This window comes from Sciurus carolinensis, unplaced genomic scaffold (assembly GCF_902686445.1).
Source record: "Sciurus carolinensis unplaced genomic scaffold, mSciCar1.2, whole genome shotgun sequence".
Classification (NCBI taxonomy): domain Eukaryota; kingdom Metazoa; phylum Chordata; class Mammalia; order Rodentia; family Sciuridae; genus Sciurus; species Sciurus carolinensis.
The window spans coordinates 145,800-289,978 of NW_025920238.1; the positions used below are offsets into that span (position 1 = coordinate 145,800).

The 144,179-nt window shown below is 44.0% G+C and overlaps 1 pseudogene; it reads right to left on the reverse strand.

Annotated features, from left to right (window-relative positions):
• Nucleotides 1–8,990: 8,990 nt before the first annotated feature.
• LOC124975280 (coiled-coil domain-containing protein 138-like) lies at nucleotides 8,991–114,191 on the reverse strand (annotated as a pseudogene).
• Nucleotides 114,192–144,179: the final 29,988 nt, after the last annotated feature.

Consider the following 144,179-nt stretch of genomic DNA (forward strand, 5'->3'; position numbering starts at 1 on the left):
TGACTGGGTTTTGTCTGGCTCTGCAGACACTTTGGAGAGGTTTAAAGCCACACCCCAAGAGCTAGTAGCACATCCCCAGTGATGGTAACTCCTTTGATGGATACTGCCTGGTCTCTTATGTCAGTCAGAGACCTGGGTCAATGCAGAGAACCTAGTCTGGAAGAAGTGAATATGTTGAAGTACACTGGGGCACAAGCTCCCTGACTCAGCTGATGGACAAAGCAGTTAAGACTGGGTGGTGTTTTTTCCTACAGCAGGCTCATACACAGAGTCTCAACTAGAAGAATAGTGAAGCAGGGGATGAATATTGTAGGAGAGGATGGGAACTCAAATGCAAATGTCCAGGTCTGTGTGGAAGGCTCTGATGGCTACCAAGGTATCAGCAATAAGACTGGTGGATTGAGAACTGTGAAATACACCTGAGAAATATCTCAGATGTGTGTCTGGCTATGGGCCCAGTGCTGAGAAGAGAGCTGAGTTGTTCACTTCCACTGCACATTGTAACCTGCACTGAAATCATCAGTGCATGCACCATGACCTTAGGTGCAATATCCCAGTCCAGGACTGCCCAAACAATATTTCCCTTAATGATCTCTGAGAGGCTGACCTGGCATGGTGATGTTGGAGGCACATCCAGTCCATGCAGTCTGCAGTCAAGGCTATCCCTGCCCATTAGACTGCTTGGGTGTCTGGACCAAATCACCAGGAGAATTTTATACCAGACTTGCCCCATATGATATTCAATCCCAAGAAATCTGGATAAGGCCATCCTACTGCCTCTCTTCCCATTCCTGCTTTGCCTTCTTGTCTGGTCTCTCCAGACTCCATAGTCAAAGTGTGACCAACAATTTTTTCTAACATGAGTTGAATACATGTTTTCATCCCTTATCTTGTTTCTTGTGGTCAGTGATGGTTGTTTCCTTCATTGTCCTCTATTTAGACAGCAGAAAGTGATGTGAGCCATCTGGATGAAGCTAGTTCTGAAGATGAGTACATGCCGATGAATACACTTCCCTCCATCCTGCTTGCTGTGGAGAGAGCAGGTGGAAATGCATAGATTATACATAACCCCAGGAGCCCAGGGAGTCCTCACTTTGTCCCGCCTAGCTGCTCACCTGCAGCTCTTCTTTTCCACAAAGACCTTATCAGAGGAAGCAAGATCCAGCCACACACTGTTGACCATAGCCTGAAGCCAGGTCAGAAAGTTAGTGCACTCTTTCCCTGTTCCATCTCTTGACAGTATCCAGGCTGTGTTTGCTTTATCAATTATCAGATGGATCCTGGTCTTGGGGTTAAGTCATTGGGTAAATCATTGAAGCTCAGTCTTGTTTCTTATCTGCAAAATAAGGAAAGTGTCTGCCCCTAGGTTTGTGGAAGGAGAGCCCCCAGGGCTAGAACTGGGACACTGCAGGTGTTCACTGCAGTCAGATCTGGCCCTTATTCAGGCCTGTAGGAAGGGCTCTCAGACCCACGTTTGCACTTCCCAGCATTGTAGGCCAAGGCCCAGTGACAGGGCTACAGTGAAGGAACAAAAGGAGCAGCACCAGCAGAAAGAGCCTTGAGTCTGGCTAACAGGGACTCAGTCCCTGCATTTGGAACTCATGATGCAGGACCTGTGGAACCATGTACCTCCAGAATGGACTACCCAGCCTACACAGGATCACTGGGGAGAGGTACCAGTGACCACTTCAGGTGAAACCTCTTAATGTATATTATAAAATCATAAACCTGGGTAAAATAACCTGGGTTAGACCGTGTCTCTCATTTTGGATCCTAGATATGTGGTCACCATAGATAAATTAGGAATATCATATGTTTGGGAACATGAATAAAATTTGAGACTGTGCCTGTTTTCCCCTCTGAAGCAAGATTCACCAGGAAGACCTCCATGAACATGCTGTGTGTGTGTGCTTAAGTGCTGTTTCTATGTCAGGCTACTGAGTTTCTGCTCTTATTCCAACAAAGCCAGCAGCCCTCAATTTGTATGGCAGCATCCTTAGCAAGCCTTCCTCACAGTCACCTAGGCCCATGTGAGCATCCGTGTTTGGAGTGTTGGAGGGAGAGAATGACTGGGGTGTTTCTGATCTGAGGGTCAAGAAGGTTACACATGAATGACTGCTGCTGCTGCTGTCTCATAGGCCTCCTGAGGTTGGGTACACTGGTGTGTGAAGGGGACAGTTGCATCCTAGATCATATCTTTCTCTGGGCATGTATTGAAGCTCAGGCCAGCTGGGGGTTAGAGCATGCTGCTAAAATGACTCCATCATTATTCCACAGAAGCTGCACTGAGGTCTCCAGCTCCTCTCAGGATCTGTGCTTCACCCCAACACAGAGCATCACAAGCCTGTACCTGGGACACAGCAAGGGAATGCTTGTCCTTGCTCTTAGCTCCCTTGGGCCCACTCCTAGATCCCTGTGACTCTGCTTCCTTGCCTTTGCCCAGGCTTCCCACCTCCCTTGGGGTAGAGTCTGGTTGCAAGTCCTTCCTGAGCCCAGAACATCCTCATTCTCTGTGGGGAAGGCATGCTTCCCAGGGAAGTCTCAAAGACTCCTGAATGGGGTGCATGTTGCAAGATTGCTGCATTCACAGGGTGATGCTGGAAGCAGGGAGGCAGAGGGAGCAGTCCACAGTCCACAATGGGAATGGGTAGAGCATGGGTGCTCCCTGAAATACTGGCTTCCAAGGCACAACTGCCCCATACCAGGTCACAGAATAAAGACTCCACCTGTGTCATTTCATGGGACTCCAGGAGAATCCTACATACAGTGAAGAGGGTTCTGGGAGGCATCAAGGCTGCTGCAATTTGAACACCCACTCCAGACCACTGGTGGGAGTGTTCAGGGACCAAATTAGTGCAGCCACATAAACCCTACAAACCACGCCAAGAAACAGCATGCTGCTTTCCTGCCTTTAAGACAGCAGGTGAGAAGTAGGGCTGGGGCAATAGCTGCACAGCTTTGCTATCATGGGCAAGTCATGGCAGCTCTCTGAAGTAGACACTCCATGTTCTGACCAATACTAGAAGCAGCATGGTCTGCTACACAGGCACACTGAAGGACTGGTGGATGGACAATGTTGTACCACTGTGTTCATGGACTGCTTTTCCTCCTTGTGATAGCACAGCCTGGAGAAATCAGCTCCTGATCACTGTGGCACCAGCAACCCAGCCACTGAGAAGAATCCTGACAATGTGGAGTACATGGCTCTTGACTTCCAGCAGAGCAACCCCGGTGCCCACCATAAGGTGCCAGGGGATCAGGGTTTCAGGGAATTCAGCCTTCAGCTTCTCTCTCTGCATCAAATCCCTGGAAACTTTATTCTGCTTTAGATTGGGTCCCCTTGAGGACAAAGTGTCCCTCCCTCCACACAGTCTCACACATGAATGCTGAAGCCCAGGTAGTTCAGGGTTATGTAGCCAGTGACAGTTGGTTCTGAAGGTTTCTGCTTTCTTGTTGGAGTTCTTGTCTGAAGAGCACTCACTGTTGGGCAGATTTTTTGAGCACAACACCTAGAGAAGATACCAGGCAGTGAGTACAGGAGGATGGAGCTCTCTCTTTCAAAGTTGAGGGCTCTCCATGGAGCACACAAAAGGCCCACACCTCATGTGTTCTCTCTGAGGATGAGTTTTGGAGGCATGGGCTTGGGCTCATTTCCACAGCCAGAGAGTGCCGACAGAAACTACACCCTGAGCCTCATCCAGAGCTTGTGGGTAGAGGTGGCATGAGATCTTCCAAACAGTCATGGAAGGGCCTGGGTTGCTTCAGGGAACTCACAGGATCTGTCACCTCAAAGGTAGGGACTCTCCTTGGAGTCAGATTGAAGCCCATGCTGAGATGAAGAGGAATCCTGAGGCTAGGACCACCCTGCTCATCCCCTCCCTAACTGTGTAGTGACTCAGCCATTCTCTCCTCAGACATTCAGGTCATCTGTTTCCTCTGAACAGGACAACTACATTGTGGTGGACTGAGAAGACTCAGGCCCTAAAATGCACCATGTGGGCAACTATGCGATACTACCCAGCCTCTGCCAAGGGCAGCAAACCATGACACAGTCCCAGCGCCACTCCTCCCACCTGCGACTTTACCCTCCACCCATCTCCTGACCACTTAGCTTCAATTTCAGGAACTAGTAAACTTGCTGGGTTGTGAGGGCTGACCCAGATATTTCCTTGATCCCCGAGGACCCCTGATACTCAGTTCTTCCTTTGCCACTCAAGATGCATGTGATTTCTATCAGCAAATCAACACCTCTACCACCCTAGTGAGATATGTTTGTCAAAGAATACCCCCCAGTTCCCAAAACTCCAGACTTGAATATTGAGAAAGGACAAGTCTCTCAGTCTTTTCTTTCATACCAGAGAATCTCTATATAAACCCCTCCCTTCCTGACTGCCGTTTTTCTACAATGGCTGTCTTTCTACATCTGCACTTCCTCAGCCTTCCCTTCCTCAGTATCTCTTCATACCAAAGATTGTGCTGTCAACATGAGCAGTGGGCTGCAACCAAGCTCCACTTATGTCAGGAATAAATACACCAGCAGACAGCCTTCTTGGTGTGCTTGCTTTATTTTTTGATTTCTGTGTGCCCTTCTGCATGCACAATAAATTTCTTCTCTTCTGACAGACCTGATATGTCTTTGAGTAATTTTTTTTTTTCTTTTTTCACCTCCTCTGGTGCCCAGGTTCCTGGAAACATCCAACTTGGTTCTGGACTCTGGTCCAGGATTCACACCCAAGGCTTACATATGCAGCCAGAGGTGTGTCTGACATAGGGAATTTAGGTTCTCTTTGACACTGGGGAGTTCTGGCGTGACCTTCCAGGAAGGCTTGACACACTTAAGAAGGGATATTTGGCAGTACCTCCTGTATTTGGCAAACCAGTTTTATACCTGCTCAGTGGTCAAGTTCATCTCTGAAGTAAAACCCACCTGCCCCACAACTGAATACTAGCACTGGGTTACAGGTGTGTAAAGAGCTGGCTGGGTCAGCTTGTGTCCATCAAGAAAGGGGTATAAACCCTGCTAAGTTCTTCAAGGATAGCATAGCATACAATATACTGTGGTGTACTGGAGAGAGTACTGTGTGGGGAGCATGTGCTGGGGAGGCAGAGCAGGGTCCCTGTAGACAGGACACATGGGCCTTATCTCCTGAGCTCACCCTATCTCCAACCATATATGGGCCCGTCCCCTGAGTTGACACTGCACCTAGTCAGCTAAGTTCCAGAGTACCAAGACCTGGCCAGGAACACCCTGAGATCCTGGAAGAGCAGTCTCTATAGATAGTCCTGACCAGGGCCATTACCTTTCTTGGAAAGACCCTTCTCTTCAGTTTCAAAGGCCCCCATCACAACTCTGGGATCCTCTGAAGATTAGGCAAGTGATAAATGAACACATCCCATGTAAGAAAACTGAACACGTGGAGGGAAGAGTTCAAGATGTGACACCAGTTGCCGAGGAACAGACCATTGGAGGGTTCTGGGGGTCATCTGATGGTAGCATAAGACATCCAGGAGAGGAAAGGTGGGTATGCCATCTGGTGGAGTGTGATTACCTGGAGAGGGGAAGCCACCTTGCAGGAAAAGAGGTACAGGAATGAGTGTGGGGGTAGCCCTCAGGATGCTGTTGTCCAATATAGAAGGAGCAAACTAGATTGCCGCTTGCCACCGCTTGCCGATTGCCGCCGACCAGCAGGACAAAGGACACATACTCTTCAGAAGTTCATGAAGCAGCTTCCGCTTTATTAGGATAACACCCTCAATTTAAAAGCAGTCTTATGCATATGCAATTGTAACCAGATATGTCCATCCAATATTAAATGTAAAGCGATCATGAGCTCAAGCATGCATGTAAGATATATCTGTCCATGTGCTAAGCAGCTGAACTAATTATCATACAGCCATTGGTAAATGTTTCCTGTTTTCCTCAAGGCGCATTCAACATGCCCTTTGATCTCTGCCAGTTGCCATCTTTGGATGCATGTGGTGTAACCCTGGGCCCCGGGTCTTGCCTACCACACTAGGTGGAGGTGGGGAGAGATGATAGGTAGGGACAGCTGCTTGGTGGAGCAGTCTGTTTATTAGAGGACCTGTCTTGGCTTTGGAGATAGCTTCCTACACTGCTTAGGTAATTTCTGTGGTGATTTAGGAACTTTCAAGAATTCTTGGTATGTCACCTATTGTGAATTGTTGTCCTTACCTGATAGGAATTGCTGGTTTGGGTGTTCATACCTGAGGCAAATTCCTGTACTCCTTGACACAAATCTCTGGGGAAAGTCTGCTTCTGGGGTCTTTCAGGGCAGAGAGAGAAGTGTGGTAGGTTGCTGGATGAGGATAGTGAGGAGGGAGGTTACAGAACAAGACCCTCCACATGCTCCATGCTCAGGACCTGGCTCTCTGAGGAACATGACACTCATCTCCCCAAAACCCCATCTATCGTCCTCTTTCTAGGGGACACCTAGTCTGTGTATAGCCTCTCCCAAAAGAATGGACACACAAAATTACAATGAGTCTGACTGAGGAGGTCCCATGGGCTATGCTCTGTGTTGGATCTCCACCTACCTACCTCCTCTGAGGGCACCACTCCTGAACTGCTCAGCTCAGGCCTCTTCATGGACTAACCCCCACCCCACATGCATTTCCTATGCAATATTCTGTCTACCCTTGTCCTGGTTTTGGCCTCTGAAGCAGAAGTCCTCTATATCCAATGCTTCCCCTTGCTGACAGGCATGGCACCTGGGCCCTTGCCTCTCCTCTCACCTCCAGTACCTCCCACCAGAGCTCCTCACCTCTGGTGACCAGGTCCTCATTTCCTTGTAGAGGCACATGCTGTCCCACCATACTTCCCAAAATTGTGATTCCCCTCAAGTCAAGGCCTGTGGAACACAGTGTTCACCACCACCATGCCTTCCTGAGACATATTTCCTGCTCACTACTGTATCCACAGGGTCAGGCCTGTGAACTGCTGTACAGTGCAAACTGTCTCACCTTACTTTCCCATCCCACTGCTGCCCTGGGTGACTTGCTGCTGTTGAAGCAGGATCACTCTCTGCTAGTGACAGTTCACCCATATTGTCTTCTCATCAATTCCAAAGTCAACTCTCAGCCTACTGCTTCTCTGCCTTGTGCATTCCTGAACACTTCTCACACCTCCTTGCTGCTCTAACTGCTCTGGGCTTCAAAGACACAGAGTTTCTTCCTCTGATGCAGGAGCAGCCCAGGTGTTAGCTCAGCTGTTCTTCCTTGCACTCTGAGATTTTTCAGTAACACTCACTAGATGACCAAGGGGGAAAAAGCTGGAACGGCTAACACTGCACAAGGGGTGTTGAGACTAGTGCCTGTAATTCTGCTGTGATTGATGCTTCAAGTAGGTGAAATGTGGCATGCATAAGAGCTAACTGACTGTGGTAGATGCAACATCCAGAAGCTGCTCACTGCTCACACACCCCAATAACCCACCCACAGTTCTGACTGCCCTGCAGCCCTGTGCACCCTGGAGAAGAAAGCAGCATGCTGCTGGGTGTTCACTCTCAGCATGGTAACCTGGCATCTCACATCAACCATTCTGAAAAACTTCCATGTCTTCCCATGACTTTCCTTCTCTACTTCCAACTAGAGTCCTGGGACATATCTTGATGCCATCACCCCCTCCAAACCTTCACTCAGGAACAGCAGCGCAGTGAGAACAGAGCCTAGATTCTCCAGCCCTCTGCCCACATTCTCCCACTCTCAATCACAGGTCCTGGGGGACCCTGATGGAGGGTGAGCCAATGCAACCACTGCCTGTTTCTACACTTTTATGGGATTGAAACACTCTACTCCTCCATATGGTTTCCATGTGTTCCAGAGCACCAAATACCCATCAACTCCTGGCCTGTGTCCTTACCCTTCTGTCTGGGCACCTGCTCATGTGGTCAGCTGCCCTGTCTGGTTCAGGACTCTTCTAAGGCTTGGATAGAACTGCATTACCCACCCTTCTAAACAGCTCCTTGTCCCACAACAAAGACCTGTCCTGTCCCAGTCCTTTCTTGAAGGTGTTCTTGCACAGCTTCTCTATCACCCACTATCCACCCGGGAAGAAGAGCTGTCCACAACCAGCACCTTCCAGCACCACAGGCAAAAGACAAAACACCCCTCACAAACATGCTGAGAAGGCCACTTGTGCTGGTGCCTCGGTCACTGACTGCTGAGTCATGCCCTGGCAGCCAGTGAGCATCTAGAGGACCTACTGGTATGTCAGACCTGAGCCCATGAACTGCTCAACTCCTGAGGACCTGTCACCTGCTTTCACTAGTTGGTGGGTGGCACACAAGTATACCTCTCTGGTCCCAATTGGCATCCATGTCTTCTTCCTGCAGTCTCAGGATGAAGTCCTGAGACTCAGCAATCTTATACTGAGTCATGCAGTGCACCCCCCAGCAATGGTGACCCTGGGGTGAAAAACAGTCTTTGATCTCTGTGGTTGGCTAGAACCTTGTGCACTTCTCTCATATGGACCCTCAGTAGCTGATTACAATTTTCTGTGCCTCATGCATGTATGGTGATGAAGGTAGTGAACACTCATTAGAGTTAACTTTTGGCTGATCACATTGACAAATTATTTGGCACCTACCCTGTGCAAGATGCCCTTCTGATGACATCACACACTACTTATTCTAGCCCTTGCCTCATTTTCATCTTATGGCTCTGAGAGGCCCCTGGTTTTTATATGGGTGAGACCGGCCCAGTAGCCACCACTTGCCCCACATGTCCACTATCCCTGTTCACATTGTGTATCATCCTACCAAGCTCAGGAATCAGATGAGAGGAGATGGTCATGGTGCACACAGCTGGCATGGACTCAGTCACCCAGCACTGAAGAGACAGAAGGAGTGCAGTTTGGAGCCTGTCTCACAGTCAGCAAGAAATTCTGATGCCCTACTGCTGGTGGTGTTGTGACTGTGGCCTCCTGCACCAAATAACAGCCCCTCTGGGGCCTTGGTGGTACATTCAATACTTCAACACCCTGGAGGAACTGGCACAGCCACATGCCAGCAGTATTGCTTCTTCCAGTGGAAGCTCTGCAGGGTGATCAGCACTGTCAACCCCAGCCCCGACACAGCCATGAGGTAGTGGATGTCATTCTGAACCGTGCCATATTCTTGCTTCTTCCTGGTACCTGACACCTCTGGAAGAAGAATATGCTGATAACTGGTTTTCCCAATGAACTCTGACTGCCACCCTGGCAAACCAACCTTGGGTAAGGCAATGATGACTGTGGTGAGGCAAGAGGTCTGGTTTTGAACTGAATGATCAGTAAATCCACAGTGTTTTGAATCAGGGCAAGGGATAAAATGCCCACCAGTCTCCCAGGAATGTTCCTTGATTTCTCAATCATTCAATTGCAAGTCATTGCACTCTGAAAATTACCTCACTTGGTTTCCAGTGCTCCTGTGACAGGAGAGCAAAGGACGGGAGAGCGACTCTATTGAAAGTGGAAGTGGCAGACTTTGGGCATGGCAGGTGTGAAGGGCGCAGAGGTTCCATTAAGAGAATGCACTTTCTCTCTCCCCAGAGATTTCTCTGGGTCTTGGGCCACCTGGAAGTTGAGGAGTAACTTCTTTGACCTCATGCCTGCACCACAGACTGCGCTTGAGATCACAGAGAGGCGGCATGACAGCATGGTTTTGTCACTGTTCCCAAGGCAACCAGAGACACTTCTGGTCCTGAGCACTTCAGACCAAGATTCAAAACAAGCTCCTGCTCCACAGGGATGGTAAGAGAAAAGATGAAGGGAGCAAGGGCCAGGGGCCTGATGTTTCAGTAAATGGGATCCTAAGGAGATATGGGGTGTGCAGGGCACAGCCGAGCGGGTCATGGATCTCTCTGGGTCCCAGCATAACAAGGGACCCTGCTGAAGCCTGACAGCTCGCAATATCCTCCAGGCCTGCTAGGTGGCACTGTGCTCGTCTGGCGACACCTGGCATCATGACAGCCGGTCACCTAGCTCCTGCTGCAGGCAGTGAACACCCATGATGTCTAGGGGACCAGGCAGGAATGGTGGGCTGCATGAGGTCATGTGGGTCAGCAAGTTTATCGCCAGCCCCAGCTGACATTGCCCTCTGAAACTGCTCCTCCAAGTCTGGGCACACCAACAATTAGGCCAAGTCAGGGAACTGGCCTAGGACCCTAGCAGCCACACGGCATGATGGCTGCTGACAGCTCAGGGCAGGGGAGTATGCAGCACAGCCCACTGACTCAAGTGCTCCTTGAATTGGGAAACATCATACCCAGTCTGGTCGGTTGCCACTCCTTTCCCAGAAAGTCATAGCACAAGACAGCTGGAACCTGGGAAGTTGGACTTCTAAGTGGAGGTGTGTGGCTGCTGGGATGGCTCATGAGGAGAGTCATGAGGGAGTCATTCACTCAGCATGTTGGATGGAGGACTGGAAGGAGCTGTCAGGCAAGGAGAGTTGTTCTGTGCTCACTCCACCTGTCACTGCCAACCACCTTGGCTGCTGCCTTACAAATGGCTGCACTCAGAAATTTTCCTGCTGTAATTTTTCCAGAGGCCCTTCGACTCACCTTCAGATGCAGAAATATCTGGCCAATCTGTGTTCACCCGGAGTAGTGCCTCAGTGGCACAAGGCCCTCTTGGAAATTGCCAAGAGTCCTAATACCGGCCCCTGAAAGTTGCAGACCACAAGCCAGTGGATGAAACAAGAGCCTGCTGTTGGCATGATGAACACATTTTCACTTGGCATAATACCAAATTTGAACATGCAGGGTGCTGAAAGAGGAATGATTAGGAAGCTTCAAAGGTGAATACACAAAAAGGAAGTGTGAGGACATTTGGGCAGACATTAAAAGCAGAAGGGTGTGTGTGCTGAAAACGAACTACAGTGAAGGAACACTAACAAAATCATCACTGTTTAAGGTCTACACCCAAATTCTAGATTTCTTCAGCTTCAACAAACTCTATCACTACAAGAAGTAGTGCCAGATCATTCTGTAAGCAACCATTCCTGGCTCTCTCCTGTAGCTTTCAAGGAAGAGCTGGTGATACATATGCTGAGTTTTATTTTTTGGGGCACAAGACCTATGAGGAAAAGCTTTCTTTACACCACACCACCTACTCCCATGACTTTAAGTGTAAACAACATCACATTGGGATATGTAGCACTGAATCATGGCCCTTGCAATACAGAATGCACCTCAATATCAGAAATTTGATTAAAACCATCTCTGCTCAAATGTAAAAACAAAGACCCAACATGGGTAAAATCCTGAATATCAAAACAGAACAGGTGAAAGCACATCCAAATATGTGACAGTAGTTACTGAGAAAGAAGAGACAGAGCTCAGAGCACAAAGAACAGACACAGAGCCCAGAGCACAGAGTGCAGAGCACAAAGCCCAGATAGTGGAGAACAGAACCAGAGCCCAGAGTGCAGAGCCAGACAAAGAATACAGAGACAGAGCACAGAGCACAGAGCACAGTGCCCAGAGCCCAGAGCATACAGCACAGAACAGAGAACACAGAGCACAGGACACAGAGTGCAAAGCACAGAGCCAAGAGCACACAGCCCAGAGCACATATCAACCTGCACAGAACCAAGAGCACAGAGTCCAGAGCACAGAAAGCAGAGCAGAGAGTACAGACCCAGAGACCAGAGCATAGAGCCAGAGCACAGAGAACAGATACCAGAGCACAGTGCCCAGAGCCCAGAGCACAGAGTCCAGAGCACAGAGAGCAGAGCAGAGAGTACAGACCCAGAGACCAGAGCATAGAGCCAGAGCACAGAGAACAGATACCAGAGCACAGTGCCCAGAGCCCAGAGCACAGAACAGAGTGTACAGAGCACAGAGAATAGAGCCCAGAGCCCAGAGCCAAGGATAAAGAGCAGAGAACACAGAGCACAGAGCTGAGCTCGGAGCACAGAGTGTGGAGCCCAGAGCCCAGAGCAGAGAGTCCAGTGCACAGAGTGCAGAGCACAGAGCCAGAGGACAGAGCACAGAGCCAAAAACTCAGACCCAGAATACAAAGCCATAGTACAGGGACAGAGCACACAGCACACAGCACCTTGACCAGAGACTGGATCACAAAGCATAGATCCCAGAGTGCAGAGCACAGAGCACAAAGACAAGAGCCCAGAACACATAGCCAAGAAGTAAGAGCCCAGAACAGAGCCCAGAGCCCAGAGCCCAGAGCTCAGAGCCAAAGCCAGAGTACAGAGACAGAGCAAGAGCACAAATGGGGCTCTGAACTCTGTCTCTGTTCTCTGGTTCCTGGATCTGTGCTCTATGCTCTTTGCTCTGTAATTTGCATTCTGGGCTCTTGCTCTGGGCTCCTGCTGTGTGCTCTGTGCTCTGTATTCCAGACTCTGCACTCCGTGTTCTGTCTCTGTACCATAGGTCTGTGCTCTGGGCTCTGTGCTCTGGACTCTCGACACATAGATTTGTGCTTTGACTCTGGCTCTGTGCGGTGTGCTCTGGGCTGTGGGCACTGTGTCCTGTGCTCTGGTTCTGGTCAATGTGCTCTCTGCTCTGTACTATGGGCTCAGTGCTCTGTGCTCTGGTTTGTGCTCTATGCTCTGGTCTCTGTGCTCTCTACTCTGGACACTGGGCTCTGACTCTGTGCTCTGGCTCTGTGCTCTGTGCTCTGTGCTCTGTACTCTGTGCTCTGGCTCTGTTCATTGTCTCTGACTCTGGGTCTGGGCTCAGTGTTGTGTGCACTGTGCTCTGTCTCCGGGCTTTCTGCTCTTTGCTCTGTGCTCTGTGCTCTGGGTTCTGGCTCTGGGCTCTGTGGCTGTGCACTCTGTGCTATGGTCTATGGTCTCTGATCTCTGTGTTCTGGCTCTGGCTCTGGGCTCTTGGCTATGTGCTCTGTGCTCTGTGCTGTGATCTCTATGCTCTGTGCTCTGTGCTATGGTCTCTGGTCTCTGAGCTCTGTGCTCTGGCTCTGTCTCTGGACTCTGGACTCTGGGCTCTGTGCTCTAGTCTCTGTGCTCTTTCCTCCTGCTCTGTTCTCTGTACTCTGTGCTCTGACTCTGTGCTTGTGCTCTGTTCTCTGGTCTCAGAGCTCTGGCTCTGGGCTATTGATTTGTTTTCTGTGCTCTCTGATCTGTGCTCTGTGATCTGCCCTCTCTGCATTGGTTCTGGGCTCTGTTCTCTGTGCTCCAGGCTGTGTGTTCTTTGCTTTGGCTCTGGGCTCTTTGCTGTGGTCTCTGTGCTCTGTGTTCTGTATTCTGGGGTTTGTCCTCTGTTATCTGGCTCTAGAATCTCTCTTAATACTCTGGGTCTGGGCTCTTAACACTGTCTTTGTTCTCTGGGTACTGGTTTTGTGTTCTGTCTCTCTACAACTGGTCTGAGAACAGGGCTCTGTGCTCTGTGATCTGGTGTCTGTACTCTCTGCTCTGTACTCTAGACTCTGGGCTCTGTTTTGTATCTCTGTAATGTGCATCTGTGCTCTGGGTTCTGGCTCTTTGCTCTGGCTCTGTGTTCTGTGCACTGTGTTCTGCATTCTGGGCTCTCGGCTCTGGCTTTGGGCTCCGGCTTTGTTATTCATACTCTGTGCTCTGTGCTCTATCCTCTCTGCTTTGGTTCTGTGCTCTGTGCTCTGTGCTCTGTGCTCCAGTATGTGTGTTCTTTGCTCTGTACTCTGTACTCTGTGCTGTGGTCTCTGTGCTCTATGCTCTGGTCTCTGGTCACTGCTCTGTGATCTGTCTCTATATTCTAGCTCTGTGCTCTGGAATCTTTCTGTGAACTCTGTGCTCTTTACTCTGAGCTCTGGGCTGTGTTCTCTGTTCTCTGTCTCTCTGTAGTTGGTCTGGGAACAGGGTTTATACTCTGTGCTCTGTGCACTGTGCTCTGGTTCTGTGCTCTGTGCTCTTTGCTCTGCATTCTTTGCTCTGGGCTCTGGCTCTGGGCTCCTGCTCTTAGACCAGAGAACAGAGCACAAGCACAGTGCCAGAGCACAGAGCACAGAGTACAGAGCACAAAGTACGAGTAAAGAGCACAGAGACTGGGGCACAGAGCCCAGAATCCTGAGTTCTGAGACAGAGCCAGAACATAGAGCTCAGAGACCAGAGACCATAGCACAGAGCAGAGAGCACAGATTCCACAGCACAGTGCACAGAGCACATAGCACAGAGCCCAGAGCCAGAGTCAGAGCACAGAGATCAGAGACCAGAGACCGTAGTACAGAGCACAGAGCACAGAGCCCAGACTGCACAGCACAGAGCCCAGAACAAGAGCTCAGAGCACGGTGTACAGAGCATAGCATACTAAGCACAGAGCCAGATCCCAAATCCAGAGCCCAGAGCACAGAGCACAGGGCACATAGCAAAGAGCAGAAAGTACAGAGCAGGAGACCAGAGCCAGAGCCCAGAGGGCAGAGTGCACCGCAAAGAGCACAGTGCACACAACTCTGAGCCCAGACCCAGAGTCAGAGACAGCGAACAGAGCCAGAGCCCAGAGCCCAGAGCACAGAGCACAGAGAGTGCAGAGTAAAGAGCCAGAGCATAGAACCAAGGCCCAGTGTGCAGAGTGCAGAGCATGCAGCACCAAGAACAGAGGACATAGTCAGTGCCCAAATCCAAGACCCAGAGTACAGAGACATAACACAGAGCTCAGTGCCCAGAGTTGAGCCAGGGAAAGAGTACAGAGAGAGAGCACAGAGACAGAGCCCAGATTGCAGGGTGTAGAGCACAGAGTCAGATCACATAGCCAGAGCAGAGAGCACAGAGCCCAGAGACAGACCAGTGCAGAGCAGTGAGCAAAGAAACTGAGCCAGAAGAGACAGCAGAAAGCACAGAGACAAGACAGAAAAAAGACAGAGCCCAGAGCCAGAGCCTAGAGCAGAAATCTCAGAGCACAGAGTGCAGAGGACAGAACACAGAGCACAGAGCACAGATTACATAGACCAGAGCAGAGAGCACAGAACACAGAGCACAGAACCAGGACCCAGAGAACAGTGACAGACTTCAGAGCACAGACCCAGAGTATTGAGACTGTGCCTAGAGCAAGAACCCACAGAACAAAACCCAGAACACAGATCACAGGGTCACAGCACAGAGTACACAGCACAGAACACAGTGTGCAGAGCACAGTGAGCAGAACACAGTGACCACAGACCACAGCACAAAGCACAAACCCAGAGCACAGAACCAGAGTACAGAGACTGAGAACAGAGCACAGAACCCAGTGATGAGAGACCAGAGTACCTAGCACAGTGCACACAACCCAGAGCACAGAGCCCAGAGCCCAGACGACAGACCTAGAGTACAGACCAAAAGTACAGAGACAGAGCAGAGGACATACCAAAGTGACCAGAGACCAGAGCATGGAGCACAGTGCCCAGAGACCAGAGCACACAGTGCAGAATACAAAACACAGCACAGAGTGCAAAGCACAGATAACAGAGCACAGAGCACAGAGCCCAAAGAACGAGCAAAGAGCACAGAGAACAAGGCTCAGAGACCAGAGAACAGAGGACAGAGCACAGAGCACAGAACTGAGAGCCCAGACCCAGAATACAGATCCAGAGTACAAGGACAGAGCAAAGAGCAAACAGTACAGTGACGTGAAAACAGATCAAAGAGCACAGATTCCAAACCACAAAGCACAGAGCCAGAACCAGACTACAGAGACACAGCAAGAGCACAGAGCACAGAGCACAGATCCAGCCAGAGCACAGAGCGCAGACTACACAGCAGAGAGCAGAGAGCAGAGAGCATTGAGACCACAGCACAGAGCCCAGAGCACAGATCACAGAGCCTAGAGACCACAGATCAGAGACAGAGCCCAGATCACAGAACTCAGTGACCAGACCAAAGCACAGAGTCCACATCCCAGAGCCCAGAACACAGAGCCCATAATAGAGAGCCCAGACCATAGATACAAGGTAGAGAGACAGATCACAGAGCCCACATCCCAGGCTCACAGCACAGAGCACAGATTACAGAGACAGAGCCCAGAGCCAGTGTCCAAAGGGTGGAGTACAGAACAGAGAGCACAGAGTACAGAGCCAGGACCCAGAGAACAGAGACTGATGTCAGAGCACAGATCAAGTGTACTGAGACAAAGCTTAGAGTTAGAGCCCAGAGCACACAGCCAGAGCATAGAGCACAGAGTCACAGTACAGAGCTCAGTGCACAGAGCCACAGCACAGAGCAAACAGCACAGAACACAGTGTGGAGAGCACAGACAGCAGAGCACAGTGACCACAGACCAGAGCACAAATCACAGACCCAGAGCACAGAACCAGAGTACAGAGACAGAGAACAGAGCACAGAACTCAGTGACCAGAGACCAGAGTACCTGGAACAGTGCCCAAAACCCAGAGCACAGAGCACAGAGCACGAACCGAGAGTACAGAGTAAAAGTACAGAGACACAGGACAGAGCACAGACCAGAGTGACCAGAGACCACAGCATGGAGCACAGTGCCCAGAGTCCAGAGCACACAACATAGAACACAGAACACAGAGCACAGAGCACAGAGTGCAAAGCACAGAGAACAGAGCACAGAGCAAAGAGACCAGAAGACAGAGCACAGAGCACAGAACTGAGAGCCCAGACCCACAGTACAGAGCCAGAGTAAAAGGACAGAGCAAAGAGCACACAGCACAGTGAGCTGACACCAGATAAAAGAGCACAGAGCACAGACCACAAAGCACAGGGCCAGAGCCAGACTACAGACACAGAGCAAGAGCACAGAGCATAGATCCAGAGCACAGAGTGTACAACATAGAATACAGAGCACAGAGCAAAGAGGACAGAGCATAGAGAAAAGAACAAAGAGCAAAAAGCACAGTGTGCAGTGCACAGAGCCAGAGCACAGTGTGCAGAGAAAAGTGCACAGAGCACAGAACACAGAGCAAGGAGCACAGAGCCAGAGCACAGGGCACAGAGAAAAGAGCACAGAGCACAGAACCAGAGCAAAGAGCACAGATTACAGAGAACAGAGCAAAGAGCAAAGAGCACAGAGCACAGAACACAGAACACAGAGGACAGAGCACAGAGTCGAGAAGCCAGAAACAGTAACAGAGCCAGATTACAGAAACAGAACACAGAGCACATAGCACAGTGACCAGAGACCAGAACAACAATACAGAACCAAGAGCGTAGGGCACAGAGTACAGAGCACAAAGACAAGTTCCTAGAACACAGAGCCAAGGAGCAAGAGCACAAAACAGAGCCCAGAGTTCACAGCCAGAGTCAGAGTACAGAGACAGAGTAAGAGCACAGAGCACAGAGAACAGGGACCAGAGTACAGAGCACAGAGCACAGAGATGGAGTGCACTGCCAGAGTCCAGAGCTCTGGGTCTTTGTTCTCAGCTGTGTTTTGTGCTCTGGTTTGTGCTCTGGTCTCTGGTCTCTGTGCTCCTTACTCTGTGTTCTGTGCTTTGTACTCTGGGCTCTGGACTTGCACTCTGCGATTTGTGATCTGTGCTCTGTGCTCTGAGCTCTGTTCTCTGGGCTCTGACTCTAGGCTCTGTCTCAATACTCTGGGTCTGCATTCTGAACTCTGTCTCTGTCCTCTGAGTACTGGATCACTCCTCTGTGCTCCGTGCTCTTTACTGTGCATTCTGGGCTCTGGCTCTGGGTTGCTGCTCTGTGCTCTGTGCTCTGTACTCTAGGCTCTGGACTCTATGTTCTGTTTCTGTACAGTGGGTCTGTGCTCTGGTTTCAGGGTTTGTGCTCTGGGTTCTGTGCTCTGTGCTCTGTACTCTGGTCTCTGTTCTCTGTACTCTGGGCTCTGACTCTGTGCTCTCTACTCTGTGTTCTGTGCTGTGGGCTCTGTGCCCTGTGCTATGGTTCCGGTCAATGTGCTCTCTGCTCTGTGCTCTGTGCACAGTGCTCTGGGCTCTGGATTGTGCTCTGGGATTGGATCTCTCTGCTGTGTGTTCTAGACTCTGTTCTGCACACTTTGCTCTGTGCTCTGCACTCTACACTCTGTGTTTTGGCTCTGTGCTCTATGCTCTTCTCTGGGGTGTGTCCTCTGGGCTCTGACTCTAGACTCTCTCTCAATACCCTAGGTTGGGTTCCGAAATATGTCTCTCTTTTCTGGGTACTAGCTCTGTGCTCTCTGCTCAGTGTTCTGCAGCCTGTGTGCTGGGCTCTGTCTCTGTGCTCCTGCTCTCATTTTGTGCTCCTTGTTCTGTGCTCTGGGCTGTGGGCTCTGGGCTCTGTGCTCTGGGTCCTGGTTCTGGTCACTGTGCTCTGTGCTCTGGGCTCTGGGTTCTGGCACTGTGCTCTGTGTTCTGTGTCTGGATTCTGATCTGGGTCTGGACTATGTGCTCTGTGTGCTGTGCTCTGGCTCTGTGCTCTGTGCTCTTTGCTATGCTCTCTGTTCTCTGGGATCTGGCTCTGGGTACCTCTTCTGAGACCAGAGCACAGAACACAGAGCATAGAGATGACAGCACAGAGCCCAGAGCACAAAGTATAGGGTCCAGAGCCCACAGCCCAGAGCACAGAGCACAGAGCACAGATCACAGAGCCATTTCACAGAGTTCAGAGTGCAGAGCACAAAGCACAGTCCACTGAAACCACAGCACAGAACGCAAAGCACAGAGCACAGAGACCAGAACTCAGAGACAGAGCCCAGACCACAGAACTCGGAGACCAGAGACCACAGTACAGGGCCCACATCCCAGAGCCCAGAGCACAGAGCCCATAATAGAGAGCCCAGTGCATAGATCCAGAGAAGAGAGACAGAACACAGAGCCAGAAACAGAGACAGAGATCAGAGCCCAGACTAAGTGTATTGAGACAAAGCCTAGAGCCAGAGCCCAGAGAACAAAGCCCAGAGTACAGCACAGAGCACAAAGTACAGAGCCCAGAAACCAGAGAGCAGAGAGAGCAGACAGCACAGAACTCAGAGACCAGGGACCATTGAACAGAACACTGAGCACAGAGCCAGAGTCCAGAGCCAGAGCCCAGAGCCAGAGCCCAGGGCACAAATCTTAGAGCACAGAGCACAGAGGACAGAGCACAGAGCACAGAGCACATAGACCAGAGCATAGACCACAGATCACAGAGCACAGAGCCAGGACCCAGGGAACAGAGACAGAGTTCAGAGCCCAGCCTCAGAGTATTGAGACAGAGCCTAGATCTGGAACCCATAGAACAGAGCACAGAGCACAGAGCACACAGTGCAGAGCACAGAGAGCAGAGCACAGTGACCACAGACCACAGCACAAAGCACAGACCCAGAGGACAAAACCAGAGTACAGAACCAGAGGACAGAAACAGAGAACAGAGCACAGAACTCAGTAACCAGAGACCAGAGTACCTAGCACAGTGCCCACAACCCAGAGCACAGAGCCCAGAGCCCAGAGGACAGACCTAGAGTACAGAGCAAAAGTATAGATACAGAGCACAGAGCACAGACCAGAGTGACCAGAGAACAGAGCATGGAGCACAGTGCCCAGAGCCCAGAGCATACAGCATAGAACACAGAACACTGAGCACACAGCATGGAGAACAGAGCACAGAGAACAGAGCACAGAGCACAGAGCCCAAAGCACAGAACAAAGAGCACATAGCAAAGAGCACAGAGAGAGCCAGAGCCCAGAGACCAGATTCAGAAGACAGAGCACAGAGCAGATGCCAGAGTACAGAGCCCAGAGCCCAGAGCTCAGAGGCAGAGGCAGAGCACAGTGACAGAACACAGAGAACAGAGCACAATGACCAGAGTGCAGAGCACAGAGCACAGGGCACAGAGAGAGAGAGAGCCCAGGGACAGAATGCAGAGCTCTGTCTCTGTGCACTTAGCTCTGTGCTCTGTGCTCTGGTTTGTGCTCTGTGCTCTGGTTTCTGTGCAAATTACTGTGTGCTCTGTGCTCTGTATTTTGGGCCCTTGACTCTGGCTCAGTGCTCTGTACTCTGTGCTCTGGGCTCTGTGTTCTGGGCTCTAGCTCTGGGCTCTGGCTCTGGGCACTGTCTCAGACTCTGTGTCTGGGTCAATGCTCTGTGCACTGGGCTCTGTCTCTGTGCTCTGTATTCAGTGCTCTGCACTCTGCACTCGGGGCTCTTGAACTGGGCTCCTGCTCTGTGCTTTGTGCTCTATGCTTTGTGCTCTGTGCTCTGTGCTCTGGCTATGTGCTCTTGGCTCTGGCTCTGGACTCTAGTTCTGGGTTCTGTACCCTGTGCACTGCACACTGCACTCTGGGCTCTGGCTTTGGATTCTGACTCTGTGCTCTGTACTCTTGCTGTGTGCTCTGTGCTTTGTGTTCTTGCTGTGTGCTCTGTGCTTTGGTCTCTCCTCTCTGAGCTCTTTGCTCTATGCTCTGTCTCTTACCTCTGGTTTCTGACTGTGTGCTCTGTGCTCTGTTCTCTGTGCTCTGGGTTGTGTTCTCTGGGTTCTGGCTCTAGGCTCTGTCTCAATTCTCTTGGGTTGGGCTCTGAAGTCTGTCTCTGTTCTCTGGGTCTTGGCTCTGTGCTCTTTGTTTTGCAATCCATGCTCTGGGCTCTGGCTCTGTGCTCTGTGCTCTTTACTCTGTGCTCTGGGCACTGCACCATATACTCTGTAATCTGGCTCTGGATTCTGGTTCTGTGCTCTGTTCTCTTGCTCTGTAATCTTTCCTCTGGTCTGTGTACTCTTTATATTGTGCTCTGTGCTCTGTATATTCTAGGTTCTGGGCTCTGGTTCTGTTCTCTGTGCTCTTTGTTCTGCACACTGCACTCTGAGCTCTGGGTCTGGGGTTCTGCCCTGTGCTTTTTGCTCCATGTCCGTGCATTGAGCTCTATGCTCTGGCTATGTACTCTGCTCTGCCTCTGCACCGTGGCTTTCTGCTCTGCACTCTGCACATTTCCCAATGTGCTCTAGGCTCTTGCTCTATGCTCTGTGCTCTATCCTCTGTGCTCTGTTCTGTGTTCTCTGTTCTCTGAGCTCTGTGTTCTGGCTTTGTCTCTGAGTCTGAGCTCTGGTCTATTGGTTCCAGGCTATGTGCTCAGGGCTCTGTGCTGTGTTCTCTGTGCTCTGTGCTCTGTGCCCTGTGTTGTGTGCTCTGGGGTTTGGGCTCTGAGTCTGTGCTCTGGTGTCTGGACTCTTGGCTCTGGGCTCTGGCTCTGGGCTCTGGGCTCTGAACTCTACCTATGTGCTCTGTGCTCTGGGCTCATTGATTTGTGCACTGTGCTGTGTGTTCTGTACTCTGGGCTCTGTTCTCTTGACTCTGTGCTATTGTCTCGGCGCTCTGTGCTCTGCATGTTTCACTCTGTTCTGTGGCTCTGTGCTCAGTGATCTGTCCTCTGGTCTCTGATCACTGTGCTCTGTGCTCTGTACTCTGTCTGTACTCTGGCTCTGTACACTGGGTCTGGGCTCTTGGCTCTGTGATTGATGTTATCGTCTCTGTGCTCTGTGCTCCGGTCTCTATACTCTGCACTCTGTGCTCTGTGCTGTGTGTTCTGCACTCTGTGCTCTGTGCTCTGCACTCTGTGCTCTGGCTCTGTGCTCTGGCTCTGTGCCCTGGGCTCTGGGCTCTGGGCTGTGTGCTCTGTGCTCTGGCTCTAGGCTCTCTCTCTCAGTATTCTGGGTCTGGACTCTCAACTCTGTCTCTGTTCTCTAGGTTGTGGCTCTGTGTAGTGCACTCTCTGCTCTTCCCTCAGTGTTCTGGGCTCTGGCTCTGGACTCCTGCTCTCTTTTCTGTGATCTCTGCTCTGGGCTCTAGGATGTGGGCTCAAGTTCTGACTCTGTGACCTGCAAACTCTGCTCTGGGCTCTGGGCTCTGGGTTCTGGCTGGGTCACTAACTCTGAATCTGGGTCTGAACTCTGTGCTCTGTGCACTGTGTTCTGACTCTATGCTCTGTGCTCTTTGGTCTGCACTCTGTACTCTGGGCTCTGGATCTAGACACCTGCTCTGAGACCAGAGCACAGAGCACAAAGCACAGGACCCACAGCACAGGTCCCACAGCACAGAGCCCAGAACAGAAAGCACAGTGCCCAGAGCCTATATTCCAGAGCACAGAGCACAGAGTCAGATCCCAGAGCACAGAGTGCAGAACAGATAGCACAGAGACCAGAACACAGAACCCAGAGACCAGAGCACAGAGCACAAATCACAGAGCACAGAGTAGAGAGCACAGAGTGCAGAGCGCAGAGTACAGAAGATAGCCAGAGCCCAGAACCCAGAGCACGGAACACAGAGCAAAATGCACACAGCACAGAAACAGAGCAGGAGCCCAGAGCAGAGTCCAGAGCCCAGAGTGCAAAGCACTGAACCAGAAACCAGAGAACAGAGACAAAGTTCAGAGCCCAGACCCAGTGTATTGAGAGAGATCCTAGAGACAGAGCCCAGAGCACAGAGCACAGAGCACAGAACCAAAGCACAGAGCACAGAACACCAAGAAGAGAGCACAGATTGCAGTGCATAGAAACCAGAGCACAGAGCACAGAGCCCAACCCAGAATACAAATCCAGATTACAGAGACAGAGCACAGTAGCCAGAGGCCAGAGCACAGAGTTCAGTGCTCAGAGCCAAGAGCACAGACCCCAGAGGGCAGAGTGAGAGCCCAGAGCACATAACACAGAGCAAAGAACACAGAGCCCAGAGCACAGAGCACAAAGCACAGAGCCAAGAACACAGAGCACAGACCATAGAGCCCAGAGCACAGAATTAAGAGCACGTTGACAAGGACAAGTGCACAGGGCACAGTACTCACTGCCCAGAGCACAGATTGCAGAGCACAGAGCCCAGAGCCCAGAGACCAGAGCCTAGAGACCAGAGCCTAGAGTCAATGCTCAGAGCACAAACCACAGACCCAGAGCACAGAGCACAGAGCCAGAAAACAGAGACCAGATCCCAGGTGAGAGCTCAGTGTTCAGAGCAAGGACTCAGAGCCCAGAGCAGGGAGATCAGAGCCCAGAAGAAAGACCCAGAGTTTAGAGACAGAACACAAAGCCCAGAGCACAGACCATGAGACCAGAGCACAGATTACAAACCAGAGAACAGAGCCAGAGTCCAGAGCCCAGACCCAGAGTGCAGAGTACAGAGCACAGAACACAGATACCAGAGCACTGAGTCCAGAACCCAGAACTCAGAGGCAGAGCCAGAGTACAGAGGACAGAGCACAGAGCACAGTGACCAGAGTCCAGAGCACAGAAAACAGAGCACAGAGCACAGTGACCAGAGTCCAGAGCACAGAACACAGAGCACAGAGCCAGATCCCAGGACCAGTCTCTGAGCTCTGGGCTCTGGGGTCTGTGCTCTGGTATATGTGCTCTGTGCACTTTGCTCTGTGTTCTGTGCTCTGAGCTCTTGCTCTGCACTCTGGAATCTCTGCTCTAGATTCTGGGCATTGGGCTCTGTGGTCTGGTCTGTGGTCACTGTGCACTGTGCTCTGTGCTCTGTCTCTGTACTCTGATTCTGTACTCTTTGTCTGGGCTCTTAACTGTATTCTCAGTTCTCTGGTCTCTGTGCTCTGTGCTCTGGTCTCTATGCTCTGCACTCTGCTCTGTGTCTGAACTCTGTGCTCTGTGATCTGTGCACTGGCTCTGTGCTCTGTGCTCTGTGCTCTGGGCTGTGTTCTAGTCTCTGACTCTAGGCTCTCTCTCAATACTCCTGGTCTGGGCTCTGTACTCTGTCTCTTTTCTCTGGGTCCTGGTTGTATGTTCTGCACTCTGTGCTCTGTGCTCTGCTCTCTGTCTCTGTACTCTGGATCTGTACTCTGGGTCTGTGGTCTGGTCTCTATGTTCTGCACTCTGTACACTGTTCTTTGTGCTGTGACTGTGTGCTCTGTGCTTTGTGCTCTGTGCTCTGCACTGTTTTCTTTGGGCTCTGGCTCTAGGAACTCTCTCAATACTCTGGTTCTGGACTCTGAACTCTGTCACTGTTCTCTGGGTCCTATGTTCTGTGCTTTGCACTCTATGCTGTGGACTTTGGCTCTGGGCTCTTGCTCTGTTTTCTGTGCTCTCTGCTCTGTGTTTTGGACTCAAGGTTCTGGGCTCTGGATTTGGGCACTATCTCTGACTCTGTGTCTGGAAACTGTGCTCTGTGCACTGTGCTCTGGCTCAGTAATCTGTGCTCTTTGCTCTTCACTCTGCACACTGGGCTCTGACTCTGGGCTCCTGCTCTGTGATTTGTGTTCTGTGCTTTGTGCCCTGTGCTCTGTGCTCTGGTTATATGCTCTGGGCTCTTTGCTCTACATTCTGTGCTCTGTTCTCTGGCTATGTACTCTGGGCTCTGGTTCTGGGTTCTGACTCTGTGCTCTATACTCTGTGCTCTGCATTTTCTTCTCTGTGCTCTGTGCTCTGTGCTATGGTCTCTGGTCTCTGAGTCTTATACTCTGTGGTCGGTCTCTGCTCTCTGGTTTCTGGGCTCTGGACTCTGTGCTCTGTGCACTGTGTTCTGGCTCAGTACCCTGTGCTCTTTGCTCTGCACTCTGTCCTCTGGGCTCTGGCTCTGGGCTCCTGCTCTGTGATTTGTGCACTGTGTTTGTGCCCTGTGCACCATGCTCTGGCTATGTGCTCTGGGCTCTGTCTCTGGGATCTGGCTCTGTGCTCTGCACTCTCTGCTCTGTGCTTTGTGCTCTCTGCTATGGTCTCTTGTCTCTGAGCTCTGTGCTCTGTGGTCAGTCTCTGAGTTCTGGTCACTTGGCTCTGGGCTTTGTGCTATGGTCTCTGTGCTCTGTCCTCTGAGCTCTATGCTCTGCTCTCTGGACTCTGCACTGTACTCTGTGCTCTTGTTCTGTGCTCTGTGCTTCTTGCTCTCGGCTCTGGACACTGCACCCTGTGCTCTGGGCTCTGTGCACTGTGCTCTGTGTTTTTGGCTCTGGGCCCTAGCTCTGTGCTCTGTACTCTGTACTCTGGGCTCTGGCTCTGAGCTCTGTGCTTTCTTCTCTGATCTCTGAGCTCTGTGCTCTGGGTCCTGGACTCTGTACTGTGTTATCTGTGCTCTGCTCTCTGCACTCTGAGCTCTGGTTTCTGTATTCTGTTTTTCTACACTTGTTCTGGGCATTGGGCTCTTTGCTCTGTGCTCTGGTCTCTGTGCTCTTGCTTGGCATTCTAGACTCTGAGCTCTGTGTTCTTTTTCTCTATTCTTGATCTATGCTCTGTCTTCTGGATGTGTGCTCTGGCTCTGCACTCTGTGCTCTGATCTCTGTTCTCTGGACTCTGTGCTCTGGACTCTGGGCTCCCTGATTTGTGCACTGGTTTCTGTGCTCTGTGCTGTGAGCTCTAGGATCTGTGCTCTATGCTCTATGCCCTGTACTCTGCACTCTGTGCTCTGCTTTCTGGGCTCTGGTCTCTGGTCTCTATGCTCTGTGCTCTGGACTCTGTGCTCTGGACTCTGACTCTGTGCTCTTCGCTCTGGGCTCTGTGCAATGTAATCTGTGCTCTGGACTCTGCACTGTGGTCACTGTGCTCTGTGCTCTGTGCTTTGGTCTCAGAGCATGAGCCCAGAACAAGAGCCCAGAGTGCAGGGTTCAGAGCAAAGAACACAGAGCATAGAGTCAGAATGCAGTGTAGGGAGCACAGAGTGCAGAACCAGATTCAGAGCCAGGGTCCACAGCCAGAGCCCAGACCACAAAGCCCCTAGTAGAGATCACAGAGCACAGTGACCAGAGACCAGTGCAGAGAGCACAGAACACAAGGCACAGAAAACAGAGCAGGAGCTCAGAGTCAGAGCACAGAGTCAGAGCACAGAGCACAGACACAGAGCCAGGACCCAGAGAACAGAGACAGAGTCAGAACCCAAATCCACAGTATTGAGAGAGAGTAGAGCCAGAGCCCAGAGCACACAGTCCAGAGCCCAGAGGCCAGAGCACAGAACACAGAGTGCAGAGCATAGAGACAAGAGCACAGACCCAAGAGCCCAGACCCAGAGTACAGAGAAGGAGCACAGAGCCCAGAGCACAGAGCCCAGAGAAGAGCACACAGCCGGAGTCCAGAGCCAAGAGCCCAGAATGCGGAGCACAGAGTCAGAGTCCAGATCACACAGCACAGGGCACAGAGCACAGAGCATAGAGACCACAGCACAGAGGCCAGAGCACATAGCCCAGAGTCCAGACACAGAGTCAGAGGACAGAGCTCAGAGACCAGAGACTATAGCACAGAACACAGAGCACAGAGCATAGAGTCAGAACACAGAGCACAGTGTGCAGGGCACAGAGTACAGAGCACTGAACCAGATCCCAGAGAACGAGCCCAGAGCACATAACCAGAGCAGGGAGCACAGAGAACAGAGCACAGAACACAAAGCAGAGGGCAGGAGCCCAGAGCCAGAGCCCAGAGCACTGAGTGCAGAGCAGAGAGCACTGAGTGCAGAGTACAGAGCACATAGCACAGTGCCAGAGACCAGAGAACAGAGCACAGAAACAACAGCACAGAGCCCATTGCACAGAACAGAGAACACAGAGACCACAGCACAGAGCCTATTGCACAGAGCACTGAACCCAGCGTCCATGCTCAGAGACTGAGCACAGAACACAGAACTCAGAGACCAGAGTCCTTAGTACAGAGCCCACATCCCAGAGACCAGAGCACAGAGCCCACAGCACATATCCCAGAGCATAGATCTAGACTATAGAAACAGAACAGAGAGCCCACATCCCAGGATCACAGCACAGAGCACAGAGAACACAGACAGAGCCCAGAGCCAGAGCCCAGAGCACAGAATGAAGAACACACAGTACAGAGCACATTTCCAGGACCCAGAGAACAGAGACAGAGATCAGAAACCCAGACCCAGAGTATTGAGACAGAGCATAGAGCCACAGCCCAGGGCACACAACTCAGAACACAGAGCACAGAGCACAGGGTGACAGCACAGAGTGCAGAGCACATAGCACAGAGCACAGAGTGCAGAGCACAGAGACTGGAGCACAGAGCAAAGAGCCATTGCCAAAATACAGAGATAGAGCACAGAGCACAGTGACCAGAACGCAGAACACAGAGTGCAGAGCCCAGAGAACACAGCCCAGTGCACAGAACACAGAGCACAGAGACCACCACACAGATCCCAGAGCACAGAGGAAAGAGCTGAGAGACCAGACCCAGAGTATAGAGTACAGAGCACAGAGCACAGTGACCAGTGACCAGAGCACCGAGCCAAGTGCTCAGAGCATATAGCAGAGAGCCCAGAGTACAGAGCGAGAGACTAGAATACAGAACACAGAACATATAGCACAGAGCACAGAGCACAGAGCAAACAGCACAGAGCACGTGACCAGAACCTGAGCACAGGGCACAGTGCCCACAGCCCAGAGCACAGAGTCCAGAGCAAAGAGCAAAGAGCACAGACCCAGAGTCCAGAGCACACACCCACAATACAGAGACAGAACATAGAGCCCAGAGCCTAGAATACAGATCACAGAGCATAGAGCAAAGAGACCAGAGCACAGAGCACAGAGCCCAGTGCCCAAACCAATTGAAAAAAAAGAGAACACAGAGAACAGAACCCAGAACTGAGAGCAGATAGCACAGAGACAACATCACAGAACACAGAGCACAGAGCACAGAGCACGGAGTGCAGTGCAAAAAGAAGAGAGTGCAGAGCCCAGCATACACAGCACAGAGCCAGAGTCCAGTGCAAAACATCAATGAACCTAGAACCCAGAGCTCAGAGCCCAGAGCACAGAGACCAGAGCCCAGGCTCTCTCCAAATACTCTGTGTCTGGGCTCTGAACTGTGGCTCTGGTCTCTGGGATCTGACTCTGTGCTCTGTGATTTGTGCTCTGGGTTCTGTGCTCTGGGTTCTGGCTATGGGCCCGGGTTCAGACTCTGTGTCTGGACTCTGTGATCTGTGCTCTATGCACTGTGCTCTAGTACTGTGCTCTGTGCTCTTTGCTCTGCACTCTGTGCTCTGGGTACTGACTCTGGGATCCTGCTCTGAGACTGGAGTCCAGAGCCCAGAGCCCAGAGCACATAGCACAGAGCATAGATCCAGAATACAGAGACAGAACACAGAGCCCACATCCCAGTATCACAGCACAGAGTACAGAGAACAGAGAAAGAGTCCAGAGCCAGAAACCAGACTGGGGATTGCAGAACACTGAGCACAGAGAACAAAGCCAGGACCCAGAGAACAGATACATAGTTCAGAGCCCAGTCTCAGAATATTGAGACAGAGCCCAGAGTCAGTCCAGAGCACATAGCCCAAAGCTCAGATCACAGAGCACAGAGCACAGTGACCAGAGCGCAGAGCACAGAGCACAGAGAACAGTGACCAGAGCATACAGCCTATTGCACAGAGCACAGAGCACAGTACCATAGTCCAGAGCATACAGTGCAGAGAACAGAAGACAGAGAACAGAGCTGGAGAACTGATCCAGAGTCCATGGTGCTGAGTGCAGAACATAGAGCACATGGTACAGAGCACAGATCACAGAGCACAGAGCAGAGAGAAGTGAGCGGGAGCCCAGAACCAGAGCCCAGAATGCAGAGTGCCGAGTGCAGAGCACAGAGCACAGAGCCATGACCCAGAGAACAGAGACAGATTTCAGAGCCCAGACCCAGATTATTGAGGCAGAGCCTAGATCCATAGCACAAACACAGGACAGTGACCAGAAACCAGAGCAGAGAGTACAGAGTCCAGATCACAGAGCACAGAGCACAGATCCCAGATCCTCTGAGCACAGAGTACAGAGACAAGAGCAATGAGCACATAGCAGAGATCATAGATCCAGAGTACAAAGGCACAACACAGAGCCCACATCCTAGAGCTCACAGCACTGGGCACAGAGAACATAGAGAGAGCCCAGAGTCAGAGCCCAGAGCAGATTGCAGAGCACAGAGTAGACAGTCAGAGCACAGAACACAGAGCAGAGAGCAGAGAGCACAGAGCCAGAACCCAGAGCCCAGAGTGCAGAGCACAGACCACAGGGCCCAGAGTACAAAGCCCAGAGCACACAGCACAGAGCACGAGCACAGGGAGCATAGAACAGAGTCCAGAGAATAGAGCTCATAGCATGGAGCCCAGAGCTCAGAGACAAAGCACAGAGCACATAGCCAGAGCACAGAGCACAGAGCACAAAGCACAGAGCACAGAGAACAGAGAACAGACCCAGAGCCTAGAGCACAGAGTGCAGAGCCCAGAGACACAGCAAAGAGCACAAAGCACAGAGCACAACACATTGAGCAGGAGCCCAGAGTGCATAGTGTAGAGCACCAAGCACGAGCACAGAGCACAGAACCCAGAGCACTTAGCCCAGACCCAGAGTAAGACTCAGCGCCCAGAGCTAGAGCCCAGTGCACAGAGCCCAGACTACAGAGCACAGAGCACAGAGACTGATTCCAGGGTTCACAGTACAGAGCACAGTGCCCAAAGCACAGACCACAAACCACAGCACAGAGCACAGAACCAAGAGCACAGACCCAGAGCTCCAGGTTCCTCTCCTGGGCTCTGGCTCTGTGTTCTGTGCTCTTTGCTCTGTGCCCTGTGTCTGTGCTCTGTGTTCTGTGCTCTGTACTCTGTGCTCAGGCTCTGTACTCTGCTCTGGGCTCTTCATCTGTGTCTGTAGTCTGGCTCTGGCTCTGTGCTTTGTGGTCTGGGCTCTATGCTCTTTGATCTGGTATCAGCTCATTGTGCTGTGTGCTCTTTGCACTGTCCTTGTACGCTGGCTCTCTATTCTGGGTCTGGGCTCTTGGTTCTGTGCTCTGTGCTCTGTCCTCTGGTCTCTGGTCTCTGTGCTCTGGTTTCTGTGCTCTGTGCTCTCATCTCTGGGCTCTGCGCTCTGAGTTCTGTGCACTGTACTCTGTACTCTGTTCTCTGTGCTCTGTCTTCTGTGTTCTGTGCTGTGTGCTCTGAACTCTTTGCTCCATGCTGTGGTCTCTGGTCACTGTGGTCTGTGTTCTGTGCTCTGTATAAGTACTTTTGATCTATACTCTATGTCTGTGTTCTGTGGTCTGTGCTCTGTGCTCTGGGCTGTGGGCACTGTGCTAGGTACTCTGGTCTCTGGTCACTGAGTTCTGTGCTGTGTTCTCTGTCTCTGTAAACTGGTACTGTGCTCTGGGTCTGTGATTTGTGCTCTGTTCTGTGGTCACTGTTCTCTGCTCTCTGTGCTCTGTAAACTGTGCTCTGTGCTGTGGGTCTGTGCTCTGGGTTCTGGGCTCTGGACAGTGTGCTCTGGGCTCTGGCTCTAAGCTTTGTCTCAATATACTTGTTCTGGGTTCTGAAGTCTGTCTCTGTTCTCTGGATCCTGGCTTTATACTCTGTGCTCTCTCTTCTGCACTCCACACTCTGGGCACTGACTCTGCCCTATGTCTCTGTAATCTGTGCTCTGTGCTGTGAGCCTGGGATGTGGCCTCTGAGATCTGTCTCTCTAGTTTGGATCTATGCTCTGGGCTCTGTATTATGGGCTCTGTTCTCTGGGCTCTGAAATGTGGGCTCTGTGCTGTGGTCACTGGTGACTGAATTCTGTGGTCTGGGCTCTGTCTCTTGTCTGTGGTCTCTGGGGTCTGTGCTCTGTGCTCTGCACTCTGAGCTCTGAGCACTTTCTCTGTGCTCTGTGCTCTGTGCTCTGTGCTCTGGGCTCTGGGTACTAGGCTCTGGTCTTCAGGCACTGTGCTGTGGTCTCTGTGGTCTATGTTCTGTGATCTGGTCTCAGAAGAGGAACCCAGAGCCAGAGGCCACAGAGCAGTGGGCAAAGAGCACACAGCACAGAGTCAGAGCACAGAGCACAGAGTACAGAGCACAGAGAACAGAGCCCAGAGCCCAGAGCCCAGAGCACACAGCACAGAGCACAGAGACCAGTTCACAAATCTAGGAGCACAGATCCCAGAGCAAAGAGCACAGACCCAGAAACCAGAGTTCAGACCCACTGTACAGGGACAGAACACAGAGTCCAGAGCCTAAAGTACAGAGCACAGAGCAGGAGCCCAGAGACAGAGCACAGAATGTACAGTAAAGAGCACGGAGCACAGAGCAGAGATCCAGGACCAAGAGGACAGAGACAGAGTTCAGAGCCCAGACCCAGAGTACTGAGACAGAGGCTAGAGTCAGAGCCCAGAGAACAGAGCATAGAGCCAGAGCACCATGCACAGAGCACATAGTCCAGACTCAGACTTAGAGACAGTGCCCAGAGTCAGAGCCCAGAGCATAGAACACAGCCTAGAACACAGACACAGAGCTCTGGGCCCTGGCAAGGCACTCCATCTCTGTGCTCTGTGCTCTGTACTCTGGTCCCTGTTCTCTGTGCTCTGCGCTCTTGCTCTGTCTCTGTACTCTTGCTCTGGCTCTGAGCTCTGGGCTCTACACTCTGTACTCTGTTCTGTGCTCTTCTTCTTGGCTCTGTGTTCTGGGCTCTTGCCTTTGTGATCTGTGCTCTGCACTCTGCATTCTGTGTTCTGTGCTCTAGTCTCTGGTCACTGTGCTATGTGCTCTGTGCTCTGTCCCTGTAATCTGGCTCTGTACCTGTGCTGGGCTCTCTGCTCTGTGCTCTATCCTGTGTGCTCTGTGCTCAGTGATCTGTGCTCTATGTTTTTTGCTCTGTGATCTTTTCTCTGCACACTGTGCTCTGGCTCTCTATCTGTGCTCTGTGCTCTGTGCTCTTTGCTCTGTGCTTTGTGCTGTGTACTCTGCGCTCTGTGCTCTGTTCTTCACTCTTTCTCTGTCTCTGTAGTCTGACTCTGGCTCTGTGCTTTGTAGTCTGGGATCTGTTCTCTTTGATCTAGGGTCAGATCACTGTGCTGTGTGCTCTTTTCTCTGTCTTTTACTCTGGCTCTCTACTGTGGGTCTGGGCTCTCAGCTATGTGCTCTGTGATCTGTCCTCTATTCTCTGGTCTCTGAGCTCTGTCTCTGTGCTCAGGGCTCTGTGCTCTGTGCTCTGTGTTCTGTGCTGTCTGCTCTGGTCTCTGGTCACTGTGGTCTGTGCTCTGCTCTTTCTTTGTACTGTTGTTCTGTACACTAGTTCTGTCTTCTGGCATCTGTACTCTGTGCTCTGGGCTGTGGGCAATGTGCTACATACTCTGGTCTTTGGTCACTGAGTTCTGTGCTCTCCTCTCTCTCTGTATTATGGTTCTGTACTCTGGTTTTGTGCTCTGGATCTGTGCTTTGTGCACTGGTCTCTGGTCACTGTCCTTTGCTCTCTGTGCTCTGCACACTGTGCTCTGTGCTGTGTGCTCTGTGCTATGGCTCTGTTCTCTGTGCTCTGTGCTCTGTGCTCTGATCTGTGGGTTCTGGTTCTATGATTTGTCTCAATACACTTGTTCTGGGCTCTGAACTCTGTCTCTGTTCTCTGGGTCCTGGCTCTGTACTCTGTGCTTTGTGCTCTGTACTCTGTGGTCTGTGGTCTGTGCTCGGTCCTCTGCACTCTGTGCTCTGTCCTCTGCACTCTGTGCTCTGTACTCTGCACTCTATGCTATGGCTCTGTGCTCTGTGCTCTGTACTCTTGCTCTATCTCTGTAATCTGGCTCTTGCTCTGTGCTTTGTGCTCTGGGCTCTGTGCTCTTTGATCTGGTGTCAGTCACGGTGCTGTGTGCTCTTTGCTCTGTCCTTGTACTCTGGCTATGTACTCTGGGTCTGGTTTGTCTGCTCTGTGCTCTGTCCTCTGGTCTCTGGTCTCTTGTCTGTGGTCTCTGTGCTCTTTGATCCTTGCTCTGTTCTCTGTACTTTGCCCTATGTTCTCTGGGCTCTGTGCTCCATGCTCTGGTCTCTGGTCACTGTGGTCTGTGCCCTGTTCTCTGTCTCAGTACTATGGTTCTGTGCTCTGGGTCTGTGCTTTTTGCTCTGGTCTGTGGTCACTGTGCACTGCTCTCTGTGCTCTGCCCACTGTGCTCTGTGCTGTGTGCTCTGTGCTGTGGCTCTGTGTTCTGTGTTCTGTATTCTCTGCTGTGTGCTCTGGGCTCTGGGCACTGTGCTCCATGCTCTGATCTCTGGTCACTATGGTCTGTGTTCTGTTCTCTGTCTGTACTTTTGCTCTGTGCTTTAGGTCTGTGCTCTGGGCTCTGTGCTCTGTGCTCTGGGTTGTGGGAACTGTGCTAGGTACTGTGGTCTCTGATCACTCAGTTCTGTGCTCTGTTCTCTGTCTCTGTACTCTGGTTCTGTGCTCTGGGTCTATGCTTTGTGCTCTTTTCTGTGGTCACTGTGCTCTGCTCACTGTGCCTTTCACACTGTGCTCTGTGCTTTGTGCTCTCCACTCTGGGCTGTGTGTTGTGTGCTCTAGTCCCAGGTCACTCTACTATGTGCTCTGTGCTCTGTACCTGTGTCTGGGCTCTCAGCTGTGTACTCTGTCCTCTGTGCTCTGTGATCTGTCCTCTGTGCTCTGTCCTCTGTGCTCTGTGCTCTTTACTCTGAGCTCTGTACTCTGCATTCTGTGCTCGGGCTCTGTGCTTTGTGCTCTGGGCTCTGTGCTCTTTGATCTGGTGTCATGTCACTGTGCTGTGTGCTCTTTGCTCTGTCCTTGTATCTGGCTCTATACTCTGGGCCTGGGCTCTAGACTCTGTGTTCTGTGCTCTCTGCTTTGGTCTCTGGTCTTTGGTCTCTGTGCTCTGTGCTCTGTCCTCTGTGTTCTGTGCTCTAGACTCTGGTTCTGGGCTCTGTATCTGTGTTCTGGGCCTTGTCTCTATGCTTTGTGCTGTCTATTCTGGCTCAGTTTCTCTGCTCACTGCTCTGCACTCTGAGTCCTGGGATCTGTCTCTGGGCTCTGTGCTCTCTGCTCTGGCTATGTGATCTGGCTCTGTGCTCCACACACTGCACTCTGGGTTCTGTCTCTATGCTCTCTCTCTGTACTCTTTCCCTGGCTCATCTCTGTGCACTGGGTCTTGGTTCTGTGCCCTGGCTCCGTACTCTGCACTCTGTTCTCTGTGCTCTGTGCTCTGGGCTCTGGTTCTGTTCACTGTCTCTGACTCTGGGTCTGGGCTCAGTGTTGTGTGCACTGTGCTCTGTCTCTGTGCTTTCTCTTCTTTGCTCTGTGCCTTGTGCTCTGTGCTCTGTGTTCTGGCTCTGGGCTCTGTTCTGTGCTCTGAGCTCTGTGCTGTGGTCTCTGTGCTCTGTGCTCTGTGCTATGGTCTCTGGTCTCTGAGCTCTGTGCTCTGACTCTGGCTCTGAACTCTGGACTCTGGGCTCTGTGCTCCAGGCTCTGTGTTCTTTACTCGTGCTCTGTGCTCTGTACTCTGTGCTCTGACTCTGTGCTTGCGCTCTGTTTTCTGGTCTCAGACCAGGTGTACAGAGCCAGAGCCCAGAGCGCAGAGTGCAGAACAAAGAGCACAAAGCACAGAGGTAGAGCACAATGCACAGAGCATTGAGTTCAGACCCCGAGTCAGAGAGAGTGCCCAGAACCAGTGGCCAGAGCCCAGAGACCACAGCACAGATTGCGGATCACAGAGCCCAGAGCCCAGATCACAGATCCCAGATCCCAGATCACAGAGCCAGAGTCCAGAGCCCAGATCAAAGATCACATGGCAGTGAGCACAGAGCACAGCATATAGAAAACAGAGCAGGAGCCCAGAGTCAGAGCCCAGGCTGCAGAGTGGAAAGCACAAAGTACAGAGCACAGAGCCAGGAACCAGAGAACAGAGACAGATTTCAGAGCCCAGACCCAGAGTACTGAGAGAGAACCTAGAGTCAGAGCCCAGAGCACACAGCCCATAGCACAGAGCACAGAGCATAAAGACCAGAGCACAGAACCCAGAGCCCAGAGCCCAGACTCAGAGTACAGATCCAGAGTACAGAGACAAATCACAGAGCACAGAGCACAGTGACTGGAGACCACAGCACACATCCCAGTGCAAAGAGCCTAGAGCACAGAGCCCAGAGTACAGAGTGAGAGCACAGAGCACAGAACACAGACTATAGAGCACAGAGCACAGAGCCCATAGCCCAGTGCAAAGAGCCCAGAGCAGAAAACAAAGAGCAAGGTGACAAGAACCAGTGCCCATGGCACATTTCCATGAGCCCAGAGCAGAGAGTGCAGGGCACAGAATCAGAGCCCAGAGCAGAGCATGAATAGCAAAGAGAACAGAGCTCAGAGCCTAGAGGGCAATGTCCAGAGAATAGATCCAGATTAATAGGCAGAGCACAGAGCAGAGAGCCTAGAGCATAGTGCACAGAGAACAAAACACGGAACACAGAGAATAGAGCAGGAACACAGAGTCAGAACCCAGAGTGCAGATTGCAGAGCAAAGAGCACAGGGCCAGGACCCTGAGAACAGAGAGAGAGTTCAGAGCCCACACCCAGAGTATTGAGACAGAGCCTAGACACAGAATCAAGGCACAGAGTTCAGAGCACAGAGTCAAAGCACAAAGCACAGACCCAGAGTACAGAGCCAGAATAGAGAGACAGCACAGAGCACAGAACACAGTGACCAGAGACGAGAGCCCAGAGCACAGCCTCCGGGACCCAGAGAACAGAGTCTAGAGCACAGGGCCAGAGCCCAGAGCACAGATTACAGAGCACAGAGCAGAGTGCAGATGACAGAGCACAGATCCCAGGGCACAGAGCACAAAACACAATGACTAGAGCCCAGAGCCCAGAACACAGATCCAAGAGCCAAGAGCACAGAACACAAAGCACAGAGCCCAGAGCCCACAGCTCAGAGCCAGTGCCAGAGTAAAGAGACAGCACAGAGCACAGAGACCAGAGCTGAGAGCATAGAGCTCAGAGCCCAGAGCACAGTGAACAAACCAGGGCACAGAGCACACAGCCAGAGCTCAGGGCCACAAATCAGAGCTCTGGGCTCTGACCCTGGACTCTGACTCTGTGTTTGCATTCTGTGCTCTGGTCTCTGTGCTCTGGCCCTGTTTTCTTCACTCTGGGCTCTGGACTCTGGTTCTGTGCTCTGCACTCTGTGTTCTTGCTTCTGTGCTCTGGGACCTGACTCTGAGTTCTGACTCTGGGAACTGTCTGTGACTCTGTGCCTGTGCTCCATAATCTTTGATCTGCACTCTGGGCTCTGGGCTCTGGTTCTGGGTTCCTGCTCTGTGCTTTGTGTTCTGTGCTTTATGTTCTGTGCTCTGTGCTCTGGCTATGTGCTCTGGGTTCTGGCTCTGGGTTCTGGCTCTGTGCTCTGTGCTCTGTACTCTGTGCTCTGCACTCTGCACTGTGGGCTCTGGCTCTGGGCTCTGGTCTTGTGCTCTGTGCTCTGTGCTCCATGCTTTGTGCTCTGAGCACTGCACCCTGTCCCTGGGCATTGTGCATTCTGTTTTATTCTCTGGCTCTGCATTTTGTGCTCTGGTTCTGGTACACTTTATTCTGTGCTCTGCACTCTGCGCTCTGTGCTCTACTCTGGGATCTGGCTCTGTGCACTGTCTCTCACTCTGGGTCTGGGCCCTGTTCTCTGTGCACTATGTTCTGTCTCTGCTCTGTGCTCTTCACTCTGTTCTCTGGGCTCTGGCTCTGGGCTCCTGCTCTGTGATTTGTGCTCTATAATCTGGGCTCTGTGCTTTGTGCTCTGTGCTCTGGCTATGTGCTCTGGACTCTGGCTCTGGACTCTGGCTCTGTGCTCTCTGCTATAGTCTCTGTTCTCTGAGCTGTGTGCTCTGACTCTGTTTCTAGCTCTGGTCTCTGGCCTTTGGGCTCTGGGCTGTAGTTTTTCAGCTCTATGCTCTGTAATCTGTGGTGTGTGCTCTTGGCTCTGTACTTTGTACTCTGTGCTCTTGCCTCGGGACGCTGGCTCTGTGCTCTGCAATCTGGGCTCTGGGCTCCGGCTCTGGGCTCTGTCTCTGTGCTATAGCCTCTGGGCTTCTTGATTATTTACCTGTGCTGTGTGCTCTCTGCTATGTGCTGTGTGCTCTGTGCTCTGTGCTCTCTGCTGTGTGCTGTTCACTCTGTGCTTGGTGCTCTGTGCTCTGGTCTCTGGTCACTGTTCTCTGTGCTCTGTGCTCTGTCTCTGTACTCAGGCTCTGTATTCTGGGTCTGGACTGTTGGCTCTGTACTCTGTGTTCTGTACTCTGTGCTGTGTGCTCTTGGCTCTGTCTCTAGTCTCTATCTCAATACTCTGTGTGAGACTCTGAACTCTGTCTCTGTTCTCTGGATCCCGGCTCTCTGCTCTGTTTTCTGTGCTCTGTACTCTGCACTCTGGGCTCTAGCTCTGGGCTCCTGCTGTTTTCTGTGTTCTGTGCTATGTGCTCTGGTCTCTGGACTATGTACTGTGGGCACTGTGCTGTGGTCTCTATGCTTTGTACTCTGTGCTTGGTGTAATGGTCTCTGGTCTCTGGGCTCTGTGCTCTGGCTCTGAGCTCTACTCTCTGGGCTCTGGGCTCCAGTTTCTGGGTTCTGTGCTCTGGCTCTATGCTCTGTGATCTCTATTTTGTGTTGTGTCCTCTGGGCTCTGGCTCTATGCTTTCTCTCAATACACTGGGTCTGGGCTCTGAACTCTGTCTCTGTTCTCTGGGTACTGGATCTGTGCTCTCTGCTCTGTGCTCTGAATTCTGCAATCTGGGCTCTGACTATGGACTCCTGCTCTGTTTTCTATGCTCTGTGCTCTGGGCTCTTTTTCTGGTCATTGTGCTCTGTGCTCTGGACTATGTGCTCTGGCAATGTGCTCTGCAATCTCTGCTCTGGGTTCTGGGATCTGGGCTCTGGTTCTGGGCACTTTCTCTGACTCTGGGACTGGACTCTGTGCTCTGTGCACTCTGTTCTGGCTCTGTGCTATCTGCTCTGTGCGCTTTGCTCTGCACTCTGCTCTCTGGGCCCTGGCTCTGGGTTCCTGCTCTAAGACCAGAGCACAGAAACAGAGCACAGAGACCACAGTACAAAGCCGGGAGCAGAGAGCACAATCCCCAGAGCACAGAGCACAGAGCACAGAGCACAGTGCCATTGCCCAGGGCACAGAGTGCAGAACACAGAGAACAGAGCCCAGAGCACAGAGCACAGAGTCCAGAGACCAGAGTTCAGAGACAGAGCCCAGACCACAGAACTCAGAGACCAGAGACCATAGCACAGAGCCCACATCCCAGATCCCAGAGCACAAAGTCCATAATATAGAGCCCAGAGCATAGATACAGAGTAGACAGAACACAGAGCCCACATCCCAGGCTCACAGTACGGAGCACAGATTACAGAGACAGAGTCCAGAGCCAGAGCCCAGAGTGCAAAGTTCAGAACACAGAGCACAGAGCACAGAGCACAGATCCAGTATTCAGAGAAGAGAGACAGACTTCAGAGCCCAAACCAAGAGGATTGAGTCAAAGCCTAGAGCCAGAGCCCAGAGTACAGAGCACAGAGCACAGAGCCACAGCACAGAGTGCAAAGCACAGAACACATGGCACAGAGTGCAGAGCACAGAGACCTTAGTCAATGTACAGAGTTAGAGGACAGAACACAGAACACAGTGCAGAGATCCCAGAGCCCAGAGCTCTGAGCCAGAGCCAGAGTACAGAGATAGAGCACAGAGCCAAGCTCACAGTGACCAGACCACAGAGCACAGAGCACAGCACACAGAAAACAGCACCTAGAGGCCAGACCTCAGAGACAAAAGACAGAGCCCAGAGCATACATCCAGAGTAGAGTGACAGAACACAGAGCCCATATCCCATGCACACAGCACAGAGCATAGAACCACAGCACAGAGCACAAAGCACAGAGCACAAGGCACAGGGTTTAGAGCACAGAGACCAGAACACTGAGAACAGAGCAGAGTCAACGTACAGTAACAGAGCACAGAGCACAGAACACAGAGCACAGATCCCAGAGTCCAGAGACCATAGCACAAAGCCCAAATCCCAGAACCCAGAGCACAGGGCCCAGAATAAACAGTCCAGGGCATAGATCCACAGCACAGATTGCACTGCCCAGGGCACAGAGCACAGAGTGCAGAGTCCAGAAACAATAGCACAGAGCCCAGAGTTCCGAGTTCAGAGCCCAGACCCAGAATATTGAGACAGTGCCTAGAGCCATAGCCTAGAGTCAGAGTGCAGATAACACATCCCAGAGCACAGAGCGCAGAGCACAGAGAATAGAAAATATAGCAGGAGCTCAGAGAAAGACCTCAGAGTGCAAAGTGCAGAGTTCAGAGCACAGAGCACAGATCCAGGACCCAAAGTACAGAGACAGAGTTCAGAGCCCTGACCCAGAGAATTTGAAGAGAACCTGGGCTCTGGACTCTGTGCTTTGTATTGTGTGCTCTTGCTATTGGCTCTGTTTTCTGTGCTCTGGTCTCTATGCTCTGGGCTCTATACTCTAGTTTCTGGGTTTGATGATTTGTACACTAGGTTCTGCGCTCTGTTATGTGTATGCTGGGCTCTGTGCTGTGGCCTCTTTGCTCTGTTCCTTGTTATCTGCACTCTGTGCTCTGGGTTCTGGCTCTGTGCTGTGTGCTCTGAGCTCTCGGCTCTGGGCATGGTACTCTCTGTGCTGTAAGCTCTTTGCTCTGGGCTCAGGCTCTGTGCTCTGTGCTCTGTGCCCTGTGTTCTGTGTTTTCTGCTCTGGGATCTTGAGATCTGTACTCTGTGCTCTGTGCATTGTACTCTGTGCTCTGGGCTCTGTGCTCTGTACTCTGGGCTGTGTGCTCTGGGTTATGGCTCTAGCTTTGTCTCAAGGCTCTTGATCTGGGCCCTGAAGCCTGACTCTGTTCTCTGGGTCCTGGCTCTGTGCTCTGTGCTCTATGATCTGCACTCCACGCTCAAGGCTCTGGCTCTGGGTTCTGTCCTCTGTAATCTGTGTGCCATGCTGTGATCCTGGGTTGTGTGCTGTGTGTTCTGTCTCTCTACTCTGGATCTATACCCTGGGCTCTGTATTTTGGACTCTGGGCTCTAGACTCTGGGATCTGGGCACTGTGCTTTGTTCTCTGGACTGTGCTGGTTTCTCTGTGCTCTGTGTTCTATAATCTGGTCTCAGAGCAGGACTCCAGAGAGCAGAGTGCAGAGCAAAAAGCACAGAGCACAGAGCCTGGAGCCCAAGCACAGAGCACAGATCACAGAGCCTGAGGCCAGAGCCCACAGTACAAAGTACAGAGCTCAAAGTAAAGAGCACAGAGACCAGAGAAAAGAGCACAAACCAGAGCACAGAACACTCAGCCGGGAACACAGACACAGAGCTCTGGACTCTGGCCCTGTGCTCTGGCTCTGTGCTCTCCGCTCTGGACTCTGGACTCTGGTCACTGTGCTCCGGGCTCTTGCTCTGTCTCTGTACTCTGGATGTGTCTCTATTCTCTGTGCTCTGGGCTCTGGGCTCTGTGATCTGATGTTGGGTCACTGTACTGTGTGCTCTTTGGTCTGTCCTTGTACTCCGGCTCACTACTGTGGGTCTAGGCTCTCGGTTCTGTGCTCTGTCCTCTGGTCTCTGTGCTCTTTTCTCTGTGCTCCAGGTCTGTAATCTGGGCTGTGTGCTCCGTGATTGTTATCTGTGCTCTGTGCTGTGGGCACTGGCTCTAAGCTCTTTCTCAATACTCTGGGTCTGGGCTCTGAACTCTGTCTCTGTTCTATGGATCCTAGCTCTGTCCTCTGTGCCCTGGTTTCTGTGCTCTGTGCTCTGCTCTCTGTGATCTGCACTCTGTGTTCTGGGCTGTGTACTCTGTGCTCTGTGTACTGTGCTCTGTGCTCTGCACTCTGTTCTCTGGGATCTGGTAACTGTGATCTGTCCTCTGTGCTCTGTCTCTGTACTCTGGCTCTGGCTTAGAGCTCTAGGCTCTAGGCTCTCTGCTCTGTGTTCTGTGATCTGTGCTCTTTACTTTGTCTCTGACTCTGTGCTTTGTGCTCTGGTCTCTGTGTGCTGCAGTTTGTGCTCTGTGCTCCATGCTCTGTCCTCTGTGCTCTACGCTGTGTGCACTGGGCTCTGGTTCTAGGCTCCATCTCAATACTGTGGGTCTAGGCTCTGTACTCCATCTCTGTTCTCTGGGACCTAGTTCTGTTCCCTGAGCCTGTGCTCTGTTCTCGGTGCTCTGTGCTCGGTGCTCTGTATTCTGGGATCTGTGCTCTGAGCTCTGTCTAAGTTATCTGGCTCTGTGCTCTGCAGGGTTCACACTGGGCTCTGAATCAGTTTTCTGCTCTGAGCTCTGTGCTCTGCACTCTGCTTTCTGGGCTCTGGATCTGTGCTCTGGCTATTTGTTCTGGCTCTGTGTTCTGCACTCTTTGCTCTGGGCTTGGGATCAATGCTCTGGCTCTGTGCTCTGTGCTCAGGGTTCTGGCTCAAGGTTCTGTTTCAATACTCTGGATCTGGCTCTCAACTCTGTCACTGTTCTCTGGGCCCTTGCTCTATGCTCTGTGCTCTGTGCTCTACACTCTGCATTCTGGGTTCTGGCTCTGGGCTCCTACTCTGTGCTCTCTGCTGTTCTCTGTACTGTGTGCTCTGCTCTGTGTTCTGTGGTCTGCACTGTGGGCTCTGGAACAGTGCTCTGGCACTGTGCTCTGTCTTCTATTCTCTGTACTCTGGGCTCTGGGCTCTAGCTCTGTGCTCTGTGCCCTGTGCTCTGGTCTCTGTGCTCAGTGTTCTGTGTTCTGTGCTCTTTGCTCTTGGTTCTGTGCTCTGGGCTCTGTTCTATGTGCTTTGTGCTCTCTGTTCTGTGCTCTGTTCTCTGTGCTCTCTGCTCTGGGTTCTGAGCTCTGTGCTCTATACTCTGGTCTCTGTGCTCTGGGCTCATTGATTTGGGCACTGGGCTCTGGGTCCTATGCTGTGTGCTCTTGCCTCTGGGCTCTGGGCTCTGGGCACTCTGCTCTGGTGTCTGGTCTCTGATCAGTGTGCTCTGTTGTCTGTGCTCTTGTTTCTGGTCTCTGATCAGTGTGCTCTCTACTCTGTAATCTGTGCTCTGCATTCTGTGTTCTGGGCTCTTGACACTGTGCTCTGTTCTGTGTGCTCTGCACTTTGTGTTCTATGCTCTGTGCTGTGTGCTCTGCACTCTCTGCTCTGGGCTTTGGCTCTGTGCTCCAGGCTCTGTTCTCTGTGCTCTCTGCTCTGTGTTCTGTGCTCTGGGCTCTGGGCTCTGTGCACCATACTCTGGTTTCTGGGCTCTGTCCTCTGTTTTCTGGTCTATGGTCACTGTGCTGTTCTCTGTGCTCTGTTCTTTTCCCCGGGCTTTGTTCTCATGGCTCTGGCTCTGGGCACTTTCTCTGATTCTGGGTCTGGCCTGTGTGCTCTGTGAACTGTGCTCTGACTCTGTGCTCTGTGCTCTTTTCTCTGAACTCTGCACTCTGGGCTCTGGCTCTGGACTCCTGCTTTTTCTATTGTGCTCTGTGCTCTGGGCTCTGTCCTGTTTGTTCTGGTCTTATGCCCTGGGATCTGACTCTGTGTCGTGTCTCTGTGCTCTGTTTTCTGTGCTCTCTGCTCTAGCCTCTGTGCTTTGTATTCTGTGCTCTCTGCTCTAAGCTTTTTGCTCTAGCCTCTGGCTCTGGGCTCTGTCTGTGTATTCTGTTTCTTGTCTCTGTGCTTTGTGCTATCTCTTCTGGCTCAGTCTCTGCTCTCCTCTCACCAGTCTGAGTTCTTGGTTCTGTCTCTGGGCTCTGTGCTCTCTGATCTGGCTATATGATCTGGCTCTGTGCTCTGAACTCTGCACTCTGGGCTCTTGCTCTGTGCTTTCTCTCTGTACTCTGTCCATGGCTCGGAGCTCTGTGTTCTGTCTCTTTATTCTGGATCTTGGTTTTGGGCACTGGCTGTGTCCTCTGGTCTCTGTGCTCTGGGCTCTGGGTTCTGGTTTCTATGCTCTGGTCTCTGTGCTGTGTGCTCTGGACTCTGGGCACTGTGCTCCCTGCTCGGTCTCTGGTCACTGTGCTCTGTGCTCTGTCTCTGTACTTTTGCTCTGTACTCTCAGTCTGTGCTCTGGGCTCTGTGCTCTGCCTTCTGGGCTCTGGGTTCTGGGTCTGTGCTGTGCTCTTTGCTTTGCACTCTGTGCTCTGGGCTCTGGATCTGGGCTCCTACTCTGAGATAAGAGCACAGAACACAGAGCACCAAGGGCACAGCACAGAGCCCAGAGCACAGAGCACAGTACCCAGTGCCCAGAGCACAACGCATAGACTTCAGAGCAGAGAGCACAGTGCACAAAGCACAGGGCACATAGCACAGAGCAGAAGCCCAGAGCCAGAGCCCAGAGTGAAGAGTTCAGAGCACAGAGCACAGAGCCAGAGTCCAGAGCCTGAGCCCAGAGCACAGAGCCAAGAGCACAGAGTGCAGAGCACATTTTCAGAGCCAAAAGCCCAGAGGACAGCACACAGAGCATAGAGTAAAGAGCACAGAGACCAGAGAACAGTGCAAACACCAGAGCACAGAGCACAGAGTCAAAGCACAAAGTCAGAGATCTGGGCTCTGGACCTGGGCTCTGGCTCTATGCTCTTAACTCTGTGATCTGGACTCTGGTCAATATGCTCTGTGCTCTCTGTTCTGCACTCTGTGCTCTGGGTTCTGTCTCTTAGCTCTGTGCTCTTGGCTCTGGGCTCTGGGCTCTATGCGCTGTGCTTGTGGCTCTGTGCTCTGGCTCTGTGCTCTGGGCTCCATGTTCTACGCTCCAGGCACTATGCTCTGTGCACTGGGCTCTGAAGCCTGTGTTATGTGCTCTGGATTCTCGCTCTGTACTCTGGGCTCTGTGTTCTAGGCTCTGGGCACTAGGCTGTGTGCTAAGTTCTCCGGTCACTGTGGTCTGTGCTCTGTGCTGTGTCTCTGTACTCTGGATCTGTACTCTGGGTCTGGGCTCTGTGCTCTGCTCTCTGAGCTCTGTGCTCTATTCTCTGGCCTGTGTTCTTTGGAATCTGTTTCTAGGCTCTCTCTCAGTATTCTGGGTCTGGGCTCTGTGCTCTGTATCTGTTCCCTGGGTCCTGGTTCTTTGTTCTGTACACTGTACCCCGGGCTCTGGCTCTGGGTTCTTGCTCTGTTTTCTGTGCTCTTTGTTCTGCACTCAGGGCTCTGAGCTCTGGGCACTCTGCTCTGTGCTGTGGTCTCTGTGTTCTGTGCTCTGTGCTCTGTGCTCTGCACTCTGCCCTCTGTGCTCTGACTCTGCTCTGTGCTCTTTGCTCTGGTCTCTGGGCTCTACTGTCTGGTCTATGGGCTCTGCCTCTGGGCTCTAGTTCTATGCTCTGGACTCTGGTGTCTGTGCACTGGACTATGGGCTCTGGGCTCTGCAATCTGTCTCCCTATTATGGCTCTGGCTCCATGTTCTGAGCTCTGGACTCTGTGCTCTATTCTCTGTGCTCTGTACTCTCTATCCTGCACTCTTTTCTCTTGGCTCTGTGCTCTTGACTCTGTGCTCTGTGCTCTCTGTTCTGTGCTCTGTGCTCTGTGCTCTGTGCTCTGGAAACTAGGCTCTGTGCTCTATTCTTTGGTCTCTGTGCTCTTGAATCTGGGATCTCTGCTCTGTGCTCTGGGCTCTGGGCTCATTGATTTGGGCACTGGGCTCTTTGCCCTGTGCTGTGTGCTCTGGCCTATGTGCTCTGGGCTCTGGGTACTTTACTCTGTGTTTTGGTCTCTGGTCAGTGTTCTCTGTGCTCTGTGCTCTGCACTCTGTTCTCTGGGCTCTGGCTCTGTTCTCTGGGCAATTTGATCTGGTCTGTGATCACTATGCTCTGGTCTCTTTGCTCTGCACTGTGTGCTCTGTGCTCTGTGCTGTTTGCTCTGGGCTGTGTGCTCTGGGCTCTGTCTCTAGGTTTCATCTCAATATGCTGGGTCTAGACTCTGAACTCTCTCTCTTCTCTGGGTCCTGTATCTGTTCTCTATGCCTGTCCTGTGTTCTCTGCACTGTGTGCACTGCGCTCTGTGCTCTGTACTCTGAGATCTGTGCTCTGTGCTCTGGCTAGGTGATCTGACTCTGTGCTTGGCACTGTGTGCACTGGGCTCTGGTCAGTTCTCTGCTCTGGGCTCTGTGCTCTGTGCTCTGGCTAGGTGATCTGACTCTGTGCTTGGCACTGTGTGCACTGGGCTCTGGTCAGTTCTCTGCTCTGGGCTCTGTGCTCTGTGCTCTGCAGTTTGTGCTCTGGCTTTGGCACTGTGCTCTTTGCTCTCTTCTTTGTGTTCTGGTCTCTGTGCTGCAGGCACTGTGTGCTGGGCTCTGGGTCTGTGCTCTGTGCTCTGGTCTCTGTGCTCTGGACCCTGGGATCTATGCTCTGTGCTCTGGGCTCTGAGTTCTGGATCAGTTCTCTGCTATGTGATCTGTGCTCTGCACTCTGTGCTCTGTGCTGTGGCTATTTGTTCTGGCTCTGTGTTAAGCACTCTGCTCTGGGCTCTCTCTCAGTGCTCTTGTTGTGTTCTATGTGCTTTCTACACTGCACTCTGTTCTCTGGCCTTGGCACTGTGCTATGTGCTGTCTGCTCTGGGCTCTGTGCTCCCTGCTCTGGTCTCTGTGCTCTGTGATCTGGGCTTTGTTCTCTGTGCTGTGGTCTCTGGGCATTATGCTTTGTGCGCCTGTCTCTGGTCACTGAGTTCTCTGCACTGTGTTCTGTCTCTGTACTCTGGTTCCGTACACTGAGTCTGCTCTGGGCTCTGTGCTCTGTTTTCTGGTCTATGGTCACTGTGTTCTGCTCTCTATGCTCTACACTCTGTGCTCTGTGCTGTGCACTCTGTGCTCTGTGCTCTGCCTCTGTGCTCTGTTCTCTGCATTCTTGCTCTAGACACTTTCTCAATATTCTTGGTGTGGTCACTGAACTGTCTCTCTTCTCTGGGTCTTGGCAGAATACAGAGCCACTTCCTCTGGGCTCTGAGCACAGAGCACAGAGATGAGAGAGCAGAGACCATAGTACAGAGCACGGAGCACACAGTGCAGATCACAGATCACAGATCCTGAGCCCAGAGTCAGAGCCCAGAGCACACAGCCAGAGCACAGAGCATAGAGCACAAATCACAGAGCAGGAGCCCAGAGCCAGAGCCCAGTGTGCAGAGAGCAGAGCAAGGACCACAGAGTACCGAGCCAGAGCACAGTGCACAGAGCACAGAGTGCAGACTTAGAGTCAGAGATAGTGCCCAAATCCAGAGCCCAGAACCTTGAGTCCAAAGCACAGAGCAGAGAGCAGAGAGCACAGAGCACAGAAAACAGAGCAAGGGTTTAGAGACAGAAAGTCCAGTGCCCAGAGTCTAGAGCAGAGAGTCCAGAGTGCAGAGTGAGAGCCCAGATCACAGAAAACAGAGCACAGAGCACATAGCACATATACCAGAGCACAGAGCCCAGAGACAGAGCCCAGAGTGCAGAGTGCAAAGCTCAGAGCACAGTGCCAGGACCCAGAGAACAGAGAAAGAGTTCAGAGCCCAACCCGAGAGAGAGAGCTTAGAGTCAGAGCCCAGAGCAAACAGCACAGAGCACAGAGAAGAGAGCAGAGATTACAGAGTCAGAGCAAAATGAACAGAGCACAGAATGCTCAGAGCACAGAGCTCAGAGCTCAGAGCCCAGACCCAGAGTACATATCCAGAGTACAGAGACAGAGAGCAGAGCACAGAGCACAGATTGGAGAGCATAGAGCCAGGACCCAGACAACAGAGACAGAGTATAGAACCCAGATCTAGTATATTGAGAGAGAGTCTAGAGCTGCAGACAAGAGTACACAGCTCAGAGCACAGCGCACAGAGCACAGAGCCAGAGTACAGAGTGCAGAGCACAGAGCAGCGATTTCAGAACACAGAGCACAGAGTGCAGAGCATAGAGACCAGAGCACAGAGTACAGAGACCAGAGAACTGAGCACAGAGCCAAGAGCCCAGACCCAGAGTAGAGTCAGAGTACAGAGACAGAGCACAGAGCACAGAACACAGTGCCCAGAGACCAGAGCAGAGAGTCCAGTGCCCAGAGTCTAGAGCACAGAGTCCAGAGTGCAGAGTGAGAGCCCAGATCACAGAAAACAGAGCACAGAGCACATAGCACACATACCAGAGCACAGAGCCCAGAGCACAGAGCTCAGAGGCTGGCCCAGGTTTCCGACTCTATGCTCTGTGTTCTGTGCTCTGGACTGTGGTCACTGTGCTCTGTGCTCTGTGCTCTGTCTGTGGACTCTGTATCTACCTCTGAGCTCTGGGCTCTGGAATCATTGCTCTGTGTACTTTGCTTTGTACTCTGGGCTCTGGGTCTGTGCTCTGGGCTCTGCCTCTGTTCTCCGGCTTGTGATCTGTGCTCTAGTCTCATGGTCTGTGCTCTGTGCTCTGTACTTTGGTCTCCATGTGCTAGTGCCTTTGGTCTGTGCTCTGTTCTCTGTATTCTGGGCTCTGGGCTCTGTGTTCTGTCTCTAAACTCTGGGTCTGTGTTCTGGGCTCTGGTCTCCCTGCTCTGGGTTCTGGGTCCATGCTCTGAGCACTGAGCTCTCACCTGAGCTCTGATCTCTGTGCTCTGGCTCTGTGCTCTGGCCTCTGGGTCTCTGGTTAGTGCTCTGAGCACTGACTCTAGGCTTTGGGTTCTGGGCTCTGGGTTTGCAGATTTGTGAATTGGGCTCTATGCTCTGTGCTGTGTGCTCTGGGCTCTAAGCTCTGTTCTCCGTGCTCTGCACTCTGTGCTGTGGGCTGTAGACTCTGTGCCCTGTGCTCTTGTCCTTGTCACCATGCTCTCAGCTCTGTGTACTCGGCTCTGTACTCTGTGTTCTGTGCTCTGGGCTCTTGCTCTGCACTCTGGGCTCTGGGCTCTAGGCTGTGGGCACTGGGCTCTGTGATCTGGTCTCTGGTCACTGTGCTCTGTGTTCTGTGCTCTGTGCTTTGTCTCTGTACTCTGAATCTGTACCCTGGGTCTGGGCTCTGGGATCTGTGCTCTGTGCTGTGACCTATGTGCTCTGTTATTTGTGCTCTGTGATCTGTGTTGTGTTCTGTGCTGTGTGCTCTGGGCTCTGTATCTAGGATCTCTCTCAATACTCTGGGTCTGGGTTCTGAACTCTGTCTCTGTTCTCTAGGTTCTGGTTCTGTGTTTTGCACTCTGTGCTCTGGGCTCTGATTCTGGGCTCCTGCTCTGTTTTCTCTTCTCTGTGTTCTGTACTCTCTGCTCTGTGCTCTGCACTCTGGGCTCTGGGCTCTGGCTCTGTCCTGTGTACTCTGTGGTCTGCAATATGCACTCCCTGCTCTATTCCCTGTGCTTTGTGCTCTGTGCTCTGTGCTCTGTGCTCTATGATCTAGCCTCTGGTCTCTGTGCTTTGCACTCTGCTCTGGGCTCTAGGATTTGGGCTCTGGGCACAGTGCTCTGTGCTCTGGAATCTGTGCTATTGGCCCTGTGCTCTGTGCTGTGTGCTCTTGTCTCAGAGCTTTAGTCTAGAGCCAGAGACCAGAGCACAGAGTGCAAACCAGAGACTAGAGCACAGAGAAAAAAGACCTAAGCACCGAGCACAGAGCCAAGAGCCCACACCCAGTGTACAGAGCCAGAGTACAGAGACAGATCACAGAGCACAGGGTACAGAGACAAGAGACCAGAGCACAGATCCCAGTGCCCAGAGGCTAGAGCACAGAGCCCAGAGCACACAGCACAGTGCACAAATCAACCAGCCCAGAGCACAGAGCACAGAGCCATTGCTCAGAGACCAGAGCACAGAGTAAACAGCACAGTGCACAAATCAATGAGCACAGAGCACAGAGCACAGAGTTAGAACTCAGAGCCCAGAGCACAGAGCACAGAGAAGAGAATCAGAGCCCAGAGCCCAGAGCCCAGAGCCAAGAGCCCAGACCCCAGAGCTCATACCCAGAGCCCAGAGCCCAGAGCCCAGAGCACACAGCACAGAGAACACAGCGTAGAGCCCCAGGCACATAGTCCAGAATACATAGACCAGAGCTCAGAGAGATAGCCAGAGCACAGATCTCAGAAACAAGAGAACACAGAACAGAGCACAGAACATAGAGCACAGAGCACAGAGCAAGAGCCCAGAGCACAGTGGAAAGAGTGCAGAGTACAGTGCACAGAGCCATGGCACAAAGCCAGAGCAGAGAACATAGCTGGAGCATAGAGCTCAGAGCAGGGAGCACAGAAAACAAAGCACAGAACAGGAGCCCAGAGGAGAGCCCAGAGTGCAGAATGCAGAGCACAGAGCACAGAGCACAAAGCAGAGTGCAGAGCACAGAGCCAGAGCCCAGAGCTCAGAATACAGAGCAAAGAGCACAGGATAAAGATTACACATCCCAGAGCAGAGTACAGAGCAAGAGCACAGATCAAAAAGCACAGAGCCCAGAGTATAGGGTGCAGTGCCCAGAGAAGAGCACAAGGAGCACAGAGCATGGAGCCAGAGACCAGAGCACAGAGCACAGAGCCACAGCACAGAGCCCAGAGAACAGAGCACAGAGCACTCAGGACAGAGTATAGAGCATAGAGATCAGAGACCAGAGACCATAGCATAGAGCACAGAGCCAGAATCCAAAGCCAGAGTCCAGAGCACAGAATGCAGTGCACAGAGTACAGAGCCCAGAGTCAGAGCCCAGAGCACATAGCCAGAGTACAGAACAGAGAGCACAAAGCACAGAGCACAGAGAACAGAGCAGGAGCCCAGTGCAAGAGCCCAGAGCACAGAGTGCAGAGGAGCACAGAGCACAGAGACAGAGCCCAGTTCACAGAGAATTGACCCAGACACAGAGTCTGAGACAGTGTCCAGAAACAGAGTCCAGAACCAGAGCCCAGAACACAGAGTGCAGAGCACTGAGTCAGAGCCCAGATCCCAGATTAGAGAGCACAGAGCACAGAGTAAAGGGCACAAAGACCAGAGACCAGAGACTGAGCACAAACCAGAGCATAGAACACAGAGCCAACAGCACAGAGACAGAGCTCTGGGCTCTGGCTCTGGGTTCTGTGTTCTGTGCTCTGGACTCTGGTCACTGTGCTCTGTGCTCTGTGTTCTGCCTCTGTACTCTGGCTCTGCCTCTGTGCTCTGGGCTCTGTGCTCTGTGCTCTGATATCTGTGCTCTGTGCTCTGTACTCTGGGTTCTGGGCTCTGCGTTCCATCTCTGAACTCTGGGTCTGTGCTCTGGGCTCTGGTCTCTCTGCTCTGTGCTCTGGGTCCTTACTCTGAGCACTGAGCTCTGGTCTGGAATGTGATCCCTGTGATCTGGCTCTGTGATCTTGGCTCTGAGTCTGTGGTTTGTGTTCTGAGCTATGACTCTAGGCTCTGGGATCCCAGATTTGTGAACTGAACTCTGTGCTCTGTGCTATGTGCTCTGGGCTCTGAGCTCTGTTCTCTGTGCTCTGCACTCTGTGCTAAGGGCTCTGGCTCTGTGATCTGCACTCTGTGCTCTGGGTTGTTTTCACTGTTCCCTGTTTTCTTGTCCTTGTCAACATGTTGTGTGATTTGTGCTCCCAGCTCTGTGCTCTGTGTTCTGTGCTCTGGGCTCTCGCTCTGCACTCTGGGCTCTGTGCTCAAGGCTCTGGGCACTGGGCTCTGTGCTCTGGTGTCTGGTCACAGTGCTTTATGCTCTATGCTGTGTCTATGTACTCAGGATCTGTAATCAGGATCTGTGCTCTGAACTCTGTCTCTGTTGTCTGGCTCTTGGCTCTGTGCTCTGTGCTTTGTGTTTGCACTCTGTGCTCTTGGCTGTGGCTTCAGGCTCCTGAATATTTTTCTGTGCACTGTGCTCTGTGCTCTGTGCTCTGTGCTCTGGGCTCTGGGCTCTGGCTCTGTGGTCTGTGATCTGTGCTGTGGGCTCTGGGCTCTGGGCTCTGGCTGTGGACACAGTCTCTGACTCTGTGTCCGGACTCTATGTTCTGTGCACTGTGCTCTGGTTCTTTGCTGGGTACTCTGTGCTCTGTGCTCTATGCTATGGTCTCTGGTCTCTGAGCCCTGTGCTCTGTGTTTTGTATCTGATCACTGGACTATGGACTCTGGGCTCTGAGCACACAGCACAGAGAACATAGCTCAAAGCCCTGGGCACATAGCCCAGAACCCATAGACCAGTAGAGTCTCTGGGTCTTGGAAGAATACAGAGCACAGAGCCCAGAGCCCAGACTTATAGACCAGAGCTCAGAGCCAGAGCCAGAGCACAGAGCTCAGAGACCAGAGACCACAGAACAGAGCACAGAGTCCGGAGTACAGATCGCAGAGCACAGAGTCACAGCAGAGTGACCAGAGACCAAAGCAGAGAGCACAGAGCACAAAGCACAGAAAACAGAGTAGGAACTCAGAGCCAGAGTCCAGAGCACTGAGTTCAGAACACAGAGCACAGACACAGATCTAGGACCCAGAGAACAGAGACGGAGTCAGATCCCAAACCCAGAGTATTGAGAGAGATACTAGAGTCAGAGCCCAGTGCATAGAGCACAGAGCACAGAATGCAGAACACAGAGTGCAGAGCATAGAGACCAGAGCACAGAGCAGAGAGACCAGAGCACCAAGCACAGAACCAAGAACTCAGACCCAGGGTACAGAGCCAGAGTACAGAGACAGAGCACAGAGCCGAGAACACAGAACACAGAGCCCAGAGCACAGATTGCATAGCACATAGCAGAAATCTCATAACCCATAGCAAAGAGCCCAGAGCAGAGCACACAGAAAAATGCACAAATCAGTGAATTCAGAACCCAGAGCACAGAGCCAGAGCCCAGAGCACAGAGCCCAGAGCACAGAACCAGAGCCCAGAGCCCAGAGCTCAGACCACAGAGTTAGAGTCCAGATCCCAGAGCACACAGCACAGGGCACATAGCAAAGCGTTCAAAGACCACAGCACAGAAGCCAGAGCACATAGCCCAGAGCCCAGGGAGAGCCAGAGCACAGAGCTCAGAGACAAGAGACCATAGCACAGAGCACAGAGTACAGAGCGCAGAGTCAGAGCCTAGAGCTCAGTGTGCAGAGCACAGTGTATAGACCATGGAACTAGAAACCAGAGCACTGAGTACAGAGCACAGAGCACAGAGCCCAGAGTACAGAGCACATAGCACAGGTCACAGAGACAACAGCACAGAGCCAAAACACAGAGCACAGAACCCAGTCACCAGAGCTCAGAGACAGTGTACAGAGCACAGAACTCAGAGACCAGAGACCTTAGCACAGAGCCCACATCCCAGAGACCAGAGCACAGATTCCCGAGCACATATCCCAGAGCATAAATTTAGGCTACAGAGACAGAACAGAAAGCCCACATCCCAAGCTCACAGCACAGAGCACAGAGAACAGAGACAGAGCCCAGAGCCATATCCCAGAGCATGGAATGAAGAACAGAGAGTACAGAGCACATTTTCAGTTCCCAGAGAACAGAGACAGAGTTCAGATCCCAGACCCAGCGTATTGAGACAAAGCATAGAGTGATAGCCCGGGACACACAGCCCAGATCCAGAACCCAGAGCACCGGGCCACAACACAGAGTGCAGAGCACAGAGCATAGAGCACAGAGTGCAGAACACAGAGACCAGAGCACGGAGCATGGAGCACAGAGACCAGAGCAAAGAGCCATTGCCAAAGTATAGAGACAGAGCACAGAACACGGTGACCAGAACACAGAACACAGAGCACAGAGCCCAGAGAACACAACCCAGTGCACAGAACAGAAAGCACAGAGACCACAACACAGATTCCAGAGCACAGAGCACAGAGCCCACAGACCAGAGACCATAGACAGAGCACAGAGCACAGAGATCAGAAACCAAAATCCATAGTACAGATCACAGAGCACAGAGCACAGAGCACAGAGCACAGTTCCTGAAACCAGAGCCAGAGCCCAGAGCACACAAGCAGAGCACAGAGCCCAGAACACAAAGCAGAGAGCACAAAGCACAGTGTAGGATCACAGAACCAGAGCCCAGAGTTCAGATTGCAGAACACAGGGCAGAGAGCACAGAGGCAGAGCACAGAGCACAATGCACAAAGCACAGAGCACAGAGTGCAGAGCCAGAAACCAGAACGCAAAGTGAAGACCACACAGCATAGAGCACAGAGTTAGAGCCCAGTGTAGAGAGCACTGAGCCCAGACACAGAGTCAGAGACATTACCCAGATCCAGAGCCCAGAATCAGAACACAGAGCACAGAGCCCAGAGTCCAGAGCACAGAATTCAGAGCAAGACCAGAACCCAGAGCCCATAGTACAGAGCACAGAGCACAGAGTAAAGAGCACAGACAACAGAGAACTGAGCACAAACCAGAGCACAGAGGACAGAGCCAAGAGCACAAAGCCAGAGCACTGTGCTCTAGTCCTGGACTCTGGCTCTGTGCTCTGCACTCTGGGCTCTGGACTCTGTGCCCTATCTCTGTACTCTGGCTCTGGCTCAGAGCTCTGGGCTGTGGGCTAAGTACTCTGTGTTCTCTGCTCTGAGCTCTGTATACTATGCTCTGTGCTCTGTCTCTGTACTCTGAGCTCTGGGCAATGAGCTCTTGTCTCTGTGCTCTGTGCTCTGTGCACTGCGTTCTGTGCTCTGGGCTCTAGGCACTGAGCTAGCTCCCTTCTCTGGTCTCTGGTCATTGTGCTCTGTGCTCTGTGCTCTGGGATCTAGGCACTGAGCTCCTTTCTCTGGTCTCTGGTCAATGTGCTCTGTACTCTCTGCTCTGGGCTCTGTGCTCTGCACTCTCTTCTCTGGCCTCTGGCTCTGTGCTCTCGGCTCTGTGCTCTGGGCTCTGGCCACTTTAATCTGTGGTCTTGGCTCTGGGCACTGTGTTCTGTGCTCTGTTCTCCATCTCTACTCTGGCACTGTACTCTGGATCTGTGCTCTGGGATCTGTGCTGTGTACTCTGGTCTGTGGTCATTGTGCTCTGCTTTCTGAACTCTGTACTCTGTGCTCTGTGCTGTGGGCTCTGTGCTCTGGCTCTGTGCTCTGGGCTCTGTGCTCTGGACTCTGGCTTTCTGATCTGGCTCTGTGCTCTGTACTGTGCACTCTGGGATCTGGATCAGTTCTCTGCTCTGTGCTCTGTGCTCTTTGCTCTGCCCTCAGCACTCTGGGCTCTGACTCTGTGCTCTGGCTATTTGTTCTTGCTCTGTGTTCTGCACTCTGCACTCTGGGCTCTGAATCATTGTTCTGGGATCTGTGCTTTGGCTGTGTACTCTTGCTCTTTGCTCTGTGCTCTGGTGTGTGCTCTGAATCTGTGCTTTGAATTCTAGGTTCTGGTCTCTGTGTTCTTTTTCTCTACTCTGGATCTGGGCTCTGAGCTCTGGACTCTGTGCTCTGTGCTCTGTGCTCTGTGCTTTGGTCTCTGTGCTCTTTGCTCTGCTCTCTGTGCTTTTTGCTCTGCTCTCTGTGCTTTCAACTCTCTCCCTCTCTCCTCTGGGTTCTGTGCTCTGGGCTCTCTGTTCTTGTCTCTGGGCTCTGAGTTCTGTGCTCTGGGCTCTGTGCTCAGGGCTCTGTGGTCTGGACTCCGTGCTCTATGTGCTGTACTCTGGTCTCTGTGCTCTCTACTCTGGGCTCTTGGCTCTGTGTTTTGTCTCTCTACTCTGGGTCTGGCCTCTGGGTTCTGGGCTCTGTGCTGTGTTCTCTGTGCTCTGGTCTCTGGTCTCTATGCTCTGTGCTTTGTACTCCTTACTCTGAACTCTGTGTTTTGTCTCTGAACTCTGGGTCTGTACTCTGGGCTCGGACTTTGTTCTCCACCTCTGTGAACTTTGCTCTGGTCTCTGTGCTCTGTGCTGTGTGGTCTGTGCTCTGGTCTCTGGTCTCTGTGCTCTGTGCTCTGTACTGTGGGCAGGTTAGAATACCATAGGTAAACATGCTTTGTGATGCAGGAGGAAAGGCACCAAACTTCAAGGCTGCATACTCTGCAAAGAAGAGTAAGGATTTTGTGGGAGGGCAGAAAAGCACAAGTTTTTTGGTGCTGGACACTAACTTTAGTGAAGGGACACTAACAAAATGGGTTTCTTGAAGGTCTATGTCCAAATTCCAGGATATTTCTTCAACTTCAACATACTGTACAGTTAGAGGAGGTAGTCAGTGCCAGATCATTCTGTGAGCATCCATCATGACTGACCTTAAATCTGCTCGAAAGGAAATCAATACCCTTGACAATTCCTTGCTCCTTCCTATTGCACGGAAGAACAGCTGATGACAAATATGCTGATTTTTAGTTTTTTCAGCACAAGGCCTCTGAGGAATAGCTTTCATTACACCACACCCTCTACTCCATTGACCTTCAATGAAAATGACCTCACTGTGGGACATGAAGCACTGATGTATGGCTCTCGAGATCAAGAGTGCCCCACAATCAATATCAGACATTTCGTCAAATCTTCAGGCTCAATAAAAAATACCCAAAATGGGCAAAACATGATATCCAAGAGGACATGTTAAAGAGCAGCCCAAAGCATAATAGGCCTAAGTGAGCAGAAAGAGTATATCCTCATGCATTTTCAGATTTTAGCATCCTTTTTATTTCTTGGACTGGCTGTATCCACCACCAATATATCACGTACCTCATGCCTCTGCTTTCCTTCATTCAATTTGACTTCTTTCATAGAGGGTTTCTTGAGTCTCTCTTGTCCCTGAAAAGCACAATCCGCTCAGTCACAAAACAGTAGTGCACATGAGAACAACATATCCTTCACTCAATTTTACATTGCATCTCCTCAGTACCTCCATCCAATTTAACAACAGTTGAAAAAAGGACTTTATTCCTCTGGACACTGGACATCCAGTGAAACTGGGAGACTTGGTTGCAAATTCCCCCAGTACCTGTAGAATGTTCTCAGTAGGAGCGAACGCGTATGCATGTCCGAATCATTCAATTTGACTTCAAGACATTTGCAGCCCAATGCCAAGGAAAACTGAGTGAGAAAAGCCTGGGCCAAAGCGGCTCTCTTTGTTCCTCACCTCCTGCATTTCCCGATGCCATGGATGTGCACATGGAAAGTGCTGAGCTGTGCAATTCCACTTCAGTTGCACAGAGGCTGGAATTTGCCCAAGAAGCCGGGTATTTTCCAAAGACTCGTGCAGTTGTCATTTGGAAGATACTGCCATTTGCAACATGGGGAGCATCTTCTTCAAGAACCTGCAGATGATACAACCCAAAGAGCATACTCATGAGTTTGAGCCAAGCAATGTGTTCCTGTGAGTGGTCTCAGGTCAAGGAACATCTCATGGTAGGAAATGCTGGTGTCCATGAAAGTACTGCTACGTCTAAGGTTAGATTCATGCTGAAAGTCTGATTGGAAATGGCTTTCGTGTCCACCTGGTTCTTTCTCAAGTGTGCTGATTCAGTAGGTGTAAAGAGAGAAAAATGGATGAGAGGTGATGGTTGGCATATTCAAAAGAGTTCTTGAGTCCCTGCATTGTCTGAAGGTCTGGAGATTCGAAGCATGGTCCTTCTGCAGGTTAGCTGAGCACTCTCCAAGAGGAGCTATCTTCTAACCTTTGCAGGGGACCCTTTTATATATGGTATACATCCCCGACTGGTTTGAATCTGTCAAATTCTCTGCAGAAACTTAACTCCATATGAATACAACAAGTTCCTAAGGAGCTCTTCATCTTCCTTATCACAACAATCCTGCAAGGAATATTTGGTGCACATCAAGATGGAAATCTAGATGTGAGGCATGAGGGAAAAATTTATCCCTGTCTATTGATGCAGGAGAAGGGTTGTAGCTGATCATTGAGCAGAAAAATGTATCAGTGAGCATGGAGCCTGGGGACAGCAGGAGGAGAGGCAGGCCTATGTGGGAATCAGAGTATGCTCAGGTTGTTTTTATCAAGGGAGAGTTCTGGGATCATTCCCACCTCAATCCCTAGACCTTCATCTCACAATCCACTGATTCCTTCCTCAGTCCTGTTTTTCTCCCTGGCATTTTACTTGGACAATTTCCACCCAGGAGATATCTGTGCCAAATGCACAAACTGGTAGAGGTGCTGAATCTGGAATTCCATCTCATTTATGGGTGAGGTACAGGAAATTGTTTTTCCTGGGCAAAGCTTTTTCTCTAAATGACGGAATGCCTCAGAAACACAGCTGGACCATGAGAGTAAATTTACACAGTTAAGGGGAAGTTTGATTGCTCTCGGGATCTGGGGTCCAAGGACTGATATATGGTGGCAGGAATAACAAAAAGCAAAAAAAAAAAAAAAAAAAAACAAAAAACAAAAACAAAAAACTTCCTCATTCAATGTTCAGTGCCAGTAGATACTTTTGCTGCTCTTTCTCTCAAGATTCAATGGAGGGAGATAACAGACTCAATGTCATATCCGTGAACTCTCAGTCCTTCAAATGTGATCTGTTCCTCTCTGAAAATGGACTCATTTTGGTTTCCAGTGCTCCCGTGTCATGATAGCTAAAGATGGGAGAGTGGCTGTGTTCTCAGTGGAATGGGTAGGTTTCAGACATGACATGTGTAAAGGGAACAGGGGTTCTAGGCTCTGGTCGGAGCATGCATTTTCTCTCTCCCCAGAAGTTTTCCAATTTTGAGGCCATCTGGATATTGAGGAGTGGCTTCTGTGACCTTGTGCCTGCACTTCAGACATTGCTTGAAGTTATAGAGGGGAATCACTGAGAAAGCAGTGGTTTCACAGTTCCCATGGGAACCAGAGAGGCTTCTGATTCTGGCTGCTTCAGACCACCATTGAAAAGGAGCACCAGCTCCTTGGTGATGGTAAGAGGAAAGAGGAAGGGAGATAGGGTCAGTGGCCCGATTTTTCAATAAATGGGATTCTATCTTCTTGGCCAACTTTAGGTGTAACTATGGGGTGTACGGGGGGGGGGCAGCAGATCAGCCATGGATCTTTCCAGATCCAGAAAGGACAGGGAACCGGATGAACAATGACAGATCAAACTACCCTCCAGTACTGCGAGGTGGCGCTGTTCTGGTTTGGCAGCACCAGTCACCATGACAACCCGGTCACCTAGATCATGCTGTGCGCAGTGAGCCTCCATGAGGACTGGGGACAAGGCAAGGATGGGAATTGCATTAGGACACGTGGGTCACCCACTTACCACCAGTCCCATCAGCATTCTCCTCTAAAACCACCACTCCAGGCCTCGGAATACACAGGGATTTGGCCGAGTTAGGAAACTCACCTAGGGCCCTAACAGACACGAGGCATGTTTGCTGATGACAGCTGAGGGAAGGGGAGCGTGCATCACAACTCCATGCATTAGGTACTCCTTGAATTGGGAAACGTCACAGTCAGTCCTGTCCTTTGCCCCTCCTATCTGTGATGGCCCAAACAGGAGATAGCTGCAACCTGGGGAATTGTTCTTACAAGTGGAGGTTACTGGCTGCTGTGATGGCTCACAGGGAGATCAGGGAGTCATTCCCTGAGTATGTTGAAAGGAGGACAGGAGGAAACTTCCAGGCACGGAGAGATGTACTGTGATCTCTACACCTGCCAGGGACAACCACATTGGATACTGCCTTACAACTGGGCTGCACTCACAATTTGACATAGGTGACTTTTCCAGAGGAATTTCAACTCACCTTCAGATGCTGAAATACCTAGTCAATGACTCTCACCTAATGATTTATTCCATTGACAGGATGAGTGCCTCTGTGCCACCAGGCCCTCTGAGTTTGGCCAAGTGTCCTATTACCAGGCCCTGTAAGATGTAGAGCACAAGCCAGTGGAAGAAGTGAGAACCTTCTCTTGGAATGCTGAACACATTTTCACCGGTTAGAATATCATAGGTGAATATGCATCGTGCTGCAAGAGGAATGGCACAAAACATCAAGGCTGAATACACTGCAAGGAATAGTATCATTTTGGGGGGGCCTAAAAAGCAGAAGTTTGTTGGTGCTGAAAACAAACTTTAGCAAATGGACACTAACAAAATGGGTTTGTTAAAGTTGTATATCCAAATTCCAGGACATTTGTTGAGCTTCAACATACTGTACAGGATGAGGCGGTACTCAGTGCCAAATCATTCTGTGAGCACCCATTGTGCCTGACCCTAATTCCTCTTGGAAGTATATCAATGCCCTTGCCAATTCCTTGCTCTATCCTATTACATGGAAGAACAGCTGATGATAAATATGCTGATTTTTAGTTTTTTCAGCACAAGGCCACTGAGGAAAAGCTTTCCTTAAACCACGCCCTCTACTTCACTGACCTTCAATGGAAACGACCTCAATGTGGGACATGCAGCACTGATGCATGGTTCACGAAATCAAGAGTGCACAATCAATATCAGACATTTAGTCTAAACCATCGGGCTCAATAACAAATGTGAATACCCAAAATGGGCAAAACTTGATTTCCAAAGGAACATGTTAAAGAGCAGTCAAAAGGGTGATTGGCCTTAGTGAGAAGGAAGAGTGTATCCTCATGCATTTTTCAACTTAGCATCATTCTATTTCTTGGACAGTCTTTATCCACCTCGAAAATGCCACGTATCTCATGTCTCTGCTTTCCTTCTTTCAGTTTGACTTCTTTCATAAGTGGTTTCTTGAGTCTATCTTGACACTGCAAAGCACAATCCACTCACTCCCAAAACCATGATGCACATGAGAACAACATAACCTTCACACAATTCTACATTGCATCTCTTCAGTACCTTCATTCAATTTAACAACAGTCTAAAAAAGGACTTTATTCTTCTAGACACTGGACATCCAATGAAACTGGGAGACTAGGTTGCAAATTCCCCCAGTTCCTCCTGAATGCTCCCAGCAGGAGCTAACCTGAAGGCATCCCTGAATTTCCAATTTGACTTCAAGATATTTGCAGCCATATGCCAAGGAGAACTGAGTGAGAAAAGTCAGAGCCAAGGGAGGCTCTCTTTGTTCCTCACCTCTTGCTTTTTCAGATACCATGGATGTGCACATGGAAAGTGCTGAGCTGTGCAAGTGCACTTCATTTGCACAGTGAATGGAGTTTGCTCAAGAAGCCGGGAATATGCCAAAGACTCATGCAGTTGTCATTTGGAAGATACTGCCATTTGCAACCTGGTGAGCATCGTCTTCATCAAGAAGTTGCTGATGATATAACCTAAAGAGCATACTCATGAGTTTGAACTAACCAGTGAGTTCCTGAGAGTTGACTCATGTCAAGGAACATCTGGTAAGAAATGTTGGTGTCCATGAAAGTATTGCTACATCTAAGGTTAGCTTCATGCTGAAAGTTTGATTGAAAACTGCTTTTGTGTTCACCTGGTTCTTTTTCAAGTGTGCCAATTCAGTTGGTGTAAAGAGGGAAAAAATGATGAGAGGTGATGGTTGGCATTTTCAAAAGAGTTCTTGTATCCCCACTTTGTCTGAGGGTCTGGGGATTCGAAGCATGGTCCTTCCACAGGTTAGCTGAGCACTCTCCAAGAGGAGCTATCTTCTAACCTTTGCAGGGTACATTTTGATGTAGGGTGTAGATCCCTGACTGGTCTGAATCTGTCAAATTCTCTGCAGAAAACTTAACTCCGTATGAATACAACAAGTTCCTAAGGAGCTCTTCATCTTCCTTATCACAACAATCTTGCAAGGAATATTTGGTTCATATCAAGATGGAAATCTAGATGTGAGGCATGAGGGAAAAATTTATCCCTGTCTATTGATGCAGTAGAAGAGTTGTAGCTGATCATTGAGCAGAAAAATGTATCAGTGAGCATGGAGCCAGGGGACAGCAGGAGGAGAGGCAGGCCTATGTGGGAATCAGAGTATGCTCAGGTTGTTTTTATCAAGGGAGAGTTCTGGGATCATTCCCACCTCAATCCCTAGACCTTCATCTCACAATCCACTGATTCCTTCCTCAGTCCTGTTTTTCTCCCTGGCATTTTCCTTGGACAACTTCCACCCAGGAGATATCTGTGCCAAATGCACAAACTGGTAGAGGTGCTGAATCTGGAATTCCATCTCATTTATGGGTGAGGTACAGGAAATTGTTTTTCCTGGGCAAAGCTTTTTCTCTAAATGACGGAATGTCTCAGAAACACAGCCGGACCATGAGAGTAAATTTACACAGTTAAGGGGAAGTTTGATTGCTCTCGGGATCTGGGGTCCAAGGACTGATATATGGTGGCAGGAATAACAAAAAGCAAAAAAAAAAAAAAAAACTTTCTCATCCAATGTTCCCTGCTGCTATATTCTTTTGCTACTCTTTCTCTTAAGATTCAATGGAGTGAGATAAGTGGCTGAATGTTATATCTGTGAACTCTCAGTCCTTCAACTACAATCTGTTCCTCTCTGAAAACGGACTCATTTTGGTTCCAGTGCTCCCAGTACTGAGAGCAAAAGACTGGAGAGTGACTGTATTCTAAGTGGAAGGGGCAGGTTTCAGGCATGATGGGTGTAAAGGGAATGGAGCTTCCAGGCTCCGGTCAGAGCATGCACTTTCTCTCTACCCAGAGGATTTCTCTGAATTTCAGGCCACCTGGCTATTAAGGAGTGGCATCTGTGACCTCATGCCTGCACTTCAGACAGCACTTGAAGTCATAGATGTGCAGTCAGAGAAGGCAGTATTGTCACAGTTCCCATAGCAACCAGAGAGACTTCTGCTTCTGGCTGCTTCAGAACACCATTGAAAAGAAGCACCAGCTCTGCAGTGATGGTAAGAGGAAAGAGGAAGGGAGTGCCAGTGGCCTGATCTTTCAAGAAATGAGATTCTATCTTCTTGGCAAACTTGAGGTGTAGCTATGGAGTGTGTGTGGGGCAGCACATCAGCCGTGGATCTTTCCAGGTCCAGAAGACAGAGCACCCGATGAAAACTGAAAGATCAACTACCCTCCAGTTTTGTGAGGTGTCGCTGTTCTGGTTTGGCAGCACCAGTCACCATGACAGCCCATGCACCTAGATCATGCTGTGGGCAGTGAGCCTCCACAAGGACTGGGGACCAGACAAGGATGGGGATCTGCATGAGGACACGTGGGTCACCTGCTTAGCATCAGCCCCATTGGCATTCTCCTCTGAAACCATGACTCCAGGCCTCGGAATACACAGGATTTGGCCGAGTAAGGAAACTCACCTAGCGCCCTAGCAGGCACGAGGCATATTCGCTGATGACAACTGAGGGAAGGGGAGCGTGCATCACAGCTCCATGCATTAGGTGCTCCTGGAATTGGGAAACATCACAGTCTGCTCCTTTGCCCCTCCTTTTCTTGATTGCCCTAACAGGAGACAGCTGCAACCTGGGGAATTGTTCTTACAAGTGGAGGTTACTGGCTGCTGTGATGGCTCACAGGGAAATCAGGGAGTCATTCCCTCAGTACGTTGGAAAGAGGACAGGAGGAAAATGCCAGGCAAGGAGAGATGTACTGTGATCTCTCCACCTGCCAGGAACAACCACATTGAATACTGCTTTACAACTGGGCTGCACTCACAACTTGACATAGGTGACCTTTCCAGAGGAATTTCAACTCACCTTCAGATGCTGAAATACCTAACCCATGACTCTTCACCCAACGATTCATTCCATTGACAGGATGAGTGCCTCTGTGCCACCAGGCCCTCTGAGAATTGGCCAAGTGTCCTATTACCAGGCCCTGTAAGATGCAGAGCACAAGCCAGTGGAAGAAGCGAGAGCCTTCTCTTGGAATGCTGAACACACTTTTTCAGGTTAGAATATCATAGGTGAATATGCATCATGCTGCAAGAGGAATGGCACAAAACATCAGGGCTGAATACTCTGCAAGGAAGGGTACAGACCATTTGGGGTGGCCTAAAAAGCAGAAGTTTGTTGGTGCTGAAAACAAATTTTAGTGAAGGGACACTACAAAATGAGTTTGTTGGAGTTCTATGTCCAAATTCCAGGACATTTGTTCAGCTTCAACATACTGTACAGGAGGAGGAGGTACTCTGTGCCAGATCATTCTGTGAGCACCCATCGTGACTGACCATATTTTCACTTGGAAGGACATCAATGCCCTTGCCAATTCCTTGCTCTTTTGTATTGCATGAAAGGTCATCTGATGATAAATATGCTGATTTTTAGTTTTTTCAGCACAAGGCCACTGAGGAAATGCTTTCTTTAAACCACACCTTCTACTCCACTGACCTTCAATGGAAACAACCTCACTGTGGGACATGAAGCACTGATGCATGGCTCTCAAGATCAAGAGTGCACCCCAATCAATATCAGACATTTAGTCTAAATCATCGGGCTCAATAACAAACGTGAATACCCAAAATGGGCAAAACTTTATTTTAACAAGAGAACATGTTAAAGAGCAGTCAAAAGAGTGATTGGTCTTAGTGAGAAGGAAGAGTGTATCCTCATGCATTTTCCGACTTTAGCATCATTCTGTTTCTTGGATAGTCTTTTTCCACCTTGAAAATGCCACGTATCTCATGTCTCTGCTTTCCTTCTTTCAGTTTGACTTCTTTCATAGATTGTTTCTTGAGTCTATCTTGACACTGCAAAGCACAATCCACTCAGTCCCAAAACCATGGTAAACATGAGAACAACATAACCTTCACCCAATTCTACATTGCATCTCTTCAGTACCTCCATCCAATTTTACAACAGCATAAAAAAGGACTTTATTCTTCTGGACACTGCACGTCCAATGAAACTGGGAGACTAGGTTGCAAATTCCCCTAGTTCCTCCTGAATGCTCTCAGCAGGAGCTAACCTGAAGGCATCCCTGAATCTCCAATTTGACTTCAAGACATTTGCAGCAGAATGCAAAGGAAAACTAAGTGAGAAAAGACAGGACCAATGGCGGCTCTCTTTGTTCCTCACCTCCTGCTTTTCCAGATGCCATGGATGTGCACATGGAAAGTGCTGAGTTGTACAAGTGCACTTCAGTTGCACAGTGGCTGGAATTAGCCCAAGAAGCCAGGAATTTGGAAAAGACTCATGCAGTTGTGATTTGGAAGATACTGCCATTTGTAACCTGGTGAGCATCATCTTCTTCAAGAAGTTGCTGATGATATAACCTAAAGAGCATACTCATGAGTTTGAGCTAACCAATGAGTTCCTGAGAGTTGACTCATGTCAAGGAACATCTGATAAGAAATTCTGGTGTCCGTGAAAGTACTGCTACATCTACGGTTAACTTCATGCTGAAAGTCCGATTGGAAACGGCTTTTGTGTCCACCTGGTTCTTTTTCAAGTGTGCCGATTCTTTTGGTGAAAAGTGGGAAAAAAAGAAGAGAGGTGATGGTTGGTATATTCAAAAGAGTTCTTGTGTCCCAGCTTTGTCTGATGGTCTGGGGATTCGAAGCATGGTCCTTCCACAGGTTAGCTGAGCACTCTCCAAGAGGAGCTATCTCCTATCCTTTGCAGGGTATCCTTTGATGTATGGTATAGATCCCCCACTGTTCTGAATTTGTCAAATTCTCTGCAGAAATCTTAGCTCCATATGAATACAACAGTTCCTAAAGACCTCTACCTCTTCCTTATCACACAAATCCTGCAAGGAATATTTGGTGCATGTCAAGATGGAAATCTAGATGTGAGACATGAGGGAAAAACTTTATCCCTGTATATTGAAGCAGGAGAATGGTTGTAGCTGATCACTGAACAGAAAAATGTATCAGTAAGCATGGAGCCAGGGGACAGCAGGAGGAGAGGCAGGCCTATGTGGGAATCAGAATATGCTCAGGTAGTTTTTATCAAGGGAGAGTTCTGGGATCATTCCCACCTCAATCCCTAGACCTTCATCTCACAATTTGCTGATTCCTTCCTCAGTCCTGTTTTTCTTCCTGGCATTTTCCTTGGACAATTTCTACCCAGTTGATATCTGGGCCAAATGCACAAACATGTAGAAGTGCTGAAACTGAAATTCCATCTCATTTATGGGTGAGGTACAGGAAATTGTTTTTCCTGGGCAAAGCTTTTTCCCTAAATGAGGGAATGCCTCAGAACACAGCCAGTCCTTGGCAGTAAATTTACACAGATAAGGGGAAGTGTTGATTACTCTCAGGTTCTGAGGTCCAAGGACTGATATATCGTGACAGGAATAACAAAAAGCAAAAACAAAAACTTCCTCATCCAACATCCCCTGCCGCTAGATACTTTTGCTGCTCTTTCTCTGAAGATTCAATGGAGTGAGATAAGTGGCTGAATGTCATATCCGTGAACTCTCAGTATTTCCAGGGCAATCTGTTCCTTTCTGAAAACAGACTCATTTTGGATTCTAGTGCTCCCGTGTCATGAGAGCAAAAGATGGGAGAGTGACTATATTCTAAGTGGAAGGGAGGTTTCGGGCATGACGGGTGTAAAGGGAACAGAGGTTCCAGACTCTGGTCGGAGCGCGCACTTTTTCTCTCCCCAGAGGTTTTCTCCAATTTTTAGGCCACCTGGATATTGAGGAGTGGCACCTGTGACCTCATGCCTGCACTTCACACAGAGCCTGAAGTTATAGAGGGGCTGTTTCAGAAGGCGGTGGTGTCACAGTTCCCATGGCAATGAGAGAGGCTTCTGGATCTGGCTGCTTCAGGCTGCCATTGAAAAGAAGTGCCAGCTCTGTGGTGATGGTAAGAGGATAGAGGAATGGAGAGAGGGCAAGGGGCCCAATCTTTCAGAAATGGGATTCTATCTTCTTGGCCATCTTGAGGTGTAGCTGTGGTGTGTGCGTTGGGCAGCAGATCAGTTGTGGATATTTCCAGGTACAGAAAGGACAGGGCACCCGCTGATAACTGACAGATCAAACTACCCTCCAGTCCTGCGAGGTGGCACTGTTCTGGTTTGGCCGCACTGGGCACCATGACAGCCAGGTCACCTAGATCCTGCTGTGGGCAGTGAGTCTCCCCGAGGTCTGGGGCCAGACAAGGATGGGGGAATGCATGAGGACACATGGGTCACTAGCTTACATGAGCCCCATTGCATTGACCTCTAAAACCACTCCTCCAGGCCTGGGAATACACAGGATTTGGCAGAGTTCAGAAACTCACCCAGGACCCTAGCAGGCACAAGGCATGTTGGCTGATGACAGCTCAGGTCAGGGGAGCATGCCCTTCAACTCCATGCCTTATGTGTTCCTTGAATTGGGAAACTTCACAGTCTGCTCATTTGCCCCTCCTTTCTATGATTGTCTTAACAGGAGGTAACTGCAACCTGGGGAGTTGGTCTTACAATTGGAGGTTACTGGCTACTCTGATGGCTCATTCACTCTGTATGTTGAAAGGAGGTCAGGAGGAAACTGCTAGACAAGGAGAGATGTAGTGTGATCACTCCACCTGCCAGTGGCAACCACCTTTGTTATTGCATTAATACTGGGCTGCACTCACAATTTGACCTCAGTGACTTTTCCAGAGGAATTTCTACTCATCTTCAGATGCTGAAATGCCTGGCCAATGTCTGTTCACCCAAGAGTTCATTCCCTTGACCAGATGAGTGCCACTGTGGCACCAGGCCCTCTGAGAATTGGCCGAGTGTCCTATTACCAGGTCTAGTAATTTGCAAAATACAAGCCAGTGGATGTAGCAAGAGCCTTCTCTTAGCATGGTGAACACTTTTTCACAGGTTAGAATACCATAAGTGAATATGCATCATGCTACAAGAGGAATGGCTCAAAACTTCAAGGCTGAATACTCTGCAAGGAAGAATAAGGATATTTTGGGGGTGCCAGAAAATCAGAAGTTTTTCAATGCTGAAAACAAACTTTAGTGTAGGGATGCTAACAAAATGGGTTTGTTGAAGGTGTATGTCCAAATTCCAGGACATTTGTTCAGCTTCAACATACTGTACAGTTAGAGGAGTTACTCAGTGCCAGATCATTCTGTGAGCACCCCTTGTGACTGACCCTTATTCCACTTGGGAGGACATCAATGCCCTTTCAATTCCTTGCTCTTTCCTATTGCATGGAAGAACAGCTGATGATAATTATGTTGATTTTTAGTTTTGTCAGCACAAGGATGCTTAGAAAAAGCTTTCTTTAAACCACACCCACTACTCCATTGACCTTCAATGAAAACAACCTCACTGTGGGACATGCAGCACTGATGCATGCCTCTCGAGATCAAGAGTGCACCTTAATCAATATCAGACATTTAGTCAAAATCATCAGGCTCAATAACAAACATGAATACCCAAAATGGGCTAAACTTGATATCCAAGAGGACATGTTAAGGAACAGCCAAATGTGTGATAGGCCTTTGTGAGAAGGAAGTGTGTATACTCATGCATTCTCAGATTTTAGCATCATATAATTTCTTGAACTGTCTTTATCCACCACCAATATGCCACGTACCTACTGTCTCTGCTTTCCTCCTTTCATTTTGACTTCTTTCTTAGAGGGTTTTTTCAGTCTTTCTTGACCCTTCAGTGCACAATCTGCTCAGTCCCAAAACTGTGGTGTACATGAGAACAATATATCCTTCACCCAATTCTACATTGCATCTCTTCAGTACCTCCATCCAATTTAACAACAGTTTAAAAAAGGACATTATTCCTCTGGACACTGGACATCCTGTGAAACTGGGAGACTAGGTTGTAATTCTCCCAGTTCCTCCTGAAGGCTCTCAGCAGGAGCTAACCCCTATGCATCCCCGAGTCATACAATTTGACTTCAAGATATTTGCAGCCCAATGCCAAGGAAAACTGAGTGAGAAAAGACAGGACCAAGGGCTGCTCTCTTTGCTCCTCACCTCTTGCTTTTTCAGATGCCATGGAGGTGCACATAGAAAGTTCTGAGCTGTGCAAGTCTACTTCAATTGCACAGTGACTGGAGTTTGCCCAAGAAGCCAGGTAATTGCCAAAGACTTGTGCAGTTGCCATTTGGAAGATCCTGCCATTTGCAACCTGGTGAGCATCATTTTCTTCAAGAAGTTGCTGATGATATAGCCTAAAGGTCAAACTCATGAGTTTGAGCTAAGCAATGAGTTCTTGTGGGTTCACTCATATCAAGGAACGTGTCCTCATAAGAAATTCTGATACCGAGAAAGCACTGTTACCTCTAAGCACAGCTCCCTTCTGAAAGTCTAATTGGAAAAGACTTTTGTGTCCTACTGGTTCTCTTTCAAGTGTGCCAATTCAGTTGTTGGAAAGAGGGAAAAAATAATGAGAGTGGATGGTTGGCATATTCAAAAGAGTTTTTAGGCCCCACCCCATCTTAGGTTCCAGGGATTCAAACTGTGGTATTTCTGCATGCTAGTTTTGCACTCTCCCACAGGAGCTATCTCTTCATCTTTGCAGGGGACTGTTGTTACACCGATAGATCCCCTACTGGTCTGAATCTGTCAAATTCTCTGCAGAAATCCTCGCTCCATATGAACCCAACAAGTTCCTAAAGAGTACTTCAATCTTCCTTTTCCCAACCATCCTGCAAGGAACATATAGTGCAAATCAAGACTGAAATCTTGATGTCTGACATAGGGGAACACTTTATCCTTGTCTATTGAAGGAGGAAAAGTGTTGTAACTGATCACTGAGCAGAAAAATATATCAGTGAGCATGGAGGCCATGGGTTAGCAGGAGGAGATGGAGGCCTATGTGGGAATCAGTATATGGTCAGGTTTTTTTCTTTTTATCAAGGGAGACTTCTGGGTTCATTCCCACCTGGATCCCTAGCCATTCAAATCACATTCTGCTGATTCCTGCCTCAGTGCTGTTTTTCTTCCTGGCATTTTCCTTGGACAATTTCTAACCAGGTGATACCTGGGCAAAATGCACAAGAGAGTAGAGCAGCAGGATCTTGCATACCATTTCATTTATGGATGAGGTAGAGGAAGGTGTTTCTCTTGGGTAAAGTGCCTTTTTCTCTAGATGAGGTAATGCCTCATTAAAAGAGTCATACATTGTCTGTAAATTTACATAGGCAAAGGGAAGTGGTGATTGCTTATGGTTTCTGGTTTCCAAATACTGATATATGCTGGCAGGAAAAAAAAAATCTTCCTCACCCAATGTCCACCTGCCACTAGTTAGGTATTTCAGCTCTTTCTCTCAAGATTCAATGGAGTGAGATAAGTGGCTGAGTGTCATATCTGGGATCTCTCAGTCTTTCATCTGCAATGCTGTCCTCTCTGAAAATGAACTCAATTTTGGTTTCCACTGCTCCTGTGCTATAGAGCAATAGATGGGAGATTGTATTCTCATTGGAAGGGGTAGGCTTTGGGCATGGCGGGTGTGATGGGCACGGAGGTTCCAGGCTCCAGTAGGAGCATGAACTTTCTCTCTCCCCAGAGGCTTCCTCCAGTCCTTGGGCCACCTGGATGTTGTGTAGTGGCTTCTGTGACCTCGTGACTGCACCACCAACAGCACCTGATGTCATTGAGTGGCAGTATGATAGCGCGGTGGTGTCACAGTTACAGTTGAAACCAGAGATGCTTCTGGTACTGGCTGCTTCAGACCATGATTGAAAAGAAGCGCCAGCTCCGCGGTGATGGTTACAGGAAAGAGGAAGTTAGCGAGTGCCAGGGTTCTGATCTTTCAAGAAATGGGATTCAAACTTCTTGGCTCACTTGAAGTGTAGCTATGGGGTGTTCGGGGTGCAGCAGATCAGCTGTGAATCTTTCTGGGTCCAGATAGGACATGGCACCCAGCTTGAATGAGAGAAATCACACTATCCTCCAGACCTGCTAGGTGGCGCTGTTCTGGTTTAGCTGTACCAGGCATCTTGACAGCCTGATCACCTAGATCCTGCTGTGGGTAGTGAGCCCCCACGAGTACTGGGGGACCAGTCAAGGACTGGGGGCTGCATGAGGACACGGGGTTCACTCAGCTCAGCACAGCCCCATTGACATTTTCCTCTCCTCCACTCCTCCATGTCTGGGAACACATGGGATTTGGCCAAGTGAAGCAACTCACCTAGGTCCCTTGCAGGCACATGGCATGATGAGTGTTCACAGATCAAAGCATGGGTGTGTGCCTCACAGCTCCCTATTTTAGGTGCTCCTTGAATTAGGAAATGACACAGCCAGTCTTGTTGTTTTCCCCTCCTTTCTGAGATTGCCCTAACAGTAGACAGCTGCAACCATGGTGTGGTCTTCCAAGTGTAGTTGAGTGGCTGTAGTAATGGATCATGAGGAGGCCAGGGAGTCATTTACTAAGCATGTTGGTAGGATTATAGGAGGAAAATGCCAGGATAGAAGAGATGTTCAATGCGCACTCCACCTGCCAGGGACAACCACCTTGGATGTTGCCTTACAACTTGGTTGCACTCAGAATTTGTCCTCCCATGATTTTTCCAGAGGTCTTTCAACACACCTCCCAAAGCTAAAATACCTATCCAATCTTTGTTCACCCAAGTGTTTATTCCCTTGACTGGGTTTGTGCCTCTCTGGTACAAATTTCTCTGAGAAATTGTCAAGAAACCTGTTAGTAGCCCCTGTAAGATGCAGAGCACAAGCCAGTGGTTGAAACAAATGTCTTCTCTTGTCATGATGAACACATTTTCACAAGGCAGAATACCAAAGGTTAACATGCGTCATGGTGAAAGAGGAATAGCACTAAACTTCAAGACTAAATACTCCAAAAGGAAGAGTAAGGACCTTTTGGGGGACTGAAAAGCAGAAGTGTGTTGGTGCTGAAAACCAACTTTAATGAACACACACTACAAATGGGCTTTGTTGAAGGTCTATGTCCAATTCTAGGACATTTCTTCTGCTTCATTATACTGTACAGGTAGAGGAGATAGTCAATGCCAAATCATTGTGTGAGCAATCATCTTGACTGACCTAAATTCCCCTTGCAAGGATATCAATGCCCTTGCCAATTCCTGGCTCCTTCCTGTTGCTTTCAAGGGACTGCTGATGATCTGTATGCTGATTTTTAATTTTTTTAGTACAAGACCTCTGAGGACAGGCTTCCTTACACCATACTCCCTACTCCTTTGACCTTCAATGTAAACTACTTCACATTGAGATATGCAGCATTGAATCATGGGTCTCTAAATCAAGAGAGTTCCTCAGTATCAGAAATTTAGTCAAGACCATTGGGCTCAATAGAAAATGTGAATACCCAAAATGGGCAAATGTTGAAAATCAAAAGAGGACACTTAAAAGAACATCCAAAAGTGTGATAGATCCTAGTGAGCAAAACTAGTGTATCCTCAAGCCTTTTGAAATTTTAGCATCCTTTCTTTTTCTTGGACTGTCAATATCCACCACCAAAACACCATGAGCCTAGTGTCTCTGCTTTCCTTCTTTCAGTGAGACTTCTTTCAATTAGCACTTCTGTGTCATTCTTGATCCTGTAAGCACAATCCACTCATTCCCAGAACCATGGTGCACATGAGAACATGATATTCTTCACCCAATTTTACACTGTATCTCTTCAGAGACTCCATCCATATTAACAACAGTCTATAAAAGGTCATCATTCCTCTGGATGCTTGACCTCCTTTGATACTGGAAGACTAGATTGCAAACTCCCCCTGTTCCTCCTGAATGCTATCAGCAGGAACAAACCCATATGCACCTCTAAATCATACAATTTGTCTTTTAGTCATTTGCAACCCAATGCCAAGGAAACTGAGTTAGAAAAGCCAAGGTCAAGGAAGTCTGTCTTTGGTCCTCATCTCTTGCCTTTTAAGATGACATGGAGGTGCACATGGAAAGTGCTGTGCTGTGCAAGTCCACTTCAGTTAGTTATGATACAATGTCCTGAAGTAATAAAACATTTGTGTAGTTTTGCTAAGATGTTTCATCTTAAATTCTCCATAACAACCATTGTTACTTATATTAGGACACTCCTTCCATGTGATTTTTACATATCAGAAGATGTCCCAAATAGTTGAGAAATTTTTCCTGCTATTCTACAGTCTACTGAAAGAAAATGCCCCAGCCACTTAAAAAAAGGAAAAGAAAGGGGCTGGTACTATAGCTCAGTGGTAGAGCTTTTGTCTCACATGTTTGAGGCACTAGGTTCAATCCTCATTACCACATAAAAATAAATTAATAAACATTAAAAATAAAAAAGAAAAGAAAATTTCCCATTCATAGGTTGTGCTTTACACAAGGATGGTTGTGTGCTTTATTGTCTCCCATAGGACCGAACTTTTTAATGGTGGTCATAATTGATTGGGTTAGGTTAAGGCCTTGTTGCAGAGTCAGCCATTTTGTAGACCTGCAAATGACCTAGGTGATTTGATGATGCCAAAATGGGAGGCTGGTGATCATATCTCAGAAACTTCATATAAGGATCCAAGAGTATCAGTCAGTAATTACTAGGAAGAGGGGAGTAGAAGCTAAGAAGGACTCAGGTATTAAATGGCATTGTCACAAGTTGGAGGAATTGAGACAGAAGTGATGGGGTACTTCCTACTCATCAGGGCTGATGATGCAATCCAGTTTTTATTGTTGTCCAAGATCTTAGAAATCTCCAGTCTCTGATGCCTAACTGCAGCTTTACTGGGTGATACTTGGGAGTCATTCACTAAGATTTCACTTGCATTTTTATCTCTTTCTGTCTTATGTGTTTCTTTTCCTGTCCCTTTCCTGAACAAGGGCCTGTTTCTTGTGACTAATAATGTCCAATCTCCTCTAGGACCTTCTAATTTCTGTATCTATACTGCTAACTCATCTCTCACACACATGCTTCATTTTTATCACCAGTTGTTTGCTGAGTATAGTCACTGAAATGACTTACTCTCATCTCTCCTTTAACATATTCTAAAGAGAACTAATGATCTTTTTTTCTTAATGTTTTGGTGCTGGGGTTCTAACCCAGAACCTTGTGTGTGCTAATGAGCAATATTCCCAACCACAGAACTAATGATTTTTTACCTAAAATTCATAAACATTCCCTATTTTAGTTTTGTTTGTTTTTGTTCTTGTTGATTTTGAACTGGGCATTGAACTCAGGGGCACTTAACCACTGTATTTTATTTAGAAACAGGAACTTGCTGAGTTCTTATGGCATCACTAAGTTGCTGAGGCTGGTTTTGAATTTCCAATCCTCCTGTCTTACCTCCCAAGCCACTGGGATTGCAGGCATGTACCACTGTTTCTGGCTCCTATTTTAGTTATTAATGTCACCATCCTCCCTTTTATTCAAATTAAAATTTTTAATATTATTTTTCACTCTCCATTCTCTTTGACACTTTTTTCAAGAAAGATTTAAAGAGGTAGAATAAAATTTGTCTATAAAATACATAGTGCTGAAATTATTATTTTTTTTGGTACCTCATAATAACTTGTTTAGTGGTTGGCATATAGTGATGGGTTCTTAAGAGTATTTGAATTGAATTTTAATGAGAATGAAGAAATATGCTAGAAAACAAACTAAGTTGAAACTGATTTTGGAGAATATTAACATTACTGTGCTTAATTTTGTAGCTAAAAAATAAACACTGGAAATAAAAGAATAATAGAACAAAGTTGCTAGATTTTTTATATTTGCCTTGTTTAGAATAAATATACATAAATATATATTTAGCAATTACACAAGCAAAGTATACATTAATTATAAACTCTTTAAGGAACAAAAGTTTTATTACAGCACCACCTGCTGCATTTAATACAAACTGCTTCACTTATTAATATATCATCTGACATTTAAATAGGCTGAATGCTATGTGGATTTTTCTTAAAATTTATAAGTTGAATAAATTGTTCTTTGGGAGTTTTAATGAGTAAAAAATAGTGCTTGACTACTTTTTTCAAGAATGAACTTAGAGATAAATTATGTTTTTATTTGAATTTATTCAGTAGTGAAGGTGTTTCTAAAAACAAGACCAATTTATCTTCCTAAAGAATATTTTAAAAATATTAATTTTAACTGTCAAAACATTTATTTTTCTAAATTTGTTATATTATCAAATCTTTTAACAAAGTCCTGTCATTGAAATGTTACCTTTTTATTCTTTACCAAAAATCAATCTGTTGATCTTAATCAGTGTAAGATAAAGTTTTCCTTTATTTAGTCTATATGACAGCTATAAAAAGCAATTAGAAACTCTGCTACAATTGCCATCTACAGATGAGCTCCACTGCCTGGCTCTGAGTCTAGGCTAACTCTATGCTCTTAACACGGTGCAGAGGAAATGATGTTGTGTTCTCAGGATCCTAGCCTCAAGAGCTCTTGCATTGCCAACTGTTCTGCCACATGTGAATAGGCCACATGGGACAAAGGCCAACCAAGAACAGGGAGCCCAACCAGAAAAACCTGTCAGTTGAGTCCATCCCAAATTACCAATTCAAAAAATTTTGAGCTAGTAAATAAAAGGTTTTTGTAAGTCCCATAAGTGCTTGGTTGTTTATATAACCATAGATAGCTAATGTGAGCTAATATACCTTAATTTAACTGTTAAAAGTTAAATAATATAAACAGTAAAGAAATCTATTGATACTGATAATAGATAGCTACTATTAAGTTAGAATTTAATATAGCTGCATGTGGAGGGACATGCCTATGTTTCCAGTGACTCAGGAGGTTGAAGTAGGAGAATTGTAAATTCAAAGTCAGTCAGGGAAACTTAATAAAACTTGTCTCAAAATTTAAAAAAAATTGTTTATTGCTTCAGTTCTATAAGTTTTTGCTTCATGTTATTGGCCATAAAGGATTATGTTGTTTTCTTGATGATAAGACCAGTTAATCGCTATGAGATGACCCTCATCTCTAATTATAGTCTTCACTCTGAAAGTTACTTGGTCATCCCATCAGAAAACCTTATTAATCTTTAATTAAGGTGTTTATTGTCTCCTTTTTTTGCATTTTAATTATGCCTCTTTCCTTTTATTGGCTCTTGTTTTAAATGTATATTTAAAAAATAGATGTTGATGAACCTTTATTTTATTCATTTATTTATATGTGGTGCTGAGAATTGAACCCAGTGCCTCACATATACTAGGCAAGTGCTCTACCACTGAGCCACAACCCCAGCCCCAGTTACAGTCCTAGCCCCTCATTGGCCCATTTATTGGTTGTTTTAGGCTTTATACATAAGCATCCTTGAATTCAGTTTTATCTTCTCTTTACCAATTGTCATACTTCATGGCACTTTAAAGATGATCAGAATGTCCAATATTGTACAGAACAAAAATGGTGACAAGGAGCACATAATTACCTTCTGTTATTTTCCCATTTTAAATAAATATTCCTTACTGTATTTTTGCCTTTTTACAGAGTTATCAAGAATGAACATGATAGTTTTCAAACTATGCTATACATTGATATATGATTTTGAACTTTTCTGAATTAAATTATTAATGGTTAAATTTTTTCTTGTGCTAATGTGGCTCTAAATTTCTGATATCAACCTTATTGGATCTCTGATGAATATGTACATTTTTAAACGTGTGACTATTTTCTGATAAAACGTTATTCATCTATGTGTTCATGTAAACATGTAAGTTATTAAAATAGAACTGCAGTAAACTTTACTTTGGGTTAATTGTGCCTTTCTTTTCTTTTACTTTTTTTTAATACTAGGGATTGTACTCAGGACACTTTACCACTGAGTATGCCCATGCCTTTTGAATTTTGAGACAGGGTTTTGCTAAGTTACTGAGGGCCTTGTTAAGTTGCTGACGCTGCCTCGAATTTGTGATCCTCTTGCCTCAGCCTCCTGAGTTGCTGGGATTACAGGCATGAGCCACCATGCCTGGCTCATAAATGATCTTTCAAACAGTTACCAGTCTATTATAATTTTGAGAACTGAAACCAAGGAAAAGCACTAAGAAGTCAGAGTTATGACTTTTTGTTTTTTCATTAGTTCACTTACCACTGGGATTAATGACACAGAACATATTTCAGATAAAGTAGCCAAATTAAATTATTGTCATTGCCCATTTAAAGAAACCACCATTCTGAGTCATATAATTTAGCAAACACAATAGATATAAAACTGATATTTATTGCTTGACTACACTGGCATGACTCACTTTAACAAACATTCTTATATTTAATGATTCAGAATGACAACTGGTTACAGGTAATAATTTAAAGTATATCAATTAAGTTGACATTATATATAATTAAGCTGCACACCTACAAAGCCCAGCAACTGAGGAGGTTGCGACAGGAGGATCATAAATTTGAGGCCAAGTCAGCAACTTAGTGAGACACTGTCTTAAAATAGAAAATAAAAAGTGTTGGGATAGAACACACCTGGGTTCTATCCCTAGTACTGGAGGGAAAAAAAACTATGGTCATCTTTGGTTGAAGCATTTTCTTCTTTCTCTGTCTTTTGCCCCCTCCCTCCCTTCATTTCTTCTTTCCTTTGCAATGCTGGGGATTGAGCCCAGATCTTGTGCATGTAGCATTGTTTTTGATTGATTCATCTCTCTATATATAACAATAAATTCATTTTTATATACCAAGCACCATGCTAGGTGTGGATGGATAAACAAAAAGATTTTATCCTCAGTAAGCTAATTAGTGCAGGATTGATAAGCTTTTTTAGGATAGAGCCAGGTAATAATTTTATAAATTTTAGAGGCTACACAGTCTCTTTTCCCATCTACTCAGCTCTGCTGTTCAAAGGCAAAAAGAGTCATAGCTAAGACAAAACAAACAAGCATGGCTGTGTGAGAAAATTTTATTAACAAAACAGATGGTGGACCTGATATGCTCTATAAGCTATAGTTTGCCAACTTGGTTGTCTATCAGAAAATAAAATACTAACTAGCAATTCCAATTTATATGAGAAAAAAGCCAACAATTGTAAGTGAAGGATACTATTAGAACATGATCTAAGAGAATCAACACAGGCTTCTGTGAAGAAGCAACAATACAAAAGACTTCATTCTCTCAAATTCAGCAAATAAAAGTTGATTTTAAATAATGTGCCACCATTATGAAATAAGCCAAAATCCCATGCTGAAAATTTAAAACATATTTGAAAATAGAATAATTGCTTTATTATATGGTTATCTCTCCTAGTTACTAAAAATTATTCCATAAGCATACTTGAAAGCTTACCTTGAGTGACTGTTTTGAGAACAATTAAGATTGACAAAAATCTCAATGGCAAATTGGAGTTCATGAAGAAAGCATTTGTCTTTGGTTTATTTTTCCACAGAATGTTCTGAAGAATTATCCTGAATTCCTTTAATTACCACTCCTTTAAATATATCCTCACCCAGTCTTCTCAATCTTGATGTCATAGTTCAATGCTGTTGAACATATGTATAATCTTAGTGTATTTGCTCATGTTCAGAAAACATTTATTTTAAATACTGCAATCAAATAAATAAACTAAATAAATTTCTTGTTAATTAAAAATGAAACTATAAAGTATGCAAGACTTGAAGTTTACAATCAACTGAAAAGAAATTTAGGTATGTGTAATTTTCTAAAACATGTAAAAACAAAAGATCACACTATATTTCTGGAACAGAGTATCACCAAAGGAAGAGAGGTGGACTGCCTGTTCTCTGTTTACCATTGCTCCACCATCATTGACTACCAGTTTTTCAGGTGTATCTTACTGTATTTGGTTAGGAAATGACCATCTATAATGTCACTGTTTTCAGTTTAATTTGACAACAGTTTAATCTGACAATAAATGTCCTCAGTGACTCTGAACACTAAACAATTTCAAAAGAATAAAACACTAGGTTAGAATCATAGAAAATTCACATGGAGAACAAACTGAAACAAGAAAAGGCAAAATGGGAATAATGGCATGGAAAAAATTATCTGTTAATAAAAGAATCTAGTGGTATTCCATATATTCATCAAGAATCAAATGAAAAAAAAGCCATTTCATAGTGCTGCAGAGAGTATTCTTTGCTAATCCAGACTTAGAAACAACTTAAAATTTTCTCTGTTATTATTCTAATTCTTCAATCCCATGTCACTGAGTTTTTAATAGTTACCTGCCTCTGAATGTGGATTTGTGAACAATTCCTGACTCAAAATTGATCCTGTAATGCATATAATGAGCTTCAACTTTTAAATTACAAACAGATATACTGAGATTTTGTGAATATCAAATGCCAAATGACTGGGTGGCACAAGCATTGTAAACTAATTCAAATACATTTCTAATGATAGTATAATATCACTAGTAAAAAGTAAAGCATGAGATTTAAAATCTCAATTTAAAATTAAATATTTCAAGATTAGTATAGTTAAAAATGTTAAAATGACAAGATTAAGAATTCCACATATTTTTGTTGAAAAAATTTCTAATGCTTTATATGACTTTTATAATAGGAAAATAAATTGTTCTTTACTTTTCAAATAAGTGTTTGAACACTCTTTCTCTTTAATTGAAAAAAAGTAAAAAAATGACAAAATTTTTATCTTTTTAAATTATTGTTGAGGCTTCACCAATATCTGCAACCAATATTGACCAAATATGTATGCTCACCACACTAAAAATAAGGAAAGTCTCAAAACCAAATGAAGGGAGGTTTTCAAGATGGTGGACTAGAGGGCGGCTGCATTTCATGTTGCTCCAGGACACAGGATTCAAAAGAGGAGATAGTGAGAGACTTGGGACCAACTCAAAGCCGCCAGGTGAGTCTCTCCTGTTGGGGAGATGTCCCAGATGGGGCGGTAGCCCCAGAACACAGGGAACATTGTGAAGTGGAGTTTCCCGGCGAGAAGCCCCTACCCCCACTGGAGCGGTAAACACGGACCACTGGGAACATCATACAGGTGGCTGCTCAGCACAGCGCTTAGACTCGAAGCAACCACTGGGGCTCCAGGCGGCTGCCTGAGAAGAAGCTGCATGGTGAACTGTTTGGACTCAGAGTGATCATTTCTGAACACCGGGGGGGTTGCCCGAAGGAAGAGGAGAAGTGCAGCGGGTCGCTTAGTCTAGGAGTGACTGCACCAGAGCTACAGGCAGTTGCAAGAGGAAGAGCAGTGTGGCAAGATGTTTAGACTCAGAACAACCACTTCTGAACACCAGGGGGTTGCCTGGAGAAAGAGGAGAAGCACGGCGGGTCACTTGGTCTAGGAGTGACTGCATCAGCACCACAGGCAGTTGCCAGAGGAGGAGACGAGTGGTGAGTTGTTGGGACTCAAAGCGACCGCTCCTGAACACTGGTGGCCTGCCTGGAGGAGGAGCGTGGTGGGTCCCTTGGTCTCTGAGTGACCACTCCTGAACACTCGGGGGGCTACCCCAAGGAGGAGGAGGACAGGGTGGGTCACTGGGACTCGAAGTGACTGCCTAGGTCTACGAGCAGTTGGCAGGAGGAGGAGATGCAAAGTGAGTTGCTTGGACTCCTAGTGACTGCTTTGGAACACTGGGCTGCTGTCCGGAGGAGGAGGTGTGTGGTGAGTCTCTGGGTCTTGGAGCTAATGTATGGGGCTCCAGGTGGTGGCTCAGAGGAGGGGCTGCATAGCAAGGTGATTAGGTACAAGCAGGGTCCCAGGACTTAGGTGACTTCTTGCTGGAAGAGCCACACAAAGACATGCCTAGGGGTGGAGCGAAGGTTCCAGGCCTGCAGGCAGATTCTCTGAGGAGAGGCAGCCTAAAGAGGCTCTTCTGCAAAGGGTGAGGCTCCCAGGCCCAGGAGGTAGATCCAGGCTGCTGGAAACATTGCAGAGGAAGACAGCCCAGACCAGGCAGTAGTTGTAGATTGAGGGGAACCTCTAGGAGGGGAACTGACCAGCGAGACCTCCCCACCGTGTGAGTCTTCACCACTGGGTGAGGTTTTCCCACAAGGTTGTTAAAACCAGAGACACAGGCACAAACAGGCCTTGCCTCAGCCCACAGTCTAGTTCCCCTTTGGATGACCATTGGACAACAAGTGGAGGCACATCTGCCCACTATCAGGGAATATACCCTACCTGAGGGTCACCAACTGTACAGAGGCAGCTTCCTTATGGAGCACCGCATTATCAACTTCTTCCAAGACTACAGGCTACTGAAGGATAAGACGGGATATACTAGCAATCTTCAGGGACATTATAAGTCAATAGAGGAAATCTGCAATATCTTAATGACCCACTGATTCCTGAACAATATGAGAAAACAAGGGAAGAAAATGCCCCAAACAAATCTAGATGGTACATCAATAGAATCCAATAACAGAATGGCAAAAGAAATACAGAAAGGGAGTTCAGAATGTACATGATTAAAATGATCAGGGAAGCAAATGATGAGATGAAAGAGCAAATGTAGGAATTGAATGATGAGATGAAAGAGCAAATGCAGGCATTGAATGATAGCACCAATTGACAGTTAAAAGAGCAAATACAGGAAGCAAAAGATCATTTCAATAAACAGTTAGAGATATTAAAAAGAAAACAAAACAGAAATCCTTGAAATGAAGGAAACAATAAACCAAATTAAGAACTCCATTGAAAGCATAAACAATAGGATGGAACACCTGGAAGACAGAACCTCAGATATTGAAGACAAAATATTTAACTTTGAAAACAAAGTTGAACAAACAGAGAAGATGGTAAGAAATCATAACAGAATCTCCAAGAACTGTGGTATATCATGAAAAGGCCAAATTTGAGAATTATTGGGATTGAGAAAGGCTTAGAGAAACAAACCAAAGGAATGAACAATCTATTCAATGAAATAATATCAGAAAATTTCCCAAATCTGAAGAATGAAATGGAAAATCAAGTTCAAGAGGCTTATAGGACTCCAAATACACAAAATTACAACAGAGCCACACCGGGCACATTATAATCAAAATACCTAACATACAAAATAAAGGAAGAATTTTAAGGAATGTGAGAGAAAAGAACCAAATTACATTCAGGGTGAAACCAACACGGATATCAGCAGATTTTTCAATCCAGACCCTAAAAGCTAGAAGGCCCTGGAAAAATATTTTTCAAGCTCTGAAAGAAAATGGATGCCAACCCAAGACTCTTACACCCAGCAAAACTTACCTTCAAATTTGAAGATGAAATAAAATCATTCCATGATATACAAAAGCTAAAAGAATTTACAAAAAGAAAGCCAGCGTTACAGAATATACTCAGAAAAATATTCCATGAGGAAGAGATAAAAAACAAAGAAACAAATCAGCAAAGGGAGGAATTATCCTAAAGGAACTGTCAAATAACGGATTAACCAAGTTGTGCCAAAAAAAATAATAAATAAAATTTAAAAAAATGAACCAAATGACCGGGAATACAAATCATATCTCAATATTAACCCTGAAGGTTAATGGCCTGAATTCATCAATCAAAAGACATAGATGGCATATTGGGATAAAAGGAGAGATCCAATAATATGTTGCCTGCAAGAGACTCACCTCACAGAGAGAGATACCCATAGAGTAATGATGAAAGGATGGGGAAAACGTACCATGCACATGGACTCAGCAAAAAAGCTGGAGTATCCATCCTCATTTCAGACAATGTGGACTTCAAGCCAAAGTTAGTCAGAAGGGATAAAGAAGGACATTTCATACTGCTTAAGGGAAGCATAAATCAGCAAGATATAACAATCATAAACATCTATGCCCCAAACAGTGGCTCATCCATGTATGTCAAACAAATCCTTCACACTTTTAGAAACCAAATAGACCATAACACAATAATACTAGGTGATTTTAACACGCCTCTCTCACCACTGGATAGATCTTCCAAACCAAAATTGAACAAATAAACCATAGATCTCAATAATACAATCACTAATTTAGACTTGACAGACATTTATAGAATATACCATCCAACCAAGAGCGAATACATTTTCTTCTCTGCAGCACATGGATCCTTCTCTAAAATAGACCATATATTATGCCACAAAGCTAATGTTAGCAAATACAAGAAGATAGAGACAATACCTTGTATTCTATCAGATCATAATGGATTGAAGTTAGAAATAAATGAAAGAGTGAAAAACAGAAACTACTCCAACACCTGGAGATTTAACAATATGCTATTATATGATGAATGGATAGCAGAAGATATGAGGAAGGAAATTAAAAAATTCTTAGAGGTAAATGAGAACAAAGAAATATCATATCAAAATCTCTGGGACACTATGAAAGCAGTACTTAGATGAAAATTTATTTCATGGAGTGCATTTAATAAAAGAAGTAAAACTCAACAAATAAATAATCTAACCCTACAGCTCAAAGCCCTAGAAAAAGAAGAACAGACCAACACCAAAAGTAGTAGAAGACAGGAAATAGTTAAACTCAGAGCTGAAATCAATGAAATTGAAACAAAAGAAATAATACAGAAAATTGACAGAATAAATAGTTGGTTCTTCGAAAAAATAAAGAAAATTGATAAACCTTTAGCCACACTAACAAAGAGAAGATGAGAGAAAACCCAAATCACTAAAATTTGGAATGAACAAGAAAATATGACAACAGACATGACTGAAATACAAAACATAATTAGAAGTTATTTTGAAAATCTGTACTCCAACAAAATAGAAAATTTTGAAGACATCAACAGGTTTTTAGAGACATAAGAATTGCGTGAACTGAAGGAGGAGGACATACACAATTTAAATAAACCAAATTCAAGTAATGAAATAGAAGAAGTCATCAAAAGCCTACCAACAAAGAAAAGTCCAGGACCAGATGGGTTCTCAGCTGAGTTCTACACAACCTTTAAGAAGAACTTATTCTAATACTTCTCAAAGTATTCCATAAAATAGAAGAGGAGGGAACACTCCCAAACTCATTCTATGATGCCAATATCACCCTGATACCTAAACCAGACACAGCCACATCGAGGAAAGAAAATTTTAGACCAATATCCTTAATAAACATCGACGCAAAAATTCTCAACATGATTTTAGCGAATCGCATAAAAAACATATTAAAAAGATAGTGCACCATGATCAAGTGGGTTTCATACCAGGGATGTAAGGTTGGATCAACATCAGGAAATCAATAAATGTAATTCACCATATCAATAGATTTAACATCAAGAATCACATGATTATTTCAATAGATGCAGAAAAAGTATTTGATAAAATACAGCACCCCTTCATGCTCAGAACACTAGAAAAAATAGGGATTTTGGGAACATTCCTTAACATTTTAAAGGCCATCTATGCTATGCCCATGGCTAATATCATTCTAAATGGTGAAAAACTGAAAGCATTCCCCCTTAAAACTGGAACAAGGCAGGAATGCCCTCTTTCACCACTTCTTTTCAATATCACCCTTGAATCTCTAGCCAGAGCAATTAGACAGACCAAAGATATTAAAGGGATATGAATAGGAAAAGAAGAACTCAAACTATCACTATTAGCTGATGATATGATTATATACTTAGAGGAACCAGGAAATTCCACCAGAAAACTTTTAGATATCAAAAGTTAATTCAGTGAAGTAGTGGGATATAAGATCAATGCACATAAATCTAAGGCATTTTTATACATAAGTGATGAATCTTCAGAAAGAGAATTTAGGAAAACTACCCCATTCACAATAGCCTCGAAAAAAATAAAATACTTGGGAATCAATCACACAAAGAGGTGAAAGTCCTCTACAATGAGAACTACAGAACACTAAAGAAAGAAATTAAAGAAAACCTCAGAAGATGGAAAGATCTCCCATGTTCTTGGATAGGAAGAATTAATATTGTCAAAATGGCCATACTACCAAAAGTGTTATACAGATTCAATGAAATTCCAATTAAAATCCCAATGATGTACCTTACAGAAATAGAGCAAGAAATTATGAAATTCATCTGGAAGAATAAGAAACCCAGAATAGCTAAAGCAATCCTTGGCAGAAAAAGTGAAGCTGGGGTATTGCAATACTAGATCTTAAACTCTACTACAAAGCAATAGTAACAAAAACGGCATGGTATTGGTACCAAAATAGACAGGTGGATCAATGGTACAGAATAGAGGACACGGACATAAACCCAAATAAATATAATTTTCTCATACTAGACTAAGGTGCCAAAAATATGCAATGGAGGAAAGATAGCCTTTTCAACAAATTGTGCTGGGAAAATTGGAAATCCATATGCAACAGAATGAAACTAAACCCATATCTCTCACCATGCATGCAACTAAACTCAAAATGGATTAAGGACCTTGGAATCAGACCAGAGACCCTGCATCTTATAGAAAAAAAAGTAGGTCCAGAGCTTCAACACGTCGGGTTAGGACCAGACTTCCTCAACAGGACTCCCATAGAAGAAGAAATAAAAGAAAGAATCAACAACTGGGATAGATTGTTACTAAGAAGCTTTCTCTCAGCAAAGGAAACTATCAGCAATGCAAAGAAAGAGCCTACAGAGTGGGAGAAAATCTTTGCCAATCATACTTCAGATTGAGCACTAATCTCCAGAATCTATAAAGAACTCAAAAAAACTCTACCCCAAGAGTGCAAATAATCCAATTGACAATTGGGCTAAGGAAATGAATAGACACTTCACAGAAGAAGATCTGCAAATAATCAACAAACATATGGAAAAATGTTCAACATCTCTAGTAATAAGAGAAATGCGAATCAAAACCACCCTAAGATTCCATCTCACCCTAATTAAAATGGCGATTATCAAGAATACATCAACAGCAGGTGTTGGCGAGGATGTGGGGAGAAAGGTACACTCATACATTACTGGTGGGACTGCAAATTAGTGCAGCCACTCTGGAAAGCAGTGTGGAGACTCCTTTGAAAACTTGGAATGGAACCACCATTTGACCCAGCTATCCCACTCCTTGGCCTATACCCAAAGGTCTTAAAATCAGCATATTACAGAGATACAGCCACATCAATGTTCATAGCTGCTCCGTTCACAATATCCAGTTTGTGGAACCAACCTAGATGTCTTTCAATTCATGAATGGATAAAGAAACTGTGGTATATATAAAGAATGGAATATTATTCAGCCATAAAGAATGATAAACTTATGGCATTTGCAGGCAAATGGATGAAATTGGAGAATATCATGCTAAGTGAGATAAGCCAATCTCAAAAAACCAAAGGACGAATGATATTGCTAATAAGTGTTTGATGACACATAATGGGGGGTGGCAAGGGTTAGTGTTAGTGTTAGAGTTAGGGTTAGGCAGGGGGGCAAGAGTGGAGGAAGGAAGGACTGTATAGAGTTAAAAGAGGGGTGCGAGGTGTGGGGGGGAAGGGAAAATATAACAGAATGAATCAATTAGCATTACCCTATGTAAATTCATGATTACACAAATGGTATGCCTTTAAGTCATGTACAAATGGAGAAAGAAATGTATCCCATTTTTTTCCAATAAAAAAAAATGAAAAAGCAGAATCAATACCTGCCAATACCAATATATAACAAATATTACAATTATCCAACACAGAATTTAACACAGCTCTGTTAAATTGAACATTTATAAACACTTTTATAAAATCTCATTGAAGAACTGAAACGTCTTACCAAAAAAATATAGAAAAAAAACCAAGTGGAAATGTTAGAACTAGAAATAAAATAAACACAATAAAAGTTTAGTGAATAGCCTGGGTAACAGAATGGAGGGGATAGAGAAAGAATTAATTAACTAGAATGGAAAGAAACAGAGAACAGTTAATCTGAACAACCAAACTAAATTGAAAAACAAACCAATAGTATTTTGAGGAATTTAGAGTATAACAAGAAATTTAATAGTCATATCATAGAGTCCTCAAAGGAAATCAAAATCAGGTATCTAAAATAATGCTTGAGAAACAATGGCTAAAAACTTACCAGACATGGCAAAAAATACACGAAGAGATTAAAGAAGTTTAACAAGTCCCAAACAGGGTAAATTCAAAGAGATCAGCACTAAGACCTATCATTGTCAAACTTATGAAAACTAGCAAAAAAAAAAAAAGGAGAAAGAGAAATGATACTCTATATTTCAACTACGAGGAAAATAATTGAAATGACAATAGATTTCTTATCAGAAACCATGGATGTGAGAAGGAACTGGCACATTCCTAAAAAGCCAATGATTGTAGAAAAAAAAAAAAAAGTCCTCTCACCTGAAATCCAATTCCCAGTGCAAATATCCTTCAGAAATGAAAGAAAAATCAGGATGTCAAAATGAAGAAAACAGGAAGATCTGTCATCAGCATATCTACTCTAAAAAAATAAAGTTCTTTTAAACAGAAAGGAAAGGCTAAAAGAACATCAGGAAGAAGAACACACACAAAATCAAAAATATACAGTAGACTTTTATTCTCTTCTTGAGTTTATAAGCTGTTTGATGGGTGAAGCAAAATCAATAACATTATCTCATGCAGTTCTTTTTTTAAATTTTTTTTTTTTATCAGGCCAGGGGTACTTAACCACCTATCCACATTCCCAGGTCTTTCTTTTATATTTTGTTAGAGACAGGAATTTACGAAGTTGCTTAGAGCCTCACTAAGTTGCTGAGGTTGTGTTTGAACTTAAGATCCTTCTTTCTCATTCTTTCAAGTCCATTCTGGGATTACAGACATAGGCCACTGTGTCCAGCTACAGAAGAAATGTTTAGCATGATTATATTATAAATGAGGGAGGTTAAGCAATGTCATATCACTCTATTTTACTCAAAACTCATAAAATGGTGGTACCGGTTAGACTAATAATTGATTAATATATAATATAATACCAAAAACTACTAAAAAAGCTAAACAAAGAGATATACCTCTTGGGGGCTGGGGACTTATTTCAATTGATATAGTGTTTGCCTCACATGCACAAGGCCCTATGTTCAATCCCCAGCACCACAAAAAGAGAGAGAGAGATATCCAAAGGCTATAGATAAACAGATAAATGAAAATGGGGGAATTCTAAAAAATGTTCAAGTGACCCACAAGACAGAAGGAAAAAGAAACCAAAAAAAAAAAAAGAAATAAGGTGACAGTTAAAGCCCTACCATGTATAAATTAAATACCAAAAAAAAATAACGATTGACAAAACTGATTTACAAATATAACCATATCCTATGCTGCCTACAAAAATTCATTTCAAATATAAGTGTACATGCAGGTCAAAAGTAAAAACCAATGGAGAAAATATGCCATGTGAATATGAATCAAAGGAAAGCAGAAATGACTACATTAATATCAGTTAAAGTGATTTCATGAGCAAAAAAAATGACCAAAAAAGACTTTATATAACAATAAAAGGGTCAATCTATCAAGAAGACAAAACAATCCTAAATGTTTATGGACTGAGCAACAGAGATATAATATATGAGTTAAAAGTGAATGGAAATAACAAAAGAAACACTAATTCACTACTAAAGCTAGATACTTCTTTCAATTTTTTAAAATTTTACTTGTTCTAATTAGTTGCACATGACAGTAGATTGCATTTATACATTTTGAGATATTCAAAACCACCTCTTAACAATTGACAGAGGTAGATAAAATAACAATGAGGATGTAAAACAACTTATAATTATCAACAAAACAACCAAACCTGAAGAAACAGAAAGACCCATAACAGACTAAACAATTCAAGAGTCATGATATGAAAATAAAACATATCAAAATCTGTAAGACATGATTAAAGCAGAATGTATGGGGGAATATCACTAAATTAATAAATGTATATATTAAAAGAGGGAAAGTCTTGAATCAATAAGTTTTCACTTCAGTAACCTAGTAAAGGGAGAGCATAATAAACTCAAAGCAAGGAGAAGCAGGAAAATAATAGCAAGAAGAAATCAACAAAATTGAGAACAAAAAATGACAGAGAAATCAACAAAATGCATAGATAATCCTCTGGTAAAACAAAGAGAAAGACAAACTTCTAGGAAAAAAAATAAAGACCCAAATTTCCATATCTGGAATAAAATAGGGCTATCACTATTGACACTGAAGATTTGAAAAAGATAGTATTGTGATAAACTCTACACCAATAAATTTGTGTATACAAAATGGTTCAGTTCTTCAAAAAGCACAAACTACAAGTCAATAAAGTGAATTATATAATTATAACTATATAATTAGAATAGTCCTATAACTATTAAGAAAAATAAATTGAAAATTTAACTCCTCCCAAAAAAGAAATCTCTAGGTTCAAAGTGTTCACTTGCAGAAGTCTACCCAATATTTAAAGAATTAACACTAACTCTACAAAATTGCTTCCCGATGAGATAATTACCAGTTTTGTAAACCTAACATTACCCTGATACAAAACCAAAGCTCAAAACAATGAAAACCACAGACCAATATTTCTCATGAATGTAAATGAAGAATCCTTAACAAAATACAAACAGAATTCATCAATAAGCAAGAATTAAACATCACAACCAAATGGACTTTATGTCAGGAATGCACAGCTGATTGAATGCTTAAAAATCTATGTAACCTACCATATTAAGCAGTTAAAGATGAAAAACATTATATGAACTTACCAATCAATACAAAAAATTCATCTGAAAAAATTCAATAATAAACCCATTCATGATAAAACCTCTGAAAATAGGAATTGAGGGGAATTAACTCAAATTGAAAAAAATTCAACTATAAAAATACTATGTTAATGTTTACTTAATGACAACAGACTAATGGGTGCCCCCTAAGGTGGGGGACAAGGCAAAGATATTTGCTCTCAGCACCATGTACAATCAGTATAGTGCTAGAAATTCTAGCTAATGCAATAAACCATGAAAAGGAGCTAAAGGTATACATATCAAAAAGGAAAAAAAAAAACAAGAGATACTGTGTTTATATATGAGATACCATGACGATCTATGTAGATAATCCCAAGAAGTCTGTTAAGAAATTTCTAAAACTATTAATGTCTAAGTCCCAGAACACAAAATAAACAACAAAAAAAATCAATTATATTTTATATGCTATTGACAAACATATGGACATCAAAATTTAAAAGAATGCTAATTAAAATCACTTAAAAATTAAAAACTCAGCTGAAAACTCTTAAAGAGGAATTCTGTGCAGAAAACTACAGCACTAATGAGAAAAATTAAAGTACTAAATAAGTGAAGAGACAATTTGTGTTCATAAATTGGAAGATGCAACACAATAAAAAGTCAATTCTCAATTTGATATACAAGTTTAATGCTATTCTTATCAAAATCTCTGCAAGGCATTTTATAAATACAGAATATATATATATATATATATATATATATATATACAAAATCAAGGGAACTAAAACTGATTGAAGTATTACCTGAAAATAAGTTCCTATAGTAATTTACCTGTGTTCCACCATCTAGCTGCTGTAGAGATCAATATATAAATTTTACAAAAGGCTCATGAAGTTTGGCATTCACAAATGGCATCCACTGTAGCTGCTCTGTTATCATAGGTAAAAGCTAAACATAAAATGCTAAAAAATAGAAAGACACAGTAGTTTTAGATGTCTGGAATTACCTACCAAAATTTTCCAAAAATTACCTAAAGAGAAAATATTTTTTAATAAAAATCTCTCAAAATCTGCATATGCTACAGAATTTGGCAATGTGCACTTGAAATTTTAATTATGTACTGGGTACAATGGCAAGTGTCTGAATCCCAGTGATCTGGGGTCTGAAGCAAGAGGATTGCTAGTATAGGGAAGTCTCAGCAATTCAGTGGGACTATAAGCAAGGCAATGAGAGCCTGTTGGGAGAATAAAAAGCAGAAATGTCTGGGGATATAGCTGAGTGCTATTGTTCTCCTGGATTCAATCCCCAGTTACTATCCCCTCAAAAAACTTAAGTATGCATATTTGCTCTCATCTAGCAATAGCACATCAAGGGATTTAAAAGTTTAACCTTAATATACATACTCTTTGAAGCTTAAATGATAAAATAAACATATATCCTTTAAAAATGATAACCTAGATTTATTCCTATTATCATAGAATATTCCATAGCAAGCATAATATAGAATTCAATTTAAATAAAATGCCTATTTAAATTTATATTGATAAAGATATGTGAAAGGATATTTTCTAAAAATGTTAACAGATGGATTTTAATAAATTGAAGAGTATTTACTTTCCTCTTTACACATCTATATTATCATAATTAATGTGAATTTGTAAAAATAATTTAAAAATTTAAAAAGATGCTGATGACCTTTGCTTCAAAATAGGTCATTTTGCTAAATGACTTTAAAGACCATAAAGGTATATCCTAATGCTCTGATAAAATATCACTACTTCTGGAATTTAAGCAATCTAAGAAATCACCTAAAATATACCCCTGCAAAACCACATGTAGAAAAATATTTATTTATAACATCATAAACCTGAATATAACTTAATGTTTAACAGGGAAATTTTAAGTTAACTTTACATCCAATGGACTAAAGATTATGAATGTATTGTATATATTTATTTTCTGTATATGTATTAAGATGTTTCAATATCTTTAAAAAAGTCTTGTAGCTGGGGAAAGACTGCCCCTCTCTGAGCTAGCCAATTCTTAGAGACAACAAAAAGCACACTTGAAGATGCCTTTGAGCTAACCAATACAGAGTCAAACCTGCTCTGTGTGATCCATGCCTTAGAAAAATTATTCTAGCTAGCCACTCCTATTCACCCTGCCTAGTCTTTCCTTTCTAATTATTTCTCCTTGTTTCTGTCTTCTGGTTTTTGATCACTCTGGAGTCTCTCATGTGACTCTGCATAACCTGCAGTGTTTTCTGTCTCTAAGACCTGTGAATATATATACTCTGCTGTTGTTTTTTTTTTCTGAGTCTCTCTGCTTTCTCATGAAGCTGCATCTGACTGAGAATATTATAAAAGAATACAAATTTTGTGTGCCTGTAATCCCAGCAGCATGGGAGATGAGGCAGAAGGATCCTAAGTTCAAAGTCAGCCTCAACAAAAGTGAGGCACTAGGCAACTCAGTAAGACTCTGTCTCTAAACAAAACACAAAATAGGACTGGGGATGTGGTTCAGTGGTCAAGTATCCCTGAGTTCAATTCCCAGTAAAAAAAAAATACAATGAGCAAATAGAAACATATTACTGATAAATTAAATAAAGCAAATCCAGGATACAAAATCATATATACAACCACAGACATGACTAATAAGCTATGAAAATAAACATTAGTTTCAAAGTGCATATTTGATCTCTTGATGCAAGATGTGGTACTTTCTCATTTTGAATTATTCTCTCTCTTCAGATTCTGTGATATAAATTTCTCCTGGTTTCCCTTCTACTTCTCTGGCTACTACTTACCAGTCTCTTTTGCTTATTTATTCTCATTTGTCTTACTGTTAAATATTGGAGTTACTCAAGATTCAATATTAGCTACCATAAATTGATGATGTTGAGAGCAGGGTGGTATCTGTGCTGCTAACTGTCTCAAGGACAAACAGGACTGCTGGGCCCCTGTGCTTACCAAGGTTGTTAAGAGATATTTGTCCGAGGAATGTGCAGTTGCCTGGAGACCTTATCCGTCAAGGACGAGAGCAGGGCCTAGCCCCGACTCAGCTCCTGAATAGTTCACCCCTTCCCTCCTCCCTTCTTCCTCTAGGACCGTCCAGTTCTGGCCGGACCCAATGAAAATCAAATAGATTGACCGGACCCAACCAGGGGAGGTTTAGCTGTTCGAATGTTAGCCAATTAGAAGAACACTGTAAAACTGCTTGCTTTTCCTTATAAAAACCCTGCTGACGAGGGCTCGGGGCCTCTCCTAGCGTCGTTGATTAAGGACGCAGAGGACCGGGTTCGAACTCGCTAATAAATGACTCTTTGCCTCTTGCATTGATCGTGGTCTCTGGTGGTCCTTGTGGGATCTCAAGCCTTTGGGCACAACATATGGGGGCTCGTCCGGGATCCCCAAGCCCACCCAGACACCTGATCATAGAGTCATAAGTGACATCTTCCACCGGTGAGTAAGGCATTGCCGTGTGTTTTCTGGTCTGAATTGCCTGCAGGCTCTGGTTCTGGGCTGGCACAGTCCTGGCGGACGCGCTATAGGACCCCAGCAGGGTCTCGGGAGACGTCCCCTCGACCCATCTGGTGACATTTGTCACATCTGAGCAGCGGGTGCTGCATTCTGGCGAGTCATCGCATCTGGTGACATTATTGTCACATCTGAGCAGTGGGTACTGCATTCTGGCGAGTCATCGCATCTGGTGACATTATTGTCACATCTGAGCAGTGGGTACTGCATTCTGGCGAGTCATCGCATCTGGTGACATTATTGTCACATGTGAGCAGTGGGTACTGCATTCTGGCGAGTCATCGCATCTGGTGACATTATTGTCACATCTGAGCAGTTTGTGCTGCATTCTGGGTGAATTTGTCACTTCTGAGCAGCTTGTGCTGCACTCTGAGCAGTTTGTGCTGCATTCTGGGTGAATTTGTCACTTCTGAGCAGCTTGTGCTGCACTCTGAGCAGTTTGTGCTGCATTCTGGATAAATTTGTCACTTCTGAACAGCGTCTGCGCTGCTTCTGAGCAGCTTCAGTATTGCATTCGGACGACTGGCCGCATCTGGTTAACTCTTTGTCCCATTTGGGCTTTGTGTGGCACCTGGGAAACTACAAAATACCAGCTAGCCAATTTTTGATTTAGCATGCTATGTGTCTGTCTGTTTGTGTATTGTACTATATGGTCTTTACTCTTGCCTTCTGTTAAATTCTTCATTGTGTTAATCCGATCTTAGGCTTAGGGATACTCATTGCAGGGTACTTTACAGTCCTTCTCCTTGTTCCTGAGAGATTTGTTTACTCCAATCCCCCTAGGCAGAGAGCTCAGCAGCTCCATTCCTCAAAAGTAGTGAGAAATAATGTTTTGTTATTTTCTGCATTCAAACCTAACCTGATTTCTCAACCAGGAAAAAAAGGGTTAAAAAGTCCTGGGTAATCCCCCCTCCCCTCTGCCTGGCCTTGTCAAAGCCTGCTCAGCGGGAAGGGGGGGGGTAACCTGAAGAAAAGAAAAAAAAAAAGGTGTCCATTTTAAACTTCTGGGCTGTACACAGAACTAACTTATTCTCTAGGATTCTTGTTTTGTTCTGTTTTTCTTTAATGCTGTATCTTTGAGCTCACAATTTTGATCCTACAGACCTAGGTTAATGATTTTTGATCAGTTCTTTTCATCCAACTCGAGTTATTTTTAAACATCTGCTACATTGCAATGGAGATAAATATTACAAGGCCTTTAGTTTTGTGTTAAATATAAGCGCGCATAAAAATTAAATTTTTTAAATGGATCCAAATACTTTTGATTCACGTGATTTAAAGGTTCAATTCAAATTGGGTAAACTAATGAAAGTAAAATGTCTTTGAAAATAACTCACAAGTCTCTAGGTGGTCAAGCAAATAAAATATTGATGTTAATAAAATGTCTAATATCAATTGTTCCTAGAACTTTTCTTCAACAGGAAAGAGACAGCAAATACTGTTCAGGACACTTGCCTGCTTTCTTGGTTTTTACAAAATAAGTGAATTAGAGTTAACATGTATGGGATTACTCAAATGTGTTTGTTGGTGACATCTGATTAATTTGCAAAATTAAAATGCTCATTGTTAAATAACATCAAGTACTCTTAACCCCTCAAATTCCATGGGGCATCATACTTAAACATTATTGGTGTTTTCATAGGTTGGTAAATTAAAAAAAGTTTAAAATTGCTTTGTGTCATTACTAAAAACAAGGTTATTAGGAGTTATGTTCTAACAGATAAAACCTCAACTCGGAGAGTGAGTGTTCCATCTGCTCCCTTACCACTTCCCCCTGCTCCCCCTCCAGTTCTGCAAAGCTCCAAGGAGCTCTTAGACTTGGATTTAGAGCTACCATCTCCCCTTTCACTGTGTTTCAGTTAGAGTTGTTTCAGAATGTGAACAGAAAGGGGTCAACAGGTAGGGAAGAGAGAATAAAAGGTTCTGGGTTTGGAAATATATTTAATAAAAAAAAAATGTTTCTGGGTAAGAAAGTGCCTGTGTGATGGAATACATGAGGGTCTAAGTAAGTGCTAAGAAAGTCTGTGTGTAAGTAAAGGGCAAGTTTCAACAAGTCTGTGTGTAACTAAGTTGGTTGTGTGTATGTGAGACAGCTAAAGCTATTTAAGATTTTTCCTAAGGTGAAATACTAATGTTCTGATATAAGCCAAAGTTTAAAATATATGGTAAAATAACAAGGATTTCTTAGAAACACTAATTTACTCTTAACTTTGTGTCTATTAAGTTTTATTTTTTTAAAACAATTAGTCTTAAAAATTGGGGTTTATACAATTATGGTTAAACAACTGTTAAGAGTATTGTATTGTGTTACAGAGTCTAAATTTTTCTTTAAAAACTGAATTTAGTAAGATTAAAGTGTCAAGGTAACTGTGAAATGGTCACTCCTTGTATATTAAATGTATTCATATTTTCCAGGTATACAAGTTTTTAAAGCAGGAAATCTGTCAAGCTGCTATTCTCCAGAATAAACTTGTCTGTACTGGTAATATTAAACTTAAAGAGTAAATTTTATTGGGGATTTACTTCTATCATTTAATGTTCTATTATGGGACATATTATCAGTAAGGTATATGTAAAATTGGTTACTTATTTCACTGAGATAAAAATTTAAATGTAAATGTATATCTAAAAGTTAGTGACAGCCTGATTTGTTTAAAGGTTCATATTGTAGAAGGTAAAAGCATTTTGCTACACAAAAGAAAAGTTAAAAGCTCTCTCAGCCTTTCTTTGATTGATTCCTGTTCTGGATATAATGTTAGACTGTGTTAACTAATATTCATAGGGACTCAGAAATCAATATATGTAAACTTCTTAAAATGACATTTAAGAAAGAGTATAATGCTCAATAGCAAAAAATGGGACAACAATGACTGAGATTGGGGTCCCTGACTTCATGACTGTAGCATGCCTGGTGCCTGGGAGTGTTCCTGTGTAGGAGCACAAGATGCCTAACTGCTGTGGCAGTAGCCTCCCTGGGGAGGCTCTGTACAGGAGTCCTATCAGCTCTTACATTGATATCAGGCACACAGTTCTTGGGCAGAAAGAAATTGTTTTGTTAGATAACCAGTGTTTCATCAGTTCCCTTCTCTAGTTCCTGCCCACCTTACAGTAACTTTGGACAGTGGACTTATTTGAGAGCTACACAGAGTTCCTAACATTGCACTTTGCAGTTGTGGGAAAAGTTATGTAGATGGTCTAGTCTCTGTAACTCTCCTGAAAACAAAGAATAATGCTTACATAGTCTCTAAAATAATAAGACATGTATAAAGATTGCTAACATAACTCTTTAGGTCTACATTTCCATCAGAGAATAGAGCTCCATCTGATCTCAGCTTAATCTTCAAAATCTGTGTTTATAAACCTTTATTTTCTAAAACTCCTTTGACCCTCACTGAACTTGAAAATTTGGTCATGCTGGTCATGGCAAAAGGGGCAAAAATTAGTTGTAGGATTAGAACACGCAACCTAGGTAACTTGTGATAATAAGCCATCACCTAACAGATAGTGGTAACAGATATCAGAACAGATAGTGGTAATTTCCAGAACTAATGCAGACTCCAGTTAGATAAAAGGGTAAATAACTGTAAAGTTATGGACATTAAAGTTAAAGCCCAGTACTCTTACTTTATGACTGGTGAAACTGGCTTGCTGGATGATTAAGATCAAACTTAGAGATTGGAATTAAATACAGAAGGCAAGATAGGCCAATATTTGGATCTTTTGTCCTCAGTCAGCCTGAGCCCACGAACAAGAGAACTTCTCTAAGGAGCTTTGCAACTCTGTGTCACACAACCTCCTGATCAAGGAGATTGTTGAGACTAGAGGATGAAAATCGCTCAGTGCATCTGCTGCAGAGGAGGGTCATGGAAAAAAAGGAGACACCCCTATGCTTCCAAAGGAAGTCACCTCATCAAAGAGACCCTGCCTAACCAATGGCACTGGTGGAGCTAAGAAGCTGCTCTTAAGTTCTCTACGAGTGGCCCCTGTGGGAACTCAGCTAACTCTTTAACAAGACAGGAACCAGGTCAATTTGACCAACCTGATGTTAGACACCCAGCAAAACAGTTAAAACCAAAATATAACCATTCTTGGGCATTTAAGAGAAATAACAGTTAAATGTAACTTAAGATGTACACTTGTGTTAGTCCACTAGAATAAAAACTGGAAGCTACAAATGAAAAAAAGATTCTTCAGCAAATGTGCCTGATAACTATCAAGAGAAACTGCCAGAGTCAGAAGTTTTTAGTCAGTTTAAGGCCTACAGACCTTCCTAAGCTATACAGGTAGACTTGATCTATGTTTGCTCGTATGATTACCTAGCCCTAAGTAACAGAAGTATAGAGCTCTCTACTAAACACAGGTTATACCAATAAAGGAATATTTTACAAAAATCAGATGACATTAAGTAGCTTAACTATATTTTTGGGGATATCTATGACATTAAAAGTTACATGTTGTGTTTACATTCCTGATAACCTGGACAATGTTAAAGTTCTCAAATAAAGGCCTTGTCCTTTCCAGCCTTTGCTAGGTCTAGTTATGGGAACAATTTCTCAGTTCTTCCACCTCCTGGTGAGAGATTAACTTCTGTCATTTTCATGATACTCAGTGGCATGCTCCAGATGCTGCAACATTTACTTTGTACTAATTTCATTTCAGTACTCATGTCTTTTTGTTTTTCTATCATAGAAGCACCTACCCCCAGATGAGTTTACAGCCTGCTCTTCCCCAACCAGACTTCTACCTTGGACCCCTCAGTTGACCCGATTTTAAAAAGGGAACTCCAAACTGCTTGCCCCACACTGCCCACTTCCAGCTCGAAGAAGTCAGATTGGTCATCGCCCATTTTCCCTACAGCAGTGAAGGAGTTCCTAGTATTAGAGGGGTAAATGAAGTCAGAATAAAGACAGGTAGTTAGTGTAGAAATAGGGAATCGGGTCAATTTGAGGAAATGAAGCCATGAAGCCATCTGCCTTTGGAAGTTGGAGACTGCCCCTGGAAGAATAAAATGTCAAGGATCTCTGGAGCTCATTAATTACCAAATTTACCTGACTTTAAAGACTGTAAGCAAGGAGGTCTATGTGCAGCTCTGGGAGAAAAATGTTGGTTTTATGCTAATCATTCTGGAGTAGTGAGGGAATCCATGGCAAAAGTCAGAGAAGGACTAACAAACAGAAAGAAAGAATGGAAAGCTAGTCAGAACTGGTTTAAATCCTGGTTCAATTTTTCCCCTTGGTTAACTACTCTGGTGTCCACTACAGTGGGACCCCTAATATTGTTGTTACTAGCTTTAACTATAGGACCTTGTATAATCAATAAGTTAATTACTTTTGTTAAAGATAAAATAAATACAGTACAGCTAATGGTGCTAAAGGCCCAATATCAGCCCATTAAGCAGCAAGAATTAGAACAGTAGAGACCCAAGATTGGCTCTCTAAATGTTCTTGGAAAGGGGGGATGTTGAGAGCAGGGTGGTATCTGTGCTGCTAACTGTCTCAAGGACAAACAGGACTGCTGGGCCCCTGTGCTTACCAAGGTTGTTAAGAGATATTTGTCCGAGGAATGTGCAGTTGCCTGGAGACCTTATCCGTCAAGGACGAGAGCAGGGCCTAGCCCCGACTCAGCTCCTGAATAGTTCACCCCTTCCCTCCTCCCTTCTTCCTCTAGGACCGTCCAGTTCTGGCCGGACCCAATGAAAATCAAATAGATTGACCGGACCCAACCAGGGGAGGTTTAGCTGTTCGAATGTTAGCCAATTAGAAGAACACTGTAAAACTGCTTGCTTTTCCTTATAAAAACCCTGCTGACGAGGGCTCGGGGCCTCTCCTAGCGTCGTTGATTAAGGACGCAGAGGACCGGGTTCGAACTCGCTAATAAATGACTCTTTGCCTCTTGCATTGATCGTGGTCTCTGGTGGTCCTTGTGGGATCTCAAGCCTTTGGGCACAACAATGACTAATGTTTATATATATTTATATATATATATATATCAAACCTATCGAAGAGTTCTGGGTCTCTCATGTCAATAGCTTCTAGACACAATCCATTTTGCTATTTCAAAGTCATCTCAAAATCAACATATTCAAAAGAAATTTGTCTACTTACTTAGATTTCCCCCCTAATAATACCTACTCTGAGTTACTGCTATCAGCATTCATACAGTTGCAAAATTTATAAACCTGAAAGTCAACCTTGACACTTCAATTCTTACATGGAATCCATTAACAAGTCCCATCAATTTTATCTCATTTCAAAATAGTCCAGATCTTATTCTATACCCACCCTCTCAATTTAAATTGTTACTATATTTCACCTTAAGAGTTTCTTAATTATTCTCCCACCATAGACATGTGATTGACTCCAATCCTACCTCCATGTAAAAGTCAGTATAATCATTTGGAAGAATAAACCTGATACTATTTTCTCCCTCAATGTTCTTCACTGGTTTCCTACTAGTGTTAAGGTATCATTTCCTATAATTCAAACAATAAAACCTCAAACAAAGAATGAAAAAATTACAGACATTCCATAATTTAAAAATGTCCAAATAGTACTTTTATGGAGACTTTCATGCATAAATGCAATTTGATAACCATATACTCTTTTAAGATCACAATCTCAGTAAAATTTTATGTGTCAAACTCTTCCACCTCATTTTAATATGTGACTGACTATAAAGCATTCCTTCCAGGAAACAGGTTACATAACTCTACAAGGAAGCATTCAGAATAATTAAGACTATAAGATATTCAACAAATTCAGACTCTTCAACATAATAACAAAAAACATGAGAAGGAGAAGAAAGGAGATGGTAAATTGTTCAAAATATAGACTTAGGAGACACAAAGAACAAGAGCACTGTGTAGCCCTGGTTATATTATTTTGGTTGGGGTAGTAGGTTTTATAGCAATAACTTTTTTGAGACATAATTTGTAACTGAGGGAAAACCTAAATAAACTCTCCAGCTTCACTTACTTCCAGTTGACTTTAAAAATCACCAATTTTGAAGGTCCAATCACACAAATGATCAATATATTATTAGTCTTTCACTAGCTGTGCTGTGGATGGTGCCTATGGCATGTGGGTTTATGATGATAACTGTTGCCTATATTACCTTTCAAGGACTTGAAGGCTGCTTTTGTCAAAAGAACTAACTATTGGGCTAGGGTTGTGGCTCAGTGTTAGGGCACTTGACTAGCACATGTTAGGAACTGTGGTCTAGCCTCAGCAACACATAGAAATAAACAAAAATGTTGTGTACATTTATGACTAAAAAAAAAAAAGAAAGAAAAGCACTAAGTGTTCACTTGGGCCTATGCAGATGTCCAAAGAATGACTAAACAGGGTGAAATGTCTGGCATCTTTGCCTTTGCATTTTATATGTCTGCTTTGCTATCTTAATTTTGGGGTCAGATTTTTTCTGTTCAACTCTACATATATACACATTGGTAGCTTAAGAAATGTTTGGTCAGAACTGGCAGTAAAAGGTTGATTTGCCCGAAATTTCTCTAATGTCTCTCCTCCCATTTCAACACTAAAGGCAACAAGAAAAGGGTAATTAAGATATTTTAAGTTTTACAGGGGCATCATGATGAACAGATTGCCAACTACCAGATTTTGCAATATCCAACTCCTGACCATTACCCTGTTGCCTAGAAGTTCCCAGTCATAGATCCATTCCTAACAAGACCATCCCTTTTCCCCTTCTCTAAAGATAAATGGAAACTTGTGTCAAGATGATCTTTTGAGGTAGTAGTCTATCATCTTCTTAGTTTTGCTGACTTAATGAGCAAATATTTTTCCTCACTCCAATAACTTGTTCATGATTCACTAAGCATCTTTAACAGAGGTGAGTAAATGGATTTGGGTTCAGTATCTGATTCACTCACAAACTTTTAAACTACATAATCCAGTGATTTTTTAGAATATTAATAAAATTGTGCAACCCATCACCACAACAAGTTTTAGAGTATTTTCCAACTCTAAAATAATCTTACCATTAGCATCATCCCAACACTTTACCCCAAGTCTCCCAGTCAACCACTAACTACTTTCTGTCTATAACTTTTTCTCAATTTTTCGTACAAATTGAATCATACCATAAGGACTTTTGTGAATGAATTCTTTCAAATATCATAATGTTTTCAAAATTCTTGATTTTTTAAAATTTTTACAGACTGCATTTTGTTTCATTGTACACAAATGGGGTACAACATTTCACTTCTATGTACATGATGTATATTGACAGAATTCATGTAATCATACATGTACATAGGGTAATGATGTCTGTCTCAGTTCACTATATTTCCTGACTCACCCCCCCCATTTTCCTCTACACAATCCAAAGTTCCTCCATTCTTTTCTTACCAGTACCCACCACCTCCTCCCCCATTACATATCATCATCCACTTATCAAAGAAAACATTTGGCCTTTGTTTTTTGGGATTGGCTTATTTCACTTAGCATGATATTCTCCAACTTCATTAATTTACCTCCAAATTTTATTGTTCTTTTTGACTGAATAATATTCCATTGTGTACATATACCACAGATTCTTTATCCATTCATCTATTGAAGGGCATCTAGTTTGGTTCCACCATCTAGCTATTGTGAATTGATCAATTATAAATGCTAATGTGGCTGCATTACTGTAGCATGCTAGTTTGAAGTACTTTGGGTATAAATGTAGGAGTGGGATAGCTGGGTCAAATGCTGGGTTCATAATGCTAAAATTAATGTTTTAACATGCATAAAACTTCCTTGCTTTTCAATAATAGTAATATTGTTTTAAACACAGTAATCCACTATTGTCGCTCCCGCCAGCAAGAACGACCCGGAGACGTGATGGGTGGCAAACTTCTTTATTAACAGCTGATTCTTCTTCTTCCTCCTTCTTAGGGAAGTTATTGTCACTTATATAGGTTATATCAACTAATTAGAATATTCATGATATGTGGGGAGAAGATAGACGTATATGGGTATAACTTGAAGCACCTAAGAATCACGCAAGAATCATGCAGAGGCCCTGACCAATTACTGAGACTTCCTCAAGGTGAAGTTAGTTGTATACGTGCAGAATAGCAGTTTTTCAACCGCACTGGCAGCTTGCCAGGCGCCATCTTGGCCAGGCTCCACCTAGGGCCAGGGATCCGGCCGAAACCCCGACAGTTCCCCCTTTTTTCTTTTAAAAGAAAAGCTCGGGACCAAGCCTGTCTTAGGCGGAGTGGTCAACTATCGTCCTTACCCGTCATCGGATAACTGTAGAGCATGCTACAGCTCCTGTCTTAGGTCGGTACAGCGTTACCTACTACCTTACCCGTCTGGTCAATGGTCCAGCCTCGCGAGCCACACTTGTGGGGAGCTGCCGGCCTCTAGGGCAGCCATGGCCTGATGGAAGATGATACGATCTCTCGCTTGACTCTGACGCACACGCATGATAGTGCGTGAGAGGAAGATAACAGCAATGATCATAAGCATGCATAATGCTCCCGTACCAGCCCACTGCTTAATAAAACTGAAAGAGGAGGATAACCAATTTAGCACTTCAGACATTGGAACTACATCAACTCTAGTAGCATTAAGGCTAACAATTTGAGATCTAAGAATAGCTGTAAGATTATCAAATTCATTAGACCAGTTGGAATGTAGCTGAACAGATAAGATCCTAGACAAATTTGCTGCATAGCTGAAGTTATGATAAGCTATGGGTGTAACACAAAGTCCTCTTAGGTGATAAATGCATCCTACGCTTAACGGTTCCTGTAAAATGTCCATTTGTTCTTGAAGTAAGTCCACTCGCTGGTTCATAAGGAGTATGCCTGCTGTTAGATGTTGGTTTAGGGTCTCTTTAGTCTGTAAGGCTGCAGCTATATTTTCGGCCAAGTGATTGACTGCTGTTGCTGTAGGTATGGCAGTTGCTAGTGCTGCTGTTGCAGAAACCACTATTGCAGTGACCATAGCCGCTGTGATGTCAAATTCTCTCCTGTTTTTTGATAGCAACACTGGCAATTTTGCATCTGTAACAGAGACTGGGACTGGTAGGAAGGTAGGAACACACATTAAGTCTGCCAGCAGGAACCTAGAAGCATTTTAACATTGAGGGATAGCACAAATCTGAAGTACAATTGAGAGAAGCAGTTGTTTTGTTACATAGTTGAACTGTTCCTCCTAAGAGACTAAAAAGAGGTAGTAAGTTAGTTTATTCCGTGGAAACACACAAACTGAGCCGCAGCTCCAGTAAAGCACCGGGTTACCCTTATTACCCAGAGTTAAAAAAAAAAAACAAACCCAAACAAAGAGACAAAGAGAAAGTTTATCTTTAGGGGACCTGAAGGTCTCCTCTATTCCCCCTTTTTGTTTATAAAGAGTATTTTTGAGGGTGAGATGTGTATGTTCGACAATACTTTATTTTTGTGGGTTATAAGGTACATATGTGGTTAGAGTTATTTTAATTTTAGTGAGGAATTGGTTCTTACCAATTTTAGTTTTTAAAGGAAAATTTAGACTTTATAACGTAGTACAAATTTTTAACAGTTGCTTAACCATAATTGTATAAACCCCTATTTTTAATAAAACTTAAGAGACACAAAGTTAAGAATGAATTGGTGTTTCTAAGAAATCCTTGTCATTTTACCATGTCATTTTACCATATAGATTAAACTTTGGCTTATATCAGAACATTAGTATTTCACCTTAGGAAAAACCTTAAATAGCTTTAGCTGTTTTACATACACACAACCAACTTAGTTACACACAGACTTGTTGAAACTTGCCCTTTGTTACACACAGAACTTTTTATCCAGAAACATTTTCTTTTCCTTTTTATTAAATACATTTTTAAACCCAGAACCTTTTATTTTCTCTTCCCTATTTGTTGACCCCTTTTTGTTCACATTCTGAAACAACTCTTATGAAATTTCTGAATTTAGATAAATCACCCTATTTTAATAAGATTAAATATTTTGTTGTTTATAGTACTCTTAATTGAAACACAGTTGAAACTTTTGGGACCCTTTGTATATAGAATTTCACTTGTTAGGACATAACTCTTAGTAACCTTGTTTTTAGTTTAGTGATGACACAAAGTAAGTTTAAACCCTTTTATTTACCAACCTATGAAAACACCAATAATGTTTAAGTATGATACCCCATGGAATTTGAGGAGTTAAAAGTACTTGATGTTATTTAACAATTAGCATTTCAACTTTGTAAATTAACCAGACGTCTCTACAAACACATTTGAGTAATCCCATACATGTTAACTCCAATTTATTTATTTTTTAAAAACCAAGATATCAGACAAGTGTCCTGAACAGGATCCGTTGCCTCTTTCCTGCTGAAGAAAAGTCCTAGAAGCAATTGATATTAGACATTGTTTAACATTAACATTTCATTAGTTTGACCACCTGGAGACTTGTAAGTTATTTTTAAAAATATTTTACTTTTATTAGTTTACCCAATTTAAATTGAACCCTTTTAAATCACGTGAATAAAAGTATTTGGATCCATTTTTAAATTTTAATTTTAAGAGCGCTCAGTTTTGATGCAGATAAGACATAACACCAGACAGTACGACATACAAATAACACAAAATCAAAGGCCTTGTAATTTATAGGTGAATGTTCATTGCAATGAAACAGCTGTTTAAAAAACTTCAGTTGAATAAAAAATAGAACTGATCAAAAATAAAATCATTAACCTAGGTATGTAGGATTAAAATTATGAGCTCAAAAATACAGCATTAAAGAAAAAAAACAAAACAAAACAAGAATCCTGAAGAATAAGTCAGTTTTATGCAGCGGCCCAGGAATTTAAAACGGACACTTTTTTTCTTCTTTTTTTCTTATCTTTAGGTTACCCCCCTTTTCTCCTTTAGACGCTGTAGTTACATTCCAATGTGGCAGGGGGAGGGAGGATCACCCAGGACTTTTTAACCCCTTTTTTACCTGGTTGAGAAATCAGGTTAGGTTTGAATGCAGAAAATCATGAAACAATTATCTCTTACAATATTAAGAATTGATCCAAGACACAAACAAGCCACACAACAAACACAAAAATAACACACCACACACACAATTTGGTACCCCTTTATAAATTGAAACTAACTAATTTTACCGGGCAACGAGTCTGCCTTTTGTGAACTTTTACCGGGCTTTCAGTCTATTAACCTCTCTCTGTTACCGGGCTTCCTAGCGTTACTTATTTTATTACTTTATTGTTTTATTATTTTATTACTTTATTACTTACCACTTATTTTACCCTTGTCTGTGAAAAATTATTGTTCTTATGAAATTTTTGAATTTAGCCTAGTTTTAGACAGTTCTATTCCTATGATTAAATCTTACAGCACTAAGAGGTAGTTTACTAGTTTAAACACACAAACAAAAAGACAAGCGCGCGCACGCACACACTCTCTCACGCACGCACACACATACACAGTTTGGTACCACTATATAAATCTGTATCTGGCCACTTCACTCGTCCCTCCTATGGGGATCCTTTTGTGATGAATTGTCCCTCCTCTGGGGAACCTCTTGTGATGAATCGTCCCTCCTATGGGGAACCTCTTTTTATGACTCGTCCCTCTTCGCTCTCATCAGAATCTGACTGAGCGCTAACAGAGCCCTTTTGTGACTCTTCTTTTACCTTTTTCAATACTTCCTCTCCCTGCGCAACTGCCTTTTGTAAAGCCTCCCGAAGGGAACGCAAACAAGTTCTGACTAATGACCAAACTGCTAACGTCCCTGGGAGCGTTACCGGACAGCGCTTTAAATCTTCCCCCGGGTGTTCCCACTGTGGGATAGTTAACAATCCTTCCTCCAGAAACCAAGGTGAAATCTCCTCTACCTGCTTTAAAAATGCCCAAGCAGTTTGTCTTTAAGGAAGTGCCGTTAGCTTTAAGAATTTCTTTCAAGGGACCTTCCATTCTACATCTAGCAACCTCGTTCCCCATTTTTTGAGGAAACTTTAACCTCTCGTTCCTAGGAACTTTATCGCAATCACAATATTCTCGTCTCTAGGAAACTTCCCTGTCCACTGACAGATCTGGGTGCACACTTTCACGGATCGTTGCTCACCTCACTCACCTCTCCGCGGCACGTAAGATTCCCGGGGTTCAGCACCACTTGTCGCTCCCGCCAGCAAGAACGACCCGGAGACGTGATGGGTGGCAAACTTCTTTATTAACAGCTGATTCTTCTTCTTCCTCCTTCTTAGGGAAGTTATTGTCACTTATATAGGTTATATCAACTAATTAGAATATTCATGATATGTGGGGAGAAGATAGACGTATATGGGTATAACTTGAAGCACCTAAGAATCACGCAAGAATCATGCAGAGGCCCTGACCAATTACTGAGACTTCCTCAAGGTGAAGTTAGTTGTATACGTGCAGAATAGCAGTTTTTCAACCGCACTGGCAGCTTGCCAGGCGCCATCTTGGCCAGGCTCCACCTAGGGCCAGGGGTCCGGCCGAAACCCCGACACACTATAATAAATATAAAACATCTATTGATTATTATTTGGTTGATATTTGGACTACTTTACTTGCTGGATATTATAAGTCATGTTACTATGAACAATCATGTACAATTTTTTTTATTGTAAACAAATAGGATACATGTTCTTTCTCTGTACATAGAGTAAAGGCATACCATTTGTGTAATCATAAATTTACATAGGGCAATGTTGGTTGATTCATTCTGTTATTTTTTCCCTTCCCCCCTCCCCTCCCATCCCTCTTTTCCCTCTATAAAGTCCTTCCTTCCTCCATTCTTGCCCCACTCCCTAACCCTAACTCTAACCCTAAAACTAACCCCTCGCATGCCCCATTACATATCATCATCCACTTATCAGAGAGATCATTCTTCCTTTGGTTTTCTGAGATTGGCTTATCTCACTTAGCATGATATTCTCCAATTTCATCCATTTGCCTGCAAATGCCATAATTTTATCATTCTTTATGGTTGAGTAATATTCCATTGTATATATATGCCACAGTTTCTTTATCCATTAATCTTCTGAAGGGCATCTAGGTTGGTTCCACAATCTGGCTATGGTGAATTCAGCAGCAATGAACATTGATGTGGCTATATCTCTGTAAAATGCTGATTGTAAGTCCTTTGGGTATAGGCCAAGGAGTGGGACAGCTGGGTCAAATGGTAGTTCCATTCCAAGTTTTCTAAGGAATCTCCATACTGCATTTCAGAGTGGCTGCACTAATTTGCAACCCCACCAGCAATATATGAGTGTACCTGTTTCCCCACATCCTCACCAACACCTGTTTTTGCTTCTATTCTTCAAAATCGCCATTCTAATTGGGGTGAGATGCAATCTTAGGGTGGTTTTGATTTGCATTTCTCTTATAACTAGATGTGTTGAACTTTTTTCCATATGTTTGTTGATTATACATCTTCTTCTGTGAAGTGTCTATTCATTTCCTTAGACCATTTGTCGATTGGGTTATTTGTAGTCTTGGTGTTGAGTTTTTTTTTTTTTTTGAGTTTTTTGAGTTCTTTATAGATTCTGGAGATTAGTGCTCTATCTGAAGTGTGATTTGCAAAGATTTTCTCCCACTCTGTAGGCTCTTTCTTTGCATTGCTGATAGTTTCCTTTGCTGAGAGAAAGCTTTTTAGTTTGAAACTATCCCAGTTGTTGATTCTTGCTTTTATTTCTTGTGCTATGGGAGTCCTGTTGAGGAAGCCTGGTCCTAAGCTGACATGTTGAAGCTCTGGACCTACATTTTCTTCTATAAGATGCAGGGTCTCTGATCTGATTCCGAGGTCTTTAACCTATTTTGTGTTTAGTTTCATGCACAGTGAGAGATATGGGTTTAGTTTCATTCTGTTGCATATGGATTTCCAATTTTCCCAGCATCATTTGTTGAAGAGGCTATCTTTTCTCCATGGCATATTTTTGGCACCTTAGTCTAGTATGAGAAAATTATATTTATTTGGGTTTGTGTCCATGTCCTGTATTCTGTGCCATTGATCTACCTGTCTATTTTGGTACCAATACCCTGCCATTTTTGTTACTATTGCTTTGTAGTAGAGTTGAAGATCTGGTATTGCAATAGCCCTGCTTCATTTTTCCTGTGAAGGATTGCTTTAGATATTCTGGGTTTCATATTCTTCCAGATGAATTTCATGATTGCTTGTTCTATTTCTGTAAGATACATCATTGGGATTTTAATTGGAATTTCATTGAATCTGTATAGCACTTTTGGTAGTATGGCCATTTTGAAAATATTAAATCTGCATATCCAGTAACATGGGAGATCTTTCCATCTTCTAAGGTGTTCTTTAATTTCTTTCTTTAGTGTTCTGTAGTTCTCATTGTAGAGGACTTTCACCACTTTTGTGAGATTGATTCTCAAATATTTTATTTTTTTTGAGACTATTGTGAATGGGGTAGTTTTCCTAAATTCTCTTTCTGAAGATTCATCACTTATGTATAAAAATGAATTAGATTTATGAGCACTGATCTTATATCCCGCTACTTTACTAAATACACTTATGAGTTCTAAGAGTTTTCTGGTGGAATTTCCTGGTTCCTCTAAGTATATAATCATATCATCAGCAAATAGGGATAGTTTGAGTTCTTCTTTTCCTATTCGTATCCCTTTAATTTCTTTGGTCTGTCTAATTGCTCTGCCTAGAGTTTCAAGGACGATATTGAATAGGAGTGGTGAAACAGGGCATTCCTGCCTTGTTCCAGATTATAGGGGGAATGCTTTCAGTTTTTCACCATTTAGAATGATATTAGCCATGGGCTTAGCGTAGATGGCCTTTACAATTTTAAGGAATGTTCCCATTAACCCTATTTTTTCTAGTGTTTTGAGCATGAAAAGGTGCTGTATTTTATCAAATGCTTTTTCTGCATCTATTGAAATAATCATGTGATTCTGGACTTTAAGTCTATTGATATGGTGAATTACATTTATTGATTTCCTGATGTTGAACCAACCTTGCATCCCTGGAATGAAACCCACTTGATCATGGTGCACTATCTTTTTAATATGTTTTTGTATGCGATTTGGTAAAATTTTGTTCATAATTTTTGCTTTGATGTTCATTAAGGATATTGGTCTAAAATTTTCTTTCCTGGATGTGTCTTTGTCTAGTTTAGGTATCAGGGTGATATTAGCTTCATAGAATGAGTTTGGGAGAGTTCCCTCCTCTTATATTTTATAGAATACTTTGAAAAGTATTGGAATGAGCTCTTCTTTAAAGGTTTTGTAGAACTCGGCTGAGAACCCATCTGGTCCTGGACTTTTCTTTGTTGGTAGGCTTTTGATGACTTCTTCTATTTCATTACTTGAAGTTGGTCTATTTATATTGTGTATGTCCTCCTCGTTTAGTTTAGACATTTCATACATCTCTAGAAACTTGTTCTACTTGTTGACTATTATAAGTCATGTTACTATGAACAATATGTACAAATTTTTATGTCTACAAATCCCTTCATTTTTCTTTACTGCACACCTAGTAGAATTGTTGAGTTATAATGTAACCTGACAATCCTTTTTGAATGAGGAACCAAACTATCTATGTAGTTATACCATTTTATAATCAAATTAGCACTGTGTGTGTCAATTTCTTCAAATCTATAATTATGTGGTTTTTTTAATATAAGCCATCCTAGTGAGTGTGAAGTGGTATATCATGGTTTCCTTTTATATTTCCCTGATGACTAAAAATGGTGAGTAGTATTTCATGTGCTTACTGACCATTTACACATCTCTTTTTTCTTATTGTAAACAAATGGGGCACATGTTGTTTCTCTTACACATCTCTTTTATGTAAATGTCTATTCATATTCAGGGGGCATATTTAGCATTTTTATTAGTTTTTTTATATACTCAGAATGGAAGTCCCTTATTCAATATATAATTTGAAAAAATTTTTTATATTCAGTGGGTTGTCTTTAATTTTCTTGATATCTTTTTCCTTTTAATTTTTTTTGGTTGTTGATGGACCTTCATTTACCTATATGTGATGCTCAGGATGGAACCCAGTGCCTCGCACAATCTAGGCACTCTTCCACTGAGCTAAGACACAAGCTCTTGATATCTTTTGAAGCACAGAAGATTCTTATTTTCAAAGATCCCATTATTCTTTTAATTTTTTCTTTAGTTGCTTATGCTTTTTGTTATACTTAAGAAAACACTGCCAAATCCAAGGTCACAAAGATTTACTTACATGTTTTCTTCCAAGTTTTATACTTTAACCTCTTTACAAATTGAGACTTTTGATGCATTTCAGTAGGTTTTTAATATGTGGATTAAGGCAGGAGTGTAACATCATTCTTTGTATGCAGTCACCCAGCTGTCTCAGCATCATTATTTGAAAATGTACCATTTTCTCGCTGAACTCTTTTACTACTATGGCAAAAATAAATTCCTTGTAAACATGAAGGTTCATTATAGATTTTGATAGTCCACTGATCAGTATGTCTAACCTCAAGCCAGTACCACTCTATTCACTACTACAGTGCTGTAGTTAATTTTAAAAATAGGAAGAAATTATACTTCTTTTCTAAACATGATGTTGATATTCTGGGACAACAACAATTTCAATATGAATTTCAGGACTGCCCTTCAATTTCTTCAAAGAAGCTAGCTGGGATTTTGATAAAGAATATAATCATGCTGTAGATTAAATTGATGAGTACTGGCATCTTAAGAATATTTTCTCCCTGATCATATCTGTTCATTATTTAGAGCTTTTTATTTTATTTCATTTTAACCAGAGTTTAGAACTTTTAATTTGTCCTAAAGAAACTGAAGCAAAACTCATAAAACATTCTGCTTTCCTTTACACCCCCAAATACAAACAAAAAACAATTATTTGAAGGAAAAAAAACCAACTTCGTACATGGGATAAAAAATATAAATTTAAAACTTACAGATAAGGTTTAATTTCATTAATAATCCCCTATGGTTTTCAGAGTATATGCTTTGCAGCAAAATTTCAATACAGCTATTTACTATATTTGTCCATATATTTACCTTTACCAGAGAATTTTGTTTTCAGATGGATTTATACTTGATGTCTAATGTACTTAAATTTCAACTTCAAGGATTCCCTTTAGAATTTCTTGTAGGACAGTTCTAATGTTTTTGTTTATCCAAGAAAGACTTAATTTCTGCTTTATTTCTGAAGAACAACTTCATTGAATAAAGTACACTTTATTTAAGAGTTTTTTTGTTTTGTTTTGTTTTGTTTTGTTTTTTTACATTCACACTTGGAATGTGCTATTCTAGTGTCTTCTGTCTTGCATGGTCTTTGCTGAAAATCTTTTAAAATCCTTACAAAGATTTCTTTGTGTGTGACAAGTTGCTTTTCTCTTTCAAATTTGTCTTTGACTTTTAAGATCCTTTTGTCTTTGACTTGAAAATTTGATTATGTTTTGTCTTGATGTAGTTCTCTGGATTTCTTAGCTGGAGTGTCTTTAGCTTCTTGCATTTGGATGCCTATTTCTTTCCTCAGAAAAAGCCCACCTCAGTCATTAGTTCTACAACTAAGCTCTCTGCCCCTTCTCCCTCTCTCTTCTTTTTTGTATCTCCAATAATGTGTGCATTGGTTCCCGTGATGGTATCCCATGAGCCCTTTAAGTTCTGTTTCTTCAGTTTTTTTTTTACTGTTCTTAATTGTCTTCAAGTTTGCTGATGCTTTTTTTTATCAAGTCTAATAGTGAATTTTTCAGATCAGACATTGTGTTCCTGTTATGTTCAGATATGTAGTATCCCCCCAAAAAAATCATGGGTAAGTCAATACAAGTAAGTTTGACAGTGAAATAATTGGGTTTTAAAAGCATTAAGCTAATCAATACATTAATCCATGGATGGATTAACTGGGTGGTGATTGCAGGCACTTAGAATGTGGCTGGACAAGGAGGGAGGTCACTCGGTGTGCTCTTTGGGGTATATTTTTCCCCTTGGTGAGTGGAGATTTCTCTGCTTCATGATTGTTATGTACTGAGCAGTTTGTCTCCTTCACACCCTTCCACCATGATGTTCTGCTTTACCTCAGGCCCAGAACAATGAAGTCAGCTATCCATGAATCAAGACCTCTAAAAATTTTCTGAAATAAAATTTTCCTCCTCTAAAATTGCTCATCAGTTCTTTTGGTCACAGTGGTAAAAAAGCTGACTGAAATAGATCCTTTCTTATAGTTTCCATCCTTTTGCCTATACTCACTTTGTTCATACATTATTTTCCCATTTTTGTTTTGTCTATGTTCTCTTTTAATCCACTGAGCATCTTTAAGGCAGTTTTAAAATTGTCAGAAACTTCAGAGATCTGCATTTCCTTAAGTTCATTATCTGGAGTGTGTTTTTTGTTTATTTGATTGAATTAATGTCCTTGTTTGTTTAGATGCCTGATGATTCTCACCATGCCCAATGACCCACTCTTTATTTGCACTTTTGGAAAACAACCACCTTTCCAAGCCTGTACAACTAGCTTCATGCAGGGAAGACTTTCACCAATCAGCCTGGCTAGAGACTGTAAGACCTCTCAGAATTTTTCTGGGAGATATGTCTTCTGTAGGACTGTATATTTTATATTGTATTGAATTCCTCAAACAACTTTTCTTGTTTCTCCTCAGAAGCCCATAATCCTTCTAACTTCTTTGTGAAAAAGTACAGATCTCTTAAGATCTAATATGGTATAGCATTTGCCTGTTTTGTGCAGCTTCCAAACTATGCCATCAATTAGTTCTGCAAGAAAAAAACCAATAGGCAAGACAAGACAAAAACCAGTACTGTGAGCAGTCCAGAGATAAACCAAAACATTGACCTTGCAGTCCATTTTTTTGCTTCCATTCCAAAGGAGGAACTGGGAAATGGGTTTCTTCCTGGTTTCATTGTACTGTAGGAGGGGGATGTGGACATGCAAAATACCACAGTTTTTCCTATTCCTTTTGATGAAATCCCTTTTCAGCTGCACATTGACCTCTGTGCTACAGCATTTCAACTGGTCTCTGGAGTTCTTGCAAACATGTCCTGGTTTACATAATATAGTTAATTTGGTGTTTCCAGGGGATTATGAGGGATTGGATCTTCTTTGATTAACACCTTGATGCATAGTCCTACAACCACAATTTTATAACCATTAGCTGTAATTCATCTATTCTTGGCAGACTCTACTTCATACTACTACATTTTTCTATTCTCAATTTCTTTGGAAATATCCCACTCATCTCTTTTTAAATCAGACAAGAAAATTAAGTTTTGTAAGGTATATCCAGTCTGGTCATCTATCTAATGGACAACATTTAATTGCCAGTGGTTTTTTGTGTTTTAAGTATTAAACCCATCCTTAAATGATAATGGATCACAACTGTGATAAAATACATAATGAAATGTGTCAAAAGGATACAAAGGTTAATTTCTAAAGAGATTACTCTTTAAAATTACTTTTGAGTTATAGTAGTATTCTTATAAAAAATATAAGACTCACCAAAGTGGCTTATACTTTAATCCTCTTATTCTCATACTGAAGAAAAAAGGTTTTTAAAAAAAGGGTTGCAGGCTGGGGATATAGCTCAGTTGGTAGTGTGCTTGCCTTGCAAGCATAAGACCCTGGGTTTGATCCCCAGCACAGCAAAAAAAAAAAAAGGGGGGGTTGCATTATTTTAAAATCATAAAATATGAATGATATGAATACTTCCTTATGTTGGTCATAAGTATTCAATTCACTAATTCATTAATTTGGTTCTATTTACCCTTTTCTTATTCTATTAATACTTTTCTTAAGCTTTAAGATTGCTTTACCTTTATTAACATATTAGTAAGGTGAAACAGTATTTTAGATATAAGAATCTATGCTCAGCAAAAATTGTAAATTCCAATTAAGTCAAGAATATATTTACAGATGACAAATCAAATCCCAAGGCACATTTGTTATAAATATTATATTCTTATGCCACTAAACTGATGTACAGGCATATATGATCCAGATTCCAGTTTTTACAACTGCCAATTGTTAGCTTTAATATCTTAGGACTGTGCCTTCACATCATCTAGTCCTACGAAATGGAATTTCTCTGCAGAACTACAGTACTGCAGGCCTTCCTAATTAGCAGATATTCTAAGGTAAGTTTAGAAATGGCATAGGGGAATACCTGATGTAGGTGATAAAAATTCTCTATAAAGGTTCATTTGCCCCCCATCACTGCCATAAAAGTTTACCACAAACTTAATATTTAAACAATCCATTTATTATGGTATAGTTATGTTGGCTGTAAGTCTGATGTGGATCTCAGACTTTATTGATCATGATGATCAAGATGTCTACAGAAACTATGTTTTCTTCTGGAGGTTGGAGATGATCAGTTTCCTTGCTTATTCAGGTTGTTGGCAGAATACAATGCTTTGAAGTGGTAGGACTGAGATCACCATATCTTTGCTAACTTGTAAGATAAGGGCAATTTCTAGCTTCTAGAAGTCACCAGCATTCCGTCACTCATGGTCCTTCATTATGAAAGCCAGAAATAATGATAGGTTGAATCCTTGATGTCCACCACATTTTTTTTTCACTTTTCACCTTTTGTTCATTCTTCCTCTATAGTTGTATATATGAGAGGATATGTTATTACATATTTGTGCACACACAGAATAAAACAGTATAATTTAGTCAATATTACTCATACTTCTGACTATTCAATTTTTTCATGTATTTCTTATGGAATCTAACCATCAATCTCTAAATATCTTTTATCCTAATTAGAATTTATTAATACTGATATTCAATTTAATATCTTTAATATAAGAATTTCTTTCTATTTGATTTTAGAATCCTCTTGAAAATAAAGCTTTTTTGCCCTTCATGCCAAAAGACCAAGTAGGTTCCAGTAGGTTCAGAATTCTAAAATTATGGATAAGAGGAATTGTCCACATCACTGAATATTTATAACCCTAATATACAATTATTTCACCACTAATGTCTTATCTCTACTTTTGAAAAGATAAATTCACATTAAGAAAAGATAATATCACATTAAGAAAAACATGTGTGAATTAATTTTGATACGTTCTGAAATAAAACTTTTTGAAGTGACTATTAGTGTGATTATTTTTCTATCAAAAATCCTTTCAATATTTTTCACTTATAAGATATCCAAGGCTTTCCCTTATTTAATTTTTATAACTACTGAACCATATATTTCAAATTAAGAAAAACAAATCTTTACACACTTTTTTTGAATATCATTTTGCTGAGAAGAAGATTTGAGTAATGGCTCTTCACCATCCATACCAGATTCTTTATGTTTTACTTTGCTAAGTTGATGGTATAAAATCTAGTCCATGAAAATCATTTGAAGTTCATATACTTGCCCATTAGGTGGCATCTATATGTCAAAAATTAAATCAAACAATTGTGTCAATTTATAATCTCATCAAAGTTATAGAAGAATTTACCTAATGTGCTTTTAGCATATTTTAGATATTTTTTTTAAGGACAGAGCTTCTCTAAACAAGCCAAGAAAGATTCCAAATCAAATATTGCCAACTAATATTAAAAACATTAATGCTGGATAAGATAAGCAAGAAACTCATAAAAGTGAAGGTGAAAGAACTGAACTTTATCAATAAAATAAGGAATTTTCATGAAACTTCTTGATTCAAGTTGATCAGACAGAAAAGAAAAATTGGCTTTAACTCCGCAGTATAAATCATCATATATCTAAAAGATTCTAACAAATCTGAAGGTTTCCAAAGGTAAAGAAATTCCACTATGCAAATTCATATTTTCTTCTTTTGACAAAAGTTGCTCTCTTCGTCATTGTACTATAAATTTTATTAACATAATATGCAAAATTATAAAGTCATTATTAACCATAAGATCTTATGCTCTGTGTTACTGTACCTGAAACACTGCTAAAATATTTTGTTTTTGCAAATAAAAATGTATTTGCAATATTCTAGAGATATCTGTCTCTAAAAGAATACCAAAAAGAATGTTTGCTAAATGAAAAAAAAATAACTAGAGGACAAAATAAATTTTCCTCTGAAGAAATTTTCAGTCACATCAAACCTTGGAAGTTTTAGAAACTGGTACTTTTTCTTGTTTTACACTTTTTATTTCATGAGCAGCATGGGAATCTTCTTTCAATCTCTGTGTTGTCATCAATTCATACTTCCTCTGCAATAGTATATCTCCATATATTAAAGAGTGAATGTATGAAAAGTAAACAAATCCAAATGTAATTATGTTGTGAGGACTGCTCCTCACAATCTACTTGTAAGTTATCCAGATGAGATTGAACTCTTTTATCCTATAGTTCCATCTTCCTGTTTTCTTCACTTACTTCATTTAACTAGGGAGGAAAAAGTTAAATATTTCAAATATAGGGGCTGGGGAGATAGCTCAGTTGGTAGAGTGCTTGCCTTGTAAGCACAAGGCCCTGAGTTTGATCCCCAGCACCCCAAAAAAAAATATTTCAAATATAAAACTAAAACCATTTTCATATTAAAAAAGATTCCCAATCTGGTTTACTTAACTAACTAATGTGGCTAAAAAGAGGCAGCATTCATGATTAAATAGGTCACAGCTAAAAATCACCATTTTCCCCTAAATATTAATAGTGCCCAGGAAAGTTTACTTCATTCTATGAAAAATTTGCAAGATCCCTAATATCTTAAAAGCACCTATTGTAGTGAAAAATGTTTTTCAAGTAAAACTTCTAATGAACAACAACATATAAATATATATATATAAGTGCCCAACTATTGAGTGTACACCACCATGAGTAACAAGATTGTAACATGTATCTAATCAATGGGAAGAACTGACATGAATAAAACATTAATTTTTTTCATTAATGAACATAACATATTCTTCAATTTAGGTTTTATTTTTTACTTTACTATTTGTAGTTTTCAGCATAGATGTCCTACACATCTTTCTTTAGATTTATTCCTGGGTAGTCAATTATTTTTTTATGATACTATATACGGGATCTTTCAGTAAATAGCACTTAATACTTCAGTGTTGCTGCTGGAATATAGAAATATACTTGATTTCTATATGGTAATCTTACTTCCAGAGTCTGCTAAATTTGTTTATTCATTTGGAATTTGTCTGTATATATCTTTGGATATCTATGCTATGTATTTAAGTATATAATCATGTCATCTGTGAATGACTAATTTTTTTCTTTCCAATCCTTTCTTCCCTTTACTGGATCAACAAGGATTTCATTAAAATGTTCAACAAAGTGTTAACAGCAATCACCTTTATTTTGTTCTCATTTCAGAAAACAAGTTTTCAATAATAATTTACCATTAGATATTATTTTGTTGGAATTTTTTGTAGGTATTCTGTGAGAACTTAAGAAATTCTCTTCTATTACCATTTGGTGTTGCTGAATTTCACATCATTTGAAATTATCATATGATTTTTCTCCTTTAATCAGATGTTAATTTTCAAGTGTTAAACAAACCATGTTTCTTGAATTAAATACCATTTAGTTGTTTTATTCTTTGTATGACTGGATTAAGCTTTGTTAACTTAAAATTTTTTGCATGTATATTCTTCCTTTTTTTTTTTTCATTACTGGGGATTGAACCCAGGACCTCGTGCTTGCCAGGCAAGCACTCTACCAACTCAGCTGTATCTGCAGCCCTGCATATATATTATTAAGAGACTGGTCCCATTTTTTTTCCTTCTTCTAATTTCAAGATTGAGATTCAAGACTGTGCTGGCTTTATAATTAAGGGAGATTGTCCCTCTTCTTGTTCTAGGTTTAAGATAAGTGGTATTTCTTCCTTAATAGCTGAATTTTGATTTTATAACTTTTTAATATTTTTCCCCTTTAACCTACATCTAAAGTTTCCAGCAGTTTTAAAATAGTGTGCCTATGTGTGATTTCTTTAAAATTTATTCTTTTCAGAAGTAATAGTTTCTTGAATTTTTCACCAGTTTTGGAAAATTTTGGGCTATCATATTTGGATTTTGCCCTATTCTCTCGTTTCTCTCTTCCTGGAATTCTCATATGTTAAACTTAACTATTCCCACATATGTCTTTTCAAATTTTCTATTCTTTCTTTACTTAATGCTTCAGTTTAAAAGCTTTTTGTGAAAGGGTTCCTGTTCCCTAATTCTACCTACTGCTGTGTCTCATCTATTAGGTATGTAATTACAGATAAATAGTAAGTATTAAAGCCAGAAATCAGTGTCTAAAATTTAATTATTTCAGCTTATCTGGGTTTTTTCTTTCACTTATTTTTAATCTAGTAATGTAGTAACTACAAAAAAAAATTAAAACTTTAAGAAAATTTCAGAGTTGTCACAGTGGTAGTCCCAGCTTACTCAGAAGGCTGAGAAAAGCAAATCATAAATTTTAGGCTAGTCTGGGAGAAAGGAAGACCCTGATTCAAGGAATAATGAAAAAAATTTTAAATTGTCAAACATCGAACTTTCTTTCCCATATAGAAGAAAAGGAGGGCTGGGGAGATAGCTCAGTTGGTAGAGTGCCTGCCTCACAAGCACAAGGCCCTGGGTTCAATCCCCAGCACCACAAAAAAAAAAAAAGCTTGCTAGAAGAAAAGGATACAAGAGCAGTTAAAGACTATTTTATTTATATTTGTAAGTTTCAAAATAAAATTAACATGAAAGCAATCAAAATTTTCTCTAACCAAAATGTTCTAATATTAACTTGTCTGTTAAATAAAAAATATAATTTGTAGAAGGCCTTATTACCTAAGATATATTAAAATAGTTCTTTTTCTAAGTTATCATTCAAATCTTTCAATGCATCAAAAGAGGCTCTTAGTCTCTGGCTTTCTTTATTCCTTTTCTTAAGAATTTCAGTTAAGTGATCAACTTCTGCATCATATTGTTAGGAAGGGGAAAAATACAATCTAATAATCAGATAAGGAACCCATATCACTAATACCACAGAACATAAATTAACTAAAAGTAGAACATCTTCAATCACAAAAATGTTAATCAGTGGATTTAAGCATAGATGAGTATTGTGGCAAAATAATTTATAAAAATTATGAAATAAACCAAAGTAACAATAAAACATCAAAAACATTTGTGAAAGACCCAAACATATTATCATATAAATTAAGTAGCAATAAGTCTACTTTTAAATTCTCCTAAGAGAAATCCACCCAAAGTCATTGATGTATTTTCTTTTTCATATCAAGGAATAATAAAACAATGAAGGATTTGTAATTTTTCTCAGGAGACTAACAGGCAATTCATAGCTTTATAGATTAACATGTAAATTTTAGCTAGTGTATTACCATAAAGTAGCTAAATTTTTTTACGGCAGTTTTACATTTCAATCAATGTTAAATACATAAATACTTTGAGCCCTAACTATTTCTCTCCTGAATCAGTTTCAGAAATGATAAAAATCAACTTTCCTCTAATTACATTTAAATAGAATAAAATGTTTTAGTTTTAAGATATAAAATTCTTTCATTTATTCATAAATATCAAAATAAGCAAGTATCTACAGGAAATCAAGAAACTAAATTTCCTTCTAAGTAATTAAGTAAACATGATTAAAATAAAACTGTTATAATTATTATTAATAAGAGTAGCAGACAAATCTAAAGAGAGAAAGAAGAATAAAATTAGCATGGAGAGATCTGAGAATTTAAGCACTCTTTCCTTAGCCCTAAGAAAAAATCCAATGTGAAAAAATTATTTTATGTAATTTTATTACTATATTATGTGATCCCTTAAATAACTGAGGGTACAGTCATATGTAGTTACTTTTATAACTAGTTTAATATTTCTATTATAAAATTTTTCCACATCCAAAAAGTACTAAAGACATACGATAAGATATGGAAGAATAAACCCACTACAATCTACTTTTCCTATTGATGTCCACTAAAAACCCTAGACAAAACACATAAAGAAGCTACCTGATGGCTGTGAATAGAAAACAAGAGTCAGGAATTAGAGAAGGGTGTAAAAACTTGGAGAAACAATGTCAAAGGAGTGAGGTTTCCTGTTTTGTTGTTTTTTTCTTCTTTTTCTCTCAAACTTCTGCCCCAGGTTGGAGCCCTGGATGGAAAGAGGAGATTTTTACTTTCCTAAGAGTTCTGAGATAAAGACAGACAGAAAATCCAGGAAGGGGAAATTTTGATCTGGCCAGAAATAGGAAAAAATATAGATGCATTGCACTTTGCTAAACTAGATGTCTCACAAACCACTATATCCAATATTTAATCATTAAAATATTAAGCAGGTGATCTTATCATATGCAATTAATACTAAAGCTGATTTAAGAATGAATTCTGCTTCAAATCTGCCTTAGTAATCTCCACTTCTTCCTTTTTTGCTTCAAGATCTTATAAATTGTTTCAATTGAACTATTGATGCATGAGCTTACTACAACCACATTTTTGAAGTTCTATAATTTAAGTTCTTAAAACATGGGAAATTGGAAACTACCAGTGATTTGTTATATTATCTAAAATAAACAGAATCTATTTTAAAAGTTAACATTAGAAACTGAGGTATATATCTCAGTGGTGGTTTAACTAGTATGCATGGAGTCCTGGGTACAATTCCCAGCAAAATCTTGTAAAATGATGAATCATACAATGAATGTTACTAGCATGTCATGTGGCATAAAACTTGTCAAAGTCAGTAACAGAGTCTTGAAAGCTAAACACTCATCTCAACATTGTTTTCTGTAGTTTATTATTTTATTTTTTTTCCTTCATAATTTTTTAAAAAAGAATGTTGAGATGTTTATTGTTTATAAGATTTGGATTATTTTCATAACATGTGGATGATGTATTCTTTGTTCAAATTAAATATTGCTTATTTTTATAAGGCATAATCTTCAATACCATATTATTGTTCACAAACACTGATAAGCAATAGTTTTACTTTAAAAATTGTAAGATTTTATAAGCATGCAAATAGGTTATAAATATCAAAGTTTTATCACTGAAACATAATTATATTTAAATTCATAAACTTTTAGTTTAGATCCCAAAATCACTTTAAATGAAGAACTTTTGACCAATTAAGCAAAGCAGTTTATTGAGCAAGCCATAAGTTGTAATCCAGGAGCACAGGAGAAAAAGTAGAAGCACAGGATCAGGCAGCACTTAGAGAGAGAAAAAAGTTGCAAGGTACAAAACATCTCAACTGTTAACAAAGTCAGCTTTGCAGGTTGCAATTGTTGTTTGTCTCATTTGGTCAGTTCAGATCTTCCTGCTGTGATTGGCTGGGACTCTTTGATAGTTACAAAAGAATTCTCTTGGTTAGGCTTTCAGTTGTCTAAATAGTAAATTAGCTTGCAAATGGAAATTAATTTGGGGGTGGGAAAGCCAGAGAAGGAGGACGTGTATGCAGAATACATGGAGCCACACTAACCTTTCAAGACCCTATATTTCCACATGGAATTGTAAACAACAATCTAGGACCTTGTGTTTAAGTGAAAATGACCCTGAGGTTCTTCTGGCAGAATGTGACCTACCCCCAACTAACTGCCAGTCTTTTAAAGTTGCAATAATGTCCATGGGTCTGCAAAAGACCAAACTCTTGGGAAAGATGGGCCCAGTGCACCTGATTCATCATACACCTCAGCTGCAGCACAACCATGAAGATTTCTAGGGTGCTGCAACCATCAGACTCAGCACAGGCACTAGAATATGAGGGAAGTCAACACCACATTTCTTATGCTGGATCACCTTTTCTGATTTTTTCTTGAGTTTAAATGTTTAGATTTTTAAATATTCAGATATTTATGTCTCTCAGAGGTTTAGGATATACCTGGTCCTCTGTATGTGCAGACCTACATCATCATATCCAACCAACCTTAGCTGCAAAATATCTAGAAACAATTCCATCTGTACTAAATAAATAGGTACATTTTTTATTGTTATTACTGCCTAACCTTTTAGATAGTCTTTGTATTCTACTGGGTATTCTATGTAATGTCCATATGGTTTAGAGCATGCAGGAGGGTTTGTGAGGGTTACATGCAAATACTACTCCATTCTCTATTAATGACATAACCACCCCTGGGTTTTGGTGCCTATGGGAGCCCTGGAACCCATCCAAGCCAGAAGTTAAAGGATTTCTGGTGATGCTGGCCCTCTGCAAAGGTTAGGTGATGTCTAGTCCAGGCTACAGCCTCATAGATATGGTGTTTTTGTGTCTCCAGCATCACACTGGTTATTGAAGGAAATTAGCCAAGAGAAAAAACTTGGAATCCTCTCAGAGTGGCTGGGAGGGCCAGGAATGGGATAGGGTTTCAGTTTTACAAACTGATTGAAATGGTGAAATTCCTTTGATTGGGACAGGACCATGACCTGCTGGAATTTAATATTCTGGAAATGGACAGGAAGCCAAGCTATCCTCGACCCCTACCTGTCCACTTTCTATGAATACTCCATTGGCTTTAAAGAGATGTGACTCCTTCTCTTAACTCCACCCCTTCCCGTCCCCCCAACCCACAAGATCCCGTGGGCATTCAGCCTCCTCCCCCTCCTTCTGAGAGCACTGGAAGGGTGATTTTCACAGAAACCTGGTGATCTGCTGTGCACAAGGGAGCACTGGCCTGGGGTTCATGGTAGGGACCACATCTGTGGTTCTGAGAGTGCCTGCTCACATAGATGTGTATAGGACTGCTCTCACCAGGCTCTGCCCCCAACTCCATACTCAAGGTGTTCAAGGCTGGCAGCATGGATAGGAGCCAGGTGGTGCTCTCTGGCTGGCTGAGAAAATCACCCCCAGAGAAGAAGTGGCAAATCTGTGTGAGTGTGGGCAGGTGTGGGTGCTGGGATGATCCATGGGGCTGGCAGGCAGTAGGAGCAGACTGGGGTGCCTTCTCTACAGACTCTCCCCAGTTGGAAATTCAACAAATTTCAAAGTTTATTTTGAGGGCTTGGGAGAAAAAGAGTGGACTCCTGGGGGCCATAGATACCATGGAAGTTTATGCTGAGGATCAAGCAGGGACCGACACTCCCCCACCCTTGTGGTCATTTTAGTGGTTCACAGCTGCTGTCGACCAGCAGTGCTGACTGTGCCCTTTGTTTCTTCTAATTTAAAGGTGTAGTGAAAGGAAGATGAGCAGCACCTTTCCACTCTTGTCCAGTGGCTCCTTCTTGCAATGTCTCATTCTTGTCTTGAGAAAGGCACCTTGCATACTTGCTTATGGTTTTTCTCCTCTGACCTCCTGGATGAGACTTATTCCTATGCTACAACCCTGAGTCTGAAGTTCCATTAAATTTCCCTCTCAGGGTAGATTTCAGGACTCCAACCTGCATCTCCAGGTGAAATATGATGCCTCTAGTGTCTCCCAGTGAGCATAGACTCACCACATCCAGAACTCTGCACCCCACACCTGCTCAGTAAATGGTGCCAACAGCAAGCCACTTGCTTGGTGAGAAATGTGGAAGCCATTTTTGAGCTAATGTCACCCAGTAACCCTTGGCTGACTCCCACCAGACTAAATACCCCAGCTATGCATGACCCACCCACCACCTTGAGGCTGAGCATTGCTCATTTCTGACAGCCACCTGGGAGCTCATCTCTGTGCCAGGCTCTGTGCTTGGATCATTCACCTCTTATTAATTCAACTTTTTTCACCCTGCCAGCAGAGTCATCTAGTTTTGTCCTGTAGCCTGAACTCTTTAAAAGAAGTAAGTTTTGTACTGAGGAAATTGAAGACCCACACTGAGTCAGAAATGGCGAAGAGAGATCTTGTGCCCTTTACCCAGCCTTCCTGAGTGACCTCATTTTAAACCCTGTGTTGTGACCTCATCAGGTGCTATCAGCAGCACTGTCAGGATGCAGAAGGCCTCCATTACTGAGGACCCCTCCTTTCTCCCTTTCTCTTCACCTCTGTCCCTTCCCAGCCCTGCCATATCCTTCACCCCTGACTTCCATGAAACTGTCCTCTGTGTCTATGAGCTGGTTATCTCACCAGGGTTGCTGTAGTGGATTCAGGTGGTGTGTTATGGTCCAAAAGTTTTAAGCATCTGGGTACTTGTTCCAGCTGAATGTCAATAGTTCATTTTCTCTTTAATATGTGGTGTCATGGTCCATAATTGTACCAGTCTTTTGGCTCGACAATTTACTCACTCATTTTAGTTCAGGAATTCACATGCCTAAGGCCATTGAATGTAGGGTGTGCCAGGCTAGCTCAGGTGTAGGTAAGAGTTGCAGAGTCAGGATCCAGACCCTGGTAGTTGGATAGGAGCAGACTTGTGACAAATAGCCTGCAAACTCATTTATTGCAGGAAAAACCATACATTTTATAAGTTTCTTGCCCAATCACAATGTGCTATGGGATATCAGACCACCAGGCTCCTATACAGGTTTCCTTGGTAACACTAGGTCAACTTGGGGCAGTTGTTTACATTCCTAGGTGGTCAGAGCGAAATGCTCCTCTCTGCAAGTATACACATTTGAGATATTAACCGCTGGAGCCAAGAACTAGGATTTCTCCCAAGAATTGAACTCCTTTTATGTGATTGCATTCTCTTAGAACATGCCCCCTCAAGTCTTTTGGCATTTTCCTTACACTTTGTTTGTTTTATTTTATGTTGAATTTTGATAATACCTTATACACTTAAGATAGTAGTCCTATGCACCATGTGTGTTTTGCATTTTCTTTCTTTCTTTTTTATCATAGGGTTTCCTGGGGATTGAACCCTGGGATCCTTTATAAATTGACCTACATCTCCAGTTCTTTTTTATTTATTTATTTATTTATTTTATGTTATTTTTAAGATTGGGATCTCACTAATTTGCTGAGACTGTCCTTGAATTAAGACTGAGGTGTTCCTCCTGCTTCAACCTCCCACATTTTTGGATGACATGTATAGTCACCACACCATGTTAGTATTTCCACTCAGCCTGTAACTTGTCTTTTTTATCTACTGAACCAGGGTCTTCACTGAGAAGATGTTTATAAGCATATTAATCTTTCCTATTCTAGATTGCATTTTTTTTGCAAATCTGTGAATGCTTTCTTTAATCCTATGTCCCAAAGATTTTCCCATTTATATAACTTTTGTTTTCCTAAATGTTATGGTTTGGGTCCAAAATATCCCCCAAAAGCTCAGGTGTCAGTGTAGCAGTGTTCAGAGGTAAGACAACTGAATTACAAGGACTCATCAGTGAGTTAACTCATCTCATCAGTGAGTTCACCAATGTAGTGGATTAATAATTTGGAGCAGACTGGGTTATAGCTGTGTGGTATAGCATCTACCCAGCATGTATGAGGCCTTGGGTTCCACCCCTGTACTGGCAAAAAATATATATATATATAGAAAAATAAAAATAATGACTTACTTAGAGATGTAGAAAGTCACAAGCAGGTGGGATTTGGCTGTAGGAATTGGATCCCAGGGTGATACCTGGGGGACTGTAAGTCCACTTGCTCTCTGTCTGTCTCTCCTGCTTTCTGGTTACCAAGAGCTGAGAAGCTTTCCTGTTTCATGTCCATCCACCATGAGATTTCTGCAGTGGAGTTGGCTGACCGTGCTTTGATACCATAAATTTAAGAAATCCTGTGCTCCTCTGAGTTCCTCTTGTCAGGTGTTTTATTCACAGTTATGAGAAGCTCACCAACACACTGCATCTTACAATGTTGTGTTTTCTTTCATTTCCATAGTCCACTTTAATTTTTGTGTAAGCTTTGAGACAGCTCATTCCTTTATGGCAGTGGTCAATGACTGCTCTCCCTGTAGCATTGTTGACAAGTCACCCTTCTTTCACTGAATTAGTCTCTTAGTTTTGTGCAAAATCAATTGACACATTTCTCTGGGTTTCTTTCTAGTGCTCTGTTCCAGTCTCTTGTCCCTTTGTCTCTTTCTCTGTCTGTCATCACAGGTGGTCTTCATGAGTGTGGTCATGCCATGAGTCTGACAGTCTGGTGGACTAACTCCTCCAGTTTATTCTTTGTTTTCAAGTTGTTTTAGTTGTTATCTTTCTTCTGCCTTCCAATACAATGTTGATGATAAACGTGTTTGTATCTAAAATGCCTAGTTATGATTTGTTTTGCTGGAGGGGTGGAGAGCTATGAGGGATTGAACTCAGGGGCACTCAACCCCTGAGCCATATCCACAGCCCTATTTTGTATTTTAATTAGAGACAATCTCACTGAGTGTCTTAGCACCTCACTTTTCCTGAGGTTGGTTATAAATTCTTGATCCTCCTGCCTCAGCCTCCAGAGCCACTGGGATTTCAGGTGCACATCACTGTATTCCGCTCTTGATGTGGTTTTGAGAGGAATTTCCCTGTTCCACATGTCCCTGTACTAAGTATTTTTCTACATCAGTTGGTGCTTTGGCTTTTTATTAAATAATCCAACAAGAGTCAAGAGACTCAAGGAGAGAAGAGCCTGCTATATCAACATACTCTTCTGTTTGCTGGGTATTTTCTTCATGTTGATATCACCTAGGCCCTCCTTTCACCATTCCTTTCTAGACAGAGACATCCTCTTGTCCTTCCTCAGGGCAGGATTGCTGTTTTCAAGTCCGTGGTTTGCCTTCACTGGAGAACATCTCCCTTACCCCTTTATTCTGAAGGGTATTATCACTGGATGGGGAATTATGAGAGCTCTTATTATTTTGCACATTAAAAATGTTTACCACTTTCCTCTGGCCTTCATCCTTGCAATGAAAATTTCAATGTCATTCAAAGGACTGGTAGCATAGAAAACTTTGAGATTTTGCTCTGAAGAGAAGTAACAAAACTGGGCCATAGCTGGAGAGGACCACTACATCAAGTCAAGCCTCTGTTGTTTTTAACTATGATAGGAGACGTTTGGTGCCATGAGCAGCCTGAAGGTTCCACACTCCCCAGTATTATCTTAATGAACCATGAAAAACTTTGGAGCATCTAGCATGGTGGCCCAGGAATCCAGAAAGCTGAAGCAAGTGGATCACAAACTCCAGGAAAGTCTGTGCAACTTAGGAAATCCTCAACTCAAAATAAAATTAAGGAGAAAAAATTTTGAAATAATGAATGAATTTCTTACCTTTTCTTACTCCTTCTGGTAGAGTTCAGGCTTGGAGGAAATGCTGGTTCATCCTGAAGAACAACCAGGAAGGGGATGACCCAGGTGTCCTGGAATACTACAAGCATCACCAGTCCAAGAAGCATTTGCAGATCATCTTCCTGAGTCTCTGTAAGCAGGTGCATGACAATGTGGCCTTCACAAAAAGGGGCTGCCATGTGAGTTTGTGTGCATCTTCAACACCAGTGATCACACTTTTTACCTGGTAGCAGAGACAAAGGAGGACATGCATAAGTGGGTGCAGAGCATCTGCAAGGTGTGCAGCTTCCAGCAGAAATTTGAAAGCATAGGTACACATTCACCAGTCTTCTCTAGAGGCTGCAGTATCCCTAAGGTACCTTTTGAAAGTAGAGCAGATGCCAGTCAAGACCAGATACCATGGGGACCTCTGGCCCTCACTGTGCTCAAATGGCAAAACTAGAAACATGGGTCATGATGAAGCAAAAGCTGTTTTATGACATATCCTCAGGCCCATGGACCCCACTTCCATCTAACAGTGTGTCAACTTCTTCCTCCTTCAGCTGTCACACATGGTGACTATCTGCCTTTCTATGGATCCTCTGCATGACCAGTGTGGCCAATCTTGCAGTTCTTTTGAGAGGCAAAGGGAATTAGAAAAATAAAGACTCAAAAACACAGATTTTGAAGATAAAGCTGCAATCAGGTGGAGCTCTGCTCTCTGGTGCAGATGAAGATCTAAAGAGTTATGCCAGCAATCTTTATTGATATATGTCTTATCGGGTGAAAGACTATGCAAGCATTATTCTTTGTATTCAGGAAAGTTAGAGAAACTAGGACATCTACATAGCTTTTCTGCAGTTTCAATCTACAGTTGCAAAGTGCAATGTTAGGAGCTTTGTGCAGCTCTCAGAAAAGTACACTGTTAAAAGTTACTGTAAGATGGAGCAGGAATAAGAGAAGTGAAACTGATGAAACATTGTGGTCATCTAGCATAAGAATTTCTTTATTCCCAGGAGCTATGTGCTGAGATCAAGGTCAGAGCTGATAGGACTATTGCCCAGAGCCTCCTCATACAGGGAATTGCCACAGCAGCTAAGCATCCTGCACCCTTGCACAGAAACATTTACAGGCACCAGGCATACCATAGCCATGAGGTCATCAGAGACCCCTAGTCCCAGTCACTGCTCTCCCATCCTCTGTCAGTGCTCTCCACGGTCCTCTTCTATCCAGCATCTGCAATAAGGCTTGGCCCTCAGTCCTGTGTGATTATTGTTGATGTAGAATCCAGGATTCTTCTACATCACCCTGGGAGAAGACAGGTGAAGGGGAATCAGAAATTTATCATTGGGTTTTGATGGCAGGTTTCATTTTGGAGTGGTCAGTCAATCTGGACTTAGTGATGACATCAGTAAATCTGTGGGAAGGTACTAACAACAGAATTTTGCACTTTGAAATTGTGCACATTGATGGAATGTGAATAGTATATCAATTTTTTTTAAAAAAATAATTTCCTCAGATTTCTACTGATGGCAAACCAGGTTCATGTCCCCTGGACTTGGAACCAGCCATGTGGGTTTGTGTCCTGTGTTGTTGCATAGGTCCAGAAGGCTACTGCACTCATACCAGCACTTGGTGCTGCTGTCCTGAGACCCTGTAAGTTTTCAACAGTGGGTACTGGTTTTTCAGTTTACACCAGGCCCTGGAAATTATGTGGCCAGCTGGGCCTGGGATGAAGAGCTGCTGTGGAGATATTTTTTGCTTTCCTGGGGGAAGAATAATGAGTCCATTTTCTCTCATTTTTCATGAAAAGTAGCTCAGATTTTCAAAGCAACTTTTAATTTGCATTGTGTGCTATCTCCGGTGGGAACTTCCTTGATTCTCCATGCATGTCTTTCTACCATGTTGTATCTGATGAGTCTGCAGATGGGTTCAGCTGACTCCAGGGCATAGGGCTCCTAACCTTGTGTGTGGATAGGTGCCAAGCCAGTCATGGGGTGTTCATCATCAGGCCAGGGACACTGGCTTTGGCACCAAGAGCTGAGTGAGGGAAGGTTTATTAAATGATCAGGAAGATTTTTAGTGTAACAATCGAGTAGTTGGTCTATATTTTGTCTTCTAAATCATTTGTTCCATTGGACCCTTAGCTTCCTGTTCATGAGGGTATATTCTCTTAGCTGATGGGAGGTTCAGTTACTAGGTGGAAGTCATTAGTTGCCTGTCAGAGGTTCAGTACTGTGAGATCTTTCTGAAGAGTACAGGTGCTTTGTCTTTCTTCTTAGTGGAGGATCTAGAGTTTTGAGTTAGCAACTTTCTTTTAAAGTGCACAGTGGCTACAAAACCATCCACAAGAGTCTGAGCTTAGACATCAGTGAGGGTTCCTAGCTGAGTTCAGGCTGTGAGGGAGCAAGGAGTCAACATCTGACAACTATTCATGAAAGAACTTGTTGTTAATTGCTCTTTGAAGTTTTTCTGTTTTTCTAGTAAGAAAATGGAATTTATTTCCTGCCTTACAATGAAACTTTGCAGAACTGAAGATCTCTCTGTTGACCTGCACTGTGTTTGTGTAGGCATTCCATTTTTAATTGCATAACTCCCCTGAACAAACATTTTCCGTTGCTGTGTCTGTCAAGAGCTTTCCCACATTTGCTCTGGAACCACCCCTTTTGTAGGTAAGGAGATGTCTGAATTCACACCTGCCATCCATACCATAAGAATGATATGACAGCAGCTTTGACTTGACCATCTCCATGAAAGCATAGACCTAGTATAAATCCCACTACCAAGCACCTCTTAAAGCTAGACAGGAATGACCCAAATTCACATAACTGATTGACAGTGAGACTCTGTGTCAGTCAGGTCTGCTTTTATGTTATGATACCTAGCCTCTTTTTCCCATGACATGTGTCAGATGCCTCTGACCCTTTGGACTGAGAGCTCCCCCTCACCCCTCCCACTGGGTCCTTCCCTGTCCCTGGCTTCCCCCCTCACATGACACTCTGTGATTAGTGTACTGTGGTGAATCTGACAAAGTCCACATCACCTCCCAGATGATGTGAGCAAGTCTTTGCAAGGCTCTGATTCCCTCTGTTAAATAGATCAATTTTTTTTTCCTTTCTCCCAGTGCTTCATGTGTGCATTATGGATACTTCAGAGAGCTAAAGTTACTAATCCTGATAAATGGTTCAGTGGAGGGGGAGACCCTGAATCCATCAATCCCATGAGACCCTACTGTGGAGCTCATAGGTGGAGACCTCTTCACATCAATTCTGAGAGATCCATCCTACTGGGCTCCCAGCAGATAAACCCTGTTATTTTTCATTTTTTTAAGTGATTCATAGAGACCCATCACAAGACTTGTGTCTTGTTTCAGCTGGTAGGAGTTTTGTGGCATAGGGAGACTTTCTTCTTTACACAGATTTTGTCTTTCTGCTTTTTAGATTGGCTCTCCAGGTATAATAGAGGCTGGCCTGACCTTCTGGGCTCCAATTCTCCTCCCACCTCAGCCTCTCCAGTGCTGAGACAAGAACGTGTGCCTCCACACCCAGCTGTCTCTCTTTTTAACACTTCTGGCAACCCCTCAACTCTATTCCTTCAGTCACTTTCCAATTCTTTACATAATCCACACAGATTTACCCAGGATAAAGCCTGCAGCATCACAACCAGACTAGGAGGGACACAGTTTGAATATTGACTTCAGGTTGCAGAAAACAACTTCCTCACAGAAAGCTCTTCCCTGAAGGGACCCAGATGTGATGCTCACAGAGAAGGAGCCATTCCCAGAACAAATAAGAAGATTCAGTATCACATGTGGGATTTGTTTCTGGGGTTTGTTTTTTGATGGGAGCTTTGCTGTACCTGGAGGGCTTGAAGGGGCAGAAAGGAGGAATCCAGGCCACATATGCAGAAGGGCACACTCCATGTTCTGCCTCACGAGGCTGAATCGGAAACCTGACATCAGGATGGGAGTCCTTACTCTCCAAGGACTGACAATGCACCACAGGGAACCATACTTCCTGAGGCTAGTCCAGGGTGGCAAGGAATAGATGACCTACCTTACTTGCAGGGAAGGCAGAAGGAGAGCAGGGTTGTGTCAGGAGGGAAGCCACCCCTGGGTTTGACCTTGATGCATAATATACATCCTTCCTCTGATGACACCTTTCAGGATGAGGCCACTTTCCCACCTCTCCTTACATTTTGTCAACAGGTTCCCTGAGAAACATTTCTGCAGCCAGTCAGAAGCCCTGCTCCTCCAGAGCTGAGCTAACCACTCATGTCTGCAGCACCTCCAAGAACAAAGTCACTCTACCCTCCTACAGCAGAGTCAGCCTGCACTGATGACAGACAAGTCTGAGTGGGAGGAGGCACAGCCCACCTGGTCCTCCACAGAAGCACCTCCACCTGTGCCCCCATTTGGACCAGTGCTTGAGCCATGGATTAGAGATTGTGAGGTGGAGATGAGAATGGCCATGTGACCACACTTGGTCAAGGGATCCTGTATCCCTGCTTTAGAGTTGTAAGATGGGTCAAGCATGGTCCCATGACCACACAGGACCAGAGACTCCTATGCCCTTTTTTTAGAGCTTTAAGTTGGGTGAAGTTTGGTACCATGCTGTAAGATGGGACAAGTATATAACCATGATGACATCAGTGCAGGAGCTCCCATGCCTTCGCTTTGAAGCTATAAGTTGGGAGAAGTACATATTTCTGCTGCATAAGGGAAAATGACCTCAGTGAGCTAACAGGATTATTACAGGCTTGGGAAAATGTTGGGGTGTTTGAAAGACTGATCAAACTGAGCATGTAGTATGTGTGATTGGCTTGTTGAAATCAACTGGGGTGCAGGGCAGAATAACCCAGATGAGCAAGCAGGCAGTGTGATGGGTATGGGGGACCTGGGTGGCTCTTATGGAAGACTGACTCACAGTGAATAAAGATGTCAGTATGAGGGAAGTGTGGGCATCTGCTGGTGTGCAGGGAAGACTGACCCCATAGAACAAGCAGGCAGGGTGAGGGGAGTGAGTACATCTGCTGGGGTGTAGGAGAGACTTACCCAGAGGGAGCAAGGAGGCAGTATGAGGGGTGTGTGGACACCTGGAGGGGTGTAGGGAAGAATGACCAAACTCAGTAAGCAGACTGTGAGGAATGAGGAGAAACCTGCTGGGCTCTAGGGAAGGCTGATGCAACTGAGTAAGTAGGCAGTGGGAGAACATGTTGGGTGCCTGTTGGGGTGCATGAAGAGTTACCCACAATGAGCAAGTAGGCACTGTGATGGACATGCCAAATACTAGTGAGGTGCAGGGAATACTGCCTTTCACTTAGCAAGCAGGCAGTATGAGGGGCATGGGGAATCCTGCTGGGGTGCATGGAAGAGTCACCCACATTGGCAAGTAAGTTGTGTAAGGGGGATGAGTAAAACTGCTGTGGTACAGCAAAGACTGTCCCACAGTGAGCAAACAGGCTTTATGAGAGGCCTGTGCAAACTTGCTGGGAGCTGGGAAGACATGAGAGTCATTGTGCAAGCTGGTAGTGTGTGACCAAAGACTGGTCATCAGTCTGAGTGACATGTGGACAACTGGTGGGATGCAAGCTAGTCTGATAGAGTTGAATAAGTAGGAAGTGTGAGAGACCTGTGTAATCCTACTCTGGTTCAGGAAAACTGACACAGCTGAGAAAGCAGGAAGTGTGAGACATTTGCAGAACCCAAACACCCAGATGAGCAAGCCTGCAGTGTGATGGATGTTCAAGGAAGACTGAACCACAGTGAGCAATCACATTTTCTGATGTGTGGGAAAGAGTGAACCACAGTGAGCAAGCAGGAAATATTGTGGGAACCCCAATGTGCAGGAAACCTGACACAAATAACCAAAGCTCCCTTGGGTGAGCAGGACAGAGGTAAACAATATTGAGTGTTCACATAGCAGAGGAACTGGACTCCAGTTCAGGAACAACTTCCAGTATGTTTTTAAAAGCAGGTTGGCAATAATATCCCAGGGTAAAAGTAAGTCACAGCTGAAAAATGTAGGTGGTTATGCTCTACATGCTCCTTCCAAACAGTGGGCTGTTTGGGGCTTTGACAAACCCATCATCCTCACTGGACTCAGTCCTGCATTGCCCTCTATTCTCTTTCAGTAGTGATGGTTTTTTTGAAGATTCAAGGACCTCATTCTACATGAGGAGTGACCTGGTGGCCCAGAAGGTTGTCCATGACAGTGGGTGTTGTGTCCATGGGATCTGTGGTCAAGTCCAAGACCTCTGTATCTCATCCAAGCCAAAATGGAACAGACTAGGGATCACAGGTCACAGCTGCACCTTCCCATAGCACCTGGACTGCCAGGGCCACACCACAGGCAGCCCCCCAAGCCCCAAGACAGACAGTGAGGATTCATACATTTTCATTACACTTATAGCAACACCACTCTCAGCCTTCTCAGTTCCCAAGACATTCATAATGGATAAAAGCTAGAGCACCTTAGAAGCCACAGCTCTAGGGAACAAACTCATGACCATCCCATGCTTTCCCCACAAGCCAAGCCATGTAGAAACACCTGCACATAGTTACCCTTCCCAGGACCTTTTGGTTAGAAATAATAGGTCAGTCTCTTTTTCTACCATCACGCCCTGGCACAGAGACTTCCCTGAATTGTACAGCAGCCAACCTCATGAAGGTGAGTGTCATGTGCAGCTAAGGCTGGGGAGAGGGAGGTAGCACAGTGTTCTCACATTTTGCAGGCCCTCATCACCTGGGCCCAAGGCAGACTTTCAATCATCTGTCACTGACATTTAGGATGCAGGCCTCCTCTGCTACCCCAGCTGGTTCTTGGAGAACTCCCTACTCAGTGAGGGGAACAGATCCTCCTGGTTAACCACAGTACAGTGTGTTCCAGAATTCATTGTGGCTCAAATCATAGTATTTTACACATCAAACTAAGGACTTAAAAGGAAATCTACCTCACTCCAAATTGCAGCCAAACCTAGAGGTACTAACAGACTACTAAAACAAAATGAGAAAGTAAGGTGATATTCTAAGGCACACTGGCATATTTGTGGTTGAATGAAATTTCACTTGAAGTCTGTCTTTCCACTGTCACTGATTTTCCCTGAGTGAATTTCAGCAATGTGTGTATCTCACATGCTTGATGCACGAAATATTCTCATTCCTTCACATTGACCCTCCACCCCAGAACCTGCACAGCCTCCTCTCACCCATAATGCAGCTTATGGAAGTTTTTCAGGGCAGAGCTTTCTCCATTTCATATGATGCCTGGAGTTAGAAGATTTACTCAGAGATGACTCAACCCCAGGGATCTGGCATCTGGTTTGGAGCTCTAGGCTCATCCTCTGGCCTGGAACTGAGGCAGAGATGTTTGGAATCATGTTTCTGACTACCATAGCTCACCTCCAGCTGGAAAGTTAAACCCCACAAACATAAACCAGCGCCCAGGTTTTCAATGTGGATTCTGGAGGCTGCAAAGTCCTCATCCTGGAGTTGCCAACAGTGTTGTGTCACTCTGGGTGAGCAGGACAGTGGGGTGAGATGGGAGAAGAGGGAGTGAGTACACAAATCAAGGGAATTCTGCAGATGCCTCCTGGGGCTTGCACCCCATAACCAGGAGGAACTTCCAAGATCTCTGTGCTTGGTCAGGATGTGTCAGAAGTGAATCCTATGCTGGGGGATCAGGGCTTGTGATATCTGGAGGACCAGTAAATCCAAGAGTGACTGGGAAGGGCATAGAGAATGTCCATGCAGGACCACATGGGGCCACATGTGATTTATTTTCTTTGTCACAACTTCCTTCCCTGATACCCTCAAGCACTCTCAGAGTGGCACAGAGTGTAGGAACCTCTGCTGAGTCCAAGAGCCTGAGAGCCAGCTTTCTCCAGGTGACTACATTTTGACTGGCTCTGCAGAATGCTTGGACAGGTGTAAGACCACACCCTATAAGGTATCAGCACATCCCCAGTGATGGCAACTGCCTCATAGGATGCTGCCTGCGATTACCTCAGTTCAGGGCCCCAGGTCAGTGCAGGGTCCCTACATTGGAAGAAATTAATGTTCTGAGGTGGACTGGGGCACAGACTCCCTGACTCACCTAATGAGCAGAAAGGGGAATGCTGGGTGGGGTATTCTCTCTTGACCTGCATGACCATTAATTCAGAAACAGACAAGAGGTGATAGAGGATTAAGAAAAATAAACACTTAAAGGGCAAAGTGGGATCAGGTAGGTACTGTCCTCTGATGGAGGAATATTTACCCACAGCTGGCTCCACATGTTTCTCATATAGGCTTTATCATCAAGAGGTTTTTTGTAAGAATGCTTATGGAAAGCAGCCAGGCTTGAAGGTCACAACATGGGTGAGACATTATGGTTATCTTAATATGTTAAGAATGCTCTATTCTTAGGAGACAGCATCTGTGACTCAAGGTTAAAACTGATAATTCTGGACATTTGCACAGAGAGGACATGTCATAGCAACTGGGGAAAGTTAATCCTATACATTTGCATAGGGGAATTCCAGTGAAAGCACACCACAACCACAAGGTAATCCTATACCTTGATTCACATCACTACTCCCCACAGTCTCCCATTCAGCAGATTCACCCCCAGTGTCTCATCTAGAACAGGAATGGTACAGTGAGGAATGAGTCAGGTGGGAGAGGACAATGACTTCAGTGCAAGAGTCCAAGTGGTGGGAAGACTGATGACTCCCAAAATGTCAGCAAACAGATTGGTGTATTGAGGACTGTGGCATGCAACTTAGAAGCAACTGAGATTTGTGCCTCACTGTGGGGCCAGGGCTGAGAAGGCAACTGAGCTGCTCACCTCCACTGCAGGTGTGGCCTACCCTGAAATCTTCTGGGCCAATACCATAGCCCCGGGCTCACCTTCAGGGCCAGGACTGCCCACATGTCACTTCCCCTGATCAGCTCTGAGAGGCTCACCTGTTTGGTGAGACTGGAGGTACATTCAGCCCATGCAGTCTGTAGGCAGGGTTGTCCCTGCCCATCAGGTCTCTGACCTGGGTGGACCCATCCACCAGGAACATTTTAACTACTAGCACTGATGCTTGGTGTGTCCCAGGAAAGCTGGAAGAGGTCCATCCACCTCCCTACTGCCCATTCCCACTTTGCCTTCCTGCCTGAACTCAACAGTCGCCACAGTCATAATGTGGCCAACCTAGTGGTGGCTATCTTGACATGAATACAGATTTTCACCTCCTTCTTTCTTCTGGTCAGTGATGGCTGTTTCCTTCACTGTCCTGTCCCTAGCCAGTGATAATAGTTGTGCACCATTTGAATGAGGCTCATTCTGAAGATGACTACCTGCCCTGATGCACAGGTCCTTCCACCCTACTGGCCATGGGGGGAGCATGTTTGAATGCCCAGCAAGTGCATAATCCCAGGAGCCCATGGAGTGACCACTTTTGCCCTCTTAGCTGCCCATGTGAAGCCCTTCCTTTACACAAAGTCCTTGTCAGAATAAGCGAGATCCAGCCAGCTTCTGTAGACTGCAGCCTCAAGCCAGGCCTGAAAGGTAAGTATGCTCTATCCCAATCCCACACCTGGACAACATCCAGGTCTACTGGCTTTGCTTATGTATCAGATGGACCCTGGACTTGGGGTTAGGACATTGGATAAATCATTGAAACTCAGTCTTTTTTCTTATCTGTGAAATTGGGGTAGCACCTGCCCCTAGGTTTTTGGAAGAAGAGTCCCCAGGACAGAAATCAGGGCACTGCAGGTGTTCACTGCAGTCAGATCTGGCTCTTACACAGGCCAGAAGGAAGAGCTCCAAGGCCCAGGTCTTCACTGCCTGGTTATGCAGGAGGAGGGCCAGCAACAGGGTTCCAATAGGAGGAACAGGACCAAGAGCACCAGAAGAAAGATCCCTGTATCTAGCCAACAATCCTCAGTCCCAGTGTGTGGAACTCAAACCACAAGGCCTGCAGAGTCCCCTCCCTCCATCCTGGACTAACCTGCATGTGCAGAAGTAGTACCAGTGACCATCTCCACTTCAAATGCAGTCTTTCGATTTATCTTACAAAATCATGAACCTGGGTAGAAAACCATGTAATTAGACCAGGTGTCCCATTTTGGGTCCTGGACATGTGAATACCATAGATAAATAGGAAAAAAATATATTTTTGAACCTGAAAAACAATGTAAGGCTGTGCCTTCATTTCTCAATATGAAGCTGGAGTGGCCATGAAGGCCTCCATGAACATGCCATGGGACTGAACGTGTGTGCTGTTGCTGTGTCTGGTCACTAAATTCCTGATCCTTTTACAAAAAAACAAATACACCTGGTCTTGTGTGGCAGCATCCTTGGCCAGCCCTTCTCCTGATCACCCAGGGCCATGTAAGCAGGGTTGGTGGGGAGGAGAAAGATGAGTAGGCTCTTACTGGTCTGAGGATCAGGAAGGCTGGAAACAAACTGCTGCTGCTGTTGCCTGATATGCCTCCTGAGGCTGGGTACTTTGATCTTTGAAGATGGGCAGTTGCATCCTGTTCATATATTATTCTGTGGATGGAGTAAATCTCAGGCCAGCAGGATGTGACTGCAGGTAGCTGAGACTCCTCCTTGTCCTTCCACAGTGGCTGTACATCGATCTTCAGCTCCACCCAGAATGTACACCTCACCCCCACACAGAGCACCACCAGACTGCACCTGGGAGACAGTGAGAAAATTCATGTCCTTGTCATGAGCTCTCTAGGGCCCACTCCCAGCTCCCTGTGGCTCTGCTCACTTGCCTCAGCCCAGGCTCCCTACCTCCTTTGGGGAAGAGTCTGGTGCAAATCTTTCCTGAGTACAAAGCACCATCATTAGCTGGGGGAAAGTGTGGTTCCCAGTAAAGTCTCAAAAACTTCTTACTCTGGAGCAGGTGGCAGAATCCCTGTCTTTGGAGAGTGGTGCTGGAGGTAGGCAGGTGCAGGGTGCAGGCCAAAGTCTGAATGAGCACAATCAGAGCATATGGATCCTCTCTGAAGTTCTTGCTGACAGGGCACAGTTGCCCAGTACTTGATCAAAGAGCTCAGGCTTCACCTGTATCATCACAGAGGACTCCAGGAGAATCCTAGACACAGTGTAGGGCATCATAGTGGGGTCCAGGCTGCTCCAGTGTGATCACCCAATTCAGGCCATGAGTGGGACCATCAGGTTCTGATTATAGAAGCCACAGAAACCCTACAGACAGCATCTAGGGGCAGTGTGCTTCCTTCTGTCTCTCAAAGAGCAGGCAAGAAAGAGACCCAGGACTGCAGCTGCACAGCTCCTGTCACTGTGGGCAGATCACTGCACCTCTCTAAACTAGTCTTTTCCTTCCCAGACCTATAGGAGCAGCATAAGTGCCTGTTGCACTGGCACAGGACTGAGGAACTGCTGAATGGGCAGCTTTTCTACCAGGGTTGTTTTCCTGTGCTCCCTAACTGTTTTGCTCCTATTTATAGCAGAGCCCAGGTGTGGGCTCATTTTATCTGTATCACCAGCAGTCCACTAGCCCCAGGAAGAGCCCTACCAGTAAGGAGTACTTGGCCCTGGACTACCAGCCTATCTCCCCGTGTGCCCACCACTCAGCTGCCTGCGGGGATCAGGGTTTCAGGGAAGGCAGCCTTCAAACTCTTTCCTTCCAAACCTAGCAGTGGCAACTTCAACCTTATTTACCTCAGGTCCCCCTCAGGGCACAGGGTCCCTCCCTCCACACAGCCACACACATGAATGCAGAAGCCAGATTCGCTCAGGGTTGTGGAGTCAGTTGCAGATGGAGTCCAAGCCTCCTGCCTCCTGTTATTAATTCCCCTTTGAGAAGCACTCACTCTGGGACAGGGATTCAGGCACAGTGGTGTAGAGAAGAGACCAACCAGTCTAGACAGAGGATGGAGCTCTGTCTTGCAGGGCTGAGCACTCTCAAAGAGCATATATAAAACCCTGTGGCCCATACCCCATGCCTCCTCCTGGAGGATGAGTGGTGGAGAGATGGATCTGGGCTCATCTCCAGAATCAGGGAGCACACAAAGAGCCCTGCATCCTGAGCCTCATTCCCATGGATCATGGAGGGCAGAGACTAAGGTCTGGTCTCATCACCATTGCCAGGGAATACAGGCAGAGAGAGCCCAGCACTCCATGCCTCCTTCCCCAGGATAGTTGGGGAGAGATGGGACCCTGGGCTCACCCAAACAGCCAGGGAAGATTCTCTGTCCCACAGCTGGGACCATGGGGTCTTTCAGGGTCTGTCACATCATGCTTAGAAGAAAACTCCTGAGGCAGGCAGGGCCAACTCTTCTTCCCTTCACCCAGACCATCCCACACATCCATTCCCTCTCTGCCTTACTAGTGACTCAGTCACCCTCCACTCAGCCCTCTAGGTCATCTGATGCCTCTGAGGAGGACAAATACATTGATGTGGACTGAGAAGACCCAGGCCCTGCAGCACACAAGAGAGAGGGCAGACATGTGTCAGTACCCAGGCCCTGCCAAGGGCAGCATGCCACGACAGTAGAGTAGCCATGCTTCCTGCCCTCCACCCACCTCCTGCCCACTGAGTCTCAACTTTAGGGACTTGAACACTTGCCTGGGAGGTGACAACTGACCCAGGTGCTTCCTTGGACCCCCAGAAACCCTGTGACCCAGTGCTTCTTTGACCACTCAAGTTGGGTGTGATTTCTATCAGCAGAGCAACACCTCTACCAACCTAGTGAGAGGTTTTTGTCAAAGTGAACCCTCTGCCCATCCCCCAGACCTGAATATTGAGAAAAAACAAGTGTATCAATATTTTCTGTCAAACTGAGAATCTCCATGTTAACCCTTCTCTTCCTGACTGCCCTTTACCTACAATGGGTGTCTTTCTAAATCTACACTTCCTCAGCCTTCCCTTCCTCAGTATTCATCACACCAAAGACTGTACAATCATCCTGACCAGTGGTCCATGACTAAACTCCACTCATGTCAGGGATAAAGAAACCAGCAGACTCCCTTCTTGGTGTGCTTGCTTTCAGTTTTGGTTGCTGTGTGCTCATCTGTATGTAGAATAAAGTTCTTGCCCTGCTGACAGATTTGATTAGTTTCCCCTTAGTGTTTTTGTCCTGTGGTGCCCAGGACCCTGAATACTTTCTTATTTTTTTTATATGGCAATCCAAGAATACTTTTAATAAACTGTATTTTTAGAACAATTTGAGCTTTGTAGCAAAATTGAGCAGAAAGTTTATAGAGAATTCCAATATGCCTCGTGTTCTCTCACTTACACAGAGTTCCCATTTACCAATATCCTGTCCCAGATATATATTTGTTACAAGTGATGAATTACATTGACACATCACTATCACCCAGAGTCCATAATTTATATTGGGTTCATAGGTGGCATTGTATATTTTATAGGTTTTCACAGGTATAATGACATGTATCTACCATTATGGTACCTTACAGAGTAGTTTCAATGCTCTTAAATGCCCTGTGCTCTATGTACTAATATCTCCTTCCCCTATAAACTCTGGCAACAATTGATCATTTTAGTGTCTTCATAGTTCTGCCTTTTCCAGAAAATGATATACTTGAAATCATATGGCATTTAGCCTTTTCAGATTGGTTTCTTTCACTTGATAATATGCCTTCAAAGTTCTTCCAGGTTTTATCATGGTTTGATACTTCATTTCTTTTTAGTACTGAATAGTATTCAATTTCCTGTATTTGCCACCATTTATTCATTCACATACAGAAGAATATTTTGTTCCTTTCCAAGTTTTGGCAATTTGAAGACAGTTACTATAAACATCTTTTTCAGATTCTTGTGTAGAGAAGAGCTTTCAGCTCATTTGAGTAAATATCAGGAAGCATAATTTCTGGATTAATGTTTAGTTTTGTAAGAAACTGTATTCCAGAGAGGATGTACCATTTTTGCATTTCTACCAGCAATGAATGGGTTCCTGTTGCCCAAAATCCTGGTCATCATTTAGTATTCTCAATGATTTGGACTTTGGCCATTCTAATAGGTATATAATGTTATCTCACCTTTTTTTTTCTCTTTCTTTTTTTTATAAAGAAATGGGATACATGTTGTTTCTCTGTACATGGTGAAAAGGCATACCATTTGTGTAATCATAAATTTACATAGGGTAATGTTGTTTGATTCACTCGGTTATTTTTTCCCTTCCCCCCACCCCTCCCATCCCTCTTCTCCCTCTATACAGTTCTTCCTTCCTCCACTATTGCTCCCCTCCCTAACCCTAACTCTAACCCTAACACTAACCCCTCCCACCCCCCATTATGTGTCATCATCCACTTATTAGCAATATCATTCATCCTTTGGTTTTTTGAGATTGGCTTATCTCACTTAGCATGATATTCTCCAATTTCATCCGTTTGCCTGCAAATGCAATAATTTTATCATACTTTATGGCTGAGTAATAATCCATTGTATATATATATGCCACAGTCTCTTTATACATTCATCAATTGAAGGACATCTAGGTTGGTTCCACAATCTGGCTATTGTGAACTGAGCAGCTATGAACATTGATGTGGCTGTATCTCTGTAATATGCTGATTGTAAGTCCTTTGGGTATAGGCCAAGGAGTGGGAGAGTTGGGTCAAATGGTGGTTCCATTCCAAATTTTCTGAGGAGTCTCCACACTGTTTTCCAGAGTGGCTGCACTAATTTGCAGTCCCACCAGCAATGTATGAGTGTACCTTTCTCCCCACATCCCCGCCAAAACATGTTGCTGCTTGTATTCTTGATAATCGTCATTTTAATTGGGGTGAGATGGAATATTAGGGTGGTTTTGATTTGCATTTCTCTTATTACTAGAGATGTTCAACATTTTTCCATATGTTTGTTGATTGCTTGTACATCTTCAACTGTGAAGTGTCTATTCATTTACTGAGCCCATTTGTTGATTGGATTATTTGCATTCTTGGTGTAGAGTTTTTTGAGTTCTTTATAGATTCTGGAGATTAGTGCTCTATCTGAAGTATGATTGGCATAGATTTTCTCCCACTCTGTAGGCTCTTTCTTCGCATTGCTGATACTTTCCTTTGCTGAGAGAAAGCTTCTTAGTTACAATCTATCCCAGTTATTGATTCTGGTTTTTATTTCTTGTGCTATGGGAGTCCTGTTGAGGAAGTCTGTTCGTAAGCCGACATGTTGAAGCTCTGGACCTACTTTTTCTTCTACAAGATGCAAGATCTCTGGTCTGATTCCGAGGTCTTTAATCCATTTTGAGTTTAGTTTCATGCATGGTGAGAGATATGGGTTTAGTTTCATACTGTTGCATATGGATTTCTAATTCTCCCAGCACCATTTGTTGAAGAGGCTATCTTTTTCTCCATTGCATATTTTTGGCCCCTTTGTCTAGTATGAGAAAATTGTACTTATTTGAGTTTGTGTCCATGTCCTCTATTCTGTACCATTGATCCACCTTTCTATTTTGGTACCAATACCATGCCGTTTTTGTTACTACTGCTTTGAAGTAGAGTTGAAGATCTGTATTGCAATACCCCCTGCTTCACTCTTTCTGCCAAGGATTGCTTTAGCTATTCTGGGTTTTTTATTCTTCCAGATGAATTTCATAATTTCTTGCTCTATTTCTGTAAGGTACATCATTGGGATTTTAATTGGAATTGCATTGAATCTGTATAGCAATTTTGGTAGTATGGTCATTTTGACAATATTAATTCTTCCTATCCAAGTACATGGGAGATCTTTCCATCTTGTAAAGTTTTCTTTAATTTCTTTCTTCAGTGTTCTGTAGTTCTCATTGTAGAGGTCTTTCACCTCTTTTGTGAGATTGATTCCCAAATATTTTATTTTTTTTGATGCTATTGTGAATGGGGTAGTGCACCTAATTCCTCTTTCTGAAGATTCATCACTTATGTATAAAAATGCCCTAGATTTATATGCATTGATCTTATATCCTGCTACTTTAATGAATTCACTTATGAGATCTAAAAGTTTTCTGGTGTAATTTCCTGGTTCCTCTATGTATATAATCATATCATCAGCAAGTAGGGATAGTTTGAGTTCTTCTTTTCCTATTCATATCCCTTTAATATCTTTGGTCTTTCTAATTGCTCTGGCTAGAGTTTCAAGGACGATTTTGAAAAGAAGTGGTGAAAGAGGGCATCCCTGCCTTGTTCCAGGTTTTAGGGGGAATGCTTTCAGTTTTTCACTATTTAGAATGATATTAGCCATGGGCTTAGCATAGATCGCCTTTACAATGTTAAGAAAAGTTCCCACTATCCCAATTTTTTCTAGTGTTTTGAGCATGAAGCGGTGCTGTATTTTATCAAATGCTTTTTCTGCATCTATCGAAATAATCATATGATTCTTGACTTTAAGTCTATATATGGTGAATTACATTTATTGATTTCCAGATGTTGAGCCAACCTTGCATCCCTAGGATGAAACCCACTTGATCATGGTGCACTATCTTTTTAATATGTTTTTGTATGTGATTTGCTAAAATTTTGTTTAAAATTTTAGTGTTGATTTTCATTAAGGATATTGGTCTGAAATTTTCTTTCCTTGATGTGTCTCTGTCTGGTTTAGGAATCAGGGTGATATTGGATTCATAGAATGAGTTTGAGAGGGTTCCCTCCTCTTCTATTTTATGGAATATTATGAGAAGTATTGGAATGAGCTCTTCTTTAAAGGTTTTGAAGAACTCGACTGAGAACCCATCTGGTCCTGAACTTTTCTTTGTTGGTAGGATTTTGATGATTCTTCTATTTCATTACTTGAAATTCGTCCATTTAAACTGTGTATGTCCTCCTCGTTCAGTTTAGGCAATACATATGTCTCTAGAAACCTGTTGATGTCTTCGAAATTTTCTATTTTGTTGGAGTATATATTTTCAAAATAGCTTCTAATTATGTTTTGTATTTCAGTCGTGTCTGTTGTGATATATCCTTGTTCATTCTGAATTTTAGTGATTTGGGTTTTCTCTCATCTTCTCTTTGTTAGTGGTACTAAATATTTATCAATTTTGTTTTTTTTTTCAAAGAACCAACTATTTATTTTGTCAATTTTTTGTATTGTTTCTTTTGTATCAATTTCGTTCATTTCAGCTCTGAGTTTAACTATTTCTTGTCTTCTACTACTTTTGGTGTTGGTCTGTTCTTTTTCTAGGGCTTTGAGCTGTAGTGTTAGGTCATTTATTTGTTGAGCTTTACTTCTTTTATTAAATGCACTCCATGAAATAAATTTTCCTCTAAGTACTGCTTTCATAGTGTCCCAGAGATTTTGATATGAATTTTTTTTTCTCATTTACCTCTAAGAATTTTTTAATTTCCTTCCTAATATCTTTTGTTATCCATTCATCATATAATAGCATATTGTTAAATCTCCAGGTGTTGGAGTATTTTCTGTTTTTTACTCTTTCATTTATTTCTAACTTCAATCCATTATGATCTCATAGAATACAAGGTATTGTCTCTAGCTTCTTGTATTTGCTAACATTAGCTTTGTGCCTTAATATATGGTCTATTTTAGAGAAGGATCCATGTGCTCCTGAGAAGAAAGTGTATTCGCTCTTGGTTGGATGGTATATTCTATAAATGTCTGTTAAGTCTAAATTATTGATTGTGTTACTGAGATCTATGGTTTCTTTGTTCAATTTTTATTTGGAAGGTCTGTCCAGTGGTGAGAGAGGCGTGTTAAAATCACCTAGTATTATTGTGTTATGGTCTATTTGGTTTCTAAAATTGAGAAGGATTTGTTTGACATACTTGGATGATCCACTGTTTGCGGCATAGATGCTTATGATTGTTATATCTTGCTGATTTATGCTTCCCTTAAGCAGTATGAAATGTCCTTCTTTATCCTTTCTGACTAACTTTGGCTTGATGTCCATATTATCAGAAATGAGGATGAATTCTCCAGCTTTTTTGTGAATCCATGTGCATGGTATGTTTTTCCCCATCCTTTCACCTTTAGTCTATGGGTATCTCTTTCTATGAGGTGAGTCTCTTGCAGGCAACATATTGTTGGATCTTTCTTTTTAATCCAATCTGCCAGTCTATGTCTTTTGATTGATGAATTCAGGCCATTAACATTCAGGGTTATTATTGAGATATGATTTGTATTCCCAGTCTTTTGGTTCATTTTTTAAATTTTATTTATTTATTTATCTTTTTGATACAACTCGGTTCCTCCTTTATTTGACAGTTCCTTTAGGATAATTCTTCCCTTTGCTGATTTGCTTCTTTGTTTTTTATCTCTTCCTCATGGAATATTTTTCTGAGTATGTTCTGTAATGCTGGCTTTCTTTTTGTAAATTCTTTTAGCTTTTGTTCATCATGGAATGTTTTATTTCATCTTCAAATTTGAAGGTAAGTTTTGCTGTGTATAAGATTCTTGGTTGGCATCCATTTTCTTTCTGAGCTTGAAAAAATGTTGTTCCAGGCCCTTCTAGCTTTTAGGGTCTAGATTGAAAAATCTGCTGATATACATTTTGGTTTCCCCCTAATGTAATTTGGTTCTTTCTCTCACAGCCTTTGAAATTGTGTCTTTATTTGTATGTTAGGTATTTTCATTATAATGTGCTTTGGTATTGGTCTGTTGTAATTTTGTGTATTTGGAGTCCAGAAAGCCTCTTGAACTTGATTTTTCATTTCATTCTTCAGATTTGGAAAATTTTCTGATATTATTTCATTGAATAGATTGTTCCTTCCTTTGATTGTTTCTCTAAGCCTTCCACAATTCCAATAATTCCCAAATTTGGCCTTTTCATGATATCCCATAGTTCTTGGAGATTCTGTTCATGATTTCTTACCATCTTCTCTGTTTGTTCAACTTTGTTTTCAAGGTTGAATATTTTTTCTTCAATATCTGAGGTTCTGTCTTCCAGGTGTTCTATCCTATCTGTTATGCTTTTCATGGAGTTTTTAATTTGGTTTATTGTTTCCTTCATTTCAAGGATTTCTGTTTGGTTTTTTTTTCAATATCTCTAACTGTTTATTGAAATGATCTTTTGCTTCCTGTATTTGCTCTTTTAACTGTCGATTGGTGTGATCATTCAATGCCTGCATTTGCTCTTTCATCTCATTCTTTGTTTCCCTGATCATTTTAATTATGTACATTCTGAACTCCCTTTCTATCATTTCTTCTGCCATGTTGTCATTGGATTGTATTGATGTAACATCTAGATTTGT